Here is a 118777-nt window from a genome sequence, read left to right as displayed (position 1 = left end):
AAAAGAAAATTTTTTATGAATTTCTAGCTTATAATAATTTACGAATTTTCGTGATTTTTACTCATATGTTGTCAAAATTAAAATTTGAATGCATGTAAAAAAAAATGTGGCTATATATTTCTTTTATTTTTCAACTACTATTGCAAAACTATATTATGAGCCTTGTATTAAATTCTCAAATCTTAGAATTAAAAAGAAAAACTTTTATGAATTTCGATCTAAGATAATTTGAAAATTGCCGTTATTTTTACGTATTAAGTCAATATTTGAACTTCAAATGCTAATTAAAAAAAATCGTGCCTATGTATTTTTATAATTTTTTGATCACTATAAGAATAACTTATGAGGAACTTTGTATTAAATTTTCAAGTATTTTAATAGGGCTATAAAAATTTTATCGGCACTTCAAAAAAAAATTTTCAGAAAAATTGAAAATTTCAGTTGTTTATAAATACCTCAAAAAAAGTCAAAATATTTTGAAAATTAAATCATGTAAAGAAAATGCCAATCTAAATAACTGGTAAAATTTTTCAAGTATCTACGACTTATACTTTTTGAATAATTACAAATATTTAAAATCGTTTGAGGATAAATCGTTATCGTTACGCTATTTCAAATCCAAACGCACTTAAAATTTTTCCTATAATGATGCTTCGAGTTTCTCTATAGCTTCTTGAAGGAAAACTAATAGAAAACTTAGTTTTGTATTTTTAATCCTTAGTTATAAACGCAAAAAATTTTATGATTTTTCAACTTCAAAATTACTTGCAAATTTTCGCGTTTTCGACAGATTTCGTTTACCGATACCGTTTAGTTGATTCTCGGGTCATCAAGAAGACGTAATATGTACGAGTTGATTTCTGGGTCATTATATATATTTTTTTCTTTGTTTAGTAAAAAATTTAACCTATTAGCATAACCCATGAAAAACCACGAGGAGATTGGCTGACAAGTTTCTCAAAAATTTAGTTTTTTTTAGTTTTTTCATATTTTGAAAATCATCGAATTTTTATTTATTATGTATTTATTTATTAAAAAAATTACTAAAAACATTAAGTGCGATGTCTAATGATTTTTTTTTTTCGTAAATTCACGCTGGTCTCGGTGAATATATAAGAGCGAGTTGTATGTGACGGTCGGACTTTTTACGGCTGTAAACTCTTTACTCGTGCAATCTATTGATAATTGATATACAACAATAGGGAATCAACTCATACATACCTGCTACCTCTTAATGATCCGCGGGAATCAACTAATACATAAAATAGGTCTCGGGAATCAACTCACCTATCACGAAAACCAGGAAAGTGTAGTCATTATCGAGGATATTTGATTCTATAATACTAACCAGTCTAACCATTACTTAAGAAATTCTCAACTATATAAAATCCAACCTGATGTCCTGATTGCTAATCATATATAGTCCAACTCTTAAGGAGATCACCATATAAGACACTTGCTTACAAGTAAAAAAATAACTGAAAAAACTTGTGCAAGGAACTTAACTAAGTTTGAAACTAAACATAGTCTAAAGATATAGATATAACTGATATAAGTGATAATAACACAGAAGTACTAAATCGTATATATAATATTAATAACTAATATAATTCATATTGTCTATTTCTATATTATTATATTGGTACATATGTTACTTTTATGATGTAAACGTAAGATACCGATTTAAAAACTATTTATATGTTTTTGCTATGAAAATTATGGATTTTAATCTGAAATGTATAAGCAAATATATACAAACATTAATTAGAGTTATGGAATTACTCAATATATATATTAGCTCGATCCAGGATGTCAATTTTTATGTTGTATTTTTAATAGTTATATCAATTATATATTAAATACTATGCCTATCGGTGGCCATGAGTCCATAAAAGCAAAAAGCAAATAATTATTAATGTAATCTGTGATGTCACAGACTCATAGAACGTACATACAGTAAATAATACCTATATAATGATGACTTACGACATATGCAGGTATAATGTCACTATTTGCCATAAACGATTAGTTATAAGTTGTATTGTTCAATTAAATTAATATATTCACTATTTTATCATCATTGGTTAATTATTTTATATTTATTATATTTTTTCAGTTTTTAATCTTAATTTCCACAGTAATTAGGAAAAGCTGTAAATGAATAATTAACTTATAAGTTATTACTTATTACTAATATTAGTTATTAATTTATTATGTACATAGTAAGAACATAATATTATATATTTTCATGAGTCATGAGTGAGTGAGTAGCATCAGAATCATTTTTCATACAACTGCTTACCTGTTACCTATCACTCTTTTGTGCCTACGTTACACCATGTCGCATTAGTTTTTACTCTCATTTTAATTTCTGATCGTGTCAATATATATGACTTTGTATATGAATAAATGGCCAGGGTCGTTTTTAGGAAGAAGACATCATGTAAAAAAATTAATAAGAAAATTGGTTTGAAAACTTACTTCGGAAAATTTTGTGAATATACCAAAAAAAGGTCGAATATGTTTCTGATAAAAATTAAAAAGAGTGTTCAGCGATTTCGACAATCAAAAAGTGCGTTTTTATCAATACTTCGTACTCGTTAAATATTTAATTGTTTTTCGTTATTTTTAGACTCATTATTATTTAATTTCAAACTTCTTTTATTAATTTATAATAGATTTTTTCAAGTTTCAGTAGTTTCACGATTTATTTTTTTTCGATTAAACGTAAAATCTGAATAATGTTATTGTTAGACACAACAAAGCGTCCATTTAAGTTTATACGAAATGTTTAGTATTCTAGAATATAATTACGAGTATATGACAGTTAAACGATTTCAAAACAATATCGGTTTCAATAGGTTCATCGTATATTCTACTTTACAATGCATAAAGTAAAAAAAAAAATTTTTTATCTTATATCGATTAATTTTTCAGTGTTAGGTTAATTATCTATAATTCCGGGTTGCATGAAAATCTAATGGTTCAATAAAATGTAATGGATCAATTATGCCAATCATGGACCATTAAACTATGTTTAACAAAGAAATCAAAAATTAGAATATGAATTTATCAGTTTGAAGCTAAGAAAGAAAACCCAAAGCTGTTAATTAAACTGCAGATCAGATATGATGATGGCCAGTTGAACTCTTGGCAGCCTTATTAGTATAAATAACATAGGCGCCAAACACATCAATTTTAGAGTTGGCAATCGAGGCCATTCGGCCGGATCAGTCAATCTTCGTCGACCTACTGTGGTAGAAGAAGGCAAGTGGCGAGGGCGACCATAACCTGGGTAAGTGATCAGACGGTCCATCACGATGCCGTTCGTGCCATTTACGCCCCGGAATCGAACTCAGTGGCGGTCGACTTCCATCGGCACCAGATGATCAATGAAGAAGTGGAAATGGTGGGTGTATATTAGAGTGCAGGAGCCACAGGGAAGTTAATAGATTTATAACATAAACTATGGTTTATAATAATTAATTTCTTTGAACTACAGTGATTACTGATTAATAAGTGGAAATAATTTTCATAAATAAAAAATCGGGTGGTGGTTGACTAAATTTTTCTAACAGCATGTGCTCTTAAAATACCTCTGTGCGCCACTCATAACACCTGTATACAATTAAGAATAAAGAATATAATGATTATAATGCATATTGTAAACAAATGTCAAGTATTTTATATTTAATGTCATAAGAACGTTACGATGAGAAACGCAACTTGTGCTTGTGCTATGCCATAAAAACGTAGGTGCATTTATCAGCGGATCCTCCGTTATGTCTTCCATCTGTCTGTGGACTTAATTTTCAGCAACCATGGTCTTGATGACTGACTGACTGAGTCGATGGTTGGTCGGGTTGTCGGGTAATACTTTGGTTGTCACATAAACAACGTGAAAACTTGCATTTAGTATCCTGATGGTATCCAACAAGTTAATCACTGATTATTTTTCTATCTCCTCGAAGCACTTCCAATTTTTTTGATAGTGCCGATGGTAGCAGCTGCGGTTCGGTTGCCAGGTTTGATTCGATCCTGATCGCCTACTCGTTTCATTGTCATCATCATTGACCTCCTAGCTGATAACTCGGCTGGTTGATCGCCAGCTCTACCATTGTTTTCAATGCGAATCTCATAGTATGAATCTGCTTTCATTGATTAACATGGTAGGTATCTAAAATATTGTTTATTATTAAATTTAAAAAAAAAAACTTTAAAAAAAAACTTGTTTCTGATTGCGTTTGAGTGTTTTCGTTCGAATTTATTAAGACCAAGTTTGTGAAAAAAATATTATTATTTTTATTATATGAATAGGGCTAGGAGAGGGCTTATAACTATTATATTCTCTACTTCACTAATAAATAGTAAATAGACAACTACAAATAAATAATACATGCGCTATCCAAAAACTGATTATGGTATTTATGGTATATGCATAAAACAATTACGATCTATTATATATAATATTATAAACTGTTTAATTTTAACCTGACCTATAACAAACATTTTATCAATTATTCAGTATTAATTAATATAGAAACTGGGTGATGAAAATGTAGGTATAAGTGTATTACAAATATTAACAATCTGCATTATAAGTATTATACATATATGTGTGTATAGAAACAATTGTTCTCGGATATATTATTTTGTTTACCTACACCTATATTTAAAAATCATTAGAATTCATAATTGCAACTTTGAACAGTTATAAAACATCCGGTTCCGAATGTCCACATTATTTTTCCCTACTATAAACTCGGCTTCTCACGACGGTTGGTTCGACTTGCAACTCCGCGTTCCGTGACTGTACTTTTGTAGTACTGTACCGACGTACCGAGGAAATGCGTCGTGGGAACCTATGTGAGAAGCGACGAGCCGTACATGTGTTATGTGCACCAAGCCTAGTAATTACCATGGTACGTCTATGATACCATGCTAACATGAATCGATGAGCCACGTGTCAGTAGATTTTTTGGATATTCTGCGATAATTTTGTTTAGCCCTTCAATCGTGGTTTAAAAATGTGTATGTAACCCTAAAATATAACATGACACTTCACGATAAGATACTGCGAGTTAGCTATTTAAATATGTATTTTAAATTAAATACTGTTAGTTTTTTCTAAAATGATCTAAATAGGGCAGCCATGATGTTTATTTCTCTTCAGGAGGCCGAACTTTTACACGACCTGCAACGTGTCAGTTATATTTATGTAACACCAAATAATATATACATTGTAGACTGCGAAGGATATCCCTACTGCAGTATTCAGGTTCCGGTCACGCATTCTTTCGCCGACCGCCGTTTCGTATAGTTCATGGGTATATATAAATATGTTTTTTACTTTATTTGGTTTGAACAATGTTATTGAACCTATATAAATATAAAATACAACATAGTGCAAACGAATGCCGGAGAATTATAATAGTTCCAATGTAATAGGTAGACATAAATTGTATTGTTTATTTGAAATCATGTAAAATACTATAAAGAGTACCTATATAAGCTGATTACAGAACGAAAAATCTGACGTAGTAACTTACTGATTACTGATTAGTACTTACCTATATAAATGGCAAATGATAATGTATAGTCACTGAGTAATGAATAGGAGACTATTATCTAAATCTATGTATATGAAATCGTTTTAGGGTAAGTTGTATGTTAACTTAGAAATAGTAAATATACCTACATCACAGAATACCTACCTAGTTTAAATTTAATTTATTATGTCTCTGTGAACTGGCCACCAGGGGTGGATCTTTGATATTTTGATAGAGGGACAGTTTTATTTCAATTAATATAGTTAAAGGTTATAATTAAAAATAGGTATCGATGAGATACTAAATCTGTTAACCCTGTTTTATCAGTTTGAATGGTAATAATGATTATGATGATCAATAGTTGGAAGTATTATTCTTAAAAACTGAATTTTTCATTTATATGATACTCATAGTTCCATTGAAAAAATTGTCGATTTAAAATTGACATGGGGGCACGTGCCGCTCCCTTAAATCCGCCACTGTCCGAGGCAATACTACTAATTACTATACTTGTGTAACACTATAATATTATCATATATTATGGATTAAATATTAAATGTACATAATAAATTAATATGGATAGACAATAGTTTATATTGAGTTAACTGCATCTATGCCAGCGTAACTCGTTACTTGTATTAGTCGTATTTCGTTATTATTAGTTTTAGTTATTACTGTATTATACCTAAATTAGTAAGTATATTATAATTCGTGTATTCGTGTTCTTTCTGGCCGTGCCGATGATTATTGGGCTCGAGCGATGTGGCGACACTGGAGACTGGACCCACCGCGATTGCGCATCAGCTCCGTTCTCGATCCGAGCGCTGAGCCCGAGCGACGAATGAGTGCGGACTGTGACTGAAGACGAGCGGAGTCGATCCTCCTCGACTGCAACTGAGTGCAACTGACTACTGAGTAGTGAGTACTGAGTAGTACTGCAATTGACTGCAATCGAGTCATTAATCAAATTCCAACGGTCCTCGAGTTTCGTGTGTACGGGCGTACGGCGTGCGTACGTGCGTGCGTTCGTGTGTATGTTATTATTGTTTTCCCCTCCACCGGTGCCACGGGAACGAAAAAAAAAAATGGTGTTCGTGTGTCGTCGGATTACGCGCAACTAGAGGAGTCGTGGTCGCAAACGAAATGATTTTCCGCGTTCCTCCGCCGCCGGTAGTCGTTTTTGTTTGCTCGTCCGCGTAGATCCGTCGCTGTCTCGCGGTTCCGTGTTGTCGATTGTGTGATTGTGCGCCTTCGAGCTTTAACGCCCGACCCCCAACTGGTTGGCGGCTGGTGTGATGGTCGCCCTTTGTTGTCACCCGAACACGTCGTCGTAGGAGCAGCAGCTGCCCGCAGTCGCTGTCCGTGTTGCCGGCGCTCGACAGGTCGAAATGGCCGAGTACTATCAGGTAAGTTCATTCACCTGTGGCCCAACACCCCGCGCCGCGCCGACGATGCGCGTTTAAGCCGTGAATTCTGTCTCAAAACGCGGACGAATGTCGTCGCCGGCTTAGGATTTTTCGTATTTTCAGTCCAACCTAATGTTACTGAAACGGAATACCGTGCATAGGTATTATAGTTATTGTCCATTGGGCACCTACACAGGCGTATCGATCGATACCTCTAAAGTGATGTGGTTCCGTGTGGCATACGCATAACTCGGTTCATTTGGGTAGTTAGGCTGTATAGGCATGCAACACGCTACATTTCGTTCCAAGGTCGTGCGGGGAGAAGCGGGTATTTTTGGGCTTGCGTCTTCCGCCCGCACCTGTTGGCGGCCACACGACGATGCACAAGCGCTCTAACAATTGCCGCGCACTCTGATCGTTCACCTAGTTTGTAAATAATAATAATATTGTAATATATATCATTATTTTTTACTGTTGTAGGCACCTGAATGTATATTCGTGTTTATTGTTGTCGTTGATGACGATAATGTCCACATTATCTTGGCTCACTCCGCTTTAGGTTCAGTCTCTTAATTGGATTCGATTTCGTGGTTTTCTGTCCTTATCTAACATACTCGTGACAGGCTTTTAGACTTGTTCTTTGCCATACCTACCGGTTTTGATTTAATAAAGCGATAAGAATTTTAAAGATTTAAAATTGTTCATTATACAGATTTGAATCTGTCGTCAAGACTAATTGAGTTCAATTTTTCCTACATTTTTATATGATCTCCAAAATTCCTAAAAACATTGTACTATAAAATAGTAATTAAAAAATTATCAAGTTTCAATTTTTGGAGGATTTAAAATGTTAAAGGCGGGTAAGAGGATCTCAAGTAGACCAAGTTAAAATCTGTTTTCAGAATAGTTATGGCTTCTCACCATATAAAACCCTATGTTTAGCTAAAAACAAATCTAAAATCCTATGTCATGCTTATGTTAGACAAAGACATAGAATCACGGTATTGAATCCCCTTAACATTAAATCGCTCCTACTTCCACTTTTGCACTATATCAGGTTAGCATAAAATGGTTGAGTCCAAGTATATTGTGTGGCTATAGGTACATTACTATTATGAGTGCCATTTAATCAGATACCTAGTTTAAAAATGTTCCTTGTAGCACTAAAGTACTAGTTATAGATCTCGTTATAGATATAGGTACCTACTTTGATCAGTACTATATATTTGATAATCAATAATGTAAATAAAGTTGTGGCTAGGATTATGTATAGGTAGATTAGGTTAGGCTTATAGTTGAGGTAACTAGCTGATATTTAAGTAATTTCCGAGGTAATTTCACTTTTTGACCCGTACATTTTAATTCATCTACTTACCTATTAACCTATTACATCTATTTTTATTTTTTGAAAACAAATTTAAACAGGCATTTTTAGGCGTTAGGTAGGTAGTTAGGTAGGTAGTTAAGAATAATTTTACCTAGGTACCTACCTATTTAATTTATAATATACTGGTAGATTCACTTATATTTCATTACAAATTTTTTAATAACCGTTAAGAACTTAGGTTTATAGTTAATTTAAACATTAAACACATTTGTTACTTATACAATTAACAATATCTAAACTATTGAATCTTTTTTCTTTGAAAAGTTATGTAATTCTTCCTTCAATATGTTTTCCATATGTACCTACCTATTTATAGAAGCATATATATTAAATTCTTATCAACACCTAAGTTAGTTTTCCCCTCATTGATTTAATAGACACTACTTGTAATCCATGTGGCCTCTATGTTTGGAGTGCATAATACATATGTCCTCACATTTGAATGTATAAGTTTTAAATAGTTAATACTCATTTTATTCTTATCAAAATTATCTTAGAGTATATAAATTTTGCCTTGGGGCTGTCAAAAACTAATATGCTTAATCTGAATGTTCTATTAATGAATTTGATGAATTGCTCAATTTCTGATATATTTCCAACTGTCGTAATTCTGGTAATAACATAGGTAACAATTGAGTACTACAGTTGTTAGTCTGTAATCTGAGAATAAAGAATATCAGAATTTTACGTTAAAATATTACTCCAGGTGTTCAGTGCTCTTTCAAGGTTATATTATGTTCATGAGGTTTGTAATCATACATTCTTACCTAATCAGCATACACTATAATTTTTGTTAATAATTTAAAAATATTCATTGTGGTCCTGGATACTTATTAATAAATCAATATTCCTTGGTACCTATAATACGCTATGATAGGAATAAAAGTATATTACGTTTATAAGACTATATTATATTGAATTTTTCATTCACAATTTAAAGCTGATGGAAAATAGTGCTGTTTACAATAGTTGAAGTACCTAATAATTATTTATTACTTTTGATTGAAATTTGGTGTTCTTGAGTGACATAATACCTGTATTATTTTGGGATAATCATTAAAAGCTATATTTAATGGGTCAAGGTTCAACAGGATAACAGAGTACCTACAATAATGTATATTATATTCACTTTATGTTGGTAGTAGACACTAATAAAAGTTCAGATTTAAGAACATTCAAAATGAATACTTTATTCATTGAATTCATCTAAACCCATCTACTTATTTTGAGTTTACACAAGTACTTTACATAGTTGGGTATTAAATTGTATTAAAAAATTTAGACGGTATTCAGTATTAGGGAGAGGTAGATGTTAGGAAACACAAGAATTTTATTTATAGTCAAGCACTTTGAATATTTTGAATTTGATTTTAAAACCACATGTAGAAATGTTTAGTATGTGTGATGGAGGAGTACTTGCATGATATTATCCTGAAGTAAATACTACTTAGTACCTAGGTAGTTAGAATAAACAATAGTAAAAAGTTTATTCTTTTGACTTTTAACTTACAATAGTGTAATGCCTTTATGCATTAATAGAGGGTTCTCAATGTACTTATTTAATTGTAAACAAATTGTTAGAGATGAAGAATTGTGGAGAATTTACATAAAAAAATATTGGTAAAATAAAAAGTTTTTAAAAATGATAATAAATAAAATTAACATTCTCCTTTATTTTTTGATGTTCAAAAGTTAAAACATTTAAAGTCGCCACACACTGTAGTGGTGGCTGTAAAATTGTGTCTGGCTTCACTTTGCCATAACTGCCACTTCTGCAGTGTGTGCAACTAAAAAAAATTAATAAAATACCTATACAGAAAATTATTTTACAGGTAAAAATTTACCTGGTAAATTTATAGCATTCGCGTTTCTACAAATTACTTCTGTCAAAAATCAATATAATGTATAGTTTTTTTATGAATAATAAACTTAAAATAAGTGTATTGATAAATTGCCCATGAATTGTATGTCAGCAGAATTAAGTGAAATTCATGTTAATAGCAATACATAATACATTCAAGTTATCTATTCTTAAACAGATTTTAATTCAAACTAAAATTAATAGATAGGTAAATAGATACCTACCTAAAAATTAAATATATATTCTAATTAGAATTATTCAGGTGTATCTAAATTAAGCTGGCATAATAATAGAGTAGATAGGTTAGTAGATACATTTTATTAGTTGGTTAAATACGAGGTAAAGTATGACAAAATTGATCAACACAAAATAATAAGTCCCTACTATCTTTCAATCATTAGTGGTGAATAGGTAGTATTAATAATATCAACATATGTTGTGCATTAATAACTAAAGTCTAAAAATGAATATACCCAACAATTATTAACACATAGTATGAATTAGAAAATTTTAGGCAAATTTCAACAGTTAAAAATGTAATACTAATTAACTCTGACTAGGAACTGACTTTTATGAAATAGATTTCTATAACTTTTTCTATAATTAAAATTTGAAGGTATATAGTTACATTAGGTATACCTATAATACCTATAACAATTGTATGTTTCTTATGTCAATTGATTTTTCATTGATTTGGTTAGTTAATTGACCTTAATTGATGAAAGAATTAGTAACTGGAGCTTCTATCTAAGCTAACTTCTTCACATATAAAATATATGTAAAAAGTAAAAAATAAACCAATTTTACTTATGACAAAATGGTTATAAATTTAGAGTTAAATGTAAATACTAAATATCTAAATACCTATTGTTTTTTCTTAAATTGTATTTACATGTTTTTAAATGTAAATTGTAATCAATATTTTGAGTTATGAAATGTTTTGATTTTAAGTATTAATTGGTATGATATTGATGATTTAAATAATTTTTGATTAATAATAATAATAATTTAATATGAAAAACAAAAATGATCTTCAGAAAGTTGATAGTTATATATTATTTTAAATTGTTATCTAAAAATAAAATGTTCAATGTCATTGGAAACATATGTAGGTAGCTACATGACCTTAATAATCTATAATATATATTTTTATTTTCAATTTGATAAAACATCACATATAAAAAATAATTAATATCCATTTCTCCAACGTTAGAGAAAATAAAGATTACATATTCATTAAGACTAATTTTACATAATTATCAAATTATATTTGAAATCATCTGGTAGTTTTTAATGTGTCAGTTTAATCATTTAGAATACCTAGTTATTTGATACTTAAACTGCGTAGACAATATTTCTGATAAAGCTTACATTTAATTAATATAATTGATCAATCAATGTATCATATTCTGCCAATGTTTTTTTTTTTTTTTTTTATCCAAAACATACATAGTCTTACATAGAGTTTTTTAATATTTGTTTGAAATTAAATCAAAACTAATGTTTAATATGCAGTGTTAGCTTGGTACACCAAAGGTCTTTGAATCAGTTTTTTTAAAGGCCTACATAATAAAATATAAAGGTCCTAAGTTCCAAAAATTCTCAGGATGGCAATGGGTCCTGTAAAGAAAAGTTGAATCTAAAAATTACATATGGTTTGATATTTCCAGGGATATTTCCATAAATACTTAATGAGGTCCATACTCCTTATATAGACCAGGAACGCGCTAAGCAAATAAAAAAATTATGGGATCCTAATCCTAAACAATAACATAGCGCCCCAACCATGTTTGTAGTACAGTGGTCTTGGCCAGTCTGACACTGTTAATATGAATAATTGATCTAAGAATATATTTTGTTTAATGATTTAGAAAAAAGAAATCCTTTTCTAATATAATCATCAAACCACAAGTTTATATTTATTTTGATAAAAAAAAATTATTTTGATGTCCTTTAATTGGAGCTAGTACCTTTAAATTTATTGATTAGAGGGTTAATGTTAAATCGACTATCAACAATTGCTTAGTAATGTCCCTAAATAGTCAATAATATTTTAAAATTTAACTACTAAGTTTATTTTGTATGCATAGAAATGTAACTTTTCTCTATTATAAACATATTATTTGCTAGCAAATTAAATTTTGAAAATCATGATATCTATTATAACTTTCTTACCTCTCTTTTAAATATTGTAAAACTAAATTAGGTATATTTATTTAAAATCATGTATTTCTAATTATAATAATTTATTCTAAAAATCAAAAATTTAATTTTGTAGGAAGTTAACGTGGTCAATAATTAAAAAAATAAAATATTATTAAAGGAATTCCACCAGGAGATTTTTCGTCTTTGCCTTACACATGTGACAGGATTTTAGACGTGTTCTTTGTCAAATCTACCAATTGATCGAATGAAGCGATAAGAATCCTATAAACTGATTGTCCATCTTTTTTTTCAACTATAAGTGAAATATTATTAAACAATTTTAAATATGAAATTATAACATATACATTTTATTGTTTTAGGGTGAATATATATACAATCCTGTTTTATATGAATTGGGTTTTAAGTATGGTTTGGTAACAACAAACACTGATGGTACAGGACATGATTCGTCAGTCATCGATGCATTAACTCCTGCCCGATTAGATGAACTGAAGGAAACCATAAGGCGTGAGATTCGGCGAGAGCTTAAAATCAAAGAAGGGGCTGAAAAATTGCGAGAAGTTGTCACGGATCGAAAATCATTGTCAGATGTTACAGATATCGTGAAAAAATCTAACACTAAGCTTGCAGAATTACAGGCAGAACTGCAAGAACTTGAATCCCATATCATACTCAGCCATGGAGCAACTGGACAGCAATCATGTTCTAGTGCTTCTAATAATTCGTTTTCTTCTGGAGTTCATAAGACATCTGGATTAAATGGATCATCAGATCGACCTATTTCAAGTAATTAGAAATTTAAAATATATTAAATTACCTAATCATAAAAATGTCTTGTGAAATCATATGTTATAAAGCAAATTATACTTTAAGACTTATTATCATACTTAAATCCCTGGGTAAATCCCTAATATGACTGTGATTAAACACTGATGATATAATATTTAAATACCTATTAATTAAATGTGGCTGACGTATAGGTATGTATTGTTATTGTTTTTTTGTTGTTGCATAATTATGAAGTGTAATAAGGATAATTGATTACAACATGATGACACTGATTAGCTATTATTGTTTCAAGTGTGGTTTTTGCTTATTACTTAATCTTATAAGAATGATCAACTACAATACTTTTGTGGATCTAATATATCTAATATTTTTTGGTAAATTTAGTATATTTTATGTTAAGTACCTATTCTATATTTATATATTTTATATCGCTTGCAATTTTTTGCTAAAATAATTTTAAAAATAAAACCATGTAACACACATTTTACTGAAAAAATTGGGGTCGTTAAACCCCTTCCCCTATTTTTTTTTATTAAGACTTATGATGAATAACTTAATTAGCAAAAACACCACTCATTGAATAATCATATATAAATATTAAATATATTTTAATGGCTCAGTATTTACATATTTACATATTAAAATATTAATATAAGATTTATTATAGTAAAATAAGGACTACATAAATCATAAATGGTATTCATTATGATTATTATGGACAATTTTAAAATTGGTATGCTAAGCATTAACCACACCCAACCACTTCACCTAATTGTACCTATATAATAAGAAGTTTTCCAAAATAAATCTATCATAATAATATTTAGCTTTGTAATAGGCTCTCTAAGGTTCCTCTAAAACTAGTGATAAGTTGATAGTATATACGTATACATAATAAAACACAAAACATTGACAAAAAATTATTATGAAAATTATATGTTTAGGTAATAATTGGATTAATAAAATATAATTTTTCTTATTTTTTATTTAAAAATATTAATTGAATAAGTACTGTGATATTACTGTGTATCAATCAATTGTTAATTTTGATGTGTATATGTATAGTTATAAATATTTACCTTTTAATTAGATTTCTGAATACTGTTTTATTACATAGGTACCTAATTTAACATATTACTTATACATATTTAAACTCAATATACCTATTTTAAAATATAAAATATAAAAAAATTTAAAATTTAAAAATTTTAAAAAAATTCATAAAAATACTAAATATAATAGTGTGGGATATTTAGAATTATTTTGACTGTTGTCTGTAGTTTTTTTCCAGAATTCTGTATACCTAAAATGAAACAAAATATAAGTAATAGCTAATGAAAAAGAAAATAATCAATTATAAAAACTCTTTAAACATAATATTTGATTCTACAAATTTGTACTTTTATGATTCAAATTAAAAATGTTTTCAATGACATTAGTAAGAAGTAGGTGTCACTACGAAAATGTTGTGAAAAATAGTTTTTCATTTATAGATTATAAAAAATTTATATGAATGGTATAACCTTTGTGCCTAGATATTTTATAGTGATTTTTAAATGTTCAATAATGTGGCATTAAATTCTAAATTTATACACTAAATCTTTGTATGTTATTCTCGTTGTTAAGTAATATGTAAGATATTTTTTTATGTCTATCATGACATATTATTTATTTTCTCATTTAATATTTTTCACTGGTCGGAAACCAATTACCTATTGTTATTTTGTTGAACTTTCAAGAATACATTTTATTAAGTAGCCTATGAGAAAATGAAATCTAGTTCTTTGTTATTAATATTACATTACATTGTTTTAAGGTCTTGGATTTCTTTTACCAATTTTGTTTATGTATATCAGAGATTCATATTTTTTATAATGTACTTAAATATTTTTGCATGTTTGTAAATTAGTTTATTAGGTATCAAAATTAGAAAATGATAAATGGAAAGAGAAGCCTTAACATGTTAAGTGCCATGCGACTGCCAGTGGCCTTACTTAATGGTATTTTTAAAACGTTATCGGGGTTTTTATGTTGTCATTCGTGAAATGCTATCAGCATTATCTCGGGAAGTATTTGGTATAAAAATATTATACCAATTAATTTTATAAAAATTATATATAAATATATAATAATAATAATAATATAAATATATTATTTATATATAAAAATTTAATTATATTAAGTTTGTATGCAAATTAATTACGAGATTAATTATATTCAACAAGTTATTAGCGAAGTAAATAGTATTTATTTTTTTGGTGCAACTTTAATTTCAAACAATTTTGAAAAATAGACCCGTGTACAATAAAATGTAAACATATGTTGGGTGTGGGAGATAACAGTTCACAAAACTTTTGTGGATACATTTTTTACTTTTATTTATTTATTGCTATTAATAATTAATGTCTCATCCAGATTAATGTATTGACTGAACCATCAAGTTTTTACTTTAATTAGAATAGATATGTAATGTATCCTTCTGAAAGAAATTATGATTCTCCTGTTTATCTATATACTCTATTTTAATTATTTATTCAAATAAATTATGTTTTCCATTATTTTGCCTTACACCAATATTGTTAATAATTAAATTTAGTTAAAATAAAATATTTAGGTGTGTAATTCAAAATATATGGAAAATGTGTTGTGCAGGTTGAAAAATTCTTTCATAAATACTCATTATTAGTTTATTACATGTCATGTATGCCATATTTTGTTTTATTATATGCATAATACATTAAAACTGTATGTAATGAGTGTATAAGTTATGAGTTGCACTTGACTGTTGTTTTTTGTTATTATTAAAATTATAAAAGATGTAATGAAATTGTGTTTTTAGAATTTATAAAAATATTTATATTTTTAGGTTCTTTGCCTATGCAGTTTGTTGGTCAATCACCTAACCAAGTTCAAGAATCTAATTTTGTAAGTGACCTCAGACTAGTGCAACTAGAAAAACAACTTAATATAGAATTAAAGGTAAATTATATAAACAAACATTTAATTCAATTATTTGTACAATGAAATGTATTTTGTATTTTCTTCAGGTCAAGCATGGAGCTGAAAATATGATTCAAAGTTTAAGTAATGGCCATTCGCGAGATAAAAAGTTATTAGCTGATGCCCAACAAATGTTATCTGATTCTAAATTAAAAATTGAATACCTAAGAATGGCTATTTTGAAAGGAAAGCAGACCAAACAGCAAAAAGAAGAAATAAAATCTAATAGTGAAAACAAACATGGTTAGAAAAGTTATAATTATTTTAAAAGTGGTACATATTTTTAAGGAAATTGTGTACATTATGAGGTATTAAAGTATTATAATGAGTGTCTTTCAAATTGTATAAACAGAAATTAAATTGTCAAATCAGTAACAGTTTCAAATGAATTTGTAAAAAATTTGTTGAAAAATTTATAAAAAAAATTTCAGTTACTTAATAATTATTTAATTCTGTCCAAAAATAGGTTCTGATACATTTATCATTTTGAAAAAATAGCCCTGCTGTATTGTAGATGGCATGTGTACTTCACCATTGAGTAGGTTACTGTAATGTAGAAAAAAAACTATTCTGTATATATTCAGCTTATGTGTTTTATTAGTAATTAATTAGGTTAAACTTATTTTTGCCAAAAACAAATTGCATATATTATTATATCATAAATATTTTAAACATAATTTTTACTTATAATATAGCTGTTATTAACTAGTGTTAGTTTGAAAGATATAAGAGATATGTGTGTATAAATAGGTTTGTGGTATAAACAATTCTAAAATTTGTCTAAATATTTTGGGAAATTGAATTGAATTTTGGGAATATGAACCAGAAGTGGCCCCGAACTTAAATTTTGTAGGTAGGGCAAAGTACAAAAATTAATACCTATCCCATCCAGAAACACCTTACTAAATTGCATATTCGCATCGGCTATCGATGTTATGGAATATTTATATTTTATTTCTTCTTTAATGAATTATTTTTATACATCACAATCATATCCTCCCCCCACCCACATCCTCTCTAACCACCCACGACCTCACACTTTCAAAGGTTAGGGTAGTTTCCCCACCTGAACATATGGTTTGGTGCCACTGTGAAGCAGCGTTTCCCAACCTGGTTTATGTATACCGAAGCATACTCCAAGGCGTACACTGGTGTTCTCAATAGGTAACTCAAATGGTTAATGGTAGAAATATGTTGAATCTAGAATCTTGAATCTTAAATTTAAAACCGTTTTAGAAATATGCTATACTATAAAAAATTAAAATGTCTGTCATGCCATGTTTTATTAATTTTCAAGTTGAAGTAACCATTATCTCTTCATCTCTTGTGAACTGAGTATAGGAAAATTTTCTGCTAGACAGTTTTCAAAAATGAAAATCGAAGAAATATTTTCTATTATACTACATGTAAAAAAACAGCTCATGATTGTAAAACATTAACTTTGTACATTATTTTGAACAATCATTTAATTTAACTACTTAAAAAGTATTTATACTGAAAAAGAGTAAGAAATATACATAATATAACAATTTAGAAATGTTACCTAATTATATTGTTTGTCATTATCCAGAATACATTTTTGATGTTTTTATAACTGATTCATTATAAATCACTTGATAAGTGCATTAATTTGATACCTATTTAATGTACAACCTTTAATTTTTTTTTTTATGGTATTTTTATTTTAGAAAAATCTGAGTCACATTTAGAAACTCCATTGGAAGAACGTGTAGCAGAGCTAAGGCATAGATTAAGAATTGAAGCAGCGGTTGTAGAAGGAGCCAAAAATGTTATTAGAACATTACAAAGTTCCAAAATTGCAGAAAAAAAAGCTCTTCAAGAAGTAAGCATTTTTAAACTTATATATACAATATTCATTTTTGTATGCAGAGAAACAAACTACAATACAATTCAATGAGTTACAAAATGTATACATATTCAACCAGTCAACCTACATATGAATATAATTGTTGTTTTTAAACAGTCAAGTTTTATTAAAGCTAGATTTGTATACAGGACACCACATCATACCCATATGTGTTACAGATGTGCAACATATCATATTTTTTGTTAAGCAGTTCCATTCTTGTGTAGTTAATCTTATTAATTCACTGAATTGGGTATTCAATTAGTATGTAACATACTGGTCAAAAATGAGTTTAATATGTAACCTATTAAGATGATTATCCATGTATTATGTACATACTACATACGGCCGTACCAATCTATGAAATACAAAATTAATTTTTTTTAAATATTTTTAAATAATGCACAAAAAGCATATTGCTAAAAAAAATTTTATAATGAAACAGTTTTATGACACCTTTTGAATAAATTTGGCATATTGCTATAATGGGTATACAAGTAGTATATTTTTTTCATTGATATTTTGTTATACTAATTTTGAATCAAATTCATTCCTGCATTATTTTATATTTGTGTTATTTATTAATTATTAATAATTAAGTAACATAATTTTATGATTTTTAATTTGACTAAAAATACTAAGTGAATACCAGAATACCTAATATGATGGTAGATTATGGGATCTGGTTGGTCATATACTAAACAAGTACTATGAATTGACCTATTATTAAACTTAAAGGTTATAACATATCTGTGTTTATTATATAAATTTAAAATTTTCGTTATTTAGATATCAAATTTTACAATTTAAAAATTCTCTAAAACTCGCCTAAAAATTACAATATCTTTCAAAAAAACCTCTAGAAAACACCAATAATGTTCTTATCTTTCTGTTTGAAAATAAAGGTGAATTTCACCTATTTATGTATTAAAGCTAAACACACAAAACTATTGAAGTAAATTTTGTTATGTTGTAAGTTTATAAGGCAGACATAATATAATATGTGGGCACTGGGCATGGATTATGTGGTATGTGTCCTCTCTTAACTTTAATCTAACCTTGGATCAGATTTCTATATCATTATTTTGTGTTGAGTTTACTAGGTATCAAAATGTTTGTTTTGAAATTTACTTAAAGTAAATGTAACTTATAAATATCAATATAATTCTTCATTAATTTGTATAGGAGATTGAAGTCACCCGTAAACAATTATGCCTAATTTCAGGGATTTGAAAAAAATTCTTTACCGATTATTATTGCTATTATTTTAAAATAGAATAAAACCACTTAGATAAGTTGTAGGCTTCTTCAATGACATATTTTTGAATATTGATATACCGATTTATTGATATCTCTATCAATGTAATTGACTACGTTTCAGTCACACGGGCGTTTTACTGACAGGCGTCTTAATGTCTGTTGTTGAATTATGTGATTTTCTGCTAGGTGGTTCACACACTTGACATACATTGGATTTACCGTCCAGTCAACGATGATGATGTACGATACGTGCTATGATAGACGTTATAACTTAACGTCCATTCTTTCAACCTCGTATGATCGAGGCCTAAATGATTATTGAGTAGTAAACAAATTGTTTTTAAGGTATATTGTACAATATTATAATGTTTGGATTAAAAAATTTTGATCATCAATATATTATACGAATTATTATGATTATTGATATCTAATTTCCGAAGAAAAATTAAGGATATTGATAGCATTGGAAAAGTCTAATTAATAAATTATTGAAAGTTGTCAATGTGTATTTTAGAATAAATAATTATAGTTTATTATCTTAATATGACTGAAGAATTATATTGGTTATAAAATTGTATTTAATTTTTCAAACAATCCATTAGAATTGATAATATTGTGATAAATAATTATCTATAAAAATAAGATTTATTTCTGTTTAGTTTTTAACTGTTGAGTGAGCTACACAATATTATATCAGAAAATAGAACTTGTTTAAGTATTTAATAGAAACTAATAACATAACTTAATAGATAAATGATTGTGTTAGTATAATAAATAAATAGACAAGGCTAATGGTTTTTTTTTGTAATTGTCAATGAATGATAATATTTTTATAAATTGATCCACTTATAAAATTGTCAAACAAAATATTTTTGGTATTTTTTTAATTTATACATAAATTTTACACAATATGATAAATCTAAAAAATAATTAAAACTGTACAAATATAACATACATTTTATTTTATGATGTTTTGTTATTTATTAGTATTTATACAAATATTATAAACTGTTAAAAGCTAAATACATTATATCTTACATTACTTCATTAATATCAATGATTATTTTATATATTTTTTTATGATTTAATACAAATGTATTTTTTATAATAATTTTTCGTGAAATGTACTTAAATGTATCTTAATATATTTCCTGGATTAAAATTTTTGGCTGTAAAAAAATCTAAAATATAACCTTGGTTACTTTTCAGTTAAATATTTAATTACTTCTATTCGTTTATTGGATTAAATCCAAAATTTTTACATCATTTTTTGTCATTTTAAAATTAAATAAATGACATAATGCAAAACATTTTATAAAATAGAACAATATTTATTTATGTTTGAATTACACATAATATAGCTTTAAAAAAAAAAAAATTAAAGACATTTTTTAAACAATGTCCATATCTCTGATTGATCAGCTTCACAGGCTTCACTACCAATGGAATATGATCTATGTCTGGTATTATAATATCTGCGACAGTTAAAACATGAACAATCTGGATTCTTTGATGGTCCAACATGATGATCTTGTTTTACGGGTGATTTCATAGGTCCAAATTTTGATGCCATCTTAGCAACTTGAGTTGTAACAAAGGAAGAATTTGATGGCTGTCTATACATAGGTGATTGTGAACAGTCGCTAAAGCTGCCCATATCATCGTTGATGATTTTTTCTTTAAACCATGGGCGTCTTGCTAGAATTTGATTTTTTTGAGAACTAATGCTATTGAAACTCCAGGCAGTCTCTGAACATTCGTCATCTGAACTACTACTTGTTGTGTCATCATAGTTTTTTGATTTGTATTTTTGATGTATATTTTCGGATTCGAAACTGTTTAAACTACTGTTTTCCAAGGTAGTTGAATCCATAAATGAAGATAAACCACAACTAGATGACTCGTAAAAAGAAGAATCAGATATCGTATTTGTAGAACTTATTGCTGACAAACAAGGGCTTCTTTGTAACATACTTTTATTTGATGTTATTGATTGACTTCGAGGCTTATGAGATTTTTTAAATATCTTTTTGCATTTAATTTTGACATCTGATAAATCAAGTAATGTGTCTGTATTTTTAGCTGTTAAAGCATCATCTGAATCTGAAGATTCTGTGCAATAAACATCAATATGCACAGTCCTAGCATGTCGTTTTTTATGTTTATCTAATTCAAATTTACGATTTTTTATAAAAATTTTGGCGTTTTCCTTAAACAAAAAAAAAAGCTTATCAGTGTTGAACATATTATTAGTAAACAACTAAAATACCTTCGTTAAAACAGTTGAAGTAGAAGGGGATGTCTGACTAGACACATCCACAGTTTCTAGATGTTTTTTTGGTGGAACATTGGTACAAAAATGTGCTGTAAAACTTTGTGCTCTTCTAGCTGATATTGGGCTTCTTATACCACAACATACCTCACACTGAGGTGCTATATTAATGGTACAATCACATGCTGATCCACGAGATGAACTGCCAATACCAGAATCTGCCCTTTGAGGTGGCTGGGCAGTAAATACAATATTTCCTCGTTGAAATCCGTAACATGGTTGTTGAGACATTGGTAGATTGTTATTGGGCTGTTGTGTTATTTTTAAATGCGCATGAATAGACCAATCGTGCATTAAACTAGAATTATTATCGTTTATTTTTTTCTCCATTTCATAAATCACTATTTAATTTGTCACATAAGAATATTATGAGCGTACATTCGAAAGCTATGTTGTAGAAAATACTGGCCACTTAAAAGAGTCGAAAGTATCCTAATTCTCAGCTGAGATCTGTAGTTTTGGCATAGCATCAAACATACTGTTCAAAGCATGCTACTGTTGTTGAAGAGAGGGAACTAGTATTGCTTTCCAAAGGTCATAAATATGACAAATTCACCCACATACTGCATTCCTTAATTAAAACAGAATTTAAAATAATTTAACAACATAAATATTAATTGTACACCTGATACTAATTATTTATCTATCTATTGATATAAAATGTATGTTGATAATAAAAATCAAAACATAATATGAGTAATTTCTTCTGAAAATCTAAATTAATATAAATTATCTTTAAGAATGTTTCAGTTTGTTGTGCATCTCGGTAAAAATTAATTAAAATATATATTTGTATACATTTTAAATATTAAAATGTTAATAATAAAATATATATGACATTTGTAATCAAAATTAAATAAATAGTCTTAGTAGTATATCCAGAAAAGTAATGGCTTTAAGCCAACTGTAGTGTGCTAAAAAGATGCAGTTTCTATTTCCAGATAGTATAATGTAACAACTTGACAAAACATGCTATTTTTTTGATACCTCATAAATTTAATTAATAAGTATCAGTATCAAGGTTTAATATTATATTTTTGAGTTTAGGATTATATTTGGAAATTATCTAGACAAAAATGACTACACTACTTTTAGTAATAAGTAATATTCTACTAACACATCAGTACATGCACACACTTCAGTAATATTATGATAATGTACACTAAAAATCAGGCTATATTATATACACGTGACCTATTGACCCCTGTTGTTGTAAAATATTATGTGTGATTTAACAAATTGTGGAGAAACAACAATGTTGTTATTATTGCACAATAATGTTATGATGTTACTTTTTTATTCCCAGTTTTTAAGTTTAAAAAAAAGTAAACAAAAGTATCTATGCATTAATATGTTTATGATTTTACCAAATAATCTTAATTTAACAATTAATGAATAGTAATGTACAGTAATATTATTACTTATTATATTCTGCAATATTTTGGTGATAAAATATGTAAAAAAAATAAAAATAACTACAAAATGAGTTACGCCTCCTACTAAGAAGGAAGTAACTCAATTTTTCATTTTTTGTTTTATTTGCTTTATATTAAGTAATGTTCTATAAGTATACTAGGTATATTATAAATGTTAAATGACTGACTATTAGTATAAGTAGGTTTTTTTATTATTAATTATGTATAGCTTCTATTACAAAGATAATTAGCATATTCTTTACTTTTACATTTTATGTATTTTTATTTAATGGGCTACATTATAATGAGTTGCCTATAGTTGTGTTATTACAAAATATTATTTTGAGTGATTTTACTGTCACTATATCGATGGTTGTTGGTGTAGTATTTTTGATGAGATTCGGTAGAATAGATCTGCAAAGCACTATACAGTATTGTGTGTTGTCATTAAACATAATGGCATTTGTGATGCACATTAGGTTGTAATTCTTTGGTAAAAATTTATGATTTGAGGTGAGGCATGTATGACCTTTTTATAATTTACTATTGACATCTGGATTTATTATTAATGTTAAAAATATAATATTTGTTGTTATTTAACTAAGAATTCACTAGTTTTTACTATTGAACAATGTAGTAATTTAAGAGAATTATTGAATTATAATTAAATTATTATTTTGATGGTTTATGTTATAAAAAGTATTATTTTCATTTTTCAACAGGCACAAGCCAATCTTTCAGAATCTAGTTGTAAGTTGGATCTTTTACGACAATCACTTGAACACCGTCGCCAAGAGCTTCCAGCTAATTCAACAACAGCTATCCAATTAGTACGAGAATTACAAAGCGCTCAATCCGCTAGTCCAACTCCAAATCATGCTTATGTCAGCTTACAGCCATTCCTAAAAACAGAAAGAAATGTGATACCAGAAAAAGCTACTGTATCGAGGTGTGCTGCGGTTACTGGTAAACTTGAAGTTAGGTTGGTATTTCAATTAAGTTTTTAAATAGTAACATATTAATTACTTAAAATATTCACAGGTTAATGGGATGTCAAGATTTGCTTGAAGAAGTTCCAGGTAGATCAAGACGAGAAAAAGACAATCCTGGAGATTTGAGATCTTTTGTAAAAGGGGTAACTGGGCGTAGTTCTAGTAAATCATACAATATTAAAGATGAAATTAGTAGTAAGTTATAAAATAAGAATATGTATATATTAAATTTAATAATTAATTAATTCTCATATTTGCAGATGAAATCATGGCTGTTATTAAATTAGATAATCAAACTGTTGGTCAAACTAGTTGGCGACCATGTTCTCAACAAGCATGGGACCAAAGGTGATCTTTTATAATTAAATATAGATTATTTTTTCGTAATCAATAAATAACTCTAAAATTGGAAAATAAATCTTTTTTTTAATGTATACTTTAAAATATTTATCAAATTGGTAGTTCAATTATATATTTCATATATAACATAATATTGATTAAAAATAAGTAATCTAAATCTTTAAAATAGTGAAAATAGTTTAATTTTTTTATCATTATAATTTTTTTTTTTTAATAATTGTTTAAGGCATCAACAACAAGGTTAGCCGGCGTTACATTTTTTAAGAATTCAAATTAAATTGCATTACATTAAATTACTTAATTGCTACCTTCTACATATATATATATATATATATATATTCATACATTGTTTTATATTCTAATATTTTAAATAAGTTGACGCAGTTCTGTTATGTTGACGAAATTGATATGTTTTTTGAATGTCTTGAAAGCGAGTGCTAGCATCTCGTAAAGTATCACAGGTAGTTTCTGTTCTATACTCCTTTCATTGAACTGTCAATATATGACTAATGAGTATTCTGCACGTCGGGCATGATGGTAGTTCTTCTTTGGTCATGAGGTATCCATGAGTCATGCGAGTGTGGCCTATTCGTATGCAGACAAAAATTATTTCGTCCTTTCTGGACATCTCAAATGTTTTAAGCCATGGTAATATAGAATGCTTTATCTTTCTGAGCTTATTATTATTGCATTTATCTCAGAGATTTTGCCATTCATCCATTTACTTGAATTTGGTTGAGTTGTTCAAATCTTGGTCAGATATGTGGGACATACTTCAAAAATGGAAGTACCTTTTGTTTCTTTACTTTTTAAGTCATCTTCTTCGTTGCCTATTATGCCAACATGTCTGGGAATCCATGCAAACGATATACTATTTTTACATTCATTGATTTCATTAATTATTTGGCAGATAATTGGTTGCTACATATTTAAATTGTATATACTGATTATCATTGCTTAAAGAATCGAATATTATTAGATATTTCTTATTGTTAAAGTAAAATAGTTTTATTATATACAAGGCTTGTTTCAAATATACGGTCTCTAAGCTCTCGGGAGCCAAGAAAAATTATATTTTTCTAAGTTAGTAGCACTACTGTGACTGTTAGTTTCTTTTCTTTCCAAGAAAACTTAAACTTACCAGATCAGACATTTAATGCCTTCATGACACACGAACAAGTTTAACGCGTCAACTTTGTCAGCATCCGCTTTCTTTGCAAATACCAACCCATCAAAACTTCCTATGAGGGTTTGGAGCTGTACGCTGAAAACGAGCGGAATTTTCGAAGTTGGTAGTGACATGGGATGAAGCTGGCAATTGTCTTCTAGGACAGAAAAAGGGTCTTTCTCATAGAATTTATGCCAACTGGGACCACCATTAGTTTGGCCTTGTATTGTGAGACGCTAGAAAAATTACATCAATCCATAAAAACCGAAGACCTGGAATGCTAACAATATTCTTATTTTGCATGATAATGCTTGACTTCTTGTGGCACACAACACATAAATACTTTTGGATAGGTTCAGTTGGGACTTTCTCCCCACTCTCCTACTGCTCAACACCATGTCCTATTTGACTATAATTTGTTCACCGACATAAAGAAACTTAATATGGGTGGGAAAAAACTGAATTCAGACAAAAAAGTGTAGACTGCAGTGAAATACTACTTGAAAAAAAAGTTAGGATGATGGTTATTTGATGCTGGCATACAAAAGCTTCCAGATTGGCTATAATAGTATCTCAATATTATCATGTAAAAAATGTTTAGTGAAGCTCTTTTTTTGATTTTTTATAATTACGGAGACTTACTTTTGGAACAAGCCCCGTATATTTTTTATTTACAACATTTATTAACTATTGAATATAAAAAACTATCTAAAGACTAAAAAGTTTTATCTTAATGATTTAAGTTAAGATTTCCTCAAAAATTAAAATTTAATAATATGGATTTCAACTTGTTATAGATTTTCTATTGACTTGGATAAATCTCGAGAGCTTGAGATTGGTATATATTGGAGAGATTGGCGATCATTGTGTGCCATTAAATTTCTTCGATTAGAAGAATTTATTGATGATATTCGACATGGTATGGCTTTACAATTGGAACCACAAGGACTTCTTTTTGCAGAGGTAATTTGCATATTATGTTAAGTTATTAGTTATACATTATATAATATAAAATAATGGCATAGAGTAATATTTAGACATCTTACACCTACCTTTTGTTTAATTTATAGACAGTTAACATTTAAAAGGACACCCTCTCACACGTGTTGTCTTCATCTTAAAACGTAAAACATACCAAAAACTGTTGTTTTGCCCGGTAAAGAAAGTTATTGTTATAATTAAGAAATAAAATATTCACACTCTCAAGACAAATTATGTTTATTGTGCAACATTTCATTACACGTTATCTATTCGAAAGCCTTTGGGTCTCTGACATTCAGCCTGCTATACATCTAGGGTATTAACTATTAACCCTTGCCTTGGTAATTGTTTGAGCTCTTAGCAAGAATGGTTTTCATGACTTAAGTCTTGGGTTGAGAATTCAATTTTTATTAGCAACTCCTGGTGTTTGTTTCTTAGTTATGACTGTAGCCTTCTTAGTTCTTTACCACACAACAGTTTTTGTTATGTTGTACGTTTGTAAGATGGAGACAACACTTGTGTTTTGTTAATATTATCTTATAAATAATAAATTGAATAACAAGGACATAAGTTATTTGGTTATTTTAATTAAGAGCAATATTTAAAGTTAACACTCATTAAAAGATTTTAATTTGGAATAATTTTTCATATTTTTAACTTTAAACATAATATAGTAGAAACTCAATTAATTGTCACCCTCAGGGCCGTCCCGATGACGGTCTATTGAATATTCAGTTAACAAAATTTTTTCAATTTACACATATATTTTGAAATGTGATTTACAGATAAAACTGATGAAATAATTCTCTTCACTAATATTTAGTTGCCGATTGCCAAGCTGAAATTTAAATTTATCAATCCATCGCTTAGGTACTTGCTTTCAAGTTTAGATTGCCATCTAATTTTTCATTCTTTTCATTTGCCTTGATCATTCTAATAGGATCTTAAGAGGATGTGATACTCGCATATGTTGTTTCTGTCAATTTTACATCTTAAAATACTCATTATTCGCTTTAAAATTAAAATATGATAAAAAACATATGAGGTTGTTTAGATAATAATGTTACCTTTAAATTTTGTTTGAGGTCAATTCACTCTAAATTTTAAACTTAGAGAGCTACACGTGTTCTGCTGAGTGTAAAATTTGCTAGGTTACGCACTTGTAAGACAGAGACAACATGCGGGTATCACGTCTTATTAAAGTGGATTCAATTCCAGTTTCAATTTCAATCGGAGCTACTGCTCCTCATCAAGTCAAAGTCAGTTAGATTAAATTTAAAACGATTCAATTTGTTTGTCATTACTTAATTGCATATTTTTGCGATTGGTAGTCGCCGTGTTAGGCACTGCGATGAATTTATCGTTATTACATTATTAACTTTCTTTTTTGATGATGACAATGACTGTAAATCGTATGATGATTAAACAAGTTTCTACTGTATTAGATTATGGTCTGAAGATTTGCCAATTCTCAATCTGAATTATAATAATCTTTAGTTTGATTTAATGTTCGAACAAATTATTTTTTATATCTTACAAACTATCAAGATAAATCTGTAAAAAAAATCAGTTATTTACCAGCTGAGTAGTTGTTTACACCTAATTCTTAGGTATTACCTGTATACTTTTATTATAACATAAATATTCTATGGAGGTCTTTTAGTGAATATGAATTAACTAAAGTATTACATTTTTTAAACCATACTTCAATTTTGATTACTAAAACATGGATTGAAAAAAAAATTGCCAGATAAGAGTTTATTATTTACAACTTGTTCCATAAAAAATGAAGCTAACTAAAACATTTATCAAAATTGATTTTTTTTTAATATAATCTATTTGTAATGATTTATAGAAAAAAAAAATATGTTGTCTATTCTTTTTTTTGTATATGTTAACTTGGAAAAGTTGGAACCGCTAAACGCTAATGTATTTAGTTATGTTATGTGTTAGACAGAAACAACACATATGGGTTAACGTCTTATTATTGTAGTTTCAAGTTATATTAATAGTTGTTCTGAATTCTAAAACTATGTTTTATAATGTATTTATATTTTAGATTAAATTTTTAAATCCTATGATATCACGTCAACCTCGTTTACGAAGACAACGTAAAATATTTAAGCAGCAAGCTAAAAACTTCCCTAGAGCTAATCAAATGAACATCAATATAGCTGCTTGGAGTCGACTTCTTAAAAGATCATCACCTTCAATTCAAAACTCACCATTAGTTCCTGCACAGCAACACTCAAGATCACATTCACATTCTGACAGCTCTACAGGTTTATACATAATTAATTATTTTTGTATACCTAAGTAACTAATTTAATAGTGATAATTAAATCTAACTTAATTTGATGTAATCTTTAGATGGCGGTGATACAAGACTCGAAGAAAAATGTACACCTGGTGAAACACCTGAACCAATTAACACTTGTGGATTGGCTGGTGCACGTCCATTAGGTTTAGGGGTTGCAGTTCTACCACCATTGCCACCCACTATCACTGAACAGCGAAATATATCTACGGGATCTCCCACATTCCTACCTTCAACAGTTATAGCTGCAAATAAGAGAATACCAGCTGTACCAACCGTGCCACCTCCAAGGCCACCTCGACAATTAGATCAAGAGGTGAGTATTTCATTCTTGTTTAAAATGCAATTTTAAAAATATTAGCTATAAAGCTTTTTGAACATCAATGCACCAGGGGGGTAACTTGTATGATATGTATAGCTGCAGAATGCGTTGAAGGAATTTGACTTTTTACATGACGACGAGCAACAGACATTACCACCAGTTCATAGGAGACATGTTATGACAATGTCTGTGAGCATAGAAAGTGTTGGAAGTTCAACTTTGGGAACACCGCAGCCGTCTCCTCTTGTAGAGTTTCCCCAGGACGAGGTACATACTCTTCCTACACCACTGTGCTAGGCTTATCTAACACGCGTGTGCCTAACCGGTATATCATCTATTTCTAACTGATATTGTGCACGAATGATTTTGTAGTAGACTTACTATTAGATAATATATAAAATGAATAAAACTACTAACATTTCTATTTAAACAACAACATATATTTTTAAAATTTGTTTTCATTCGGCTAAACATTAGTTTAAAGATAACTTAGGTGTGCTATAAGTATAAATATATAATTTTTAAAGATAGAATGATCTTTTAAATTATAGCTTATTAATTGCTTTAATTTTAATGTTAACAGTAGAAGATTGAGTTTTACATTAATATTTATGATTAAATAATTGGTGTAATATGTTTAATTAGTTGAAGATACAAATAAATTCAAAACAATGAAAATATTAGTTAGATAACAAGTTACAAGTAATTATTAATTTTCCTAAAAAAAATATATTGTTTGGAAAATGAACATTGACTCCATTATAACTTGGTTTACAGTACTCTGAACTATTTATTAACTCATAAATTTTTATCATAATATTTAAATTTCACTATAGTTTTTTGTTGAGAGTTAACTTTGAGTTTATTTTTCTTAATTATTTTGCTTTAAATATTTAGTGTAGTCAATAAAAGAGCTTTTAAAATTTGTATTTTCATTAAACTAATTTAGGCAGTAAATATTAATAATAATTCGATATTAGATTTATATATAATATATTAATATTTTTTAAGCTAAATACCTTGTATTGCTTATTTATTTTTAATTTAATGGTTAAGCCCTATATAACACTTAATAAGTAATAATTATCTAAGTATGTAGTTTAAACAGTATTTCACATATTTTAACATTTTGTATTGTAAAATATGAATATCTAAGAATATTACTATACGTTAAAGAAGGATTTAATTTCTTTTCTGTTTTATGCTGAAAAAATAGGATCTCTATTAACTCCCTATAGAATATAAAGTAAAACATGTTTGTATACATCATACTCTTTAGTTTTATTTGTGTCCTAACCTAGTCTTAGCTAATTTGTTCACATATAGAGAAAAACAAAATAACTTGTACCTTGTTGCACGCGGGCAATGCACTGTGTGCGTTAAAGCAGAGTCAGGTTAGAAATCATACGCACTTGACCGTACAAGCTAGGCCATCACATAAAACTACTATTTTATGAAATGGACAATAATTATCATTTATATAATGTAAAAAGTGTATTATTCACAATATATAATATACTTTTTATTAAGTGAATGCAATTTATACATTTTTATTTTTAAACATATAAAAATAGTCTAGTTATTTTTAGATGTTTACTAGCAATCAATCATTTCACCTTTGTGTACATTGTAACATAAAAAATTTGAATTATCGAGATTTTTTTTTATTATAATTTGATATTGTTATTATATCTACATTTATGATTTTATTTTTAATTAAGGAAATTAAATAGTAATAAATAATAATAAATATTTATTACTATGCGGTTTTAACTAACTAACATAAAGCTCGAGTTCTGAAATGCTAAACAAAATATTATTATTAATTACCACATTGGCGCAACTAGGATTCAGGATTTTTAGCACTCTTTGTTTTTCCCGGTCTAACTATGTATATTTTAACGAAATATGATCAATATTATGTTTTATTTATGGAAAAAAATTAATGCTTTTGATCATAAAATTAATTTGTTATAATTGTTATAAATAATTCCATATTTCTGTAGTTGCTATAGTTGATAGTTGACTAGCATTATAATACACATTATGGATTGCTTACAAGCTATTTCTAGCCAATGGATCATATCCAAAAGCACAATAGATACCACTGTAAAGATATGCATTAGGATGGACTGCTATTATTACAAATAGACCCAATGAGTTTAATATTTTTAAAAATGTTAGATACTAAATAGTAAATAGGTATACATTGTTTTTACCACTTATATGAAATGTATTGAAATTTGAATAAATTATTAAGTTTTCATGTATAGAATATTATAGGTTTATAACTTGTATGCTTTGTAAGGCAAAATTACAATTTAGCAGCACCCCTTGTATTAGATGTTTAGTTGCGCCTATGTATTAGCATTTTTAATTCAAATGCTTCAAATTTTGATTTTGCCGAATAATTAATTTGATTAATGTAATGTACTTATTTGATGTTTGATGTTATTATTGAGTGGTCGTCTCAATCTTAAATTACCAATATGCCTTATATTTATTACATAATACTTCAAAGGGTTTGTAAAGGAAAAATTATTTTTAGCCCCCTTTTTTATTTATTTTTCTAAATCCGAAATGAAGACAAAGTGCGTTTTTCTATTGATGATAATTATAATATAACTGTATTTAATTCAGTGAAACCTCGGCATCTCAAAGTTCCAGTGTGTCGATTTTTTTTCTTTTGGTTTCTTAAGATTTTGAGATACCGAGGTTCCATTGTACCAAGTATTATATAAATGTGTATATTGATTTTTTCTCAAGTATTTATTTATTTATTAAAACAAAAAAAATCATAGTTTTTGAAGAAATAAATGTTAATTATTTAGGCTGTGCTGAAAGGGTTTGCACGCCACATATTTGAGACCACTGTGTAACTGTAATTTAACACTATAATTGGCCATTTTTAACATGTATTTTTTTTAACCAGGCATTATCTTATCCTTGTATTGTATAATTCAAATATTTTACATTTAAATATGTAATAAATAAAATCAAACTCTTATTCAAGTATGATAATGCTTGGTTTAAACAACTACCCTACAATGTATGAGATGTATTGATCAATTAATTAATTGGTATATTTTTTTGATTTTTGTAGTCACCACTATTTAGTCATCCTGTTTCTCGTGTACTCGATTACCGGGAAAATGAACCAAAAGCATATCATTTTACAACATCTAATAACGTGCAACCAGCAGAATCTAATAAAACCACATTATCATCTAGTGCTTTCAAATTTTCTCAAATGTCAATGGATGACTTTAGACTGCTGAGTGTATTGGGTAGAGGTCACTTTGGAAAGGTAAATTTTACTTATGCATATGTATAAGTAATAACAATTAATATTATTATTTATATTTAATTATTGATCTTATTTCCCAATCTTCAGGTAATTTTGTGTCAACATAAAAATTCTAGTGAATATTTTGCTATAAAAGCACTGAAAAAAGGTGATATAATTGCCCGTGATGAAGTTGAATCATTGTTGTCCGAAAAAAGAATATTTGAAGTTGCAAATGATATTCGACATCCATTCCTTGTTAATTTATTTGCTTGCTTCCAAACTGATGTAAGGCTAACACAACATTATTTTATTTTGTATAATGTTATAATTTTTAAAAACCTTATTTTAATTATTATATTTCTAATATATTTTTCACAGGCTCATGTTTGCTTTGTAATGGAGTATGCTGCTGGTGGTGATTTAATGATGCATATACACGCTGATGTGTTTACAGAACCGAGGGCAGTGTTTTATGCTGCTTGTGTCGTTTTAGGATTACAGTATTTACATGAGAACAGTATAATTTATCGGTTAGTGTATTAAAATGTTCATTGTTTTTAACACGCTAATAATATGATATATTTTCATATTTTAGCGATTTGAAATTAGATAACTTATTATTGGATACTGATGGGTATGTGAAAATTGCCGATTTTGGATTGTGCAAAGAAGGTATGGGATATGGTGATCGAACTGGTACATTTTGCGGAACACCCGAGTTTTTAGCACCAGAAGTTCTCACTGAAACGTCATATACACGTAGTGTTGATTGGTGGGGCCTTGGAGTCCTCATATTTGAAATGCTTGTTGGAGAGGTAAATATGCTAGTGTAATACCAATAATATTATCCATACAATTAATTATGTTTCTATCACCTATAGTCACCATTCCCAGGTGATGACGAAGAAGAAGTATTTGATTCTATTGTGAATGATGAAGTTCGGTATCCCAGGTTCTTGTCATTGGAAGCAATTGCGATTATGCGAAGAGTATGTTATTTTACTTGCATTCAACTTATGAGAATTAACAAAATTATATAATTATATATTTTTTATCTAGCTTTTACGCAAAAATCCGGAACGAAGATTAGGATCAAGTGAAAGAGATGCAGAAGATGTGAAAAAACAGGCATTTTTCAGACAAGTTGTTTGGGATGATTTGTTACAAAGAAAAGTTAAACCACCATTTGTACCTACAGTTGTAAGTACTTATATTTTATTGTTCAACTTAATAGTTATATCTAGGGCTAACCATTGATTGGCGTTTCACCTGGGCCAACACGTAAGGGAAAAAACTTGCATTAAATGCCCTTGTCCAGTTGATGAAAATATTTTTATCAAAAAAAACATATTAAATTAAATATAAAACTGCTCATTTACAAATCTTTAATTAAGCCCATGTGGACATATACAACTAATGTGGTCTACAACTTTGGGGCAATGTTAAAAAATCCAATTTTAACAAAATACAAACCGTTCAAAACAAAATATTGTACTCCATCACCAATGCCCCATTTTATATTTCTAATTTTACCCTTTATTCTGACTTAAAAATCAAAACCATTCATAAAGAAGCTAAAACGTTCTATAAACGTTTTTCAACAAACTGCATTCTCATCTTAACCGTCTTATATTTGGCCTAGCCACTCATACGATTCCTGTAAATCCCTTACGGCATCTCAAAATAAATTGGTGCAGAAATCTTAATGAATAATGAAAAAATAAATATATATATCAAATTATATTTAAGCAAAAGGAAGTGTGATCACTGGATTGTTTCTCCCCTCACATTATTCATGTTTTTTTAAATTGTTGCACATATTCTTGTTATGCCTTTGTATATAGATTGTATATTCTCTAATGAAAATTAAAAAGAAAACTTTATAGTTTTTTGCATGACTAACTATTTTATTTTTCTAGAATTCTGTTGAAGATGTAAGTAACTTCGATGAAGAATTTACTTCTGAAAAACCACAACTAACTCCACCCAAAGATCCAAGACTGTTAAATGATGATGAACAACAGTTATTTAAAGATTTTACATATACAGCTGACTGGTTTTAACAGGGTTACATAAAAAAAAACTTTTTTTCATTTTTAATTGATATTTGTATTATAATCGATCAAATTATAATAGCTAAAGCTAGCTAATCATATAGTTTAGATGCGATTTAAGTTATTATTATTTATTATGTATTTGTTCGTTTATTTTTTTTTTGCGGACATTTTTCCAAAATGATTGTGATTTATATTTTAAGTTGGAAAACTTGACACAACAATGCTGCTCAGATTAAATTTCTTTCACAAATAGTTACCACACAAATCTTTTAAATAGAAAAGTCTAACCATTCATAGAAAAAATTCTCTCAATATTGAATAAAAAAAACAATTTGATGACTAATTTTTAACTACCACTATTTAGAATGTAAGGTATTTAGATATGTTGTAAAATTTTAAAACTGTTTTTTTATAAATTTAGTGTTAAAGTTTATATACAAATAACTTTATAATTTTGTGCAAAACATGCATTCAATTTATGTATAAAATATAGAGAAAAAAAGTAATTTTTATATTATATTTAACACGTTTTGATGGAAATGTGAAATAATTATTATTGGCATGTTTTAAATAGCAAACTATAAAAACTCTTTTTATTAGCTAACTGCTACATTGGTAGATATTATTGTTTACTATGCCACACATTTGTCTTATGTTAAAAATTATTGTTTTATTTAGCTCAATTATTATTGACAATAATATGCTCACTTAGTATCTTATGATTAGTATATTATTTTTGTTGTTCTAAAAGTTGATTTAAAATTGTTAAGGCTTTAAATATTTCAATATTATATTTTAATAATAAAACTTACTATTATGTAATGGACAAAATATAATCATAATTATTTATTGATTATGTATTATATTATATTGAATATCATTTTTTATAATAATAAGTTTTTGTTTGCATTCATTCTTTTAACTCTTCTATGTTCATATCTTGTGATATGGACCATCGGACAATATTACATGAATATCATAGGTAAAAACCTTAGCAGCCATGGAATCGAGTGCATGGTTATGTTCACTCATAAGGGCCTACATTATTTATCTTATTAAATACAAATAAGGATAACTTTGTTAATAATTAGTGGTACATTTCCTACTTAAAAGTAAGGGGTGGTCATAAATTCCCTCAATCGTAATTACCATTGAAAATACAAATCAAGATTTTTCAAGTAGTTAGGTTTTAACATATAAAAATTATATGAAAATTTTTTTTTTAAGTAAGTATTTTTAGTTTATTATTTGGATGAATTAGATATTTCAACGAAAAATAATGATTTTAGTTATTTTTTTGTAACTTAAAAATATTATTCGTGGATTCTTGAATTATGTTTTTTACACACACTGGGAGTAAAGGTGATTTTTCTAAGTGATGTCCTTCACAGATCTTAAACCAGGAATTGGTTAAAACCTTTTGCCTTTAATTTGGCCTCAGTAGTTATTAATGTCTGCAGGTACATGCCAAGTAGACATGTAGATAACCGTGTAAGGATTATAAATGCTTACTATAACGTTCATTATTGTGTTTAAAGAATAAAGACAAAAAAATATGATATTTTGGACACCAATACCTCGACACACCGATCCGGAGACCTTTGAATCGTTTTTCGTGTGAATTATTGTCCATTGATTTCAACTTTGAGACTTAGACACACCCGATTCTACAACGCAATGATCTACACCCAATAGTTTTGATAGATACATTCGAAACCAACTAGGTACCATTTTTGTTACCTAGGAACCTATATTATAACCAATACTGTAGTAGGGCGAATAATCCCTACGTTTTTTATTATTGTAATTATAAAATTAAGATGTCATGGATACCTTCAAAACTAATGAATAAAAACAAATTACGACAGCCAATCATTATTTAAATGTAGGTATTATATAAATTTTTTTTTCGTGCGACTGGCCGACTTGTAATAAGTATATAATATAAAGGTTCAACTGTAACATTCGTATGAAAATACGATATAATTCTTCTAGCCAGCGCGTGTAATATAATCATATTTTTATACAATAATATCATAATTTTATGTTTAATTCGTTGCGTTCGTGTGGGTAGATATGTATGATAATCTTTAGTCCTGCAGTGTACCGGCGGCAGCAGCAGGCATGACATGGATCACCATAGTTTCCTGGCTGCGGTTGATAGACTAAGGCGTCAACGTAAAATGCTCGAGGCAGTTGTTCTTGCACTCGACGAACGCCTCTCCGCATCCAACTTCAGTCGGCGGCAGACTGGTAAAGGTCTTGGCGTAATGTATGCCGTTGGCAATGCCGTTGGACACGTAGCACACTAACGCCAAAGATCCGCAACCGCTGTAACATACGGCTGCGATGAAGATATTGGCATGGGTGACCGGTGACATCATCAGCAGCGCGACGAACAGGGACGGCCACACTACGTTGCTCCGCGACTGCATTATATCGCCGGTATTATTAAAATTGACAAAATACCGGAACTGGGTAGGTTAGGTTAGGTATCTATATCGATGTCGTATTCGCGAATATAATATCTATTTATCAGTATAATATTGTTCTGGCGATATTATTGCACGCGATGGACGTCCAGTACAAAACACCGCAGAGCGCCGTAGTCTTATTATTGTATGCTGTGACCTGAAAATCGGATAACAAAACAAAACGACATTATTGTTAAATATGTACACTCACTATATTAAAATATATCATTATGTTATTGTGAAAGGCGGTGGAAAACTCTCCCGATGGTAAACTCTCCAGGGTCAAAATTATGTTTACCTAAAGTAAACTCTCCCGGGTTAACTTTATATGGTTTGCCTGTAGGAAGTATGTAAACTCTCCCGAGTTGTTTTGAATGTTACAACATGTTTTTAGAAAAAAAAATAGATTCCCTAACTTTTTTTAAATCTGTATGTTCTTGTATTATCAAATTTTAACATTTATACGTATATTTTGTATTTGTAACTTATATCATTATTATTATTATTGACTATTTTTAAAAGAAACTTAAATGTATATTAGATTTTTTATTTTTTATTCTATTTTGACTATAATATTATAGCTCATAGCAGCTATAGACATTAATTTATATTGTTACTATAATATATGATTCACTATTTTTAAACGAAACTTAAATGTATATTAAAATTTATTTTATGATTTTTACTAGACCGGAAGAGTTTACATGTTTCCATCAGGTAATACAGGAATAGATCCGGGAGAGCTTACACGTTTCCGTCAGGTAGTATAGGTACTGGAGTAGACCCGGGAGAGTTTACAATCGCCCATTGTGAACCTATACCTCCCCGCAGAAACAAGAAAAAAAAACTTAACCTTGAACTTTTCTTGTTTTACGTGCAAATATGCGTATTGCCACAGCCTGTTAAAAATCGTATTATTAAAGGTCTTTGCATTGTTATACAACTGTTGCTGTGAACACAATATGTTGGGCGTATAAAAGATAAAGCCGATAAAGATATTATAAATGAACCCGTGGGTATACTATCGTTTGATTTGGAAAATATAGTTTAAGTGTTTTAAATACCCATCCGTGACTTTATACTTTGGTGTACACCGCAAAGGTCTATTTGACGAGTCGTTAAAATGCGATGAGATTGTTTCCAATAGCAAAATTGTGGCCAACGTCTTCTTTTTCTATCTCCCTCAAATTTCGTGAACTTATAAAGGACAGATGAATATTTTGATACTATATCATCTAAAATACTATAAAGTGTAAGAAAAATTGATAAATATAAATGTGTTATAATAATGGCTCTAAAAAACGTATACACTAGACAGTGGTGGTCTTTGACAAATTCCAGGGGGGGGGGCGAAATATTATTCACATTAAATACAATAAGTACCTACTCAAAAATGTATGTCATGTAATAATTTTATATTTTATATTTAACAAGGGGGAGGGCGATCCACCCATCCCCCCCCCCCCCCGTAGGACCGCCACCGACACTAAATATACTATCTGTATTAGGTACCTATCCAACTTTACTATTCGGGTTAAATTAATCTATCTTTCTATCGTTTTCCATTTCGCTTCATTTTAAAATATAACATAATTAATTAATAATTTATTTTATTATTTTAAACTTCTGACAGTATTTTTGGTGAAAAAGAAGAGATTTAGACAGATCTGACAGATTCAATAAAAGCTGAAAAATTTAAAAACCGACGTAAATCTTATATTGTTAAAATTGGTGCAATCGTATTTACCTTCAAAACTATATCCATAATAATAATGAAAGCAAATCATAAAAGTAATTATTATTGTAGGTAATAAAATTGTGTTCATATGCATTTGATTTTAATGTTTTTTTATTTTAAACATTTATTTTTATGAAGTTTGTTATATGTGCTATATTTCTACTAATTATAAAATAATAACATAATCATATTAATCAGCAAGAACCATCAATTTATTTAAACAAAAAAAGTTCAATTTCCGTTAAGGAATATTTTGATATAACTTTCATTGAAAATGGTCCTGTAATTTTTATCTCATAGAAGTCGAATAAAGAAAAATTTGTTTGATAATTTCTATACATTTAGTATTATAGTAAAAATTACTGCTATTACCTCCTCAGTCCTCACCAATTATTTATAAGTATGAAAATTGTTATGAAATGATTATTATTTCACATTCTATTATAATCATTGTTATTGTAATTTTCTGATATGACACTGAGTTGTTGAGATTAATGACTAGGTGGTTATATGAACTTATATTATAATTTACGATTAATATAATGTCAATGATAGTGTGAGGGTCCGTAGACTTAATTTAATCAATATAATTCATTTTAATGAGAAGTATTAATTATTCTTGTACACTTCTATTATAATAATATAATGTACAGCTATATCAAGTTGTATTTTTATAGTTTTATGGTTACACAATAAAATAGAAGTGTATTCATAATTTATTGAATGTATTCAATATATTATGATATCACTTACTAGTTATTAGTAATTTAGTAAGTAATCATATATTGATATCATGACTTGTTTTAACGAGATATAACAACAAATTAAAATCATAGATATTGAGACATGGCATAATAGTCGCATGAATTACACAATATTAATTATTCGCGGACGTGTGAATAGAAATATTATATGATCTACAAATAACATTGCAATAATTTGTTTGATATATAATTTATATTTGAGCCAAATAGTTCAATAAGTGAAATTTTAACAAACTCGCGAATAATATGATTATTTGAAATTATTATGATCGACAGCAACTTTAAATTGTGCAAAACCATTGAAAAGCCTTTATCTTTATTAAAACGATTCGAATCAAATTACATTTTTGCCCATGACAATGCCACTTCATTTCCACAACTAAAGACATGATCCAATATTGTTTTGACATACAACTACTTAAATACTCAACTAGAAGTTAAAAAAAAAAAAAAAATATGGGTGAAACGCAAATTATGACTTGTCGTTTATTTATACATTGATACATTATGTAATATACAGGGACGGTTCGAGGTGGGGGGGGGGCAATCGGGGCAGTTTCCCCGGGCCCCGCGATTTTAAAATTATAATTAAGGCCCCGCAGTTCTTAAATTATATTTTATACTGTTCAGAGATTAGTTAGTTTGGATAATATGTGATGTGACTGTTTTTTATTTTGCTCGGGGCCACGCAAATCCTAGCGCCGTCCCTGGTAATATATAGATACCTAGTACATAATACTGTTAGAAATAATAAAACAAAATTGTATAGGTACCTACTTTGTCGTCTATTTTAATAGTTTTGTAAGTTATCCATTAGCATAATATAAAATAGTGACTAGTTATCTTATATAATTTACAGTTAGTTGCTATGTATCTATTGTCAAATTATATAGATAATTTATCCAAGATAAATATATAGGTATATCATATATTCGTATACGGTATCATCCCGAGTCATCTATAGTGCTTACTATAAACTATTTCTAAAAATGGACTATCAGTTCTTAAGAAACACAAAAACAACAGTTTAATTTTTTTCTCCAAATAATAATGCACCTAAATCAACATATTCTTGAATGTAGTACCTAATCATTTTTAAAAAACATAATCTTTTTTTGTTTTCTTAGAATTGCCAATGGCCACATTAAATAAAATAGTTTGGTATTTTTTTTAAATTTTTTTTTTTATTAATGATACCCTCGGCAACATGGGCCATTGGGTTTAAAGTGAGAAATATATAAAAAGAGAAAAAAAATTACATGAATTGTATCTATATCTAAATTAATCTAAATTTTGGTTAGAAGATTGGCGGCTGAGTTAGGTATTAAAAGGTTCTCAGAGGTCTAAAGCTGAAGACCCTTATGCAAATCCACAGTCTGACAGATTTTCACAAAATTTCGTCCATAGATTCAGCAAGGTTCGCAGTGCTATATTACATAAGCTACTTTATGTTACATAGCTTATAAAAAACTATGGTACTTTTTATTTAGGTATATAATATTGTTGTCATTGTTCAAAACAATCCAAATAACTGTGTTAAAAATCTGAGTATTTAACATGTAATGGAGTTTAAGATACGATAAATCTATGAAAATTTAATTTGATTCGGGCGAAATCTGGTAAGATCAACAAGTTTTAAAATATAAACTTAAAACTAAAAATTGTTTTACAAAATAAATATATGTTTCAAATAGACCGAAAAATATGAATGATACATTTTTTTTAAAAGAAATCAATTATTACTCACTTTTCCTTGATAGAATTAGTTTTGGTTTTATATCCAGAGGTCAGCATTGAATGGTATGGTAGGTGTAGGATATTTTCATAAGCAATGTTACATTGTTACAATATGTAATAATTAAAATAATAATACGATAAAATAAAGTCACTGATTTATAAGGAGGGGATTGACACAAAAAATAAAATTATACTTTATCTTTTAATTATGATGTCCATTGTCCATGTCTTAATAACAAATGATTAATAATTTATTATTTAAAACTATAATTGATATTAATTCGTTATAATTTATAATGCTAGTGGTAGAGGACATCAGTATAAAAAATGTGTTATTTGATGTCATATTTGTCATTTATAATAAAACTTAATAAAAAAAAAAAAATGGCTGGTAAGTGGATGTCGCTCTGATTTACAGCTGGCCACTAGAGGGTTAGTATATAATGGATGGTATTCAATTTGAATTCAATGATATAATATTATTGTATACGAAAAACGATTTTTAGCGGAGACGGTTTGTTAGTCTAGGATATTTATACTATGTTTATTATATTATGTTATTATTTCAAAAAAAAGAAGAAGAAAATGTAAGTACTTATGAAATAAATTCTAAATGAATCAAATCAGATTCATTATGCATCAGACTCACTAAGTCGTTCATAGTATATACAATATATTATAAACTATTAGTATAAATCATTAATTAGGTACATTAACTATTACAATTAGAATATAAAGTATAATCTAGAAATTTCAAGTACCTACTCACGAAAAATATTTTTAAATTACAACAATATTATAACTAAAATTGTTATTCTTGGTTATTTAATATTTAATTTCATCCAAATTTGAACTTAAAATAACTATACATAAAAAAAACTATGTTTGTACAGTTTTGAGATTTTTTGATTTTTTGATACAAAATTAACTATCTATGTGAAACCTAATGTTTTAAATCTTCAATCCTTGCTATCAAAGTTTAACGTTTTCTATTTTATAAATTTTTTCAGCTGTTTGGTGATGGGTATAAAATATAATTAATTATTTAATAACCTAATCTAACCTGGACTAGTTGTTTATAAATTATTATACAAGATATGAATAATGTTGAGTATGTTAATCCATGTATTTTATCCAAAAACAAAGCTACATACACAGTTAAGATAAAATAGTTTTTAAGTTTTTAACATATTTATTAGGCCAGTTTATTTCAACTGTTCTTAACTACAGGGTGTCCCGTGAGGATATACTCATTAGCCGTAGAGGGGGACTCGCCGCTCGGAAAAAAACCCAGTTTTTTACCGTTTTATCAATAAACTAAAAAAATTATTAAAAACCATGTGATTAATGAAGATAAAATGTTGAAAGGTCATCATTTTCAGCAAATTAAACTCTATAAAATAGGTAGGTATCTTTATTTTTTTCAAAGATTAAAAATTTAAAAAATAAAATTCATTTAGCCCCTGTCTATGTGAGTCTAATAAAAACAAACAGATTTATGATATATTTATTATCTCAGGAAATATCGCAATGGGTAAATCCTCACGGAACACTCTGTAAATCTGAGTTCAATTGAAAGTCGATTTCTCATTAAATTTTATGTCATGACAAAAGATATAACGTGTCATCCTTTTATTTTAGTCTTCTCTTTCATGCTGTTGATTTTCAATATTGATTTTGCAATGGATTTAACGCCTGTGAATATTTCTTTCCCTGTTGAAACAATCTTCTCAGCTGGCAATAGAAAACCATACAATCCTTTGTCTGGAAGTTCTATCGTATAGCTGTATTTGATGCCGGCTTTCCCTTTAGCCCAGTCGTCCGAACATCCTAAAACAAATAATGTACATAATATACTCAATTGTTCAATACGACAATATCAATTGAAAAATTAAAAAATATAACAAAACATTGTAAAATATTATAATATGTAAACGATTAACTAATTGCTTAGCTATTTATTCATTATTGCCCACATTCATTTTTACAAAGCAAATTTCCATCATTGCTATAGTCATTATTGTGATTAAACATTGCTGTATATTAGTGTATGTATCATATAATATAATAGATATTCATTTCCATTTTTTTTTTAATCTGATGTTTTTTTTATCACTTTTTTATTTTTTTTTCTAATTGGTACATATTTTCCAGTTTGTTTTATGAAAGACTGTATATTATTCTGTAATAAGAGTGATCCACCAAGCACACTTATCCACAGTTTTTCTTTAATAATGTATATAATTAATTAGTAAATTAAATTACATTCTTTAGATTTTGACCTATGTCTATGTAGGTACTATGTGTCTACATATATGTGTGTACATTTGTGCGACACCGAGAGCGTTACCATTATGTCAACGTGTTATTGAGGCTGAGAGAGTAAAATATCGTTGTATTTTTCTGACAGTCACATAATATTACAAAGATAAAGATGCAATTAATTTTATAAATTTAGATTGACTCTAGCAGCCAATTATAAATGTAATAGTATTACGTTACTACATAGCAATCTCACTATATTTTTTTAATTCTAGGTGTAAAAATTATAATTTATAATAATATTAGTAAAGTAATAACTTATTACTTCTTATCCACTTGACATCAACATGTACCGATGTATTTGCACGGAGTGTGGATACTCTCTCTTTTTTTTATATTATACTACTCATCGGTCATCCCTATGGAAAAAGTGCAATACAGCATCTGTTTTTACTTTTTCATATGAGATCCCCTCTTTTTTAAACTATAATATGACTAGGATGGACAATTTTCCTTTAGCAGTTTCGATATAGTGCTTGATTTATTTTTGAACGTTGTTTAAACAGCTCTATAAATTTTCCTGATATCTCTAAAAATAATTTGAAATTATCATCAAAATCGGTCGAGTGGATTTTAATGTAGTTAAAAGTATAGGTAAGCTAAAAATATTCATTGAAATCCGAATTTGTTTTAAAATATAATTTCTTTATTTTAGACTATAAATGCAAAAATATATCTATGTTTTTACCACATATTTTCGAGTAACCAGTGATACGGCTTATAACTAATTACAATCAATTATAACCATTTTTTATTTTTTGCAATATTTTATATAAAAAAGGATATTTTCGATTTCCATCATGAATCTTGTGTGAGCACCAATTTAAAATGCAAATTCAGAAAAATTCTTTGTTAGTGTACCCCTGTACATAAATGATGTTATGAAAGTACTATGGAAATATAAAGTTTTTATCCATCATAATTTAGACTCAACGTCGATCAGCTAGTCAGTCATGACATATGTATAATTATATTAGTGACTTATCCGGGGGGGGGGGGGTTACGGGGTTGTAACACCCCCCCCCCCCCGAAAATTATTTGATGTTTAATTAATTTAATGGTAAATCGACACATCACGCGACACCCAGCGGCCAGTGGTCCCCATTACGTATACGACATATAAAACTGACCAGCAATTACCATTAAATTACTCCTGCTAACCGTAATTACATGATAGTATGATACAGAATACAGATAAAATGCAAATATAATAAAACTGATTAGCGGCTTTTACGATTGCGATATCGATATCTTAACAAACTATAATCCCCAATGTATTTTTACATTCTTAGTGCATTTTCGAATACTTCGATAACGTTTTTCATAAAAGTATCAGTATGCAATGTCTATGCAGACAGTCTGTTCTCTACAACTCTATAGTAATTATATTGATCGTCGTACGACTGTTGTTTTGTTACTTAGATTAAAAATAAATTCAAACAATTAGTAAAAATATATCAAGATATAATTGATGTATGTACCGATTCAAATTTAAACGATCATTTATTAAACGGAGAATTAGTTTTGTGGTATACTAAATATTCAACTTTAACACCTTCCGAACTCAAAAACAAAAATGCTATTGAAGTATATTTCGAAACCAGTCCAGATGTTTTTCCAATAATATCTAAACTTCTTCAAATATTCATAACACTTCCAGTGTCTACTGCCACGGGAGAACGATCGTTTTCAACACTCCGTCGTTTGAAAACTTATTTGAGAAATTCTTCTGGACAAATACGCTTAAATGGTTTAGCCTTACTAAATATTCATCGCGATATTAACGTGAATATTAATGATGTTTTGGATGAACTTGCTAAATCAAAACGAAAATTGAATATACATTTATAATTTTTTTTTTTTTAAAGATAAAATATATAAAATTTAAAATTATATAAAATTATAAAAAATAAATAAAATAAAATTCAACACCATTTAATGTTATATTTTTTTAACCCCCTACCCCCCCCCTCCCCCCCCCGAAAAAAATTCTGGATACGCCACTGATTATATATATACAATATACATATAGATTATGTACCTGATGTAGAGTAAAGCAGTGATGGAGAAGTACCGAGTTGATATTGTGAACCATGTACTTTTTGAATTGCTTCAGTTGCTTGTCTCGCTAAGTACATCATGTCATCATAATCATCAGCCAGCTTTTTTGTGTGACTCCAGGGTACAAGCCACATTTGTGAGTAAGAATGTAGAGTTAAATATACCTGAAATCATTTAATATTATGGAACAATTAATTGACTCGAATAGTGCTAAATTCGTAGATCAATAAAATTATTGTAAAAAATACATTTTAAACATTTTTTTATGTGAATAATGTTAATAATGAAATTTGCCATATATTATAGCAATTAGCAATGACATAACTGACTAACTCGATTAAAAAAACACTTGTTTTATATTAATGTGGCTTTAGATTTAAAAATTAAACTTGTGAAACATAATATACTTTGTTCAATAATCACTTGTATTCTATCTTTGTGGTCTAATATAAAATCAGATACTGCTTTAGTTTCTGGTTCTGAAAAAGCGTGTGATCCAGCAAAAGTGTTAGAGCATGGGTCTTGGCTAGAGCCAACTCCACCCCAGTGCCAATCCCAGTTTCTGTTTAAATCAACACCTTCACAGCCATATGACGAATCCCACAGAGTTCTAAAAAAATGTATTTTTAGTTTAATGTTTCAAAAAGTGAATTTATTATTATTTACCTTCCAGAATTCAAGGGTGTAATCTTCCTAGATTTTCTCCATAGACGATCGACAGTATGGCTATACTCGTAACCATCTGCGTTGATCATTGGTAGAATATACCAATCGATTTCCGAGATAAATTTTCTGTAAGATTTATTTTCTACTAATTGTCTTAAAATGAATAATGCTACAGCTGATGATATCCATTCCCTGGCATGAATTCCTATCACCAAAAATATCAATTGACGTTATATTATCCAAATATAAATTATCGAAAACGAAACTAATAGCTTACGTTCTGAATTTTCATTTAATTAAAAAAATATATACAACTAGTAGAATAATAAATACATGTTAAACTAAATGTTTATTTGACGAACCAAGTTTAATATTGATTCAAAATATTTAGTTTTAATAATTATTAGGTATTCCCTAAATATTAGTCATTGCGATTTTACTGTATTTTAATCCTTTGATTTTATTGTAAATCGTTTTTAAACTTATAAGCGGGAATTATAAACACGTTGAGTGTTGACTTAAGTATATGTATTTTTTTGAACATGGATAAAGTTTTAACATATCAACGTAAATCCAGCATCTAAAACCATACCTGCCCGATGTAATCTGGTTATTTTTAAGAATAATTCAACAATAAACTTATGAGAATCAAAAACAATTTAAAACCAGTACCTAGGTACTATGATATATTATCATAAATAGCTTAAAATTAAAAAAAAAATATATATTCATCTTCTATAATGCATTTTACCTGCATCAATCCAGATTGCAGGCTTGACAACGTTTTCTCTAGTTTTACCACTTGATATTTTTACTACTTTAAGTGGTCGATCTTCTACAGTTTTTCCAATAGGCAACAGTTCCACCAAATGAGGATAGTTTTCTGACAAATACATCAAGTAGTCAAGAATATCTGAAAATATTCAATTATTCATCAGTGGTATCGTTAATATTAATATATTATCTTATTTAGTAGCTTAAAAAATATAACTACTTAAAATTTGTTTTTTGTCTTTTACAATATAAATATGTAATAAACTTAAAAAATGAAAATTGGTTATACTTAATCGCGTTAATAGATAATACACTAATATCTATAGAAAAAATATTATGATCTGGAATTGTCTGTTTGGTTTTATGTTAAAAAATATAGAATAACAATATTTTTTCCACTCGTTTATTGTGTATAATATTTTTCTTTCTTGGGTATTCTTGTTTCTATACACTCAGGTTTTAATTGTTTTATGGCTATTTTACCTTGATAACGATGATATCTATTCCAAGTCATTACATGCCCTTTTGTTGCTTTTAATTCTGATTTTTGATTAATAGACGGTGATTTAGGATTCTGTTTGTTAATATTTTTCTACAAATCATCATACAATTTATTGAATCATGTCATTTTAAAATTCATAATTAAGTTTTACACATACTTCTAGATTGGAACTGAGTACAATGAAATTGATTTCTCTTTGTGTTAGAAATCGTTTGACGTCTCTTGCTACACTAGGCGGCAATACGAGATCTGCTGTTTTATTCAACCGTATAGGCATCCAAACTTGCACTCCTGGTTCTTCAGATATTGCTTCAATATCAAGCACTTCATCCTCGTCAGACGGTAACACTCTAATAACTTGAAATTTCTTGTACGATACTCGACTGGGTGTTTGTTTTTTATTTGATTCACCACCTATGAAATAACAAAAGTTACATTTTGCATTTTACAATTCTTATAATCAAACAATAGTTATGGAAATTCTCGCCGACTACGCCGAGCATGCTAAATTTCTGGTTTTTGAATGTATTTTAAAATAATAAGTCTTCATATCTTGTTTTCAAAATATATACAGGGTGATTCTTTTATCAAACAACACTCATTATTTCAAAAACTATTGAATTTTTTCAAATTTTTTTTTTTCAAAATTTTGGAACCATCTTGTTCTAGAACTATATATTTTTTAAATATTTTCACCCTTATATTTATCAGGTTAACCATTATCAACTTTTGATTTTCAAATGACAACCTATACTTAAAATTTGATAAACTAAAAAGGCTATTTTTTCAATGAATTTTCACGTTTAAATTTTCATTTTTCGTCAATTCGTTTACAAGATATAGCCTCCCAAAGTTGGGTGGTTTTGGGTGGTGTTTGTGTGTTATAGGTGTATGTTAGGTGGTATTTACACACAAACACCATATAAGTGTTGTTTGATAAAAGAATCACCCTGTATTATATTACTCGTATTATACATTAATGATCAAAGAGATAATTAAATATGATTGTATAATTTATAAAAATGAACACGAAAATAAACTGTATGGAATAATAAAGCCTTAGAGAATAAATTATAACGATGTAGATTTTAGGTACGGTGATAACCTATAACAAAAAAGTAGACTTTTGGACCAATGTATTGCTATCTTTTAAATATTTTTAAGATGGGCTTACTTTTTACGGTATACGAGAATACGGGATTCCATTTATTAACTATTAGTTCATGTTTAGTGACTAACAGAATTAATTTACCTAGTCCTACTAATATTAAATATTGTATCTTAATCAATTTTATTCCTAGATCCTCCATCATCGGATTTGCCAAATATGGATACCCAATTTCAAAGGTCACCAAAAGAGACAAAGTTTAAACGCCAACATCATCACTTTAGTCCCTTGATATTAAAATTACTAACACTAATATCATTTAAAATTTAATCATAGATGTAATTGTATTATGCTTATAGGTATTAATGTATTATTATGTATAATAGTATAATATCATCACCTATTTTTTCGTATTAAAAAATTTAGTTAAATTTTTGTTTTGAACAATTTTATTTGAGTCATGCAAATGATAATTTTTGTGATCTTAAGAGTATGGTAATATTTTTATGACCAATAATAGTTTAAATCTATTGTTGGTGGGTACCTATCTAAATTCTTAATTTACCATTAAACTATGAAGACCATCAACAATGTGCATATCGAATTAATGGGTCACTAAAAATAATTTAGCATTGAGTTCAACTGTTATTGTTCAGAAAAAATAACAGTCTTAACGTTAAAACTCTAAAACGAATTTGAAGTTCTATTTTCCTAAAATTAAACAAATATACGACTCATACACCTACATATTATAATATCATAATAGAACGCTATATATTCTATTTTTTTATTTATATAATAATATATTTTGCAAGCTATTATAGTACCATAGGACAAGAATGAAGACTATAAATTCAGAATTTATTATTAACTATTTTTCATTATATTATCATTATCGATTCGTTATTACAATATAATTTAGTATATTTTATACAAACACTATGGATCCGATGACAGTCATGGTTTATTATATTAAATTTAATTAAATAAAAATTACTATAGCTTATTAAAATATTTTTTACTTGGCTTGTTTTGTATACTTTTTATATGACAACTGATTTAAATAGAAACTCTCAGTAGAATTTGCTCATATTTTTGAATTCTATAATGATTATTTTTTCCTTTTTGCATTTACAGAAGATGTTGGTGGTGGTTGACATATAAAAAAATATGAATTTAACTTCATCAAAATCACTTTTATATTTTATAAATTGAAAAATATTTAAAATTATTCATAATTATATAGATTTTAACCAATTAATTTACATTTCTATAGATTAAATAAGCATCTAAAATATTTAATGTCAGTCACTATCTCTAGAAATTATTTAATAGTATAATAATATATGAAATGTATTATTTTTGTATCTAAGTATGAAGATGGTAGCGTTTTAAAATTGACAACCTATATGTGTTAATCTATACACTTTTAATGTATATAGGTACTAGTTAAGTTTGTAATTATTTTTTAGGTAAATACAAGTTTTGAATAGTGCGTTGCTGTTATCTTCTAACTTTATATATAAATGTAAAAAGAAAATCTTTGTACAGGGTAAACTCTGGAACTACTAATCAGATGTTCTTGATTTTATTTTTTAAACAAGATAGTACATTGTGGAGCAGGGTTTGGATATAAAGTTAGTCCAATAAGTTGTAGGCGTAAGAGGATGACCATACTAAAAAATACAATAGTGTCATCATATTTCTACGAAAAAATATACTAAATATTAAATATTTTTGTAAAATGTAAGGTTCTTATTGGTTTCAAATCTAAGGTGGATTATTTAGTATTTATAACTATTTACTCGTATTATTGTTTTCTCATTATTAATTTCACGTTTTCGAGTTTTTGTAAATTTGTAAATCTACGGGAATTTGTCTCGGGAAGTTTTGAGCATGACTAGCCGGATTTAAAACACAAATTTTGAATCATATAGAGTTGGTGTTTTTAACGGGCAACGAAGTGCACGAGGATCAGCTAGTAAATTATAAACTTTAAGCAACATTAGTTTTTATTTTGTTGTTTTTTCATAAGCCTCAAATGCTACGATTATTGGAGTATCTAAAGGTAAAAATAAATTAAAGATAGTTGATTCATTTTATTTAAGTTTTTACAATTCAGTTGTATGAGAATAATGTTCTGTGAATATTTTTTATAATAACTCGAATTTATTTTATAGTTATTAAAATTAAAACGTTCATAATTATTAATTATTATTATATAAAAAAATAAAAAATACCAATTAATATTAATAGATTACAATAGTAATAATGTCAATAAATTAATCGTTAACTTTATTTTAATTACACGTTGTTCAAGTATAGAACATTCAGGTTACGTCTTCTAATTGATGAATTGACAAATCTACATAATTGATAATATTATATGTATATAGGCACTAACGTCAGATATGAGTGATCGTTCAAAATTTAGCAAATTGAAAATAGATCGCATTTAAAGAGTGTAGTTATTTATATTTGTGGAAATAAAAATCTGGGAACAGTTCCTTGAGCAACCTCTACCATTTCTAACAGGGTGGATTTAAATGTAGGTAATACAAGAAACTCAAACCAGAAATTAAATTCATTATTTATACGCATTTTTTTTTTTAAGTAACATTTGTTTTCAATATAATATAATATTACCATTACGTTAATTTTCGTTAACATTATAAAATATTATAAATACTATAAAAAATGTGACATGAAGGCCCTGTCGAATTTTAGTATTTATTATTTACCTACTTATTTAAAAGTGCCTATTGTGGCCGTGCATTCTAGCCTTAATTAGATCTACGATAGTTTAGGTACCCTAGGTCACCTATACAAGTTACAACCATTGCTTACCCGTGATCGGTGCTATGACAATATCGAAAATGTATTCCAGGAAACCGGCCACGGTGTTGTACAGTTGGAGAGCTCTGAACGGGAATACGCTGCCGCCGCCGCTGTCGTCGTAATCTTCGGCCTTTTCGGCGGTGGACGGGGCCGTGGCAGGCGGCGTGTCGGCAGTCGGCGAGGCGGCCACCGCAACGACGACGATGACCGCCGTTACAAAGAGCCACTGCAGTGGCGACAACTGCATTTCGTCACACTTAATGATATTATAATAATATTGAATACGCGACCGTAATATTGTTCACTGTCAAAAACGTATATTATTATTATTACTATTAAACGTTATTGTCTCGGGTAATATTTTTTAAATCGCACAAATCAGTTATTATAAAATATTATTATTATTATTATTATTGTTATTATGATAATAATATGATCGGACGGTCAAGATTTTTCCGGTTGGCCGGACGTTTCAAAAATCAGTCGATCGCGACTGCAGCCTACTATAGTAACGCGTGCATCGCTAGCTACCGGTGCCGTCAAAATCCGCTGCATCTACGCCCGACGTCGTCATAGTGTATAAATATATTATTATAAAATTATATTACCTACTACTAAATAGTACCTTACCCTCTTATATATTATAATATTTTGTTCCTGGCAGTCAAACAATAAAATCGAGGCGCATGTCCGGGGGGGGGGGGGGGACGGTCGTGTGGTGCGTCGCGCGCAGAGCGTCGATGTGAACTGACTGCACCACCGGCCGGCATCGGTGTCTTCGGCGGTGCGATGGCAGTGTCGTCACGGGCGATTCATCACGCGTATACATTTTATTATTATGTCGCTTAAATATTATTAACGTTTTGTGGGCAGGTAAGCATACTCATATAGAGTGGCATCTGATTTTCTTTATCGACGGGGTCGACCGCAGAGTCCCGGGTTGTAATTTATTCGTATAATAATTATTCGATCATTTGTATGATTTGCAGCCACATATTATGGGTCTGTAATGGATTATTTATATCCTAGGTACGGGTATATTGGTATATATCGAGGCTGCTGTACCACTGCTACGATCATTATGACTATTATTATAATGTTATATTATACCGCGACGATGATTTTCGAAGGAACCAGAATCTTGTCGACAATCATACATAGAATAGGGTGGGACCACGACTTTCCTCAAAAAATGAGATTCAATTTTCTCCATTACCCCTCCCCCCCCCCCTAAAAAAAGAACGATAGACACTTAAGTGCTTTCCATTTTCCTTCCAATATTTTGTTTGGATTAGAATCGTATTTATTTTTCTCCAAATATTAAAATTATGTAGGTACTCGTTTTTAAATATTATAATGTTTATGCTATTTGTCTTAGGAATGCGTCGGAGACCGGAGTATAGGTATACCATGAATTAAATTGTGACACAAATTGTTTGTATTCTAATATTTTTTATGCAACACTCCTAATATTAATAATATGAAGACAATAATTTATTAAAGTATGGTAAAAATATGTATATTATATTTTAATTTAAAATTATTATAAACATCAATAATATATTATCATATTTTTTTACCAGTTACGGATTGGTAAAAAGAGCATGGTATGTTATATAATTTAAAAGGCAAATAACAAAAATGTTTGAGGAAAATTTAAAATAGGTATGTAAATTATTTATAAAATATTAAAATATTTTATTTTGTTTTAATAAAATACGTAAAAAACGTTAACATGTACCAAGTTACAACAAGCATTCAAACAAAATTGTATAATATTAGATCAAAAACAAATTAGATAAGATGTATTTTAGGGCAAGGGATGCTGTAGAAAGTAGAATCCCAGGCTCCCAGCATCCCAGCCAGTCCGCGTCTGTTTATTAAAACGATTTATAATTTTAATTTATTTCATATTTAATATTTAACTATACATAAAAATATATAAAACAATATCCTTTATCAGAGAATTAAGAAGTGGGTGATAATTTCTTCTTTCGATAATGAAGGGATAATGAACAGTGCAGGAATATGAAATGCATGGCCATGAAATCGAAAATTCACTAGAGTCATATATTTCATTTTTAGAAATTATAACCGATATTTGGGCGGTTAAATTAAGGTCACATTTTTGTCTTAAAATATCGACCTGCTTAATACTGTATAACAGTAAATGTTTTGATTACCTACGACTCATAATATGATACCGCTACCGCTTATTACATCTGCTGGTATACACCTATTAATTGGTTTATACTGATTTAGGACACATATTTCATGTCCTATTTCTCTCAAAATGTAATTCTTAAAATTATTACCTAGGTATATAAATGTTGTTTATTTGTAATTTAAAATGTTTCCCAATATGCTGTGAAAATCTGCTTCAAGTGGATTGTAGAGACAACGTTTTCAATGATTTATTGTATGTGAAAATCACAACATTTAATATAAGTTCAAACATTCTACCAAAAAAAAAACGGACAAGAAAATTCATAGTTTTGTGCAAAACGAGTAGCCAATTGTTATTACATAATATTTGTAAATAGGGAAAACGAAAATAATGCATATATAAGTTATAGGTATTGTGAATTCAAATGTGTACAAACGAACTTGTACAGTGCATACGAACCTATAATATGTATATTTATTATGTAGATAATAGGTAGGTACAGTATTGTTCAAATATTGAATACAGGAAAGCTTAATGTTTGACATAGTTTAATATTTTTTTATTTAATTTTATTAGAAGCTATAATTAGAATATTGATATTGTTCTAAGAAAAAATTATATTAATAATATTTTTAACGACATCGATATTATATGTCTGTTGTTCTAATAAGTGTTGTCAAATGGTAGTTATTTATTTTTCTTATTACGACGTTCATGAGGTACATGTACCTAAAAACTAATATTTGAATGATATAGGAAATAACGTACTTCCATCTATAATTCAATAATTATCAATTATTCGCCCAATTAATGTAAATAAATAAATATATAAACATAAAAATAAGCAATTAAATATATATTATAAGTATACAGTAGGTATACTTTAGATAATTAGATATACATATTATATATTGAATATTTTCATAAAAATTAGGAATAAATCAATAGCTGTACATTATAATTAATACCACTTATGATAAATAAATGTATTTACTATTTACCTGTTATAAATTCAAATATTACAATAGTGTATAATTTATTTTTATTACTGGTAGGTATTTATTAACATATTAAATTCTATTATGATTTATATATTTTTTGTATTTTCCTATCTGCATTGACGGCGTTAATGTTGGGGGGTTGAGGTAAACTAGGAATTTGTCTGAAGCCTCGCGCAATCAAGGGCGTCGCGCTTAAAATTTACATTTAAAAATATTTGTATGGAAATCGTATAGTCTGTAGACTATAGATAAGTAGGTGATTATGGTTATTGGTTGAATAAGTTTTGCCTAGAGCCTCGCAAAAGGTAGCGTCGACTCCACCTATCCGAATAATTAAATAACTCGATGATATTTCCTAAGTATTCTGATTAGTTTTTATCTATTGCCTATTTTTAATTTATTCACACTATTATTCAATACCAATAATCAACGATATTGACATTAAAACAATAATAATTATGCTGATATACGATATTATATTAATTAATAACAATATGTATAATAAATATGATATTTTAGTAAAAAAATAATAATTTAACCAACCGTATTATACTATACTATACTATTATACTAGTATAGAAATAAATTATCAAATAATAATAAAAGCTGACGGCCTGTCTTCGTTCGGAATCGTTTTTCGTATAAGTACAATGGTTTATTTTTGAATTCGAATTTAACGCATCCAAATAGTGACCTATCTACTGGATGATGAGGTATCTACACCTGAAGCATACCATATACAACTGTAAAGTGAGTTTCCCAAATTTAAAATTAATAAAAATATTTTTCTTATATTATTATTCAAATATCAACTATACCTATAATCTTTAATTTAATACCTACAACAACTTGACCCAGTTAAAATTAGTTATTGTCATTTAGTTTTTAATCATAATATTTTAAAATGAATATAAACGTTGTTTAATTTTTAATGGACCTCTGCGTCTTGTAATATAACAACAAACCTGTAACCTCAATTCGTTTAATGCAAATGACTTATTGTGTAGGTATTATTATAGTATAGTATAATTACACTATAACTCATACATAAAATTCACAAGACAATTATATTAAATAGGTAGGTAATGGAAAGTCAATGATAATGAACGATGATATATGTAATAATTTGATGTACCTATACACAAACACAATGTGTGTATATTTATTAATTCCTTAATCAACGTTTCTTCAATATTATAAACTGCCGCTTATAGTGTCCTTATTATTAGCATCGACCCGATAATATATCTAGAGTTCACGAAAGCAAATCGATTATAGCGAGTAATGACCATATCGTGTTTACATTGTATTACACAGGTAGGTACCTCTATACGAGAGATTTTAATTTCTTCTTCCTGCTGCAGAACACATCGATCGTCACTTCGCACTCGTCGTAATGGTTAATTGAAAACTGGGCATAGGCAAAACATATTGTAAAAAGTATGCAGTAAAAACTATCGATAAACTACGTAGGTATATACACTAAATATTACCTATATTGGTCAGCTATAAAATTATGTTATTTGTTGATTAAGTTTATTGTAATATTTTTTTACAGATAAATATTTTTATCTTTTTAATTAATTATTCGTATTGACACGAGTGGTTTAAACTTCAAACAATTATTGTTATTATTTCGATTTATCGTGATAAAATTGATATATACAATAGGAATATATTCTAATTTACTAGCAAGGCAGTAAAAAAGATGCAATTTTGAATCGTTAACAACAGCAGTTTATCTAATATCGAAACCAGATATAATACGCCTAATAATACTTCATTGTAATTTGTGGCATGTAAACTGGAAATACAATTGCACAAAACTCTATGAAATCAAAAGAGATGTAACTATATGTGCATATGGACATATTCCATAGACCTTCCAAAAAAGTTCGAAGTCATACTAACGAGACTTAGGATCGGGTACACACAAATTGCGCATAGTCATCTAATGAACAAAAATGAGCCCCTAATTTGTCCGTCATGCGGTACCTGTGACCTGTTTGTCAATCAAACACACAATGAGGGAATTTCGTTCATTCTTTAAACAATGGTTGATCGCAAAACTACCGGAACACCTTTCAGAATCTTTGCATGCAACAGATCCTCACTAGCATCCACCATCGAATTCATCACATAAACAAACCTTCAAAACAAAATATAAATAACCTCTATAAATATGCACAAAAATCTTGTCTTAATAGGTATCATTAAAAATAAGATCTCAATGTAAACAATATTGTATTCCAATGGCCTGTGTCGTCGGGGGTATTTTTTTATGAATAAAAAAGAAAAAATATATTCTAATTTATATCCATAGCCTTAATTTTATGATTGCTTGATTAGCTTATTAAATGTTGCTACGTTAAAGTGTATCCAAATTGTCTAGCATCGCATTTTCATATTATATTTACAATTGTTATTGTTAGGATTCCAACATTCTACAATCTCAATATAAAGAACACTGGATTTAAAATATTTTTAAAAACTTTATAAACTATTTATATAAAAATATTTATCTATTTCATAAATTATAAGATATACCCTTAAAAATAAACATATACAGCCATGTATAGCCAGGTATATACTTAATAAATTAAAAAGTAATTTTAGTATGATTATAAATATTATAAGTCCTCCATCCAAGCAAGACCGTTGCTGTAGATGCCTCAATCCCAATAAAAAAAAAATTATGTATATATTATAAAACGTAGTTAATTCTTATTTTCAACCATTCCCATTTAACAGTTTACAACAACGTTATAATAACATATTAGAAAATAATATTACTATTAGACCAAAAGTAGTATTGTTTAGAAGTGCCAACAGTTTCTTTATTTGTCGGCTTAGTAAAAAATATTTCTAAAGTACCTACATTATGTGCACAAATATGTTTTATAATATATTATTATTTTCATTTTTCCTGCCTACGTGCTGGCTTTCTAACAAGTATTTTTTTGCTGAATCTTATAAATGCCATTTAAATCATTAGATATTAAGGCCACGGTATATGATAAAGTGGTATACAGTTATCGTTATGCTTGCCATTTCTAACTATATACAGTTGAATTAAATATAACATTAAGTTAATAGGTAGTACGTTATGAAGATCATTTAAAAAATCAAAATTATGGTTTTGGTAGGTACGGTAATGAATCATCATATGGCCAAAAAAAGTGTTCATTCCTTTTGATTTTATTTTTATAACTGTTATAAGCATATATATGCAAATTGACCATGTATGTACTAAGTATCTAGTTTAGGCTATAAGGAATCAGGAACCCTCATTATTTTGAAGTAGGTAGAAAAAACCTTATCATAAGAAATTTTAGTTAGCCCAACCTACTTAGATACTTTAAACAAACTAGTATAAAATACGCTTTTTATTCTTACATAATCTATGAAATTTGTATGAAAAATAATAAATAAACGATGGCTTAAATTATAGACACAGGTGATAACAAGACTTATAAGTAAGTACCAATAATACGTTAATCAAATAAGTATGAGTGGCATTTGTATTGTAAAAAAGATTTTTGATTGCAAAGAAATTATTCTTGAATACTAAAATCATTTGCAGACAATAATGTTTTAATAAGTAAAGCAGATTATTATTTAATAAACTGTATAAAATTATTGTAAAAATAAAATGCACATTAATATAGACTTAACTGTTCAAAAACGGTTTAATTATCAGTTTGGCTTTACCTATTTATAATTTGTTTTGTGTTAGGGAATTAAATTATTACTATGTCAATATTGTTACGTATATAGGTACTTCGTATAAACAAAGTGGTTTTATGATCTACCTATAATATTAATAGAAATTGGGTCAGGATGTGTATTTTTATTTCATTTCAGATAATACGTGTCTGATGACCACCGATGGGTTCAATGTATTATTACCCTCTCAGAAGAAAGGATTTTAACTTATCTCACAGAACATGTGGGTTAATACAAGGCTGCTGCAGCGGTGACGCGGTGTGAAGCAGTAATGCATAGTTAATATATTATAGTTATAACGTATATGTATACTATACTTAAGCACGATATGAAGACGAGTTTTCCAATCTTTAGCTAGAATAATTTAGTTGTATAACTGGTCCAAACATCAAATGTACCTATCTCCGTGTGTAGGAGATGAAATAACATAGTCACGTATACCACCATTCCTCGTTTCAGTATTTCATTGCCACCTTATTAGGGTTTTGGAGAATAATTTGTTCAACACTAATATAAGTACCCAACAAACTAACCAATTTATTATCTTGCCGAGTTGTTTAAAAAAAATGTTTATATTGGATAAAACATTTTTTTTTTTTTATAGTATTATATATTATATTTGTATTTACTTTTTTGGTTTATTAAAATAACTGAGGTCACATAATAAATTTACCGAAATTATAATACTAAATTTCACCCGGGATTTTTGGTTTCTAAAATAGGTATAGTAAATTGTGCCCATAGTACCTATCTAAATTAGCTGGAATTCATCGATATCTATTATAAATATTTTAAATACTGTTGTTCATTTATTGGTGGATAAGCCGAACATTTTTCACTGTAATCGTTTTGATATTGATATTAGGTCATTTTCATTTTAATAAAATCTTTTAAATACCTGATCTTCATATTTATAATTTTATGGATAAAATATTAGTTACAATCTGAAATTTTTACATTACAATTAATAGTATAAATAAACCCTTATATATAAAATTGAAAACACCAAATTAAAAAAAAAAAAAATTGAAAAAATAGAAAAATAACAACACAATGAAAACACTATTACAAGAGCCGAATGTGTGAGGATGAGATCTCATTACTATGCAGATAACTTATAATCGTAGTTTTTATTATTATTTAGCTCCTCTTGGTGTCCTCTGGATAATGCTAAAAGACTAGGTACTATAAAAAAATATTTTTATTGAAGACAAAATATTAAATACTACCTGAAAAATCCCTGTTGAAATTTACTACACATGAAATTTTACCTGAAAAATACCAGGCGTAATTTACAATTTTTTCCCTTCGTTGAGTGACGTTTGTCTTATTTTTTAAGCATAATGACATTCAACTATGGAAACTGTTAATATTATCTACCTAATCTATAAATAAAATATTTCAAAAAACAATTCTGAAATAAAACAATTAATGTAAAATTTAATATCTATTTTAAGATTAAGAAATATGGCTTAGATTTTTAGGCTTGCTAATTTTGAGTCAGAGATGCTAAAAAACAAAAGGTAGTAAAGTTACCTAATTTTCAATATTTTCATATTGAAGTTAAGTTAATTAAACATAAAATCGATAAGTTAGTATAAGTTAACAATTAAAAAAACCATACATTTAATAATTAGATAAGTTAAAATTTAATATGGACAAAACTTATTCACTTAATTAGGTACTCAGTTTAAAAAAAGTTTTTTTTTTGGAATTAGGTAGTATATTATGGGGATTACATGAAAAATAATTGAATACTTTCTAATTTCCTAAACTTTATTATAATAATTAGTTTTATTGAACTTAGATTAAATATTTAAACCATACATATATCAATTAACAATTTAACAAATATAAATTTTTATATCAAATAGTAATTTAAGGCCATATAATATTAATAGTTAATACCTCAGCCATTTAATTTACTAAAATGTCTGTATACACAATTACCTCATCAAGTAAAATAATAGAAATGTTAGTATTATCATAGTATTGTATTATATTTATTTTTATCAATATAAATATGTTTTTGGACTGGATCCATGGTAAAATGCTTCTGACCAATTTTTTGGGAGGTTTTCGTATTGTCATAGTTACATATTGTAAAATACATATTAATTATGATTCGAAGATATTTAAGTAACGTGCTATGGTTATTTTTATATTAATATACTATAACGCATCTATAAAACCATAAAAATGGTAGCTATATAACCATTGCAGGTGCAAAGACTAGAGGTAATAAATATTAAAATTTAAAATTTTAGCTGAATAACAATGTTTATTTGATTTAAATGCCACCTTTAACTAATTTTAAAGTGGAAACGTTGAGAAATTTCTCAACAAGTTGATTGTTGTACACACGTCATTCAAACTATTAAACGGCAAGCATGAGTGTTATAATTTTATTTTGTATAGGTACTTTCGAATGCAATTGTATACGATGTCTAATGTCTATGTTCTAAGATGATAATATCCGGCTTACATTTGCCGCTATATATCCGCTTAAGTTGTTTGAATAATAAATAATATTATAGACATTAATATAATATACTCATATTGTGGTGATTTTATATTCTATGCATTGACTGATTTCCTGTATATTATTTAAAATTAAATCCTTAACATTTAATATTACCTGTACTTTTAAAAGGCAAACTACGACAAATAATCTCAAGCTGATTGAAAATTATAAAAAAAAACTTTAATCATTTGGTTGGATAAATTAACACATTTTAACTTATGTAATTATAATAAAAAATATGTATTAATATTATAAAACATTATTGTTATGTAACAGTTTATTATTGGGATTCATTCTACATTTTTAAAGTTTGTGTATCATAGATAAAGCTATACACTGTTGTCGAATATGAAATATTATTGACTAAATAGTTGTTTTTAGCTATTGCCTATTGATGGGTTAGTTAAAATGTTATTTGTTATGAAGTATTAATCGATAATACTTAAGACTAAAAAAATTGATAGTTAAATATTTAATAATATTAACTGTACCTAAGTGGTGTTTTTATTTTATTATAATTTTTCATTAATCAGCGCTTCTTGATATTTCAACCTAATCAATTAAATATAAACAATACACCTGATAAAAGTACACATCAATATATATTATTTCTCATACCAATAAGGCAATAATGTATTTGTTTAATTACCTTTTTTTTTTTTTTTTTTTTTTCGTTAGTATCGAGAACCGGAGGAGGAACCATGGTGCCAATACTTCTCCTCCGGCCCCCATCGTTTATTGATAAAAATAACCAATTACACATTTAGTAGCTGCGACGGGCCAGTCTCCCGTTCGCTAGCTATTACAATGGATGTTGTACAATAGTAGAGAACTTGCCTTCGGCAAAGAACTTGCCTTCGGCAGAGAACTTGCCGCCTTCGGCAGAGAACTTGCCTTCGGCAGAGAACTTGCCTTCGGCTTTGTTTAATTACCTAAGATTAATATTAATATACATATAGACAAATATATTTATAATTGTCTATTTTACGCGTAGTATATTAATTATTTTTATATCATTTTAGTTTTTTTAGGTTCTAAACCATACTTTTTATATTTAAAAAAAATATATAGAAAACTAGGTATCTTTTCTTTAAATTATTTTATATTGGTAATCATTTCAAATATATTATATAATACGTAAAGACAAATATTTAAATGTAATACTGTTTTAGTCAGTATTAGTGTAGCTTGGGTTTTTCTAGTACTTAGGTATATCAAATAATTATAGTAAAAATTTATATAGATTATAGGTATACAAGATACCTTTTAATTTCATTTTACAATATATTTATTTTATGTAGATATGTTTATTGCTTATAGCCTATAAGAAGTTTAGAAGTTTCGCAATTGGTAAAATATGTGGAAAAATTAAAAAAATCCATAGAAATATACCAAAAATTGTAAAAGCTAAAATGTCTGGATGATTTAAATACGTAAGTACAGTTTCTTTATTATTTAATTTAAAAATATGTTTTTAAGCTATAATAAATATGAATTAAGATAAAATATAAGTTATGATGTACAAATAATTTATGTAAAATCTACAGTAATTGGTTAAGCAACTTGCTTCACATGTTTGAATAAAATTTCCATTTATATTTAACACTATTTCAAGATCAAAACTCTTAAAAAAATTATTCTTTTTAATTTCTAGTTAATATGAGTAATTTTCTAAAGAAGAAACTTTGAATTTGTAGAATTTGAGATAAAAAAGGCTATGTCAAGAAGAATTTTTTGTAAGCCTGTGAATTGTATGATTACCGATTTGGTACTATTGTATTAATGCAATTAATGTATCACAATTCCACAATGCTTTAGTTTATTAATTAGTAAATTAATGAATTAGGAGTTGTGGAAACCATTGTATCGAGAAACAAACACCTTGTTATTTACAAAATTCAAAATTATACGTTTATTAATAAAAAAAAAAAAAATTACAAAATATAAACAAAAATGTGACTTTGGTAAAATGTACTTAAATCTATGAGCTGGATCACGTGTGTGAGAGGTTTATATAGGTATAGGTATAATTTTCAATTCCTAATATACATAAATCAGTGCGATACATAATAAAATCAATACGTAGGAACTTTGTACTGTCAAGGCAGAATTTTCGAATTTGTTCGATAACGGCACGCATTCAACATTTGAGGTCTTTGGTTCAGTGTAAGCCGTGAAGTTTGGAAACAAGTACGTATTCATCATCTGTAAATCATTAAAATTAAAATCAGTACTATAAGTCAATAAGAGCATCTTTTTATAATACTATTAATTGTTTTACAGCAATATATTATATTTGTCCAAACAGTTTTTGTTTGAAAATGTTCCAAACTTTTAGTGTTAATTATAATTTATAATACGTTTTACATGGAGACTTATACCTACAACCTTCCTACATCTTACCTACAACCTATCTAGACCAGTTTATAGTGGTTATACGTAAATAAGAAATTGTATCTAGATCACTATTTACTAAATAAATAAAATAGTAGTAGGTTATACCGAAATGAGAAAAGTCAATTTTCAAAATTTCTCATCTGAGTGAATATTTTATATTTCTGAATTTTGAATTTAAATGTATTTCACATCCGGAAAACTAAATAATGATTTCTATAGGATTATTATTAGTAAAAAAAAATATGACATGAAAATATCAAATACAATTTTTATGTCGTCATTATCTATTAGGTAGGTATAAATTTATAACATTGTATGATTGAGTATTACTGTATAGGTAGTACTCTCCTTGTGTATTCTGACTAAGTATATAATAATATAATATAATATAGTTATGCATATTATGGACATTACTTCATGTAATAGTCAGAAGCTAGAAGGTAACTGTCATAATATAACCAGTGCAGAAGTGCTTGAAAAATAGGTATAATGCGGGAATAAAAAAGTGCGTGACTGAAATTTAAATATACCTCATTAATTAAGATATAAGTAATTAGAAATGACAATTACTCTAATATATACGAGTTTATATAAATTTTAAAAGAGGTACTCGACTATCCTACACAATTTAAGTATCTATACTTATATCTATCATATAATATATTTTGTCGTGTGGCATGCGTAATTGAGCGAGTTTAAGTTTTCCAGACCCATCATCAGATCAGACCCAAGAGATAGAATAATACCTATATAATGATGTAGGTAGGTACTTAGCCAAGCCAAGGTTATGTATTTTTTTTTTGCGCTAGCAGTTAGATACTAATAAAATGTAAATATAGAAAGAACATCACAAAAACTGCCGTCAAAACAAAACCTACCAAGGCCAACGTGTCGTTATGTAGCCGACAAAACGTCATGTGTTTGCCATTGATCAGTCGCCTTTCGATGGTTTTTGTCAACAGGCTGTCTTCCCACGGTAAGTTTTCCAAATGCTGTTGGAACGTTTTGTTCTGGAATTCTACGGGTTCCATGATTTCCAAATCCTTGAACAGATTTTGTTCGTCAACGTCATCGATCGTGAACGATGGCGGTTTCATTAAATACGCAATATGCGCCTGATTGAGTTCGTCCAACGTTTTCGCGTTATTTAACGTCGGCATCGCTGTTGTTGTGGTCGTAGTTATCTGAGAAGGTGTAATACTTTTAGTCCTGGATAAAAAAGAATTAAGTTACTCAAAATCGTATATTACATTGTTATCTGTATGTCACGGAATGTGGGGTTGTATTTATGTATAGAGGGGGGTTGTAGGACACTTTGTATTATTTTAGGTAGAAACAACAGTCAACATGGCGGACAGATTGTACTATTTCAGGTAATAATAATAATACACATGCAGTTTACAGTTTTACACTTTTACAGATATAAATAATAATAATGATGATAATAATAAAAATAAAAATTATAGTTATGAATGTTATGATAATAATTTATTGAAGAATTTTTAAAAAAAATTAAAAGTATTGCATATTATTTCAAGTAATTTTGCATTTGTTATAATTTTCTTTTCTTTATTATTTGAGTCATATTATATGTTATATTGTACTGTGTCACCAAACTCTTTTATCATACTGGTAGCGATCACGATTCGCGATTTTAAGTTTTGAACAGTTTGATTTTATCTTATATAAACTATATTTCCCGGTTTATTTATACCGTACAAAGTGTCCGCGATTGTTTTTTAATAAATTATTTTCACCGTACAAAGTGTCTGCAATATGAAACTCAAACAATAGATAGTACAAAGTATCCGTTTACCATAGAGGAGAAGTTACTTTATAAAATGTTGTCGTTGTGGCCAAACACTCTAAATGCACCTTAAAATAATTTTAAGTGAGAAATCGTTAGAAACTATTTCCACTCTCTCCGAGTGAATCGGCAAATAGTAAGTCGATGCAGGCAAATTAATATGTTAATTTTTAAAACAGTTTGTTGATATTATCATTTTAGATGTCCTCGGTTGCATCAGGAAACGACGAAAGTCATAAATTATTATATGTATAGTAAATCAATTTCGCTTACGTGCTATCGGTCAGTTTCAAGAAGATTTTCTCCACACCCTCCATGTTGTAGTCCAAGAATTGTTGGACGCCAAACGTTTCGAAGAAGAACGGTACCGGCGTCATGCTGAAACAGCTTGCAAGTGGCGTGCGCGGATAGTACGTAACAAACGCCAAGCACATCTCTTGTTTGGCCGAATAACCACCCTGTAAAACACCATAAATATTTTGGTAAATTTGCGATGACGCATTAACTAAAATGAATAATTGCGTCTGTTATAGGCTGGATCTCTTGATCGACTGTCACTACATATAGACTATTTTAAATTTTATTTGTATTTATATATACACCACATGTGTAGCCGAAGGCTGTGCTGCCAAAAGACAATACTATAGGTATAGCATAATATATTATCGGAATGTAGAGTAGCCGTTAAAGGTACCGGACAACCAATCAAGCAAATAATTAATAATATTATACTCACGTGCGTTAGCTGCGGACGATCTACTGTGTTATACACGCACTCTGTGATTAGTTCGTCACCTGGAAACACAGTCACTTCTTTAGACAGTTCTCTCGCCTGTTGGTAATCGTAGTCGTAACGGTCGTCCTTAATATAAAATAATATATGGTTATTGATTTAATCATAATATACATTGACATATTATAAATATTAAAATGGACACAAACGTAAAATTCACGGAAACTACGAAATATTAGCATATTAAATTTGTATAATATATAATATGATATAGGACTGAAAGTAATAAATAATAAAATCATCTATCGGAAAATAATTTTTACTATACGTTCATAAAAAAAATATTGTAATAATTTGTTAAAGGGAAACCAATAATTATTATGTGATTATTGTACTTAACAGTTTTTTTAATAAAGTTCAATGGATTATCTGATTAAGACCATCGTTTATTTTTAAAAATAATTGGAAGTGTCTACTGTGTACGTACATACTAAACATAATGATATAGGTGATATAATATTACTGTTCTGGTTGGAACATCCTGATTTGGATATCCAGACAACTATGATATTTATATGGCTTCTTACCTAGTACAGTAATAGTAATAATGCTTATAAACTATAGTAATTACTGATAAGATACCTGTGCAATGATAGCCATCTCCTGGTCGTGCCGAACGTGCCTCAACTTGAGCTGCCTGGATGCGAGGTGGGCATGCAAGAGGACGGACGTAATTTTGATGCCTCTTTCCGGGAATATGACGTTTGTGCAGTCCTTGTCACATAGACTGGCCGTCCTGTAAGCAAGCTGCTTGGGCGGTACGATGTGCATCGGCGACACAGCCATGCCCACAGCCATGATTCCCGCATCGTTGGGCCGCAAAAACTCAGTGTAGTACACCCTAACGCCCGAGTTGTCCATTACTAAAATATCATAATATTATATTATTATTATACTAATGACGACAACAGGTGATATTACAAGACTAAAATACATAGTACACCATCATGGTACACGAAAGCTAAAATTTAGGCTTGTTAAACGCGACGACTATCGCTTTAACATTTTAACAAAAGTACATTATTCTGTTTTTCTATACAAATCCTTGTTCAAATAACATAGGTAATATACTAAAATAATATCCAAACATGTTATTATATTTCATAATTTATGTTTAGCTTTTCATAGTTTTCCAAAACAATTTTATTCGAGGACATTTGTTACTACTTTTGAAACCCTTAAGACATATTTTGTGTCCGGTTTCGAGTTGAAGCGAACTTTTACTGAAAAAAACTCACGTAGTCACGTGTAAATGTTCAATATCTACCTAATAACTTATATGCAAAATTACGGGGTGGAAAAATCCACCTGTTCCCAGTAAACTATTCGAAATGAAAGTTCAATAAAATTGTTTTTTATAATTTATAAATTACAAACTAGGAAGACACATTCACTCTTTATGTGATTTACATACCAATTAAAAAAAAGATTAACTTTTTTTAAACTGAGTTCAGTTGATATTTTTTTCCATATTAACTTTTAACTTATCGAGCTAATATAAATCTAATGAATCACTCAGTGCAGCACATGTTTAAAATGTTAAATTAATTACTATTTAAAAAAAATAAAATTATGTTGGTAATAGCAAAATTTAAGAATTATCGTACTCGAGGCTCTTATCATTTTTCGAACAACTATACCAAGTTCCTAATAATAATATTTATGTCATCGTACCTTTTTTCAGCGTGGGATTGTCGTAGTGCACTTCCAACATGTAGTACACTTCACGACCTTCAATCGGTACGCCAATGTGATCTGGCAAAAACTGCCCATCTGAACCCATCGCCCATGTGACCACTGGCGACACACACTTGTTCCAGTCGTCTGGCATGCCCTGCCCGTAACACTGGGCGCCCTTTAATGTAACATACTGTTCCATTATGTCCGGGCCGCCGTAGCACTCGTAGAGGAGCATATGGTGAACAAGTCGCTTAGTGTCGTCGTTCAGTAAAGGCACAAACTGCAGAAATTAGCAAAAATCGTATTTCATAACATTGTTATATGCATAAGCGCGATTTAAGTTTTTAATTTGGAGGGACATAACATATATTTAAATGAAACAGACCCGTGGGGGGATTGTCCCCCACGACCCAACAACACCCGTTCAAATAGCAATATCATATTTTTCTCACCCACTTCCTTACATTTAATATATTATAATACATCTATTACTAAAATTAAAATATTTTTACAAAACAAATATCATTTAGCTAATTATAATATATAATATATTATATTATAACTATAATTTGTAACCATCGATTTGAAATTGGAAATCTACCCAAAATTAGTTCGTTGGATTACTTATTCGGAAAATCCCATTCAATATGAATTCTTGATAAATCTATCTTAAATTATAGAATTTCGAAGTCCATTCTTCCTCATCGCTGAAAATGAGCTTCGCTTACACTGAAAAATCTGGCAAATGCATTTTTTATGCATTTGCACTTTTTTTTGCATTTTGATATCATATCATAATAATTGTTTCCTGTATTTTCATAAGTTAATACACAAAAGTCAAAACTGGTAAGTATATTATCAATACCAATTTAAAACTGTTTTTCACTTCTCCCGTAAAATTGGTTTTATCGACTTACTCCGAGTAACGTTATTATTATCTTATAATCTTGTTAACTCACCCCTACAATATGGTTTTTTTTAAAGATCTTTGGAGCTCTGAAAATTTTGCACCAGTACAAAGTGTCAACGTCGTCTTTTATGCGTAGCTAAAATGTTTACAAAAAAAAAAAAAAAATACAATTTAATACAATTTAACAGCATCGCAGTATGTAATTAGTTATATTATGTTCGTTAGATTACGTTATCCATGGTGACATCCCATCTCTTGTAGTAATCCGTGTTCGGTTTGAACTTCGAGCCTTTCGGATGGAAACTTTGAGTGCCCTTCCACGAGCTACCCAATTTCAATGCATCAGTATATTGTCTGTCGATTGGATCTCGGTCACTCATGGTCCAAAACATGCGCATGGTATCAGTCTATAAACACACATTTCTATAAATATTCTTCACCATTTCATTCAAGATTAATTAATTAAAACTCAAACAGCAGTTATTTGCATTATAGAACTAGGCCAGATTCTTATGAATAATCTAATTCTTTAATCAATATTTGTGTATAGTTAAGTGGTTTGATCATTTTTTGGTAAATATAATAATATAATAATACAATATTTATAGAGTTACAGGTACCTATGTATTATAATTAATAACAATCTGATTGTTTATATTTGTAACAATTATCCCTACACTATAAATTATATTATTAAAGTCATTAAATTAATTACTACTTCAGTAAATATTTATAAAGTATTTTACGTAAAATTTCCTTAAGATTAATTTAACCTACAGGGGAGTGGGAATCGAATATTATGGTAGTAAAAATGTCTAAAAACTATAATAAATTGTATTTTTTTTTTATCCAATGCATTTAAATAAATCGTTTCTAAGGTTTACATTTAAGATAGATAAATAGCAGATAAAACGTTAAGAATTTGAAAATATAAATATACTAGTATACAATGTACCGCCAGTACCTGCTATACATTTGTTCAGATATTTGCATTTCGATAAGTACACGTGAACAAAATTACAGGGCATCCCTGATTGTTATCTTGGTTAAATAATTTTTTTTTCGTATACTTTACATAGATTTGTCTTAGATAGACGTTAGTTATTTACACTTGAATATAAACAATTCCCACGATTCTTTCGAATTCACCAAATGAAATAAGTAATTATGCTCCTTTGTGCATATTTAATGTGGGTATGGACTATACCGAGGTACCATCATTATTATTATTAAACCAAAAAAGTTTCTTTTAATTGAACAATAATTTATAAATTATAAATAACAAAAATAAATATACCTATTTGGAAAATGATATAAGTACTACACTATTTGTATAGGTATAATAGCTAGTGGCTACTATAATTGTTATGGTTTAGTAAACTGCAGGGATACGCGTGTAATATATTTAATTAATTAGGTAATCAAATTAATTGTAATTAAAAAAAATGTTGTAGAAGTTCAGCAATTTATGAGTAAACTATGGAGAACTACAAGATATGCAATGTATTATAATAATCATGTGAGGAATTGTTTCACATTAATTGTTTATCAGAATTTTAAATTAGACAAAAATTTTGTATTTCACTGTGTGTTGTCGACTAGTCTGTGGGACGTCCGGTCCGTAGCCATTATGTTTGAGTAAACACCATTATTTCTATGCCCATAATAATTATAATAGAGTATGGCGACCATATATTTTAAAAGTAGGTACTTATTTTAATAGAGTGGATGATAAATTTGTATCATAAACTATTGGGATTAGTGCATATAAACGTGTATGTATATCAGTAGGTATAATTGTTTAATATACTTAATTTTTAATTTTTAACATAAAAGTTGACGTAAACTGATTATTATTTAATGTGTGTTTAAGAAGATGTACACATTTAATAAGTTAAACTCAATAATAATCTATTAAACCATGCAAGGATAATTTAAATGTTCAGCTTTGATAAAAGTAAAATTGTTATTATTTTAGTAAATTACTTAAGAACAATTGTTAATATGAACGGCCGAAAAGGTCTATTTTTATAAAACATTAGCTTGATAAATTAGCTTCATTTGCGCGTTTTGCATCGCCCGTGCATTTTTCTGTGTTAGGTGCTTACTATACTTGTTCAGAAATTATTTTAACATATCTAAAAACAATCACTGAGATTTTCGTCAAAATCAGAGATTTTCGTACAATCTAGTAGTTTATGAGTGTATAAGACATAAGTTACAGATTTACATTTGGTTTTAACTTTTAAGGTATAGTTTCCTTAATTATTGAGATTATGGCGTAGGTAAACGCGACGATTTGATGCATGATTCCACTTTTTTTACTCGAGTAACCGATGGCAAATATTTATATAGCTACAAAAATAATTATTATTATTTCTACTACAAATTGTTATTAAAATCTGAAACCTAACCAACCATTATGAAAAAAAAAAAAATGTTAATTCTTAAGGTTAATCAAGTTCTTGGTTATATCTAATGGACAAGTTGTTTTATACGCATATGCATATATAGACAAATGTTTTTAAATGATGTATGGTCACGTAATAAACTTTTATCAGGATAATGTTATAAAATAATAAGTATAGTAAAATTATGATTTTTTTATACACTTATACTTATAACCTAACTCTACTTATGTTTAACTTCTATGTAGATCGAAGGCCATCGACCGCGTCTATTGTTTTGTAAAGACGTACCGGTCCGAAACGAATGATATTATTATTAATATTACTTGGTACGAGTTCGTAAACGGTAAGGCTCATATATTATATTATTATTATTATATATCATATTATGATGACACTCCTCGTGGTGCATTCGTATCACGTTCGCACGCGATGACCGTGCCAAGAAAACGTACCTATCACGTCTTCATAACATCCGCGTTTGCATATAATACGGTTTGTGCGTTATAATATTACTTATATACTTATATAGTTTTATCTTTTATGTCTTAGGCGACGGGAACAAAACATAAATTATTGTCATTCTTCGGCGCCTCCACTGCCACGCCATCGACATCATGGTCCAAGAAAAGTTACTTTTCCTCTCCGCTGCCGCTACCATCATCGTCGGGTTCGTTCGTTCGGACTGCAATTCTGGCGATTGTCATCGACGAGAAATATGCGCAGACAGGCCTTGGACTGAACTGAACAATAATCGAGTGAAAATCGTAGACGCGCCTCTGGGCTCGGACATAGAATTCCTGTGCAACTATTGCGGTGAGAGGGATAAAGGCCAGGCCCGGTTTTGGTATACATCGCACAGGTATAATATGATATAATTGTATAACAACATTAGTGCAATAGCCTTCAAGCTGCAGTCGTATGCAGAAGAAATGACCCAATAAGCTAATATAGTGAAGTATGTAGTCGTTTGACCATGCGTAAGGTCTACGGGTGCACTGCATCACAAATATAGAATAGGTACGTAGGAAATCTCGGATTATAATCGAGAATAATCTCTTCAACGCAAAGGGTCGAAGATTAGAAATCAAGAAAGCCTTAATGACAACAAATATTTTCGGGATCGATATTTTTTAGAAATCATCTAAGTTTTTGGAAAATATTATTTGATTAAGAAGAATCAATTGATATGATATATATTTATTAACCTAAGAATTGACGAAAATATTATACAGTACCTATATTGATACATATTACCTAGTTCTACGTAGACGTTATACATGTATGTAGGGTAAAATATTTGGAAACGTCAAAATCTTCAACTTGTTATTGATAACAAAAACGCATTTTGAGAAAGAGAGTGTATATATTTTGAGAATGCAGTTGACACCTGTTACTGGGCTTATGATCGCTTCCGCTACGATTTGCAAATCTAAAATACTCATCGATTTTGATGGTTGCTGTCTTCCTGAATTCGATTGTGATTTACTTTCTACCAAATCAATAATCATTTCCTGGATATATTATAAAAATATAATCTTTAAAAAGGTTCTGTTTATCTCATGATATTGTAAGTTATACAATCAGTCTTGATGGTAATATTGTTTTCGCCCACGGTTGCTACTGCGGCGATATAGATTTCTATACTCGAACAGCACCACCGCGGGTCGAAAGGAAGTAGTGCTGGGTATGTTGGACCCGATGGAGTCGAACCGGGTGTACATGATGCCCGACCATCGTCTGGTAGTCCGGAACTTGACCTTATCTGACACCGCCCGGTACTCGTGTTCCGGTATCGAGATTGATGAACGCGTCGAGTTTGCCCTAGACCTACTGCCGGCGCATTGGGAGGGTCGGTTCGGTGACCATGTCGCAGCGGTGACTGCCGATTCAATGGCGGAATGGGCGCAGTACGAGTCGCGGTATTTAACGCCGATCAGCAAGGCATTTCAGCGAGTTCAGAAAATAGATGGAGACTGGGATGCATGGGGACCGTGCGACGGATGTGCGGGAAAACGGTATCGGAGGGCAGCTTGTCGGGTCCGTTTCGACGACGATATCCGTATGGCTTGCAGGTAATAGTAACAGTAATAACATAAAAGTCTATTTACTCCCGCATTAACTGAATTTCCGAAGAAAATAAAAACAAAGTTTCGAACAAAATGGCTCCAGTTAAAAATAATACCGTTATAATCGGACTATATATCTAACAAAATATAAAACAAAATAGTAATATTTAAAAAAAGATTTTACAAAATCAAATTGCCGATACCGGTAAAATCTCAAACAAATTTCTAGCCATGTCCTGTGAAGAGCTCGTACGCTATAGGTTACAGACGTACTATCGGTTATATCTTTTTATTTTCCCCACTGTGATTTTTCACGGTGTATACGAATCAAGCAATCAAAAACCAAATAAAGCGTCCGTTCAAAATTATCGTTACATCGAGCTGGTTTGGAGCTTTCAGATCGATCGAGTTACCCACTGCAGTGATGGCAGCTTCACCGGGTTTAGCCGCTAAGCTATCCACGGTGCCTGACTTTTTGCTTTCCGAAACATGTTACGCCTACTGTCAAATTTCGAACAGGCATCACAGACTTCCCAAATACAGAAACACATTTGTGCTGGAGGAAGGGTCCAGTTTAACATTGGTGTGCGCCGAAGCGACCGTTGATAAAAAGGTATAGTTGTATTCCTGGAAAATTAGAATACTTGTGACTCTGCGAATTCAAATGGCAGATACACAAATTTCTTCACAACTTAACTGCTATCAAACAATATCACTGTCGAGCGTCTATGATAGTATGTAATAATGTTAAAGTGGTATTCAAAATTAATTTAGCCATCACATTCTGATAGGTAAAATTAATTCCGTAGAAAATTGATCAAAGAGATGTGGAGCATTCTACGCGTCCTTCGCATTATTGACGTTATTTTTTGTAGATATTGGTCAAAACTCAAAGACAATATTATACACTCTTAATTTATCGCTAAACCGTCAAAATTCAACAAATTGAAATATTTAACACTTCATCATAACACGATATTACAATGAAAGTAATTTTCATTAGTAATTTCCTACAAAATAATTTCCTTAATAGATTTGCCAAATTTGATTATTTATAGAATTACAACTAAAATATAAACGTATTGAATATCAGACTATTATAATAGTAACATCATTGACTGTTCGTATTATAATATAATAATTTTACAATATCTACCATTGTTTTCACCTACAACTTATTTCGACTCTATTCTCTTTATGGGTTAGGTGACGTGGAGGAAAGATGGTCTTATACTGACGGAAACCGAGTCGACCGCCGACGACACATCAGGACCGTTGCTAGACACTTTCGGGACGTTGTACTTGATCAGACTCACTGGCGACGATTCCGGTAATTACACGTGTTATGTAGACGGCAACCGAACGCAAGAAGTGCTGTTGTCCGTCAGCAAGCCGTCATTGCTCACGTCGAAAGCCTACGGCCGACACCTAAACTATTTGTACTGCGTGTTTGCGATGTATTTTGTTGTTTTCAGCGCCCGGCTCTACTACTCTTTCCTTAATCGTCGCAATTTTTTGAAGATTACCGATAATGACGTCCTGAAACCCGAAATTCCCACTGTTTATCTGGGAAAGAAAATCAGGATCCGTTGATAGCTCCGTTCATACGCTTAGGTAATCATAGTTTATTTATTAATATTATATGTGAACGTCTTGAACTTATATTGTGTTGTCCCACTGGACTAATAAATGTATATGCAGTTCTGCGTTTTGTTCGTTTCATTGTTGTAGTATATCCCGATATAAGAAGATTTAAAGCCGACATAATATATAGACTATCAGCTATCAAGTTTTGTAATTGCTTTTAATTGTTGTCGGTTATAGCTACATAAGTCTTAATGTAAGTATTTAAAAATTCATGTTTGTAGATACTTATGACTTATAGAGAAGTTTATTAGTATATTGTATGAACACTTCATTATATTATCATACAATTAAATATATTTATCTATTTATCTAATATTTGAATTTTGAATTGGTACACTAATGTTTACTTTTCAAACAAAAATTTATGAATAAAAGTATTTTAACATTAATTGAGAATAGCACTAAAAGCCTATTGATTCATGCAAAAGAAAAAGCTACACAATGATATAAGAGATTAATTTACCTATAAATATGGATAATTATTAATCAATTCAAAGACTTCAAAAATAATCTAAATAAAACCGAAAGAAATCTCCATTAAAAAAACACCAAAATAATCTATGCTAAGACCATGCCTACCCAAATTCATCTTCCTAGAAGACCAACCAGACTAAGATCTCTTATAAGCAACTGTATCTCTTTTATTGTAAAATATATTATTATAATATACCTATTGTCCTAATGGCTAATGTATACATTATAATTAGGTACAGTATACTAGTATACAGGATTAACCATTTAACGTAAGACACTTATTATTTTGAAAAGTTTTAACTTTTTAACTTTTTTTTTTGGAAATATTGAAATTTAATGAAATCCATAAATAATTAATATTCCTAAAATTTTCACATTTTTTGTTATGTCATAAATATGAATCAACTTTAAATTTTTAAACGGTAACACCTATATTTAATGACAACAAATTATAAAACTATTTTTTTTTAAGAACTTCTGCGTTTGAATTATTTATTTCGATTCAATAGATTTTGAGATATAGCCAATTCAAAATACGATACAGGAGACGCTTTTTTGTTAGTTTACACTTATTGTCCTTTATAAATATATTGCAATTTTATTAAGCCATGGTTACAACTTGTATGTGGACATAATTAATTAAATACAAAAATAAAAATATATATCATTAAATACATTAAATAGTGTTAAATAACGAACCCAGTGTGTTATATTATGTAGTTATAATCTGTATTCCAAGATAAATATATAGGCATTATATGTACTTTGCAATTAAATAATTTTTTTATTAATTATTATTAGTAGCTATGGGAAATTGGGAAGTAATTGGTTTTATTCAATAACATTTTTTAACAAGCCTATCTCGACAAATTCCTAGTATTAGTTTTCAATAAGTAATTTACCGTTTTTATTACTATTATTTAAAACTATTTTTACAAAATACAACCGGTTTTTATGGTCGTATACACCCTCGACAAACATAAATTATGATTTGAGTTGAACGATATCTAAAAAATACAGGTTTACTAGTACATACCCCAAATACCACATCGTCGTGTGCGTCACAGGTGTCCCAAGCCCTTCGGAAGACGACGGATATATGAGAGCCATTTTGGAAGGAAGCCAGTAGCTCGTAGTCCTGGCTCACATCCTTTTCCGGTGTTAGACCTGTTTCAGTTTTGCCATGCATATCCTGTGTAACAAAAAAAAACACATGGTATCATTTATATTGCGTGACGTATTTAAAGAGAGTTATAAGTTATAAGTATAACTATAAGTATTAAATATTTAATTACACTCTCATTTTAATATTATTATATTATGAGAAAATGAATACTTTTATTTATAAACAATACATACAAAATGTATAAGAATTATTTACAATAATTTTTAATTGCTTAAGACAATTGTAAAAAAAAATTATAATTATTACCCAACTGTAAATTACGTTCAAGAGTTCAACTATAGCCATTAAAAGTACCAAGTCAAAATCTTTTTTCAAATGTGAGACAACAATAATTTGAATACATAAAGTTATATTTAAAAAAGATATATACTGTTAAGGCACAATATTAATAAAATATTAATATTATAATCATAATTACATAGGTAAATATTAAAATATCTAAAAAAAATCGAAATTCTTTTCAACACACTTATTTAATAAAAATAAATAACATGTATACTTCTATTATATAATATATTTTGTGCTACACCTAATTATATTAATTAAACCCATCTGTAAGCTCGAAAACATAAAGTTGGTGAATCCAATATCCCACGCAAGCTACTGAACATACAGTATTATTATCTTTTTCATATCAAATTAAATATAATATATTATTATGTAATTTAAAATAATACCTTATTGTAAAGTTAATTCTTAAATAGTAACAAGTGTTTATAATTTATATGGCGAACATATGCTATTTAATGTTCATAATTATACTTAATTATATAGGGTGGTGCATCACAAGACGAAATAGAATTAGAACAAAGCATGAATTTAAATATTCTGCATTCCTACAATTTACATTCAGAAAATTACATATACCTACAGCTAGGTAACGAAAAACAGGTGTTGTAGATGTTTGGCCGTTATTCTTAACGAAATGTAAAACTATTCATTTTGTATGATTAAAATATTTTTTTACTATACTTGATTAATTTGTGGTGTTTAGACATTTTAGTTGATAATTTTTTACATAGCGCTGTAGTATAATACAGGTAGGTATATAATGACTGTATTATAATTAATTATTACAAAAAAAAAAATTGGAGTTAAAGTATTTAATTTTTTTTTACAATTGATTTCTTATTTGACATGAACTTTGAATAAAAAATTTGCTTTTATAAAACTGACAGTTGTATTTACTGTTTAAGTTAATATTTATATCACAGATTATTGGTTATTTGTTACATATTTAAATACATAAAAGGTAAACCAAAACCGCGTAATGCGCATTATACATCTACGTAGTTTATTTTCATGGGGTTCGCCAATTTCATAAAAATATGTGTATCACATAGTACTTTCATTTAAACAAATTAAGAAGGTAATATAGTAATACCCTATTAATTATTATAATTTATAATTGATTTAATTGAATGTGCCAATTTATAAATAAAAAATGTCAAAAATACAGTTTAGTACATTGTTACCTACGTATTACTTATGTCTTATTCTATAAGTTTTAAATGAACGACTATTGTTCTCTAATTTTTAATAGTGACTCAATTATTATAAAATATTATATTATTTATTGCAGATGTTTTACTATAGGTGCCCCTGTGTAAAGCCTATTATATGTAAAATTATCTTGAGAGATTACTGTTTTCAAACAACAATGTTATGCGGGAAGAAGTATTATCTAAAAATAATTTCTCATACACCTAAACACGTATTATTATATTATATTATGTACAATGTACCCATTGTAAAGTAATAGTAATAAGTAATAACAACAGTAAAAAAAAATCATCGAATTCATTCAAAACAATAATAAAATTATATAATTTTTCTCACGAGAAAAAGGAATATTGTAAGTTGTAACGTTGCCAGGTATTGTAACGTGATCGACAAATCTCGTGGGAATTGTTGGGTTTGGGATAAACGAAAACCAGTTACATTGAAAGGGATCGATGAATGTTTACTATGTCAAGCAACGCCGCGTTGGTAGGTACATTGAGAATCCAATGTACCTATATATTATAGTATACAAATATATTTTTTAATCAGATAAAGCTTAAGTTAACATAATCATACAAACGAATAGATTAACATGAAGTTTTTTAACTGTATAAAAACATTTTTATATTTTTATGTTTTCTACACGTCTTAGAAGAAGGATTGTAAATTGATTTTAATTACCTATTAGGTACACATATATGTAGGTACCATTTATAATAAATTATAATCGACATTTACACTATATTAATATTTATTAATAACAAATAGGTTTGTTATTATATTAAATATTTTTAGACACATTTTACGGTAATACAAAATTCTTATAATAATTGTATTATGGGTATAAAGTCTTACCGGTACTTTTTTTGTAATGCGTTTGTTACTTGTATAGTTATATTCATGACGCATTGAAAACATATAAAAATTAACGAAGCCTATAACACGTTATAAGCAAATGTGTTTTGATCGAAAAAAGTATTCTCGAAAAATTACCGGACGTGATTACGTCCAGCACCTGCGCATCGGCGGTGTCGATGTTCCATAAGACTGGCGCGTGCCTTTTCAAAACCGCCATTAACACACCATGACGGAAGAAAAAGTGGTTATTTTTTTCTCACTAATAATTACAACCAGAATTCAAAATAATAACAACAATAAAAATCAACTATCCTCTGGGCCGATGGAAACTATACTTGGTGGACAGTGTTTATAATACTACTGTCACCGTATTCCCCCTATACATATATGCGTATATTATATATCTGTGTAGTACACGCCGTAAGGTAGGTTGGGCTGCAGATATCGCGCTCATTTCCGGACGCATAACAATCGTATAGGCAGTAGGTATCTACAATTTATTATTATTATTATTATTATTTAACAATAGCCGTGGAGACACTGACATGGTCGGACACACGTGGTTACGCTTAAATCACGTTTTTTTTTTTTTTTTTTTGTCAAACAACCATCTCACGAAGCATAATATCACAACGTATAAACCTAGTTGTAGACAGGTTATTGCGATAATATACCAATAATTATTTTAATATTTTACTAGGTTTATTATTCCGGAAAATAACAAAACGCTCATTCGCATTCATTTTAAACCTTAAAAATATCATAACACGCGTATACTCTTAATAATTAAAAATACCAGAATTGTTTTGAATACATGCAAAGTACCTGTCTACTTAACTTGTATCTTTTCCAATCATATCAAAACATTATGATACTTTCTTCTACGGTTTATATAATTATATCGGGCAGACCGCACGGCATAGTCTGAAGGTGAGTCGGCGACGATAGCACAATTAAATGAGTCTCACGATGACAACGTTTTACGATCGAGCAGGTGCTGAGCATATATTTGTTGGGCGAGGGCTGTTCGGATCAAAAGAATGTCTCGCGGTATGTGGGAAAGCCATGATATCGCGTGAAACGGCTTGGAGATTGTGTTATATACTGTATGAATGTATAATACTATACACTTAATATGTTTAAAAAAAAATCGACGAGACGAGCAAAAAATATAATATACGTGTTTTTTAAACTTTACTAATAGTATAAATATATAAATAATTTAATATAATATATAAATACCATATTATATTGTTACGTTAGATTAAAATTTACATGAAACTAATTTTTAGGGAATAATAATAATAATGATAATATCGATTTGTATATAATTTATTTTCATAATGTTTATTAGGTATTTAGGTAGGTACTAAACATATTATCATTGGTTTCCATCGTAGATTATAAGCCATAATTTATTTAGTTCTTCGTCAGAATATAACTTATTATTTTATGAAATATTAATATTTCCTATACCTACTCTTTGGTATTTACAATTAAGAAATTAGGATTTAAGTTCAAAAAGTATCAAATTCAACGTTGATAATGCATTTGAGTACCTAGTCGTTACTTTGTTGTGAACTTGTGAATACAACGATCTGCTTTATTTTATTAGTTTTATTGATTTCAAACAGTTCGCGTTTTATTATTACATTTTTTTTTTTTTTTTTTGATTACGAGGCAGTAGTGCAAAATATGTTTTATTGCACTGTTTTATAGAAAATTGAATCATCTATTAAGTACATCAAGTATATGGCTCACATGGTAATAGTTGAAAATTATTGGTTATGATCAATTTGAAGTCGATTTACCTTTTTCACTCAAGCCGTCAAGCTTTGTGAGTTTTTATATTTATTACTTATTGTATTTGATAATTTTTTTCCTTATTAGTTGAGCATAAACTACAAATGTTATTAGCTTTTTACAAAAATTTTACATATTTACAATTTTCATTTTGTTATACAAATCAATATTTTTTAAATATAAGATTAAATTATGGTAGTTGGAATATGGACCAATTGCTTCGTACAGCCTGTCGGGGATGTCGTATTTGATTATTCTAAGATTGTAAATATTCGTTTTTTTTAGTAATTTTACAATATTATCCTCCGTCAAGCACAAATAGTAGTATAATAGTATAAATTATTTTATTAGTTTATTACCAATATATAATGTACCTACGGTACGGACAATAAGTGCAATCTTTTGGCTATCGTATTCAGGCTGTTAAGATCGTTTTAATAATTTGTACAAAATGTTAAATTTTTTAATTGTTTCTTTATTCTCTACCTTAACCCCTCAAAAAAAAAAAAAAAAAAAAAAAAACTGTGGAATAAAGACATACATATTCCGACTGCACGTCCCTGAGTCTGTTATGGCATGTTTATCGTTATTAAACAGTGCACGTTCGTGGGAGCGGCATAAAATTATTATAATTTATTGGCAGAACGAGTTTAATTCACAAATCAAAATAATATATTACGCACACAATAAGAAACAACTGAAACAAGTATACTTAGTAAAATATATATTCTAATCTGATATTACAAATGGTATTACATATTATACCCCAGTTTTCAAATATATGTATATTGTTATGAATATTATTCTGTTGGATTTCATAGTGGTAAATAAAAAATATGAACTACTTTTATGTCTTATATAATATATATACGTACATACGATGACACATGTACCAACGAAAGTTATTTTAGGGGTCAACTCTACTATGAAATTCATCATATTATCATACTACTATATTATTAACTAAATAATATTATAATGTATTGTTAGATCAAAAAAAACCACTACCTGTTTAAATTTGCTAAACACCCCTATCCACAGCTAATATTTTTTTAAATTAAGAATTTTTACGCATTAAAAATTGAAGGTAGGTAATAGATTCCTACGTTACTCATTTTTAAACATATTCAAATGGCAGTCATAATATAACGTGAGATTGATATTTAATTATATTATGTTGGATTTCTGTGGATTTTTCCCTCGTAAAATGCATAGGTAGGTATGGGTACTGGGTAGTATCTAATTATCTGAATTACATTATCCTATCCATTCATTTTCTTTTAAGGTATCATAAAAAATGTTCAGCTAAAGAAACAGGTAATTGGAAAAATATTTCTTTTCCTCTTATTCCAATATTCAGTACCTATAAACTCATAGACACTATAACCGGATGGAATATTAGGTTTTTTTTTCAACAAGGGGTTTGGTATAATATGTTCTGCAATGTTAACTATATATATAATATAAAATATAATACGAGTATATAACGTGGCTACACGCGATCGTGGTCTTGTTGCAGATAATTAATTACCGACCTTTAAAATAGAGATACTTAATCACAATGATTGTCACGCCAATAATTGCTTTAAGACGCGTTTAACAAGTTGTCATATAATATATGAGTGTACGACGTGTTCCAATAGAAGCACGTTTTGTACGTGTATAATATACGAGGAGCTCCCGTGCATTCCATCAGGTCCATAAAGATATATTATGTACTGTGATTTAAAATTCTACGGGAATACAAAACATCATAATCCATCGTATATACACTATCTAGAGTATTAGTAGTTTTACTATATCTACTTTAATTTGTGTTTGTTATTCCACTCAAAAAGCTAGTGCGATACTTGAATTTTAGTTCATGCGGTTTGTTGTTCACACAATATTTTAAGATTTTTATTACGTCATTTATTATTGACCGATCAATAAATGACCCGATTTTTATTTGTATCACCTACAATGTATTACAATGTACTAAATTTACTACAATCTAACATTTTTAACAACCATCAACCGTATAGGTAAGCATTTACTTGAGGTAGGTACCATAAATAATCGTTTTTAATTAATCTATTAATATTTAATAATATGGCAAATTTTTAGTCAACCTCGATTTAAAACCAAATTTTAGCTTATTAAAATACTTTTTAATATCATTAATTGTTACAAAAAAATATATATGTAAATGTTCACGTTGGTAGCTTATCTACGGCGAGTGTAAGGTCAATTACTAAATATCTGAATCATTTTGTTATGCATGAAGAACTAAAATGCTGATTGGTAAAAGAAAAAAACTACGAATATAAGACAGGTTTAACTTGTTAATAATTTCGGAAACTATGTACTTTTTCCCCACATAATTATTGTGTTTGTGCACGTATTTTATAGAATATAATGTTTGAGTTTCATTTTAGTCTTCAAACCATTTTTTTTAGATAAAAATGAATTTACTTTTCTTATTACTTACATAATTTAATGTTTCAATGGATTCCTAAGTATTGAAATTGTAATAACTGGTGATGTAAATTTCACATACAATTTTTTTATTTCGGGTTCCTAATCATTTATTATATACGTATTAATGTATTATACACAAAAAACGTAATAATAATATATAATCAAACGGTATGGTACGTCGATGCATAGATCTTTTGAATGTCTATGATGGTCGTATGATGTATTGAAAGTTTTGTTAATTCGTGATTGTCTGTTATCTATAACTATAAAAAGTTAACTAACTCAAAAATTATATTAATATATGTATGCCTAATTAAAATGAAGAAACGTTGGATTGAATACGATCCGTTCAAACCGGCTTCTTGCCAATATACTATGATTTAAATATATTGACCAGAGAGGATGAAACTCAGTTTTATATTATACAAAAATACTAAATGTACTAATTCGTAGGTAGTTGGTACCTTGTATCATAGTATTGCATATTATATGATTTATTCTCAAACAATCGATTACGCATAAGTGAGCATATTTATTATTAAGTGACTTATTTACCTACAGAAGAGAACTCTTATCTCTTTGTCTCTATATACTAGAAATCATATATCGCTTGTTGATAGAGCGTGTCTTGAGTATAATAAACTAATAAATTATAATAATTTATAATGTGTAGTTGTTAAACGCAGTTTAAGGATTACTTTGTATGGATAACTACAACGTTGTTATACTCACCATTATGAATGAATATTACGTGCCGTAAAATAATAACAGCATACGGGTGCTCTAAATATCGGATTAACAAACCCAATAACAAAGGTGTGCGTTTACACGGTGTGTGTGTGTGTGTGTGTGTGTGATACCTACCGGTATACCCGTAAAGTACGTATTTCCGGAGCTTTTCCGGCGCCGACGATAGATGAAAATACCACAGGCATTCTGCGTTATCCAGAAAGATGAAGTTTAGAAGACACGTGCGTCGTTGGTGCTCGGTGGTCGAACATGCGATAAATCGGGGAACAAGCCTTACCGAAACATATTAGTAATCCCACTTGAACATTTTTATTATATTATACTATAATATTAAGAAAAAAAATGTACAACTCACAGTTACTAGTGGCCAGTAGGCCAAATTTTAGGACAACCGGATACCTACTTCAAAAAGGTATATTTTTTTTTCAAAATCACTCATCGATCTCTCTTGTAGATAAAAATTGATTTGTTTGTAACTCACAAAGTTTCAAATAACGTGAAGCATTTTGCATTTCAATTTCAACTGCAATATATGATTATCATAAGCGTGCGTAGGTATTCTTGGCAGGGGAGGCAATACTTTAGCTAAGGAGGTCCAGACTCCAATCCCCCCACCCGATTTTCACCAATTGGTAGATATAATATAATATTTTGGTGTAGAGGAAAATCTCGCATGGGAGGCAACCGCCTCCCCTGCCTCCCCCGTGCGCACGCTTATGATGATTATCATTCGAATTTATTATCTACTAACAATGTAATTTATAAATTCAGATAAATGTTAAGATTTTATGAATAGTGATTTAGCAAGAGCTATAGATAAAAATCTGTGTTATTAGCTGTGGACTAGTATATTAGTTTAGTATATTCCGATATATACGACGTGGTAGTTGTACGAGTGTTTATAAGCCTACTATATTCAAGTGGCATTTGTTGCAAGTACTATTAGCTACTATAGTAGCCCCCTAAAACCTCTAATCCAAAATTTTTAGATATTTGACTAACGATCATGCCCTCGTTTTAATTACAATATTATTGCCTATTAGTTTATGCACATGCCACCAAATTATTTTATCATATGTTTCACATTCTATTTGTGTTGAAACAATTAAAATTTAATAAATAAAAAAAAAGATCATTTTTAAGAAACCATTACCTATAGTTATTTACTGAAAAAGTTAAACTTTAGTAACTTGTCTTTTCTTTTGGTTACCTGCTTGTAATACAATGTAGGTACCAACTACCTACTACATTATTACTATTATTGTTACATTCTGTGTTTTACCAAACGAAGATATCATCAGAACAAATACGTCCAAAGCATCGATTTAATAATAATTAATAGGTCGATGTATCCTCCTATAAATATAATGTGATATAACATAACGTGTGATATTAATGACATGAAATATAAATAATTGATATTTTTATTGCGACTGAAACTTAATTAATGCGATATTTTGACATGACACTTGTGCATTGTTGCGTGTACCTACTGTACCTATTAATATCGTACAGTTGATAAATCCTCATTGGTAACACAACAATTACAATTTATTGATGAAGATCGCGATGAATGTTACGCGTAGCGATCGTATATTTTGGTCGATATAGTTGTTTAGGTATAGTACGATGGTCGGGAAGTGCAAAATTTTAGGACAATAAAATGCATTTCTTAACTTCGGGGAACCTACAGAAAAACTGCAGTATAATGGAGGATCCAGGATTTTTTGAACGGTTAAAGAAAATTTATTTCAGTTATAAAGATATAAATTATATTGTTTATAATGTGTTACGATAATAATATAATAGTGGCGTCATTCGCGTTTTTAATATAATAACCTATGTCAACATTTAAGCAGGCCCATTTTTTAACGTCATGAAAATACTTGTATTTTATGTATGTATAGGGTTAAATGTTTAACGAATTAATAAAATTGGAAAGTTGGAAGTTATTGAGATAGCTTTTGCATGCAATAATTATACCACTGATATATATAGGCACGTGCATAAATAATAAATATATATTTCCTTCATATTATGTATTGAATTAGACGTATTATGGTATATGCAGTGGCGTGTCATACATGACGTGTGCGATGGGTGCAAATTCCATGGGCCCTCGGCTTGAGGGAGCCCATTATTGTTCAACGTTCCACAAAACTTTTTTATTTGCATGACGTAATTTCATCTTATTTCTTATGTAATTGCAATTTTAATAAAAATGGAAAGTAGGTACCTTGTGGATTTGCATAAGATTTTATAATTTTAGAATAAAAGTTCTTACTTTAAATTTGAACTTATATATCTATAACTATATTATTTAATAAAAAAATGAAGGGGGCCTTTTTTATATCGGGTGATATTGGTGCGCTAGTAAATTGTTCGTTGTAAATTTGTAAGTTGTTAAAAATATGGGCCGCCAAAGTACACCCTCCCCGTATAGTGCCTCTGCAACGAAATATTTTATTGGCGAGTATTTATATTGAGCAGTACAGTATAGTACTCGGATTTACGCCACCAGTACTCGACTCGAGAGGAGTTCAATTCACACCTCCTCTGTTCATGCCCTCAACCATAGAGATCGTGAGTGTGAACCACGGAAACAATTTTACATGCCAAAGCTCCTCTGATAATACCTAGTTTGTAATTAACCGATTATATATAGCCCACCTTTCAGAACCCAGCTGTCTACTCCGATCGCCTCAAATCACTATATAATCACCGTCGCAGAGCACGACTTACAGCGTACCCGCACGTATTGATATTACACCTACTGTGATGCACATCGTGTCCTGTTCGCGGACGAAACTCACCATTACGTGTCCGGCGCCTGTGTCATCGTCGACCCACGCGAGCAACACGTCCACTGAAGTGGCGAACGGGTCCACGAATCCCAAAGCTACGTAACCGCGGGTTCGGGCCTGCACTCGGAACACCAAACAGTCGGCGTACTCTTGGGCGGTCACGGTGATTTCGTCGCCGGCCAACACTGTTTTGCCATACTTTGCGGCGGACAGCAGTCCGGCCGCCGTGAGGTTGGCCGATCGAAACGACGGCGGCGGCACTATAGTGGCCGCGGCCGCAGCGCGCGCACTGGCCGCGCACAACGACAACAGCAACGACAACAACACGCACGTCCGGGGCATGGCGACTGCGCGTACATACTGACTAGCCGACTGGTTCGGCGGCGCGGCGGTTATGATGGAACCGAACACCTGGCCCGGTCCGCCGCCGTAACCCCTCGCCGTCCACGCCGAAGCCGCAGCCGCCGTATAACCCCTCGTCGTTGCGCCACCCGCCGAGTAGTGGAAACTCTCCCCCCCCCACCCTATCACCGGCACGGCAGAAGTCTCGAGAGCACATGGTCTCTTGCCGGCTTCCGAACAACAACAATAACAACATAAACGAAACCGGAACAGCGGGCCGAGGGGCTATAACCGCTGCAGTGTCGTTGCTCGCGTCGCGCGTAATCGGCAACGGTTTTCATCCCGAGGTAACCCATATAGGCGCCCGTATATTTAAAAGAGGGCGATATTTTTACACTCAGTTTTTTTAAATTTTTCTAACTCCCTCCCCCCCCCCTCCACCTCTAACCACCGGTGCTTTTTGAACGCGTAAATTTAACGTTTGTCACCCCCTCAGACGCATACGACGAGGGTCATCGGGCGACCGTAACGTTAACTATAATAGAATGGCATCATTATGATTTTATTTTGCGTATAACGAATGCAGCAGAGACGACCGCGTGTACTCTTATTGCCGGTGAATCGCGTTTGGTGCCCTATAGCGCTGATGTAGTGACGGAGTCCATCCGCGAATAACCGGAAGTGGCGAAAGACAACGCTGCTATCAACACAGAATATTTTCGTTCTATTTTTTACGATTATCTTTTAAATATGATTATAAAATGTAAATAAATATTATTATTTGATATTACTCATATAAAATAATAGCTCTGGCCCACCACAATTAGTGACTATATTGGCGTCTATAAACTATTAAAACGCTCTTACGAATGCAGATATCTGCGAATTAAAAAAAATGCAAATAGGTGATAGCGTATATAACGTATAAAAATAAAATTAAGTGATTTCTGTTGGAGAGATTATTCAAAAGTTGTTTATTTTTATAGTCACATATCATAAGTTTTATTGACGGTTACTTACAAAATATTATTAAAATTGAGATTGTACACGTCTTATATGTATACACATGAATAATGTATCGTTTAATAATTATGTGAATGAAAACATTTTCAGAAATAATCGACCAAGTATGAGAAATTAGATATTAATAACGAATTCGATTTTATGTTTTTATATTATCACTATTATTATAATCATCAATCTGTTCAGGTATATTTATTCACTTACATCTTTTTTAATTATGTTCCTATTTAAATCAATAGATGTTTTTTAATTAATATTAATTAATATTTATTAGGTATTCCAAACGTTTATCTCAATCTCAGTAATTAATAGAAAATAACGAGTATAGGTTACTTATCCTTGAATTTGGCTTCGTTGTTACTTAAAAAGCCGATTATTTAATTTCCAAATCTAAAAAATTAATGCGTGTACCTATAGGTATTAAATATTTAAATCATTGTTGATAAAAAAACTATGTTTTTTACAGCTGAGCAACATTTCACCGTCTTAATATTTTATGTCTTACATATATATTCAGTTTGCAGCTGTCTCTTCGGAGGGTATTAGATGGCTGTTTGCTGAAAGCCCGAAAGAAAAGATGAATTGTTAGCGCATAATATGGAATGCGCGAACCTGCCAATGGAATGTTTTATTTTTTAACCATGGAATTACAACATAAAGTAAGTAAAAAAATTCAAACACATATATTTAAAACTTAATATTCTCTTGAATTTTTTTTTTAAATGTAGGTTTTGGTTGCCAGTTTTCAAACACTCGTCATGTAATTAAATTATTTTTTACAATAAAGAAATAACTAAAAAATAAAACAAAATTAACGGATGTACTTACCTGCTTAAGGTATTTGTAGAATATTATTTTAATTGTTTTAAGCAAAACATTTTTAAAAATCTTTTCCAAATAAAAATAGATAATATTATGTCAGTTTTGTAATTTATTTGAAGCTTCAAATAAAGCTGTCCTAGGACAGTTTATATTTTCAATAAGCCATTAGTTTTAGCCGTTTTAGGTAACATATTAAAGTAAAACAGTCTACATACCTAATACCGTAAAATCTTATTTTAATTTAATGTTTTTAAAATACAGATTTAATAAGAAGATCTCAGTTTCTGATAACGGTAATATATTGAGTAGGTATGATTTATCGTTACTTATTTTCAATACGTTAATTATAAATTATAATAAATGGGTTATTCTTGTAATAATATAATCGTTAGTTATACATCGTTTTGTATGAAATTTCAAAAAGCATTGATGTCAAACCGATAGGTACTAGGTGGAAATTAATCTGAAAATTTATGAAGACATACAGATGATACGTATTAACACTCCAATATTCAAATATGAAATTGAATGATATAAAATATAGGTATACTTATGAATCTAAAATAGTTTAATATAAATGGTCTTCAACAGTTCAACATACTTGCATAATGATTAATCATGTTGAAAAAATGTTACCATATATTTGATGTGTTTTTGTAATTTTCTTGAATAGTACTAACAAAAGTTATCAGTATATAATAGTAATATATCATAATAGAGAAATTGATAGGTACCTAATATATACATTATACATACACGGGATTGATATTATTTAGCCCAACAAGTAACAACCATAATAATACCAACAAAAAGACTATAATAGCTATATTCACGTACGACGGGCCAACATATAACGAAATTAAAATTGTCAATATACTACACTTACAGTTTAAAAAAAATATGAGTAAGCTACAATTAACACAGGATATATATATATACCGTGTGTCCCAAAAAACAGGGGCCACTTTACCACTCATTACCATGAAAATATTTTTCAATTCTGTTTGCGGGACATTAAACTAGACTAATGGATCATAAATTTCTATGACTCACAATTTTTTAAACTCATGTATCTTGCGCATGCGCAATAAAACTTACATTTTTTTTAATGGCAACCTGTAATTTGAATATCATATTCGGGTTTATCGATTTTTTTCAAGCCATTTTGATGTATCAACTTGTGTCCTTAACCCAAAATTGACTAAACTAGAGCTATGGAGAATTTAAAAAATTAAAAAATTAAATTTATAATCAGTTCCACATTTTAATAGGTATAGGTAGGTAAATAACAAAAATAGAAATACCAATGCTCATTATTATTTTAATAGATACTTAATTATAGGTAATTCTGATGGAAACAAAAATACACTTCTTCTTTTTTGGTCTCGGCCAATTAAGACCATATGCAATTTCATAATGTGTAATAATAAAATAAGATAATAATTCATAAATAGTAAATAGTTAATTAATTTAATAATAATAATTTTGATTGTTTGTTGCATGGTGTTTAAAAAAAAAAAATAAGTACGTACTACAGTTAGAAAAAAAAAATAAAATTAATTTAATTTTTTAATTTTTTAAATTCTCCATAGCTCTAGTTTAGTCAATTTTGGGTTTAGGACATAAGTTGATACATCAAAATGGCTTGAAAAAAATCGATAAACCCGAATATGATAGTCAAATTACAGCTTGCCGTTAAAATAAAATGTAAGTTTTATTGCGCTTGCGCAAGATACATGAATTAAAAAAATTGTAAGTCATAGAAATTTATGATCCATTAGTCTAGTTTAATGTCCCGCAAACAGAATTGAAAAATATTTTCATGGTAATGAGTGGTAAAGTGGCCCCTGTTTTTTGGGACACACGGTATATAAATTATATATATATATTTTGATGAATTGACATGAAAATACAAAATTACAAAAGAACTCGAACAAATTAATGCATTTTAAATTTAAAAGCTTTTTCGGAATATTAATTAAATATACCAACTATTATATTACAAAATTAGTTTACAGAAAACAAATTTAAAATCACAGTATTATATTACAGTGTCATGTATTGCGTTTTCAAAATCATAAAAAGTTATGGAGGAAGATTGGATTTTTTTATTAATTTTTTTTCGTGTTTGTTAATTTCATACTATGCCAATATGAACAAACATGAAACTAACAATTCAATTTGATGTTAAAGGAAACCATATTAATTCTTATTCAATATACTTGGTTATTTGATTTACACAACTAATGAATCTAACCTAAAACAATTATATATATATATATATATATATATTTACTGTTGAATAATAAACTTTTATTCGAACATGTGTCTACATATATTTCAAAAAAAAAAAAATCAGTATTTAATAATATCAATATGTATTGCACGTATCCAAACAAAATGCTTACAATCTTAAGATAAATAACTTTTAAATTATGAATGATTGAAATTGGAAATAACTATATATTAAAATATATATTTTAGTATTTATTATTATTGTCTTAGAAATTAATGTTGAAAACCAGAATAACAATATCAAAGTAGTCTTGAATATGTATATGTTTAAAAACAGTCAAACAGCTGAAGTACAACTATTCTATTTTGATATAGGTTACTTATAATAACTTATAATAATTAAGTTATACATTTTTACTAGGGTACTTAATTGTTACTTAATGTTTCTAACATAATTTGTAAAATATTGAACAGTAAAGTATTAATATTTAATTATAAGCATATTTTAAAATTATATGTTATATATAACAATTAATGAAATATTCAAATTATATTGCATATTATATTGATGTGGTTATTTATTAAAACATACGTTTTAAATAAAATAAAATAATATAATATAAAAATTCCATTTTTTTTATTCGTTTAAAAATTTTCCCTTAAAAGTTATAATCTATTATATTCATTAGGTTTTCTATAGTAAAAACTAAAAGTATTATACATAGAATAAGAAAATTGTTTAACATTTATTAATATATGATATAGTTGGGCGTGAAAAAGGTTCACAACAGAATATGAAAATATAAATATAAAATACAATATGAACTATAATTATATGAATTATATTAATATTTTATATGAGTATAGAATAACATCATACCGAATATTTAATAGGTTATGCCGATAATTTTAATATTATTGCAAATCTATTGTCTGCATACAATATGTATAAAAAAATATAATATGCAAATATGATATTATAATATGCCATGAGATATCTAATCCCAGATAAGGTAGTTAGATACGAATTCTGCGAAATCATGATTTAGAAAACAGAATCAAATACATTTTATTTTGATTTTTTATTCATTGCATTCTCCTGTCAAATAATTGTAAATTATCAAATTTCTTTAAACATAAGTATTATTAAAACTTTTGTTTCTGAGAATAGGAGAACAAACAATTTAAGATTGTTATTAGGTAGCATTCGAATTGAAAAAATCATTAATCTTTATGATAATAAATTACCCATTAACATTAAAATCGTATAGTTAATAAACGTGTTAATTTAAATTTAATTATATTATACTATAAGTTTATTTATTGATAAACTATAATCTATTATAAAATATAAATTATAATACGTATATGGTATTAGAAATGTTATTTGTAGTATTGTATGATATATAACTACTATCAATTCAAAATTGTTGAAATTATTATCAAAATTATTAACAAAAATAATTCATCTTTATTATAATCAATTCAATTAAAACAATTTTAAAATTAATATTACAGGAGTTTTGATAAAACATTAAAATAATTATGAAAATATGTTCAAAAATATTAGATAGAAGGCGACAGCCACCCTTTTGTTCAGTGCCCTTGGTATTTTGAGTTTTGACATTAGAAATTTGTGATCATAGTAAAAGTTTTATTTCTTCGATTTTTGTTTGCAACTGTGCACATTGATGGCAACGTTATGGACTCTGTAATTTTTATGTCTTGACTCATAATTCTGTTCTTTTTGATGACGAACAAGTTAGATTCCGTGGCGGCTGTTGAGGATTCTATGCACCACCAGAACAAATACTTATCGAAATGTTTGCGAAAAGTGCCGCTCACCAAGTACAGGGCAACAGGATTGATACAAGAGTTTATGAAACTTAGACAAAATCCAACAATTCGTAATACATGCCAGAAAGTGTTGTACACGTCCGTTGATTTGGGGTAGTTGTAAAACCACAGCATGAAAATGTGATGAGGTAGAAAGCAGATGGCAAACATCAACACAAAGGCGAGCACTGCTTTAGTGACTTTTTTTCGAGCTCGCACTTGATGCATTTGGCCCTTAAATATAAAATATACCAACGCTTAACTTAATACTTAATTACTATAATATGCAAAAGTATAAACAACCAGCTGATTCGTGTCCAGTAGACGTCCCGAGGTTTTTCGGGGTCAGGACCAAATTAATGTCGGGTCTTTCGACCATCATATTACACGTATTGTAAACAAAATACTCATTGAGATAAAAAAAAAATCTCACAAATATATTTTTTCAAATCATAACCAACCAAGCTCATTTAAATTCATGTACTCAATTACATTTTCAATATTTTATTAGCAAATTATTACCAAGTTTACTAAAAAACTACAATTTATTATCTCTAGATAATTATAAATGTTTGTGGTTTTTATCTTAAAATATCGTTTACACTATCACATACTGTAAAAAATTGAGCATCGTTATATCGAAATCTAGCCGTATTATAGGATTATTACATGTATGTAGTTGACGTAACGAAATAACAATTTATTTCTATTATATAATATAATAAAGTTGTAATCGGGTCATTTTAGTCTTTTATCGGAAAATGGCTCAATAACGTCGAAACACTGTTATTACTTATTATTATAATTCATCAAGACTTTGAGGGGCTCCCTAAGCATAGGTGCAATTTCAACTATTGACTTGGAGGGGGGCTGAATATATTAAAAGACAAACAGACATTTATAGTATAGCATTTTAAAATTGTATGTCCTAGATTTTTTTTCGGGGGGGGGGGGGGGTGAGGGAAAGTACTGAGCCACCCAAGCCACCTTCAATTTACGCCTATGCCACTAAAAATATTTCGAAGATAGGGCTTGGGGCAAATTGGTCCCGCTGCCCCTTCCCACCCACATCTGAACGATCCTGTTCCCATGACACATCACGGTATAAGTACAGCGGGTTATAACAATATAATAATATGATAACCATCACACCTGAAGTTCGCCTGGCATGTTGTTGGTGGTGTGCATCAGGTACCGAGCGATGAGCACGTAGAAGCAAGCGATGACAGTGAGCGGGACGGCGTAGTAGACGAGGAACTTGACCGTGACCATGACCTTGGGATAGTTGGGCCCGAGGTGCTCGGAGAACGGGTAACAGGCCTCGAACAGCGTGACGTTGTGCACGCGGAACTGGCGGATGTACGAGTACCGGGCGGCGGGTACGGCACACGCTACGGCCACCGCCCAGATGGCCACGGCCACGGCCACGGTTAGCGTGAACCGGGTGGCAAACCGTCCGCCAATGGACGCGTGCAGTTTGCGCATCGGGTTCACGATGGCAAAATAACGGTCGGCGCTGAGGGCGGTCAACGTGAACACGGAAACGCCGATCGAAACGTCCTTGGCCGTCTCTGACACTTTGCACACGGCCAACCCGTAAGGCCACGATGGGAACTGTGTTGGGCAAACGAACAATACTATTATTACAGACGAATTTGCTTACACAGTCGCGAACTGGCTGACGTCGGGCAGTTCACTGTCTGACTTGGTGCCACATTGATCGAGATAAACGAAATCGTATAAAATTGATGTACCAATACCAATACCAGTGCCGTATACAGGGGTGTGCTTTTGGGCTTAAGCCCCCTCCCCCCCGAAAACAAATCCTGGGTACGGCACTGACCAAGACCTACATAGTATTCTGACCAAAAAATAAATGATAAACCAATGCCGCAAAATGTCTCAAGTCTGTCGCGAATTCTTATAGCTACTTTTTTGGATCCAACTACATCCAATTTTTTACCTGAAACCACACTAAAAGTTAAAGGTTCATGCATTTTTAGAGCTTTAAAAGCTGATGATGGAAACAAAAAAAAAAAAAATACACACAAACATCATTGTAAAACAAATACATTTATCGCTCAGTTCAAATTATATTTAACAAAGTATATAGGCACAGAACTTAGTATCATTATAAATCCACTTAAACCAATGTATTGCTTGCCCCAATCAGAACATAAGACACCTAAGATAACCTAATGTAAGGTTACTTAAGGTAACCAGATAACCTGCAGATAAGTTATTTTAAGGATACAATGGGAGTGAATTCTGTGTTAATCACCTCGCTCGTGTAAAATAAATAATACCTAATATGTAAATCGTATAATGTTTTAATATTATAATTGCTTGCGATTGTTGCATGCCACTTTTCCAGTTAAACTTAGAATTATTCTTACCGTGTATACGGTAGACGTAAACGGCACGCAGCTGATGATCACTAATAAATCACCTAGTGCAAGGTTGATTATGTAAATATTGGGCACGTTTCTCATCTGCTTGTTCCGAATAAATATCAACACCAACGTTACGTTACCAATCATACCGATGACAAATATGATTGCGAACAATGCGGGAACGATGTATGTCTCTGGTCTGTCGGCGTAATCGTAATAATCGTTTATTGACAGAGTGTTGTTGGTGCTGATGTTGTTTGCCATTTCGGCGGTCTGTTTCATTTGCGGCTTGAGATTCAAGTAGATGGGTACACACTACACACTGAACCAGCCAAACCGTTATTTACCTACATAAACATATTAATATACGTAGTTATGATCTCCATAAGGACGGCATTGCATTTTTGATTTTTAAAAGATATTAATGTTTGCTTTGATTATTATAAGATGTAATAATATCTTCAGGTTATAGTACCTACAGACTAAATCATGATGTAGGCATTAATACTCCTAAATTTGAACCTTTTGTTATTCGATAAGATTGAAGACGTGTTTTATTTGTTAGATTATATAGTAATATAAAAAAAAAAACTGATAGTAAAACGATATCTTAATCATTCCGTATTCGGGATATAGGTATGTGTAATTCTGTATATAGACTATAATTGAAATCGAGTTAGAACAAATGGGTACTGCGGCGAATATATAAATATATAATAGACTTGACAAATACAGATAAATTGATAAATACAATTGGTTTAAGTATTGATTATTGATAATAAACGATGAATAAAATGTAAAAATTGATGGATATTTATTTGAACTATTTTTTATTATATTTTCAATAAAATATTCAGTTAGTTTAAATTTACCTTAATATATGTTTTTAAAATAATTGAATTAGATAATATGCCACGATAATTTTTCAACCCTAAAATGAAAAAAAAAAAAAATATACAAATTTAAAAAGAAAATATTTTTAAACATAATTATTAAGTAAATAATTAAGTAACCATAGAAAGTGTCATCAATGGGTGGTTCCTTTTATCAAATTATTTTTTTCCTATGAATATACTCTTAGCACATATTCTTATAGTATTAATGATACAAATTGTATATTACTTGTGAAAAAAAAACCCCTAAAATAAAAACAATAGTTGATATTTGTATGGTAATGGGATCCATCAACTACGTTCGGATGCATTACTTTAGTCGCTAATTATCCTACACCACAGCTTATTTATTTATCTGCATGACTATGCACACTACAAAATCGATGGTTTATGATGAGGACACTACCCAACAATTTGTTGTCTCCGTCTTACAAGTGCGCATAACATAGCAAATTTACGATCAGCAGATCACATTTGGCTCCGCTTGTTTAAAAGTTAGAGTGAATCGACCTATCATGAATTTTGATCATCAGAATATTATCTATGTTTGTATGAGGGTTTTTTACGATAGTTCAATTTTATAGCAACTTATGTGTGTGTATAAAAAGTGTAAATTAAAAATACTCATAACTCACTTAAAATTACCAAGTTGTCATAAAAAACCTACATATAAACACAGATCACATGAAACTTGATGGAAACAACTATATATTAAAATATATAGTTGTTACCATCAAGTTTCATAATAAGTCAATTTACGCTAATTTTTAAACTAACCAAATTAAACGTGATCGGCTAAGCATAAATTTGGTATGTTACACACTTGTAAGACGGAGACAACAAATATGTGTGTATAGCATCCTCCTAAGTAATTTTTGTAAAACCTAAAATATGATAAAAATCCTTAAACTTGGGTATCATATATCATGCCTAAACAAGCTTTTGCTGTAGCCTGCATCTTGAGATATAATAACATAAAAAAGATTTAGTTTGTAGGTAATATTGTAATATATGTAAAAATTTTTAGAATTAATAGCTAGACACTTTATTATATAATAATGTTTAAAAAATCTATTGCACCTAATTTTTAATCTGAAATAAACTAATTTGAAAATAAGCTTACAATTTGATTTTATTACGAATACCAAAATTTAAGAAGTAAGAAGTATAGTATAGGTACCTACGTAATATTATTATAAATTATAAAATAATATATTTATATGCTTAGATACATAATGGTTAAGTTTGTTATTATTTAAGTATCTTTATCATATTTATTGTAACAAATAAAAAAACGATTTCTTATATTATTAATTCTTTGTACGAATAATTTATTTAAAACTTCTAATTCAAAGGTTTTTATTATTATTGCCTTTCAAATCATGGTTGAACAATGTCAAAGTTAATTATTTGTATAGAAAAAATATTTTTTGTATTTGCCAAAATTATTTTATCTATGAAAATGAAATATAGATTTTCCTTAAACGCTATGTTCAAAAAGTAAACACGGAAATCGAATAACATGTTTTCAAATATAAGATGAACATGTGAAAAATCCCAAAACAACATTTACTTTGTGAAAATGTGAAGAGTTAATATCATTTTTAAAATCTTCCGTGCGTAAACCTCTAATTGCGAGATGGTACCTATATCGGCTATATCATATAATTATGACGTATGATTCTGGTTGAATTAAAATTTGATTTACTACAAGGGAACGGTTGTGGTATTCATTATAATATTACTATAGTCCATAAATCTATTATTGTATTAAAATATATAGTATGTTTTGTAAGTAGTAGTCAATAGATATGATAAAAACTGATATCAACTTAATGACAAATAATAATATTGTTTACGAAAATACCGTAATACACTTAATGATTTGCTCATTAAACATTTCAAATATATTACGTGAATATGGATTTATGTAGGTAGTAAACTATGGATAAAACCTAAAATGTTACCCAATAACAACGATCTTGTTGACGATCTCAATGAAATTGTTCAATCGTCAATAGCATCGCAAGATCATTAATCATTGCGAACAGGCGAATCGTGGTTAAAGGTATGGCGTATACGTTGCGCGAAAGTTCAATGTTGAAAATATGAAATATTGAGTCTCATTTTCACATTAAGCATTTTATGTTTTATTTACGATCACTCTCTCTCTTTTTCTCACTCTATCTCTCTCTTTCGTGGTTTGACTTGCAACACATTGCACATATACAAATATACAATAGCCAATAAGCAATTATTTGCTTATAAGTCTAAGCACTTATTTGCATTAGGAAAAAAATAATGTCGATTGAGTATTATACTATCGTGCATATAAGATTGGTAAGATTGATAAATGTTCATTGCTATTTTTGGTACACAACACGTAATTTTTATTTTTTTAAACATCATATTATTATATTGCCTATGAATAAACAAAAATAAACATGTTGGCTAAGTTCAGTTTATGTATTTTACTATAACTTACTGGTCTAACTTCTAATTATTTAGGCTATATATTATTTAGTTCAATAGTTGTATAACATTATTTATATTATGATATGATAAAACATTTTCCTACTACTTTAAGGAATTAAAAATAAATTGAGATTATTTAACAAGCAATATTATATAATATTTAACATAAAATACATAAATGAGAAGAAACGAATGTCATTAAACACTAGTCAATATTGAACAGTTTTAAATGTTCTTTGATACAGTATGTAATACAATATATCCTAATAATAATATCGTCAGTACATTATCAGTAGAGCGTAGATTTATATGCATTTGCATATTTATTCTGGTTGATTGTGTGATTATGCTGAGTGACCATAAAGTTTGTTTCCTAGCATAACGATTTAAAAAAACAAAACTTTTTTTAGCGCTTATTTTTGCATATTTGATAGATTTAAGGACTTATTTCATAATTTTAATTGCATGTTTCGTTTAGTATATATTTCGATATTTTTTTAGAAAAGATCTTAGACCTTAGGTTAATAACCGTTGAAATAAAATACGTATACCAATATGATAAAATATTGATTACGACCATTCACCACTGATCGTTTCAGAAAAAAAAAATGAAGAAAAGTATTTATAGTAGGATTCCATATCTTTAAGCTTGTTGTTTTAATTTAAATGTTCCAAAAATATATTTTTTATTTTTCATACACATTTAAATGGTTTACCACATATATTTATGCATATTTAAGATTTTTTAGTGCATATTTGGTTAGTTTTTAATGCACATAAATCCTCGCATTAGTAATCAGATATGTCATGTATAACATATTTATATGTCATGCAAACAAAGTCGGACATAAAACGATGACTAAAGACTTGCACTGCTCAAAATGGGGAGTATTTAAAAAAAATCTAAGTTATTGATCTGGTAATACATTTAAATACAAATGCTATAAAAATGTTAATTTATTTAAATCCCTTCTCATTTGTAACGAGTTGATTAAATGTTGAATAACCAGTTTAATCAATACTATTTGGATGACTGATCAGTGATCATCAGTGATCAGTTATTCTTTGACTGTTAAATTTGTCATACCTACTCATAATTTTAAGTAGGTACCTACTTCGATGTATAGTAATCAAATTTTAGACAGTTAGTTTATGAGTTATAACATTTATAAATATTTAAAGCGTTGATTATGTAACATTTTAAATGATAGATAGTTTTACACTAATCATAAATAAGTATAGTATTATTTATATGCAAATAGGTTTTGTGGGTACCATTGAGAATTTGAATGGCAACCATACATTCAGGTAAATTAACACCCCAATTAATACACACTGATTAATTGATTCATAACTAAATAAATTAACAATATATAAATAGGAAATTATAATAAAATACTAATAATAGGCTGCTCTAATAATTTATCAGACAATCAAACTCTGTCTAACAAATGTTAGCTAAGAATATAACGATAAAATATTATTTCATCCGCAGTGGAGCATATTGGGCTCTTATTATTCTATAGAAATTTGTGAATAGGTTAATAAAAAGCTTAAATTAAATATTGTGAATTATTCATTATATTTAGAAAATTATAACTCAAGTATACCTCCTAACAGAATGTATTAAGCATTTACGATTTATACAAATGTTAAGCTATTCATTAACACAATTATTATCTTTCGTGGATATAAAGTTCTTAAAAAATTAGTTTATAATAATTATTATTCTATTTTTAACTTGAAAAAAATTTTTAATTACTATCTACCTACTATAAAGATGAAAATATTTAAGTCTATTATAAATCTTACTTTTTAACAATAGCAATATTACATCAATTATTCTACTCATACTTAATTATTTTAAATTAAATATTTTACATTTTAAATTACCTATATTCTATTCAATAAATTGTATAACCATGACATTATTAAAATAAATCATTTGTGTAATCTATATTTCCAGCTTCACTTGGTATTCGTAATACTTAAATAATAATTAATTCTATTAACGTTAATATAATAATTATTTTGTATATACTTATTGTTTTTCCAAATTATTAATAATATAATTAAATATATATTAAAGATCAAAATTCGAATAATTTCATTGTTTAAGGAAGAAATATGGCAAGTATATGCTATTTAGTGAATAACTTTGTATAACACTGAATAGTGAATTATAAAAATGTTTTGAGTGTTAAATATATCTATTAAATTAGTAATTACCTATATAATATATCAATCTTATTTGAGTCTCCTTGAAAAAAGAATCATAAATATACAATTATTGGTATACTTATAAAATTGAAAATAAAACATAAATAGAAGAATCACAATTATTATTATCACTACTGTTATAACTTATAAGTAATAATATAGTACAATACAAATTGCGTACCTAGATACCTAATTAAAAAATAAGTTTTTAGTTTATTTACTTATAAATTTATATATTCTGAGTAAACCAAAACTAAACATTTTTAAATTCCTATGGGCTTCGATACAGGTTGATGAAATAAAGAATAAAAATAAAATACAATTTTTAAATTATTGAAAGTTATGTTATTCAGTTATTGTGTTCAAATTTTTAATAATTAAAAATGTTTAGGTGATAGATTTACGTTTTTTATTAATTGCACTAGGAATATAAATTATAACATTGATATTGTACATAAATAATATGTTTAAAATATATTATACTTACCAAGCTTACTTAATTTTAGTATGTGAATAATAGTCAGTCCCGCTTGTATAACTGAAAAATAAAAGGAATTCTGTGCTTTTAATAACTGGCAAAAGTAATAGTGTTTGAGTTTATGGGGATAACTGGTGTCTGGTGTAGAGCAGAAACGAGAATTGCGCACAGACCTTTGGTCGAAAGCCCCCGAACACTTCCGGTAGGAATCGAACACTACAATAATTGAATTAAACAATTCAAATATTTTATCAAACTTATAGAATATCCATGTCGAATAAAAATGTCCTTATTTATCGTTTATTCAAATAATTTTGGATAAATTGACGTCGGTATTACTTTTGAAAATTGTAATGTATAATAAAATGATGAAATATTCTTTATATTATTTCCGTTCAGTGGAGTATCCAGTTTGTTTATCATGTGAAGGGTGGGGGGAGGAAATTCAAAATAAATGTTGACAAATTTTATCATGTTATTATTTAACGATTTTCGGAGGGGGTACAACTCCTTGTCCATCCTTAAATACGCCACTGTTTTCGTCAGTTTATCGAGTTAAAAAAAGCGGGAAAGTGGATATCACTGTGCTGTACACTAGGTTACAAGTGGGTACGGTTTATCTGTCTGGGATATATTATTATAGATATAAAATTTTTTTTTTTTCGATAAAGGTAAACAAACTTATAAGGAATCTTGAATTTAATGTTCAAATCTTAGTTTTAAAAATAAAATTTTTATGAATTTCTATCTAAGATAAGTTGAACATAACCGTAATTTTTACGTATTTAGTAAAAATTTTAACTTTAAATGCTTATAACAAAAATGTATTTTTAATATTTTTCAACTGCTATTGAAATAATATGTTGGAAGCCTTATGTTAAATTTTGAAGCTTTTTGACCCGACCAATACAATTTTATTGATATTAATAGAAAAAAAAACTAAACAAGTTGAAAAATTAAAATGCCAGTAAACAGCTCAAAACAATTTGAAAATCTTATCAAATATAGAAAATGCCTATATAAACATTCGTTGAAAATTTCAAGTATCTGCGGTCATTTTTTTTAGAGTTACACCAAAATAAGAAAATTGCTAAATGAGAAATCTAGTAAAAATCCAATGTTGTAAAAATTTAAATTTCAAACACTCATAAAAATTTAATTTGACTTTCTGGTGGATATTTTTTTATGATAAACGTTGACTAAGTTATCAGAAACCTTGTATTAAATTTTCAAATCTTAGATTTAAAAAGAAATTTTTTTATGAATTTCTAGCTTAAAATAATTTGCGAATTTTCGCGATTTTTACGTATTTTGTCAATTTTCAAACTTTGAATGCTTATAAAAAAAAACTCTGACTATGTATTTATTTCATTATTCAACTGCTATTGTAACAATATATTAGAAGTCTTATATTAAATTTTCAAGCTTTTCTACCCAATAAATACATTTTTATCGATATAAATTTTAAAAAAACTAATAATGATCGAAAATTGCATACATCTATAAATAGTTCACTTAAGTCGAAATTTTTTGAAAATTGCATGGTCGATAGAATATACTTATACAAACATTCGGTGAAAATTGCATTTATCTATGGTCATTTTTTTAAAGTTATATCAAAAACCAAAATTGATTTTGTCACACAACATTGTAAAATAAAATTGGTTAAAAAAACCAAATCAAATTCAGTGTCATGCGTTTAAAGTATTTCTTGATACTTTTATAGTTTAGACATACTGCTGTATAGTGTATAAGAATTATATTGCTACTAAAATAATTTATTTTACTATTAATGTTGTAGGTACATTAGACTGAACTAATAATTTATGCTGAAAACATTGCATTTGTTTTTTTTTTTTTTTTTTTTTTTTTTATTAAGAATAAACCCTCGGCGACATCGGCCATTGGGAACAATGGAATTCCGTTATTTACATCATTGCATTTGTTAATATCATTGTGTGTATAAAATAATTATAATGCATTATTATTATTATAATTATGCAGTAAAAAAGAGGTGAATTGGTAACCACTTTGATGTACCTACAGTTGGTGACGAGTATACCTCGTCATTAAAGAATAAGTCACTGTAGACTGTAATCATCTACGTATCGTGTTTAAATTTGAATTATATAATAAATCATTTCTTACATATTAATAATCTGTGCGAAGTCTGTTAGCCTGTACTACTTTCTACTTAGTACCAAACTATATATTATTGTTATTAAAGTAGTTTATTTTACTAATAGTCATATAGTAGGATGAATACATTTTAGCCGAAAAAATTGAATTTGAAAAGTCAAAGTGTATATAAAATATAATAATAATATAGATACTATAAAAGTTTTAAGTAGGTAGGTACTAAAAGGACTAAAAACCGTTGTTCTTCGTTAAAATATCTAATTCCTCTCCAATTTAAAATCAAAATGAATACAAAAATAAACTAATATGTATATATTAGAATGGATCATTTTTTTATGAGAATCATTCTATATTTTATACAGTTTTGAATCTTAACTACGGAATTATTTGAAAATTTTCGTAATTTTAACGAATTTTGTCAATTTAAATTTGAAATACTTAATAAAAAAAAACCCCTAACTATATATTGTTAGTTAGCTACAATATTAAAAAATTTAAGGACGTTATGTATTAAATTTTCAAGATATTTAACGCAGTGAATAATTTTTTATATTTGTTATTTTTTTGACTAAAAATAATTTAGAATGTCTCAAAAGATAGTCAAGATATTTTGGAAACTGTATTACTCACAGAATATACTAATATAAATATTTGATGAACATTTTTAAGCATCTACTTCTGTTCATTTTTGGGTTGGACCAAAAATACAATAACGATTTCGGCAAAATTGGTTTTGAGCAAAAGTTACCAATTTTCTTCAATTTTTTTTTCAAATAATCACTATTATTCTTAAAAGTAGCGGAAATTACTTTTGACCCCCTCAAAGTCAAGATACAATTTTTTATCAGAAACCATACTCGAAGTTGAAAACCAAAGCATTTTTACTGCCCTTTAGGTGACAGACAAATAAAACAGATCATTGTATTATCAATATAATATATTATGCATATCAAAATCAGCTAAAACCAAATAGGTAAATCTTAGATTTCAATAAAAAAATGTTGTAAATTGGTAAACGTTCTTAAAAATAATATTTTTTGTAAACATTTATATTTTCAGAATAAACTAATATTATGAAGTATATAATTTACCTGTTTAAATATTTTAATTTAAACGGTTGCCTTGAAGGTTTTTGCTCACAAAATAAACAATTCCGATTATTTTTAATTTGTATGCTTTACGCAAAAAAAAAAAAAATATATGCATTAATTAATTTTGTTAGTTATCTACTAAATGCAAATGAGGAAACTAACAGAACTTCTGGAATTTAAGTTATACGTTGGGTTTCTTGTCAATTGTTCTTTCTAATAACTTAGCATTACGTGATTATTATATTGAAGATTTCAAAATGATGGAATTTTCGTACCATCTTCCTGGATGACTTGAAATTATTTCGATAATTTTTTTCTCATTCCAAACTGAAAAAATCTACAACAATTAAATTCACTATTGTTAAATCTTGAGTTTTAAAATTGAGGTGTAAAACTGTAAAATAATTTTTTCTTAAACTATTGCTTCAAGTGACCTTAAATGTTAGATAGCTTGAAGTAAATAAATATAAAGAAAAACTCCATAATTATTAGTTGTATTGTCACAATTTAGTTTCGATTTTTCTTAAAAATAATATAGGTATAAGAGAACATTGATTTAAAATTGAAAAAATAAGTTTATTAAACTTTGAATACCTAAGTTAATATTTTATTGAACTAGATACTATCAAAAATAAAAAAACCTAATAATTTAACATTCTTCTTAACAAAATATGGTGGTGATTACGAAATGTCTAAAATGTTGATAGTAGATTTTTATTTTATTTTTCAATTTCATAACAAAAATAACCCAATATATGAGATTATTTAATAGGTACCACTATTAATCAAAAATTATTTTAATCTAAGGACGGTTTACTTATTTTTAAATATTAGAAGTACCTATATTATTGTTATTTTATTATATCGATTTCATTTTTAAAAAAATAGACTATTTCCAAGTTTCCCTTTCAATTCAGTTTTATATTTGTTCGTAAAAGTGTATATAATAATATAAGTATCTTTTTAACAATATTTTGTATAAAAATATTGAAGAATAATGTTATTAAAATGAATTTTAATAACTTTAATGCACTGTGACAAATCAACATCATAAACGATGACTAAAATAAATTGTATGTTTTATGTGTTGTCTTATATAGTATACAGGGTGATTCACCGAGCATGATCACCCCCTTTTTTCTTTAATAATGAAGTCATTTAAAATCTGATTTTTTGAATCTTTAAATATACTGGAAGACTATATTTTCAAATTCCTGAGAATTTTTCTACAACTTAGGAGTGTCATGTGGCGATATAAAATTTTTCTTAAAATTAGAACGTCAATTTTTTAATGTAAATTATTTAACGGATAATTTTTTTTGAAAATTCAAGTGTATTGAAATCAAAATTCTAATGAGTAATTTTTGAGTTATTTAACTTTGTATTCTAAGGATAAAAGGTCTATGGCTAATAGTAGGTGTATTTTATACTTTTGTAAAACGTTTTTTAGGACTATTAATCTTAGTACAAACATTTTAATAACTTGGAAACTACTCATTCAAATTTTGATTTCGATACATAAAAATTCTCCGCTAAATAATTTACAGTAAAATGACACTTCTTAAATGGTACTAATAATATAAAGAATTCGAAAATATGGTCTTTGATTTTGAATAACTTCATTATTAAAAAAAAAGGGTGTGAACATGCTTGGCGAATCACCCTTAATAAGTGCGTGCCTATACCTTAAATACCGTAATGGCATATTATTATATATAAGATATTTAGATACCATAAAATAATTGTTAAAGTATTATATTATTATTCACATTTAAATTTGAGCTATTAAGCATCAATCATCAATATATTGATAACTACTACCATGCAAGTTTCAAGTTTTCCACCTGTTTCAAGTGGGCTATTCTAGCCAGACATGTTCTAGAAGGCTACCCTAATCGTGTAAGGGAAAATTATCATAATGAGGAGCATCGGTACGATTTTTCCGAATTATCCTCCCCGACACCTGTTTCGGAAATCCATATATTCGAACGGCGTAATAAGGGGATGTCAGTCGAAATACCATACTACTGATGTCGGTAAACGTGTACGGATTGAAACCTGGTGAGGTGGGGAAGGTGGTGAAGGAGGGGAAGGGTGGTAATGGGGGGGGGGAATGTAGGTAAGGAGAGTGTAGTGTATCCAATCAGGGTTGTTGAAAACGAGAAGGCTTCTCGTGATTGAGGGCTCGGCACGGATGCACATGTAACACGGACATCTCAAATTTTTCACGGTTGGTGGGAACCCAGAAAACATCACATGAAAGCCGACTTTTCATCTGTAAGCGACGTTTCACCGCATTTGATGAGTGGGCTAAAAAAAATAAATTGCATTGTAACGAGGCTCTCCAACAACATATTATGATGCTATTCGGACCTAATAAACCGATTTCACCTGTTATGCCGGAGGAGGGGGATGCGCTCAAGTTTAACGGGCGGGCTAGCATTGCAGCGTCATCCGTTTGTGATATACGCAGATTTTGAAGCCCTCCTGGAAAAACAGACGGAGCGGGTGGGGGCAAGCACTGACGGGATACACGTCCATCACCCGATGAGCTACGGCAGTGGCGGCGCTAGGCGTGGGCGGTGTGGGCCATTGCCCACGGCCTCACACCTCAAAGGGCCTCGCGTTCTATAGGGTTTTATAATTAACCATAGAGAAATATGACAGAAGTTAAAAAAATTTTTAAAAGGGCCTCTTTAAGTCTACTTCGCCCACATGTAACTTTTACCTCGCCACGCCACTGAGCTACGGGTACTTTGTCAAGGCGGCGGCGGACGTACCCGTAGCGTTGAAGGAGAAATATGACATACCACAGGCCCCGGTAATATATCACGGATCGGAATCGCGTGACGAAGTGGCCCAACACTTTGTCACCAGTGTGACCGCGTTCACCATCAGGTTGCGGAACCCGCTGAAGGCGACTAATGTGCCGATTTCGATGAGTGTGGAGAAGACACGTGTACATAACGCGAAGAGTGTATGCGATATGTGTGAGTTTACGTTCACCGATAGCAGGTGTAAAGTCGCCGACCACTGTCATCTGTCGGGGCGATTGAGACACACACTTTGCTCGCCGTGTAACCTAAAGTTCGTCACATCCAAGAACAGACCCTGGACTGTTCAAGGACGAGACGGCGGGCCTACCGGTACTATGTACGAGTTCATTGCACTCAGGGCGAAATGCTACGCGTACAAAATCGAAGGGGGCGAAAAACTCGTGGCCAAGGGGATTCGAGGGCATGTGGTCCAAAATCACTTGACGTTCGAGGACCATAAGCGTTGTCTGTTTTTGGGGGTCGACGACGACGCTGGTGACGGTGCTGAGAGTGAGGAGTTGGCTGATGACGAGGATGACTACGATGAGGAGGACGATGATGATGATGACGTGACGCTTAAGAGTGACGAGTTGAAACGACGTGCACGTCTGATGGTCCGCTAGCGCCGCCAACATTGCTGGCGAGGAATTTGTTCCAACACCGCTTCCACCGTATACGCCGTACACGCCGTATAGGGAGAACGTCTCGATCCGATCGTTCAAACAACGATTAAGACCATTAAATGACAAAATTAATCGTTTTGACGACAAATGCGTTGTCGATGACGATCGGATACGCACGCGAGCTTACTGTCATTAAGCGTTAAGTGTGTGATAATATTATATTGTATATACTATATTCAGTGGCGTAACTATAAAATTCTAGCCCATGTGCAATATTATTTTATGGCCCCTAAAAATCGTTATATGAATAAAATTACACAATTACACGTATTTATATATAAAAAATGTATAATTATATTATGTATTATAATATATATAATTCATAAAATAAACCATAATTATAATTAAACTATACTTATACATGAAATAAATGACATAATAATATGTATTAACCTGAAATAATTTATAAATTACGTTGTCATTGTGTTTAAATATATTTATGATGTAAATGGTTTTTTTCTTGCCTTTAAATCAGCAAATTGTCTTATAAGTTCCTGTATATCCATTTGTTCAGCTTCTTTAGCTTCAATGGCTAAAATTGCTAATTCACTGAAGCGTTCTTGTTGTTGTGTGGATCTCAAATCATTTTTACGTATAATCATCAATCAAGATATTTACGATAAGCATAAGCCGATAAATGATATAATATGTTCTAATGACAATATTTCTACCTGTTTCATGGACAATTTATTTTTATACTCTTCGTAATATAAAATTGTATGGTTTTATCGTAGTATATAATTTATTATAAAATAGTTTAAAATTATTAACAACATTTACAATTTTAATATATTTTAAACAAAATATTAAAATTCTAGGGCCCCTTTTTGGACCTTCTAGGCCCCGGGCCCCAGTGCAATGCACACCTATGCAACCATGTAATTACGCCACTGACTATATTTATTTTGTTTATATTGTAAACTTGTATGTATATTGTAATTATATTGTATTTAATAATAAGAACGTGTAAATAATTGTAATATGTGTGTAATTAAATAAATTTTTTTATATAATTGTATAGGTTAGTAAAATGTGTTGTGTAATTAAAAATAAAATATACGTTTGTACACGTTAGTTATATACATATTTGTATATTTATATTAAACTGAATCCATGTTGAGCTGGTGCACCTCAAAACATTTGTACCAATTTAAAGTCTCGGATACATACTGATGATGCAATGAGCATGCATGTGTAGAAAATTGAACGAGAGTCTAGAATATTTAGCGCAAAATTAATATTATCAAAAAACAAAATAATAATAATTTATGCCACCTGCGTTACACCTGCCGACCGAGATTACAGCCAACAGGTGATTTTAACGTATATATTTAGGACAACTTTATTCAACACTATTTTACATAACATTAGGATAGACCTCGCAACACAGCGCAGGTCTACTCTCTAAACCGTCGGAACGGACACTACAACAGCCTATCTATATAGATAAAGCATATAACTATAAATTAAAACCAACAATTGTAGGAATGGTATACTCTTAAAATTAAAATTAAAAGATCAAGAGGGGCATTGACGACTTCAATCAATATACCAATAATCAATATAGAACATAACATTAAATCAGAAACGTTTCATCAGTAGAAATAACCATACAACTATATATAATTATAAAGTTTTTATTTGTAACTTTATGATAACAACAAAATTAAAATAAAATAACAAAAATAGTTAAAATGAATTAATAGTTTACATACATATATCCTTAAGATTCAAATGTAAAGTTGAAAAAGCTATCTTTGATAAACTAATGACAATGTAAAAATAAATTTTGATTATTAATTAGTTTATTATAATATTATGTGTATTGTGTAAATAAAGTTTTATTCAACAAATAAATAAAATAAAATGATTAGTTTAAAATTGGAAATCTCAAATACTTAATTGATACAAAAAAGCTGAATTTCAAAATTAAGTGCATATCAAAATATCAATTTTAAAATACCTGGTAATGACATTATTTAAAGAAAACCAACCAATATTGTTCATAATTGTACAGTTATGAAAAAAAAAATACAAACTTTTATAGACTAGTACATTTAATGTGAACTTAATAAAAATAATTTGATTGATGCTGAAATTAGTTTTCATAGTTTGAAAGCTTGTGCACTAAAGCATTGAAATATAGGTTTCAAATTTATTTAAAATTAAGTGAAGCTAAAAGTTGTTGACCAGTAGCCATGACCATTGATTTAATTTGATTTGCTTGGTTAATTTTTTGACAAGTAATTACATACGTTTGATACTCATCATTACCTATATTTGTTGAACTCTCTGACGGTAATACACTACAAAGGTCCTCAACACACATATTATGTGATAAATACTCCAAAATATCTTAAAAACAAAATGTAACATAAATATAAATAAAAAGCAAATCAAAAATAAGTGTGTTGAATTTTTTACCATGTAAAACTTCATAGTATTTAGATTGATTATCTACATCTGATTTTGATTTTTTTTCTAGTAAGTTTATTATATGTTTCCATTCAGATGTTGACTTTAAATAATCCTGAAAATAAAACGTTTAGCATAGGTAAATAATTATAATCAATAAAAAACTTTGGTACTCATACAGGTACACCATGAAAGACACAAATATGATGCAATAGAAATTAAAATATTACTAACATTGACTTTGTAATAAATTAGACTATTATGATATGTAATAATACATTATCTACTTTATACACCATGGTTGAGCTTGAGTAGTTATATTTCATAACAGTGTTTTTATAGTGATTCAGTGCAGTGCTAACTTACATTGGTGTTCCAGAGTAAAAATATTTGGCCCCCAAATTGACAGGTTAGGTTATTCTCTTCCTCAAACTACCATTTAAACTCACCGTGGGAGGGGTTGTGGTGGAAAAGTACATCATAACTTGTAATGACAATTTCAATTTAACATATAATAATTTGTTTAGTGTAAACTGACACTAAATAAATTATGCACCAAAATATCTAATTATCAGATAGCTTTGCTATGTGAGTTACATTTTACATATATTGTAATTCTGCTAATACTTACAATAGAGTATTTAAGAGCAGCTTGAGGGCACTTTTCTATGATTATTTCAATTGTTTTCTTAGTATTTGCAGATGCCATGATCTCCAGACTTAATGATGGCTTGTTCAATAATGGAAGAACTTGTTTTATGTCTTCTTTGAAATCATTGGTTAGCCAGTTAGTGTAAAACAAACTTTGTAGTTTTATTAGATTTTCATTGTTGTTATTATAGCATGGTAACATTTGTATGTAACCTGGTATTTGTGAATTGTAAATATTTTTCCAGTCTCTGGTATTAGTTTGTGAACTATTTTCTGAAATTGGTTTTGTGAGATCTGCCAAGTATTGCCTAAATAAAATCTAATAACAAATACTATATTAATATTATAATAGATAAGAAGAAATAATTTTTTTACCTTGATTGCATCACAGACATATTTTTTGTTGAGATCTGGTATTTTGTCATGTCCATATGAACGAGAAAAATGTAATTCGAGAAATCTTTTGAAGACTTCTGTAACATTTGTAGAATACATATGAGATCCAATATATTTTTGAAACGCTTGAATGACTTTTCGTAGTTTTATAGGTTGACCAGATGAAATTATTTCTGCGAAACCATGAGCAATTAAAATTGGAGTTTCTTGCATCAAGACTAGTGAAAATTCAGAAAATGAAGAATCCTGTAATCAAAAATGGTTATACATATAATATATGTACACATTGAAGTGTAAATTAATTAATATACTATAGATTATATTTAAAGTTAATCACAAATATCAAGAAAAAAATAAGCATACGAGACAAATACTGGAATTACATTTAGCATATTATTGTAAATAACTTAAAAATTATCAGGTAATTTTTACCAATGATGTGTAACTTCAACTTGCAATAAAAAAATAAGGTGTTCAACTTTCCTAACAGTATGAAGTACAAAATAAAAATATGGTACAGAAACAAATGTTCAGGAAAAATATAATCAATTTAATAATATAAAATAATATTTATATGAAATGATTCTTTTATCAAAAAATATTTTTTATTTCAAAAACAATTTATATTTTTGAAAATATTTATTTCCCCATAAATGTAAGTTGTAAAATTCATTTTTTTTTTTAAAGGTTTTTAACATTTTTAATTAATAATTCCAAAGTAGACTTTTTTTGGAGTACTTTAATATAAATAAATGCTAGATGTGAAATGTATGAGTTATATCTTATAATCTTATATAATCTTATATCTTATGCATAGCGATTTGATTTGGAAAATTATATTGAAAATACATTTTATCATAAACAATAATGAAAAAAACTTAAAAATATGTACCAAAACAAGTTACAATTGAGTGTTCAAAAATAAAAAATTTCTCTGTACAAAAATAAAAACACAGTAGGTGGTAAATATTACTTTTCTTTAAATGTTTATTTATAAGAATGTTAGAACTTTAAAAAGCAATAATAGTGCCGGTCCAGACAAAGAAACATTTGTTTTTGACTATGTCATCAACAAATATTTATAAGTTATCGCTTATAACGGGAAATTAGAAACAATGTTGACAATAATGTCACGTGTTTCCAACAAATTTTTCTGTGGCCTAGAGAGGGCTATAGAATTAGAGATTATGAATGGATTTTGAATGTATACAATATTATCACGGATTAATTATAATTATGTATTGATTTAGTATAATGTTGAAAAAATAGATACTGTAAATATTTATATTTTTTATACATATTACATATTATATTATAGTGCACATTTGAATACAGTTCGTAAATAAATTTTTTTTTTTTTATTAAATCTAATTTAGACTACTATACTCACTTGTTCTATTAATAAATTGGAATAGGTTTTGCAAAATTCCACAAATGATTTATTTGAAACTTCATCTGCTTCATTATATATATCTGAGACATCTTTGGTTTCAAGATTGGACAATGAGTATAGGAACAGTAATGCAAATGTTAAAGCTCCTTTCCATTCATAACTAGATAGAAAAATGAAATAAAAATAAAATTGTTCATTGTGTGACACTGATGATCTTCTTTATTCTTTATAAATGATGAACTCGATCAGTTTTTATAATTAAATTTATTTGTAAGAACATTATTAATTTATGTTTAAATTGTAAATAAAGCGTATGAAAATTAATAAAAACAAATATTCAAGTCAATATTACAACTAATAAGATTATAACAAGTAACTAATATCTATAAATATATATCAAATCAAAAATTTATTCTTTTTTTGTAATAAAATAATATATTATACTGAAGTAGAATTTATTTTAAATACCTGGCTTCTAAATTTTTTTTTATGTGTTTAACAGCATTATTGAGTGGTAGTTTTCTAACAGATTTCTCAGATAATACAAGTTCAGCAATAAATAATAAATCACAACTTCTATCAGCTATTTTAATTCCATACATAAATGTTTTTAAATCCGTTTGGTCAGTATGATCATGGATCCAAGAACGAATATAAAATTTCAGAGCTGGAATAGTATTCACTGGGCGTTTTACCTGAATGTAATAAAATATTTTAGTAAAGTGATTCTTTTATCATAATTTCTAAAAGTTTTGATGTATTTTGTGTTTGAAAAATTTTTTTCAATGTGGTTTCAAGTTGTTACGAAATTAGTGTTTCACAAAAAAATTATTGAGGTTTTTTTTTTTGCTTTTCCAGATAGTAACATATGGTTTGAATTTAATCTTTGATAGCAGAATATTTTTCTGAGTATTTTAATATATAAAAATCAGTTGTTTTGTAACAACTTTAAACCACATAAAAAATATTATCAAAAACATCAATACTTTCTGAAATTATGAGTAGTCTATGGTTAAAATATCACGCTATATTTTAATATTCAGTTGAAAATAAAATAATTTTCACTTACACGTTTGTACATATCTTCAACTTGTTTCATTCGTATAAATACATCCATTGGCAACAAATTGGCTATTTCATAAAGTTTGTAAGACCATTCCCATCCATCTTTATTAAATCTTAAATACAATTATATTAACACTCGTTTAAAATTGTATAACAATTTATTGAACTTACAAAAAGTAATGGTCAGCTACAAGGCAACAAAACTTTTTGAAATCATTGTTTCCCAAACGAGCAGTACCACAACCACGATATGTATAGTTTTCTACAATATCTGATATATTTAAAGCTTCTTTCATCAAATGAATATACTTATTTGGAGTTTTGAATCTAGAAATCCTAGCTTTGAATGTAAGAACTTTACATATACTACTAGGAGAAGGCAGCATTAACATGTAAAGTGTCCAGCTATTGTTTACCCTAGCAGTAAGTCAACAATAAGTCACAATGTTAGTATATGAATCCTAAATAGTTGAATTAATTTATTTTTACTTATTGTTTTCATTTGGATTAGCAGAAGTGAAAATAACCAATTTATTTTCTAAAAGTATCATGTCAACAATTCCCAAAAATGGTTTATGACCAATTAGTGTCACACGTTCAGATAAAATATGTGACTAAAAATAAATTATAATTGTTAATTAATAAAATGAAATGATTAATATTTATACTATATATAATTAAATTAAAATATTTTAAATAAAACTGTAATATTGATAACAATCATATATACCTGAGAAGGACTTGAAGAAGGAAATAATCTAATTGTGTATGTTTCTAAGCTAGAAGTAGTCAATACATGCAGCACTGAACGATCCATAAAAATATTAACAACTGGTGACATAAAATTATAAACAGTAATGCATTGTGCGGGAGTCATCTAAAATCAAATAAATTCAGTTATATAAGTACATTATATAAATATATAATATTAACCGTTCATACAATCATAATACATACCACTACTTCATTTTTTTCGTGTGTAACAAGAGAATGAAATACAAATGCTTCTTCTTTTAAACTTATTAAGCAGTTAACACATTTCAAGTTATTGTATGTTTCAGTACGGAAACGAGGAAAATTCCATTCTAAAATATAAAAGCATTTTATAAATTAATCGACTGCTCATTCTAGTCTCTAATATTAATAGAAACATGAATCACAATCATCACATTTTAATTTTTAGTACTGCTGAATATTTTAGAAGTTAATTACTAAAAATAATTTCTATTACATTTTTATTACTTGGAAAAAATTCAAAGAAAATTACATTATGCATTACTTTTATTGTATTACTACAACCCAACACTCCAATCATATTATTAAGTTATAAATATATAAAATATTTTAAAAGAGCACTAGTACAATTTAACGAGGTTTGGTATTACAAGATATAATATTAAAGAGATTGGATGCGATGAATTTTTACCACAGGAATTTAGATATGTTTTCATTTTAACATACCAAATTATTGAATGAAGTGATAAGAATTCTAAAAATAGATTTAAATTTAAGTTTTTTTAAGATTGATTTTCCAACATTTTTGATTTTATCACCTTAAATCCTAAATAAAAAATAGTTAAAAAAATGAAATATTTCAATTTTTGGTGAAAAGAAAAATGAAATATGTGAGATAGTTGATTTCAAGGAAACTTCATGATAAATTCAAGTTTGTTTTTATATTTTAATCACCTAATTAGACCAATCAGTTACATGAAACAAAAACATATCCAAATTTCTATGTCCATGTTTGCAAGAGCGCCGCGAGGGTGCAATTGCACCCCCATGACTTAAAAAAAAAAAAAAATGTTATGGTATTAAAAAGATTTTTTTTTTCATAATTATCTAATAAAAACTTTGTATTCGACGAAAAAACAAAAATAACTTTGCATCGTTATATAATTTGAAAAAATATCTTTAAATTACATACATAGTATTCATATAAATAATACTATGGTTGGATCAACCGAAGTGTTATAGCTATTGACAAAAAAGTCAAAAAAAATAATAAGAAAACGATGTGAATTCATTGAATAAACAATAAAGCTATAGAGAATGTCCTAATAATATATGAAAACATTATGATGAATTATTTCTTAATAAAAATGTAGAATTTGTATACATTATATTGAGTGTTGTATATATATTTTATTATTCATTATATCAAAGTTACCCAAGATTTTAGATGTTTCATGTCGCTTATATACCAAGTGTAACAGCACAGATTTTATACATTCATTGGTAACATGACATCTGCTCAAATTTAATTCAAGTTGCAACAATATTTTAACTGTCCAGTTTATAGGTTCACTCCAAGGCTATAAAAAAAATAATATATATATATATCTATATATTACATTTAGGAAAGTATATAGGGTTAAATAAAATGTATATTTCTTACATCAATTGCTTCTGTTTCATTTATAGTGACAGGTAAAGAAACAATATTGAATGGAGCATTTTCTTCTTGTTCTACTAATGCGCTATCATCAAAACCAGGAGTCATCACCATAATTGGAAAACATTTTGGGTTAACATGCTGCCAGAGGTAAGCATCAGTTTTTGATTTTATTAATTGATTTAAATCAATAGGTCCAGACAGAACTTCAGGTTGCTCAGGGTATTCATGAGTAATATTGGTTTTCATAGAATTTGTTGTAGAACTCCAATCAGATATTTTTTTAATATCTAAAATTAGAAACAAATTATGAATATAAACATTTTTATAACTAGATAATAGTAGTATACTATATTTTAATAATTATAAACCATACCTTTAAGAATCTGAAAAACTTGAACTCTTTTTTCTCCAAAAACAGCTACAATGTCTTGTTCAATTTGTAAATCACAGACATTAAACTTGAGGTTCATTATCATTGGCCATGTATCAAAATCTAAGAACCGTAATCGAGATATGTCATGTGTTTTTATTACCATTCTAAAAATACTTAGTATACATTTAGATGCAATCACAATGTTTCCTGTTTCCTGTAAGTTATAATTAATATAAATTATTAATAAGTGAAATTAAAAAAAAATGTTTATCAATGTTTACAAATATACAGCATACAGTTGGAAGGTTTTATTTCAAGTATGGCACACTCTTTAATTTTTAACAAAACGTAAGATGTTTGATGATTAGCTACCAAAGCCACACACCAATGGGGATATGACTTTATGTTTAGTTAAATAATTTTTTTGTAGTGAGATTACCAGGAACACTAAAGTTAAAGGTTGTAAATAATACAGTTCATATATTCACATTTAAAAATTTAATTTTTTTTCCGCATTTTACAATTTTATGATAAAAGATAATATTAAAATTATGAGAGAATTTTTGTAAACGATTATCTAGTAACTACTATCATGATGTTACAGGTCATTGCATGTAAATAAGCTTAATATTAAAGACCTTCATATGTGATTTATAATAAACATCTTTATGATACCTAATTCATGTTGGTGAACTTTTTACTTGATTTTGATCTTAAAATTATGTTATTTGAAAAGTGTTTTAATATTTTATTCAAAAATCTTATTTGTCTTATTTTAAAAAAATGTAGTAAATAATATTGTCACTCTTTCAACAAGTTTAATTATAATGGTTTTGATAACGTAATAGAAATAAATTAGTGAATATAAAAAACAAATAGACATTCTATGACTATAAAAAATATTCATTATCTACATATATAAAATGATATAATTTATATAAATGCTATCATTATGTACAATATACCATCTTGTGATATTTTAGTGTATTACCTGACAACAGGCAAATGCATTTATTGTTGTAAACTTGACAGGAATCTCAATCATATCCAATGCATTGTCACCAATTTGTGATCCAGTGGGTGTCACACGTCCAGCTATCCTGGCTCTTAATGGTGGAGTTCCCTGACTACATTGCTCCCAGTTGCAATAGACTCTCAGATATAATGCATCATCTCCTGACCTCTTTTGTTTTGTTTCTAGAGTGACAATATAATTTCCTGAAGTGCAATAAGATAACTGTATTACTTGGTCCACAGTGGGGATTGCATAATTAGGCTTAGCCTCATCAGATAAATCTCGAACTTCAATAGCATGATGAGCCAATGCAATCAATAACCTAAACCATAAACGTTTTATGCATAAACATTTAATTAGTAAATATTATACTATTATTGTTTAATAGTTCACACAAATGGCACCTAGTAGTTTCAGTAGTAATATTTACCTATTTGGAGGAGCTGACGTGAAAGCGACAGGATCGGCACAGGTATCTACTTTTTGGCCTTCGAAGTTGTAGGCCGTTATAACACGAACCATTGTACAACATTTAAAATGTATTATGGTTTAATTAACAATAAGGTGTCTAATAATATTTTGACATTTTTTTCAACAATTCAATCAATTGAATAATATTATCAATTCTAACGTTATCACATAGATAAGCCGGAACGGCCACCGGCATACTTGTAGATATCAGTAAGTTGTACTGTCCATACCATAGACATATAAATATTTATATGTCTGTGGTCCAAACAAGGTTTATAGATAATATATTATCTATTATCTATAAACCTTGCTATCCATAGACCTGCATAGTTGTAGACATATAAAACAACTAGATAGCCGACTGTAAATTACATTCCTATAAGAACGTTGAAGTCGGGCCGCCATATATTATTATGCCAACAGGGCTATGTTTACACACAGACTTCTATACTTATAGAAGTCTGTGTGTTTACATAATAACTCAATAGATAAGATACCTATATTGATAAGTGATAATAAATAATAATTCAAATAATGAAAAAACGAATTTCTTTTCATATTCTATATTCAAAATGTCAAATACAAATTAAATTACATAAAGTAGTAATAAGTACATAATATACTACAGTACAAATATTTATATTAATTTTGTTATCATTAATAAATATTCTTATCAACCATGCGA

The 118777-nt window shown here is 28.7% G+C and overlaps 6 protein-coding genes, 3 long non-coding RNA genes and 1 pseudogene across 13 annotated transcripts; 3 read left to right on the top strand and 7 right to left on the bottom strand.

The window, feature by feature from the left end:
• Window positions 1-3662: 3662 nt before the first annotated feature.
• On the bottom strand, window positions 3663-6372 carry LOC149057836 (uncharacterized). The gene is made up of 2 exons (XR_016191205.1): window positions 6235-6372; window positions 3663-4177 (listed from the first exon to the last, which is right to left on the bottom strand). It is a non-coding gene; the product is annotated as an uncharacterized LOC149057836 (long non-coding RNA).
• A 131-nt stretch (window positions 6373-6503) lies between these two features.
• Window positions 6504-35431, top strand: Pkn (serine/threonine-protein kinase N). 2 transcript variants are annotated; one of them, XM_089224698.1, is made up of 19 exons: window positions 6504-6955; window positions 12729-13155; window positions 16025-16137; window positions 16206-16401; window positions 17847-18001; window positions 23755-24014; window positions 24074-24219; window positions 24285-24372; window positions 26350-26515; window positions 28593-28815; window positions 28904-29166; window positions 29269-29439; window positions 32276-32479; window positions 32567-32746; window positions 32840-32991; window positions 33057-33276; window positions 33343-33450; window positions 33521-33661; window positions 34381-35431. In XM_089224698.1, exons 1-19 carry the CDS (start codon window positions 6938-6940, stop codon window positions 34522-34524), a joined length of 3375 nt encoding a protein of 1124 aa, XP_089080824.1. In that variant the 5' UTR covers window positions 6504-6937; the 3' UTR covers window positions 34525-35431. The 2 variants fall into 2 exon arrangements, with proteins under 2 accessions (XP_089080824.1, XP_089080825.1); XM_089224699.1 differs by lacking the exon at window positions 29269-29439.
• Window positions 20596-22039, bottom strand: LOC107162692 (uncharacterized). The gene is made up of 2 exons (XM_015509701.2): window positions 21555-22039; window positions 20596-21494 (listed from the first exon to the last, which is right to left on the bottom strand). The coding sequence occupies exons 1-2, from the start codon at window positions 21945-21947 to the stop codon at window positions 20664-20666; spliced, it is 1224 nt and encodes a 407-aa protein (XP_015365187.2). The 5' UTR covers window positions 21948-22039; the 3' UTR covers window positions 20596-20663.
• A 946-nt stretch (window positions 35432-36377) lies between the features above and the next one.
• Window positions 36378-41401, bottom strand: LOC149057835 (uncharacterized). 2 transcript variants are annotated; one of them, XR_016191203.1, is made up of 2 exons: window positions 41242-41401; window positions 36378-37149 (listed from the first exon to the last, which is right to left on the bottom strand). It is a non-coding gene; the product is annotated as an uncharacterized LOC149057835 (long non-coding RNA). The 2 variants fall into 2 exon arrangements; XR_016191204.1 differs by lacking the exon at window positions 41242-41401 and adding an exon at window positions 38057-38190.
• Window positions 41402-42333: 932 nt separating this feature from the next.
• Window positions 42334-52247, bottom strand: LOC107162680 (carboxypeptidase B-like). Of its 2 annotated transcripts, XM_089224449.1 has the most exons (9): window positions 52133-52247; window positions 51512-51806; window positions 47714-47970; window positions 47538-47646; window positions 47032-47193; window positions 46281-46485; window positions 46038-46224; window positions 45595-45778; window positions 42334-43061 (listed from the first exon to the last, which is right to left on the bottom strand). In XM_089224449.1, exons 2-9 carry the CDS (start codon window positions 51747-51749, stop codon window positions 42856-42858), a joined length of 1548 nt encoding a protein of 515 aa, XP_089080575.1. In that variant the 5' UTR covers window positions 51750-51806; window positions 52133-52247; the 3' UTR covers window positions 42334-42855. The 2 variants fall into 2 exon arrangements, with proteins under 2 accessions (XP_089080575.1, XP_089080574.1); XM_089224448.1 differs by having other exon boundaries at window positions 51512-52209.
• Window positions 52248-62802: 10555 nt separating this feature from the next.
• LOC107162693 (MOXD1 homolog 1-like) lies at window positions 62803-86835 on the bottom strand. Its single transcript, XM_089222650.1, has 10 exons — window positions 86479-86835; window positions 76142-76297; window positions 68738-68914; window positions 68557-68643; window positions 67592-67877; window positions 66500-66780; window positions 65861-65986; window positions 65398-65582; window positions 64196-64526; window positions 62803-63125 (listed from the first exon to the last, which is right to left on the bottom strand). The coding sequence occupies exons 1-10, from the start codon at window positions 86809-86811 to the stop codon at window positions 62961-62963; spliced, it is 2127 nt and encodes a 708-aa protein (XP_089078776.1). The 5' UTR covers window positions 86812-86835; the 3' UTR covers window positions 62803-62960.
• Window positions 71321-74720, top strand: LOC149057834 (uncharacterized). The gene is made up of 4 exons (XM_089222651.1): window positions 71321-71777; window positions 72553-72990; window positions 73384-73597; window positions 74191-74720. Exons 1-4 carry the CDS (start codon window positions 71533-71535, stop codon window positions 74575-74577), a joined length of 1284 nt encoding a protein of 427 aa, XP_089078777.1. The 5' UTR covers window positions 71321-71532; the 3' UTR covers window positions 74578-74720.
• Window positions 83596-88678, top strand: LOC149057833 (uncharacterized). The gene is made up of 3 exons (XR_016190823.1): window positions 83596-84077; window positions 88301-88493; window positions 88563-88678. It is a non-coding gene; the product is annotated as an uncharacterized LOC149057833 (long non-coding RNA).
• Window positions 88679-92346: 3668 nt separating this feature from the next.
• LOC107162681 (neuropeptide CCHamide-1 receptor-like) lies at window positions 92347-101311 on the bottom strand (annotated as a pseudogene). The gene is made up of 4 exons (XR_016190871.1): window positions 101196-101311; window positions 95124-95467; window positions 93880-94341; window positions 92347-92961 (listed from the first exon to the last, which is right to left on the bottom strand). The product of XR_016190871.1 is annotated as a neuropeptide CCHamide-1 receptor-like (transcript).
• Window positions 101312-109656: 8345 nt separating this feature from the next.
• On the bottom strand, window positions 109657-118257 carry LOC107162686 (BLOC-2 complex member HPS3). Its single transcript, XM_015509694.2, has 16 exons — window positions 118052-118257; window positions 117598-117943; window positions 116607-116820; window positions 116234-116520; window positions 116006-116150; window positions 114793-114920; window positions 114566-114712; window positions 114325-114449; window positions 114007-114252; window positions 113840-113948; window positions 113239-113465; window positions 112768-112930; window positions 111357-111623; window positions 110962-111300; window positions 110340-110445; window positions 109657-110270 (listed from the first exon to the last, which is right to left on the bottom strand). The coding sequence occupies exons 1-16, from the start codon at window positions 118141-118143 to the stop codon at window positions 110071-110073; spliced, it is 3141 nt and encodes a 1046-aa protein (XP_015365180.2). The 5' UTR covers window positions 118144-118257; the 3' UTR covers window positions 109657-110070.
• Window positions 118258-118777: the final 520 nt, after the last annotated feature.

The sequence above is a fragment of the Diuraphis noxia genome, unplaced genomic scaffold, assembly GCF_037042655.1.
Source record: "Diuraphis noxia isolate RWA-SAM2 unplaced genomic scaffold, SU_Dnox_SAM2 contig0003, whole genome shotgun sequence".
NCBI classification, from domain to species: Eukaryota; Metazoa; Arthropoda; class Insecta; order Hemiptera; family Aphididae; genus Diuraphis; species Diuraphis noxia.
Note: the sequence above shows the minus strand (reverse complement) of the source record. Positions and strands in the feature narration are given on the sequence as shown.

Excerpts from the sequence above, each read along its gene's own strand:
- LOC107162692 (XM_015509701.2), bottom strand. The coding sequence starts at position 21,947 with ATGGAGAAAAAAATAAACGATAATAATTCTAGTTTAATGCACGATTGG. Across the intron at positions 21,495-21,554 it reads CTTCAACTGTTTTAACGAAG|GAAAACGCCAAAATTTTTAT; the intron begins GTATTTTAGTTG and ends TTTTTGTTTAAG.
- Pkn (XM_089224698.1), top strand. Across the intron at positions 32,992-33,056 it reads GAGAACAGTATAATTTATCG|CGATTTGAAATTAGATAACT; the intron begins GTTAGTGTATTA and ends TTCATATTTTAG. Across the intron at positions 33,662-34,380 it reads CACCATTTGTACCTACAGTT|AATTCTGTTGAAGATGTAAG; the intron begins GTAAGTACTTAT and ends TTATTTTTCTAG.
- LOC107162680 (XM_089224449.1), bottom strand. The coding sequence starts at position 51,749 with ATGCAGTTGTCGCCACTGCAGTGGCTCTTTGTAACGGCGGTCATCGTC. Across the intron at positions 47,971-51,511 it reads TGTCATAGCACCGATCACGG|GTGGTGAATCAAATAAAAAA; the intron begins GTAAGCAATGGT and ends GTTATTTCATAG. Across the intron at positions 47,647-47,713 it reads TACTCAGTTCCAATCTAGAA|AAAAATATTAACAAACAGAA; the intron begins GTATGTGTAAAA and ends GATGATTTGTAG.
- LOC107162686 (XM_015509694.2), bottom strand. The coding sequence starts at position 118,143 with ATGGTTCGTGTTATAACGGCCTACAACTTCGAAGGCCAAAAAGTAGAT. Across the intron at positions 112,931-113,238 it reads AAAAAAAATTTAGAAGCCAG|TTATGAATGGAAAGGAGCTT; the intron begins GTATTTAAAATA and ends TTTTCTATCTAG. Across the intron at positions 110,446-110,961 it reads CTGCTCTTAAATACTCTATT|GATTATTTAAAGTCAACATC; the intron begins GTAAGTATTAGC and ends TTTTATTTTCAG.
- LOC107162693 (XM_089222650.1), bottom strand. The coding sequence starts at position 86,811 with ATGCCCCGGACGTGCGTGTTGTTGTCGTTGCTGTTGTCGTTGTGCGCG. Across the intron at positions 68,644-68,737 it reads GGGATGTCACCATGGATAAC|CTACGCATAAAAGACGACGT; the intron begins GTAATCTAACGA and ends TAAACATTTTAG. Across the intron at positions 65,987-66,499 it reads AGATGGCTATCATTGCACAG|GACGACCGTTACGACTACGA; the intron begins GTATCTTATCAG and ends TTTTATATTAAG.
- LOC149057834 (XM_089222651.1), top strand. The coding sequence starts at position 71,533 with ATGGTCCAAGAAAAGTTACTTTTCCTCTCCGCTGCCGCTACCATCATC. Across the intron at positions 71,778-72,552 it reads TTTTGGTATACATCGCACAG|ATTTCTATACTCGAACAGCA; the intron begins GTATAATATGAT and ends GCGGCGATATAG. Across the intron at positions 72,991-73,383 it reads GATATCCGTATGGCTTGCAG|ATCGATCGAGTTACCCACTG; the intron begins GTAATAGTAACA and ends TGGAGCTTTCAG.